Here is a 126,593-nt window from a genome sequence, read left to right on the forward strand (position 1 = left end):
GTAGGGGCATGCTTCGAAGGCGCGCGCCGCGCGCATGTTTCACGCGTTTGCTGTATGACGCCACCCGTTCACAGAGAATGAACCGCGGTGTCAACAAAAATTCACCTTTGGCGCGCGCGCTCTCACACGGCACGCACAGGATACACAACAGGCTGTGTCAACACTCGTGGCTCGCAGTCAGCTAGTGCGAACCGTCTCTGTCAGTGGCATGGTCAGTGGTCGGCTCGACACCACCTACCCGTGTACAAAAAGGTGCTCGGCGTGCCACCTTCCGCCGGCGCTCGCCTTTCAAGTGAAGAACAGTCAGGCTCAGGTAGGTAGGTAGGTAGAAAGGTGAAGAACAGCCAGGCTCGGACTGGACACCAACGCGGTATGGGTGGACGCGAGACAGATGATGACGACACGCACGAGCGACACACAGACACAAACAGGCTCACAAGACACACAGCCAGCGGGCTGCCACACACCCTGAGTTGGCGTACACATAAGTGTGCACACAAACCTAGAAACCTCACCCCACCTGTGCATGCTTTTGATTGAGAACAAGAGCGGATTCGGCATCGGGCATCGCAAGCCGAGGCGAAGGACGCGTCGGCCAACAACAACTTGTCCTGACGCGCAATCGCCTCGGCTCCCTTGGCTGACACGCTCGGCGTGCCACCTTGAAGGCCCCCGCACGGGGGGTCCCGGCCGACGTCATGATCGTCCGGACGCGGCCCTCCGTACACGGAAACAGGATACTGAAGGCATTCCCGAACTCAAAACAGGATACTGAGGGCAGATATGAGCTCAGCTCAGTGAGATTTAGCTGCACATACCCTTAGTATCCAGAATAGTCCAGTCTGAAAAAAGTCGGTCCGACCGCGCGGAGCCGTCTGGCTGTCTACAGAGCCCCCGCGGCGCGCGGGGCCTGGTCCTCTCGCGGCGGCGAGGAGGGAGCGAGCGCCGTGATCAGCGTCAATCCTGTGTGTGAGGGGGGGGGGGGGGGAGACACTTATGCTCGTAGGTCAGGGAGGTGTAGATGGCCGGGATCAACCACCTGCACTCGGATGAGCCGCAGCCTAATCTCCGCCACATCGCTGCAGCAGGCAGCAGCTTGCCAAAGGAGCCGCCGGTCGTCGACTTACCGTTGACCTCGGCGATGAAGTCGCCCACGCAAAGACCGGCGGTGTCGCCAGCGCCTCCCTCGACCACGTTGGTAATTTGGTGGTTGTTGGGGTCGACAGAGATTCCAAGCGTCCCGCCCTTGCGTTCAGGGCGCGCTTCTTCGCGCCAGAGGAGCCGCCAGCCTCGTCGTCGGCGGTACTCCGCGCCCGCTTGCGGTGGGGAGCAGAGTCCGCGGCCGGCGTGATCAGTTTAAGCGCCTCGTCAAACTTCCAGCCGGCCTGTTGATCGCGTGGCACGTAGACTCCTTCGTCGGAGGGGAGGTTGAGGTCGAGGAGGCCGAGCACCGACTCCATGTGGTATGGGGCGGAATCGTCGACGTTGTACTTGAAGGTGTAGACGCCGTCCGCGCCTGACTTGGCGTAGAAGTTGCAGTGGATCTTATAGTTGACTGCCTTAGCCTCGTCGAACGGCACGGGGAGATAGGTCCGCACGTAGCTCCCCCTCTTGCCGCCCGACTTGCAGAGCATCTGCTGCACGCGTCCGCACCACCAGTCGAACCTACCCGCGCTGTCGTACGTTGCTATCACAACGTTCGTGCTGATCTCGAGCATTGGTGTTGCACTTGTGAGCGGCGACTCCGTCGGCTAGTCGGCGGCGGGCGCCGCGGACGCGGCGGTGTCAGAAGCGGCGGGTCCGGGTCCGGGGCCGGTGGCAGCGGCGCCGGGCGCAAGGCCGGCGGGGCCGGTGGCAGCGACGCCGGGCGCAAGGCTGGCTGCGGCAGGCGCGGGGGGGAGGGCGGCAGAGGCGCGGTCGCGGTCGAGATCGAGCTTGGCCTGCTTGGCAGCGGCCGTGATCTTCTCTAGGCGCGACGTCGGTAGCTGCTTGCCGGCACCTATGCGTGATGCCAGCAGAAAGGACGCTGATTCATGCTCAAATGCGACACCGGGTATCTTCGAAACAGCTGCCGCTGGCATCCGCCGTGGACTAAAAACTGCGATCTCAGTGCCCCAGCACGCAAAATTTTCTCTGCGGGGCTACCGCCCCGCACCCCGCCCGGGATGAATTCACACCTCTCAACGGTTGTTCACACTTGGAAAACTCATCGGATTTGGGCCACTTGCCTGGGCGACCCCGGACCCCTGGCGGACGATCATGACGTCGGCCGGGACCCCCCGTGCGGGGGCCTTCGCCACCTTCCGCCGGCGCTCGCCTTTCAGGTGAAGAACAGTCGGTCGGTCGGCTCCTAACTATCTCGCTGCATATAGTAGCGATGAGCTCACTAGCTAGAGCTCACACTAGCTAGAGGCCGTCATCGCATTCGCCCTGGGACCCAGCGCTGACTTCTGACTGTCTGCGGTCTATCCCTTTCTCGACTGTCTGAGCTTGTGCGTCTTGGGACCGTGGTTGTGTTTTTGTGTGAAGAACAGTCAGGCTCACGTGAGTGAGTGAGTGAGTGTGCACACACACACACACACACTCAAACTCACCAGATCGCCGCGAAAATAAAAAAGCCAACAAGCTCATCATGCTCGCTTTCCGCTGCCCGGCCGCTGCGCCCTCGAAGTGGTCGCACCTGAGGGTGGCGCACCTGCATGGACCTGCTCGACGCAGCTGACGAGTGGAGCCTACTCCTGAGTTTCTCACAGGCTCTAGCCACCGCTGCCATTGCCATTGTCGGCGCACTTCACACCGCTGCGCAGCGCCGCGAGCAGGCGTTGGCGCAGCGGCGCAGCCTCATCCGCGAGGCGAGCGGCGAGGCGGACTTGTGCTTTGCTCAGGACTTCTTTGTGTGCCGAATGTATCGCGACAGTGATGGCGTCCACGTGCTTCAAGAGGGCGACTTTGCTTCCATCCTCAACGCAAAGGTCCTCTTCCCGCCGACGGCGTGGCACCGCGCAGCCCGCTCCAAACTCATGATTTTCCTCGAGTCGATCCGCCCGAGTGCGCACTTGCTTGGAGGTGGTGGTCCGGTCGACTGCCTCGCCGGGCCGTACGACCCGTGCGTGGCGAGGATCCGCCTGGCGATGCAAGCGATGGCGACATTCTGGTCGCCGCAGCCGCCGCTCAAGTCACCCTGCACCGACGCGCACCGCAATTTCATACGTGACAGCTACGGTGGCGGAGAAGAATGGGAGCTAGTCCTTGCGATGCTGCACCATATTCGGCTGAGCGGGCGCCTCGACCACGCTGACGCGCCGCCGGTGCGGGCACAAGGCGGCGCGGCTGCGGGCGGCGCAACCACGATGGTGTGAGCAGCGGTGACCGGCGAGAGAGAGACGACAGCAGGTTGTAGGCTAGGACCCGACGGGATCGGGGGTGCGGATGGAGGAGATCTTTCTCGAGCCCAGGACCGCGAGGCTCTGAGACGTCTGCGAGTAGAGACGTGTCTGCGCGAGAGTAGTGAGTACCCTACGGCTGTGTCGTGTGTGAGTGTGTGAGTCCTTTTTCGTTTTTTTAGTTTTTATCGTATTAGTCAGTCCTCCTGTTATTGTCCCCAGGCGCAGTTATTGTTATGGTGTTATGGCTCTCTGGGCATAGCAGCCCCATAACATGTTATGGGTGTTATGGGTGTTATGGGCCCGGGCCCATAACAGCCATACCCATAACATGTTATGGGCTGCTATGGGAGGGCCGTCCCGGGTCCACGGTGTTATGGCCCGAGAGGCCACGCCGGACTGCTCGCCGCTGGAATTTTCGCTTCGCGCGCTGCCGCGCGCGCGCGCGCGAGGTAGGTTCGGCATCGATCGCCAAATATTTTCTCTTTTGCCCAAGTTAAATTCAATAACATCAACCTGCCTCCTGAGGCTGAGCGATGGCTTCAGATTGCTCAATCAAGACCACCGGCCCTCCCCCCCCCCCCACGCAATTTGCTTCCCGTTTCTAACTCGTACTCGCTCTGCAGCTCTGCACGCTTCCCTCCATTTTTAACTTGTATGTCTTTCTATGTCTTTCCCGCAATTTAACTCACGTCCTTTTTCTTTCCTTTTTCCACTCATGTCTCGAGGTTTCTAAAAAGTGGAAGCTGGCTGCTCCCGCTTTTAGTAGTTAAAGCTCCGTGCGCGCCAGTCCCGTGCCAGTGTCGTGCGAGGGGCACTTGGAGTACTTGGAGTGCTATGAGGTGTTATGAGGTGTTATGAGTGCTGTGAGGTGTTATGAGGTGTTATGAGGTGTTATGGTAGGGTGGGCATAACAGCCATAACAGCGATGGGGAGGTTTATGAGGTGTTATGAGGTGTTATGGGGTGTTATGAGCAGCCAGCCATAACAGCCATAACACCTGTTATGGCCGCTCCCATAACCTTGAGTGGGGACAACTGTTAGTAAAACAGACTCTGTATATTGTCTCCGGGCCGCTTACATCTTACGCGTGGCACAACCCTCTCTTGCCTTCTCGCAGTCGCATCGCTCGCTCTCCTGTGTGTCTCTTCGAATGATACCGGTCCGCGCGCCCCGCGCCGGCGAGTAATTTCAGCCTCACTGCTCCGCGCTGCCCGTGTCGTCCTGCGCTTCAGCGGCATCGACCCCGGGGTCGCACGCGGTCGGCACGAACTTTGCCTCCAGGTAGCTGATGCAGCGCTCGGCGTAGTACCCTGGCGGCTCCGTCGACTTGTTCCTCTCGAGCGTCTTGATACACCTCGCGACTGTCTTGGCGCAAGTCCAGTTCTGCAGCCAGTCGATGAAACCGAGGTAAAGCAGCTGCACCTCGCCGTCCGCGGCGCACGCCAGCGGCTGGGTATGCCGGTCGGTTGTGCGCTGCAGCGCCAGCGCGATGGCCGTGCGAGAGGCGGGCAGCCGCTTGACGCCGAGGATGAGCGAGTAGTCCATCAGCCCTCGCGCCGCGAGCCACTCGCAGTCGTACCGCACGGCGCGCATGACCCACTGCTTCTGCTGCGCCGTCACCCGAAACTTGACCGTACTCGCGTGCTGCTTCCCGTTCCAGTATTCGATTCGCTCCGGCGACCAGAAACACTTGCCGCCCCACAGGCAGACGTTCCAGATGCGCTTGTGCACCTCTTGCACCCGCCGCCCGTCGAGCGTGAGCGTCTTGTCGTCGGCGGACCCTTTGAGGTCGTAGGACTCGAAGGCACTGGCCAGCTCGCTCCGCACCGCCTTCTCCTCTCCCTCGCTCAGCTCCAGCGCTGCAAGGGCGTCTGGAGGCAGCCAGTTGTTCATCGCCGCGTAGTTGCGGTGCGTCTCCGGGTCCTGAAAGTGAGCAAAAAAGCGACACAGGAGGCTCTGGCTCGGCTGGCTCGGATCGTCACCGATGATGTGCAGCCTGTATTTCCCCGCCAGGCCGAGCAGCACGCTGTGGTCCGTTGCGTTGAGTTCCTTCACGATGCACGCGCGGTCCGCGGTGAACCCCATCAGCTGCCCGCCCTTGCCGCCCCCCTCCGACATCCCGCCGAAATCAAACTTGGCGAGAAAGTCCGGAGGGACCCCGAATGCGCTCCGGATTGCGGCGAACTCACCCTCATTGTAGCAGTGCATGGTCCTGCCGCCAATCAGGAGTGGCTCCACACTCGACTCACCCATCTCGGACTTGTCATCGGGGGCTGTCCGCTCGCTCTTCTCCGACCGTCGCTTGCGAGTCTTGTCGGGCCGCGCGGGGCTCAGCGCCGGCGCCTCCGGACCGGAATCGGCGGTGCCCATGCCCGACACCACGAACGATTTGGACTGTTCCCAGATCGGGGTGAAACATGGCGGCCGTCCCCTGAAAACAGATGTGCGTACCGGCCCGTCGTCGCTCCTGCTTCTCGAGTTTTAGGTATATTGTTGGCAAATCAAGACACAGAGCTCACACAGTCTCGAGTGGTATACTGGACTCTAGCGCACCAGTAAAGAGAAGGAAATAAAACTGTGTTGAAACCCGACTGTTGAAACAAATTTTTTTTCGTGTCCTGGTCGCCATTCCCGCCGCCGCCGCGGTCTCCGCCTCGTCCAGCGCCGCGATCTCCGCCTCGTCCAGCGCCGACTGGCTGCCGGCCGGAGAGGGCTGTGCACACGTTGTTGTGCGGTACGTTGGCACCGACGCGGCGTTGGCGGGCACCGTGCTGCGCCTGTGCAAGCAGCGTCGCCGCACCAGCCCGGACGCGCCGTGGGCGGCGCTCGAGGCGGAGGTGTGGGCCGGAGTGGATGGCATGACTGTCCCCGGCGCCGGCGGGTCGTGCTGCATGGCCGACGACTCCGCCGCGGTGCTCGCGCACCAGTCACTCGTCCTCTCGCCACACCTACCGCCAGGAACGATCGCGCCCGGCGCGGCGCTCGTCGCGGTGCCGCCAAGTCTCGCGCGAGACGTCCTCGGCGCCTCGCTTCGTGGGCGGGCGGGAGAGGCGCTGCCGGCGCACGGGCTCCTGCTTCCCGACTACCTCCACCCGCCGCCGCCAGTCGCGGCCGCGCCAGGCCGGCGCTTCCGCACCGTGAGCGTCGAGGTCAAGCCCAAGCGGGGCTGCTGGCGGCGGCCGCACTTGTCGCCGCTCCTCGAGTCTGCGGCGCGGCGAGCGCACCCGCGCGACGAGGGCGCGGACCCCGAGGGGCTTGGCACGCCGCTGTACTGGATGCGAGAGGCGGCTCGTTCGTCGCTGCCGCTCCCCGCCGCCGGCCCCGAAGCTGGCGGCTGGTACGACCCGCGACCCTTCTTCCACGGAGGCCGCAAGGGCGCGGCCGGCGCGGCGAGCCGTACACCTCTCTCTCCAGCAGCATCGAGACCTCGGGAGGCCCGCCGGGTAGGCGCGGCGGCCATGGCGGCGAAGCTGCTCGCGTCGCACTGCCGCGAGCGGAAGCGGGGCCAAGGCCGCCGCGAGCGAGGCGGCGGGCTGGCTGCACGAGGTGTCCGTGACGCGTCCGGGACATTTCCCCAAGGCCGCCACGCGAGGCTGTGGGTGGGCGGCGCCCCTTCGGCCGACGCAGAGGCGGCCTTGCTCCACCTCGGCGGGAGGCGAGGCGGGTAGCTGGAGGCGGGTAGCTGGAGGCGGGTAGCTGGAGGCGGGTAGCTGGAGGCGGGTAGCTGGAGGCGGGTAGCTGGAGGCGGGGCGCGTGGCGGGGAGAGGGAGGACTCTGCTCCACGACGCCCCCGCACGCCTCTCCTCCCTCCTCCACAGCCGCCTCCTCCGCCTCGGCCTCAGGGGCGCCGGAGCGAACGGCGAGGAGGGCGGCGGCGAGGCGGGCGGCGGCGAGGCGGGCGGCGAGGCGGCCGCAGAGGCGACGCAGAGGCTCGCGAAGGGGCCCGACCCCTGACCCCCGGCAGTGACCCGCGCCCACCGCCACCTCTGCCCCAGGCGCTGGCCGGCTTGGTCGGCGAGGCGCTGGCCGCGTCGCGCGTCGTCGAGGGCCTCGTCGCGGCGCAGCAGGCGCGGGCGGGTAGCGGTGGCGGGCAGGCGAGGCGGTGGCACCACCCCACCGCCGCCCCGCGGGAGACCTGTCTCGGCTACTCCCGGCTACTCTCGGCTACTCCCGGCTACTCCCGGCTACTCCCGGCTACTCCCGGCTACTCTCCCGCAGGAGGACTGTCTTGGCGCCGCGGGCGCGCTGGCGGTGCTGCGAGGCCAGTGCGAGCTGCCTCTCTCTGCCGAGGAGGAGGAGGAGCTCGCGCCGGCAGAGCCGCGCCCGGGCGAGCCGCGTCTGGGCGAGCTGCGCCGCCCCGAGGCGTGCTCGCTGCTGCGCCGCTACCTGCTCGCGGCGAGCGCCTCAGACGTCAGCCTGATGGTCACCCTCGCAGCAGAGACCCTCGCAGCAGAGGCGCCCGGCGGAGAGGTGGCCGACTCTGCAGCGCCCTCCGCCGCCCCCTCCCCGGTGTGGGCCGGCGCGAGCGGCTGGCTCCGCCTCGAGGCGGGGCTGTATGCGCGCGTCGCCCTCTTTGACGCCGACCACAAGCCGCTCGGCAAGGTGCTCGAGCACGCGCGGCGTGACGTGGCGGCGGCGCGAGCGTGGCTGGAGCTGGTGGGAAGACTGGGAGCTAGACTGACCGTCTGAAAAACTATACTGAAAAAACTGACGCACGAGATTGAGAGGCGCGAGACGCTCTGCATGCTGTGAATAAGTTGAGTCAAGCGCTAGCCGCTACAGCCTACACGGTTAATTGTGACACCTCACCTGCGTTCTCGGTTCTGAGCGTGAGCCGGTCCGGTCTCGCCCACTCGCCGTCGAGAGATGGCGTCGGCTCTCGGAGACGTCTGAGGTCGCTCTACGCGTGTCACCGTGTTCCATTCGGCCTCCCCCTCCGGCTCTCGCATCGACCGCCTCTCAGCACCCGCAGCTGACCGCTGAAGCGGCCGATGTCATCGAGCAGCGCCCACGTGCCGGCGGCGCAGTCGGGCGCCGCGGGGGTGGGCGAGAGGCCGGCGTGGAAAAAGGCGCCCTCCTGGCAGAGCCCGTACCGCCCGCCCGCCACGCGGCGGCGCGCGCCGGCGGCGGAGGCGACGGCGGCGAGCTCTGCCCGCGTGGCCTCCTCCGCCTCCGGGTAGGGCGACTCGACAGCGCGCAGCTCGCCTGCTCGCCAGACGTACGAGACTAACCCCAGCCCTGGCCCTGGCCCTAGCCCAAGCCCTAGCCCTAGCCCCTTGCCCTAAGCCCTAATCCTAGCCCTGGCCCCAACCCCAACCCTATCTCCAACCCCAACCCCAACCCCAACCCCAGCCCTAGCCCTAGCCGCTTGCCCAGCCCCTGGCCCCTGGCTCGCCTGCTCGCCAGACGTACGAGACGCCGAGCGAGTGCGGGCAGCACCTCCACGGCGAGGAGGCGAGGTCCCACCTGGCGGAGGGGGAGGGGGGGGGGGGGAGGAGGGGAGGAGGGGTGAGGAGGTCCCACCCGGCAGGGCGAGGCGCGGACGCGTCGCGGACGTGTCGTGGGACGGGGGTTCGGCGAGGAGGGCGGGAGGGCGCCCACCGGAGGCAGACGCGGTCCTTTGAGCGGTAAAAGCCGTCGGGGTCGCGCTGGATCCACTCCACCTGTGGGCCCAGGGGGGCGAGGGGCTCGAGGGGCTCGAGGGGGTCGGGTCCCCGGGGGCCAGAGGCCGGTGCGAGGCTCGGGGCGACCCCTCGCCTGCTCGCGCCAGCGGGACCGGTTGGGGAGCAGCAGCGGCGGTCGGCCGTCCTTGGAGTAGGGGGGGGCGGAGCATCGGAGGATGCGGCCCTCGTGCCAGTAGTGGTCAAAGGGGACCCACGTGAGCCACTGCGCCTTGTAGTCCATCTGGGCGCCTAGGCTCGGCCAATCTGAAGTGTGTCTAGGAGTGTCCATCTGGGCTGTCTCAGAGGTGTCTCGGAGGTGTCTCGGAGGTGTCTCGGAAGTGTCTCGGAAGTGTCTCGGAAGAGTCTAGGCAGGGCCGCCCATGTGGAAGTGGATGGTGAGGTCCTTCTTCTTGCGGAGCGTCTCTCGCAGGAAGGTGCGCTCCTCCCACCCAGACTGCCCGTCGCCCGTCGACTGCGGCGGAGGGCGGGGCGGCAGTGGTGGGGGCGTGAGGCGGGGCCTACCTCGGACCCCTCCCGGAGATGGCGCCTTGAAGCCGAGCGCGAGGTGGTTGTCGTCGACGCGGTAGAGCTCTCGCGTCTCGGCCGAGTTTCGGAAGATAGTGAGCTGGCCTGCGGGCGGGGGAAGGGGGCGGCGTGCTGGGGCGGGACACCCCTCGACTCGGCCCCCTCTCCTCCGTCTCCGCGACCCACCCGCCCAGGCGAAGCCGAGCGTGGCGCCCGCAAAGGTGACCGCGTCGCTCGCCCAGAGCGCCTCCTCTCCGACGACGGCGGCGAGGTCGCCGAGGAGGATGTCCCAGTCGACCCAGCCCCAGTGCGTGTACCCTCCCAGCAGGTCGTCGAACACGTGCCCGTAGAACGGCTTCAGGTCCGACAGGCCCTTGCCACTCGAGAGCTTTGCGCTCGCCTGCGCCTCGCCCGCGCCGAGCTTGGCCACGAACCGGCGCCGCAGCTGCTCGAGGGGGACGTGCTCGTACCGCACGTGCGAGTCGTCCACCGCCTCGCCCGCGCCGGCCGCGTGCCTACGGGCCAGGGATCGGGGCGGGGTGTGGGTGGGCGGTGCGACCCGCCGGCCGGCTTCTGCTCTCGGCCGCGCGCCGGCCGGCGGTGTGGACGGCGATGAGGGTGAAGCGAGGCGCGTTGCGCGCGTAGGTGGCGACCAGGTAGGGCCACCACGGCGGGAAGCGGTCGACGATGAGCATGAGCAGGCCGACGCGCAGCGGCGGGCGCGCAGAGGCGGCGGCAGCGCGAGCGGCGGCGGCGGGAGTGGCGGCGGTGGCGGCGGTGGCGGCGGTGGCGGCGGCCGGAGCGGCTCTGGAGGGAGCTGGGCCGCCGCCGCCGCCGCCGCCGCCCGGAGCGGGCTGGCGCTGCAGCGGAGGCTGCGGCTCACGGTGAGGAGGCGGCGGCGGCGCCGGCCACGTCGAGCGCATGACGACGAGCAGCGCGGTGAGGGCGAGGGCGAAGATGGTCGCCCGGCGGAGCGAGGGAGCCCGGCCGCCGCGCGGCGGAGTGGCGGGCATTCGCTCGCGACACTGTGAGAAAAAGAATTTTACCATTTGGGACGCATTCAAAACTCTAACACAACGCACTCTCTCACGTAACAAGGGACATTCTACAGAGATGCAGGGAGGAGCTCAGCCTCGGGAGGAGCTCAGGCGCTTAAGTGATCTGTGATCTGTGAGGGTCCGCCCGCAGGCGCATTTTGTATACCGACCGAGGCGGTGCCCGGTGCCGAACCTGTCGGACCTTAAGACAGCGTTGTAGATCCCTGGGCGAGGGTGGTGGAGAGGGCGGTCCGGCGGCGGAGCAACCACCTCCTCCCGGCGTGCCGGGAGGCAGGATGTCATCCCCCGTGATCCAGACCGCCCCGTTGGAGGTAGGCCGCTCGTCTAGCCAATCAGCCTTAAGCGAGCGGCCTGGCCGTTTTGGAATGGCCCAAGACCGGTCCCCGTCGGGAGGGACTCTGGAAGAGGAGAGCAACCAGGTGCCCGGGGGCGTCCCGCCCACATCCGGATGACCTCTCCTCCTTCGACCAGCCGTCCCCGTGGTGGTCACGCGGCCTCTGGCTGGAACGGGATCTACCTCGCAAGCGAGTCACCCGGGCCGGCGCGCGTCTTCCGGGAGAGGGGCGGGGCCTCAATGACCTAGTTGCCCGGCCGGGCGTTCGGACTCTTCCCCGTGCGGGGCCTCGGCGTCCTAGTAAGAAAGCGCCAAGAGACTGCCCTTTTTGATGCTGTGCCCGAGTACAATGGATTGAAGCGGCCGAAGCACCACTTCCTGTCCCACCTCGCGACTGACATATGGCGCTATGGACCGCCCCGCGGCTACTGGTGCTTTGGCTTCGAGGGCTTCAACAAGGTGTCTGATCAAACTGGGCGCGGAGCGGTCGAACTTTAAGAACGAGACGGTGAGCATAATGCAGTCTGGTCTATGCGCTCCGCGTGCGCTCTGCAGTCATAGGAGAGAGCTGCTAGAAAGCTGCATGAGGGGAAGGCGCATGCTGCTGCTCGCCAAGAAGCTGCTCGCCGAGTCTGAGATGGCGCTCCGGCGACACCGGGGAGGCGCCCAACCCCTCACACCCGCGTATCGCCCCCTCGGCCCTGTATACACCCGAGCCGGCGACGAAGGCGATGTAGTACGGGCCGACACCCGCTCCCGCCACCCGTCTCGCAGCTCCATCCCGTTTGGCGCCGCCGAGTAGCTGCTCGCCGAGTCCGAGATGGCGCTCCGGCGACACCGGGGAGGCGCCCAACCCCTCACACCCGCGTATCGCCCCCTCGGCCCTGTATACACCCGAGCCCTTAGACGCCACCGCCACCGCCACCGCCACCGCCGCCGCCACCGCCACCGCCCTCGACGCTGCCGCCCTCGACGCTGCCGCCGCTGCCGCTGTCGCCGCCACGCTCGCTGGCCATCCAGCTCGCCGCCGCGCCGCCGTTGACGGATCGACTCCACAGATGTGACCCTCTCGCCGTTACCGTCGCCGCCACGCCCTCGCCGCCACCGCCGCCACCCTCGCGACGCCACCGCCGCCACCGCCGCCATTGCTTCCGCCGTCGCCGCCTTGCCGTCGCCCTCGCTGCCGCCGCCCTCGCCGTCGCCGGACGCCGCCCTCCCCGCCGCCGCGGCCCGAGATGCGCTGAGATGGCCCGAGATGGCCCGAGATGGCCCGAGATGAGCCGAGATCAGCCGAGATCAGCCGAGATACGCCGAGATACGCCGAGATGCGTTGTGCGTCAATCTGCCGCGAGCCGTTTCGCTGCTGGCCTTCCCTCTGCTTTACGAGGTCGAGGAGCTCGTAACAGGGCTCGTAATTGGCAGGCGCAGGAGCGCACTTTTGATTCGTGTTTTCGTGTCTGTGTGTTTGCTTTAGGATAGGGTTTGCAGAGCGTCTCCTTTTCTTTAAACCCGCATTTTGCTGCGCCGGGTCGTATCCAGGCTCGTTACAAGGCTGGTTTACCAACTTCGAGCTCGTAGGTCCTACGATAGGGTGCCCACAGGACCCAAAAGAAAATAGCTTTCCGACTCAAAAAGGGACGCACGAGGCAAATCTGATGTTGGCCAGTTCCAATAGGAGCGAGGCCTCTTCCGTTGGGGGACCGAGTTCATAGGAAACGAGGGTTTCCCATTGTGTCCCGCTCCAGCGCGAGCGTGACACTGCACTTGGCGCCGAGCGCCCGCGGCTCAGACCTTGTGCAGGCCACCCCTCATTGGGCACGCCGGTCTGGACCGATGCGGGCGCTCGGTGTGGAGCAAGCAAGACCCCCCCCCCCCCCATCGGCGCGCGCTCGCCATTCCAACGGCCGCCAGGAGCACCAAGAGGACTCCTCATGGCTGTGCCCAAGTGGGCTTCGACCGGCCTCGGCTGGGGGGGCGCGGGTTGTCCCGGCTGCGGACGCCTCCTGCAGCCCCCTGGGATGGGGACAGCACCCAAAAACTGCCCCCGGCGGCATACAGCACTGCCAGCCAGCCTCTTCCTCCTCCTCAAGGGCTGTACTATAGGCCATATTGCGCCGCCTCCTACTGGCAGCCGGGCGGGCGCGCGCCGCGGGCGCCTCGGCGCGCGCACGGCTCGCAAAGTTCGAACGAGTACTGCCGCCCGGCCGCCTCAAGGCTGCCGGGCGGCAGTACTCGCCTCGCAAGCAAGGCGCGCACCGGCTGATCTGGGGCTGCTGCGCCGGCGGCCGCTGCGCTGGCCGCTGCTGCGCCGGCTGGCGGGCGGTACGGCCGCCGGCGGCCGCTGCACCCGCGCCTTCCCTCGCGGGCGCGGTCCAACGAGTACTGCCGCCCGGCCGCCTCAAGGCTGCCGGACGGCAGTACTCGCCTCGCAATGCGCGCACCGGCTGCTCTGGCTGCTGCGCCGGCGGCCGCTGCGTTGGCCGCTGCTGCGCTGGCCGGCAAGCGGTACGACCGCCGGCGGCCGCTGCACCCGCGCCTTCCCTCGCGGGCGCCGTCGCGCCGCGCGCGCCCAACTGTGCTGGCACACGGCACGCGTCGTCACTCAGCCGCGGAGAACAGGCGGTGCAGCGCGCGAAGCGCGCGCGATCTCGTACTTTCAAGGCTGGATCCGGCCATACCTTTGAGAATCCCTAGCGTCCCTCCCTCACAATCTCAATTTCTCGACTGGCCAACAGCATCACGACGTGCTGCGATAGGGGGTTGCCCATTTCTTTTTCCCTTTCTTTTTGCTGTGAGAGAGAGTTGTTTTGTTTAAATTCTTTTTTTGGGCCCTGTGGGCACCGTGTGAGTGAGTATTCTTGATACGAAACCACGACGACACACACCAGTCGACTCGCATCGGTTGCCTCCATGAACGGCGGAGCTATTCTCGCGCCCACACCACACCTGGCTCCAACGTGGACACGCCCATAGCTGGGGACACTACTAGGTCACGCATGGCATCACAGAAGTTTTATCTCTGGGCCCCGAAAGGCATCTCTAGCAGTGTCGTTACACATGCCCCCTCCCCTCCTGGGCGCATGCGCCTCACGTCTCGCCAGAGCATAAGCCCTTGGCGTGTGGACACACACACACACACACTGTGGGCACCCTACCTACGAGGTCGGTCCTACGAGCTCGAGGGCCCGTAACGAGCCCCGTTACCATGCTCGTAGTTTTGCTGTGTACCGTCGAGCAAGGCATCGCCTCCGTCAAGACCTTCGTCTTCGAGCGTGATGCCGCGCCTCGCACGGCCGGCGCCCTTCGGGCCAGCGCGCGAGACGCCTCCGCCGGCCTCGACTGCGTCCGACCGGACGAGCTCTGCCGCCTCCGCCGTAGCCGAGCGATCGGCCAGCGCCTCTGCCGCCAGCGCCGTCGCCGTCAGCTGTACCGTTGAGCTCTCTGGGCCGGCGCGGGGGGCCCAGAGGGTGTCCATGCGGGGGGGAGATGGGGTCCCATGGCCCGCCGCAGGCGCCGATTTTTTGGAGTTTTTTTCTTTTTTCGCGATTTTTTACTTGTTTTCATGGGAATTCGGCGAACTCCGAACTTGCGGCCATGCTATCACGCCTTGCGACAGCCTGTCGGCGCTGCTGACCGTGCCATGATGCACAATTGATCACCTGCATAGCTCGCGGCCTTAGTATTAAGCATTCAGTGACGACCTGATCGTACGGCCAGTAGGAAGGTGTCCTTCCAGCTGCGTGCACGCTTCTGGCGCAATGCGCGTCACCTCGGATGGGCTGCTGGCACTCTCGAGGCTATGCCTACACAGCCTCGCGCGCATGGGCAGTCAAGAGGGACCACGCACCTTCTCAGGACAGCGCCGGTGCCTCTCTCTTGGACCGGCAAACTTGGTGGTCTCGTGTCACCAATGTGGGACCAGTGCGGCATCGCGCCATCGACAGCTCTGAACTGCGCCTCACCACTGACCGGGAAGGCCGCCAAGTGGGCCAGCACAGGTCGCACATTGTGGCAGCAGTCAGCAGTGCATGGCTGATAGCTAGAGCAGCAGCGTCAGGGTCGCAGGGTCGGATCGTGTCAAGCCTCTCGCCCGGCCGGCCGCGTGCAGACGTCGGCCTGTCTGCTGTCTGCAGTGATCTGTCGGCGGTCAGTACGACCGATCAGGTCGGAGTTTTCTGATGGTTGGAGGGTCTATCTGTATGTACTCCTCGAGATCTCTCCAAATCTGCCCTCTGTTAGACCGGGTTAGATCGGGAAGTCGGTGGTATGAGCGAGTATGAGCGCCGGAGCCCCGTTTCCGCGCTGCTGCGCGGCGCACGGTGTGGGCCGGGGGCCCCCGCGCCGGCCCAGAGGTTGAGCTCTGCATCGCCTTCGTCTTCGAGCGTGTCGCCTCGCACGGCCGGCGCTCTTCTCGCCAGTTCTCGAGACGCCTGTGCCAACCTCGACTCCGAGCGGACGTGCTCTGCCGCCTCCGCCGTAGCCGAGCGATCCGTCAACTACTCGAGCGATCCGTCAACTACTCCCGCGCGCCTCGCCTCCATCAAAGTCGACTCTCGAATTTCAACTACTCTCCCTCCTCATGCCGCCTTCGGCCTTGTCCACACAGGCGTCGCGATCTATAGTACATCCCCGACGCCTTCAGCATGGTCCTAAAAAAGGCGTCTGAATTCGGACGCCTGTACCACCCTCCAAACACTACACACTACACACAATATACTACTACTACTACTACTACTACTATTACTAATATTAATTATACACACCCCCAATATACTACTACTAACACCACACCATACACACCTTTAATAATAATAATAAAATTCTTTTATACTTAATCTTATCATAAAAATTAATTATTAATTTTTTATATTATACCTATATCAGGCAGTGAAGCTGGCGTCAATCATCACACAAATCGGAAAGCTGCACGAACGCCTCCCCGGCATCGAGTGGCTCCCGGTTCGACTGTGAGCGTGCCCGAGCGGTTAAGGGGATTGACTCGAAATCAATTGGGCTCTGCCCGCGCGAGTTCGAGTCTCGTCGCTCACGATCTGATTCCTTTTTCTTTTTGGCTATACTCGATCTTCTTTTCCTTTCCTTTTCCTTTTTCTTTTTGGCTATACTCGATCTTCTTTTCCTTTCCTTTTCGGCCACCCAATCCTCTTCCTTTTGCTTTTGGCCCCACTCCCGTCTGGGTCATGGCGTTTGAGCAGGACTCCGTTGAGCGCGGAAAGGTTTTGCTGGCTCTTAAAGGAGAAAGCACCAGGGGCACGACGTCTAGGACAGCGCGAGACGCGCGCTGACTAAAGGACTTCGAGCTCGTGAAAAGGGTAGAAACAGGCGTCCCTCAGAGTGTCGCTGCCTCACACATTCCTCTGCCCGCCTTTCGCTGGGCTCACTGCACAAAAAAAATCGCGGTGCTCAATGCCGGCCTCCCCGGCGACAGTCCACTCCTCCCCGCTTCTCCTCCCCACCCCCACCTGGCCCGACGTGTCCCGCGTCTGGCTCGCCGAGGCCCGCGCCGCCGCCGCCGCCGCGCCGAGCCACCGCGCCAGCTCCGAGCCGGAGCCCGCAGAGTCAGAGCAGATCCGGCTCGACGCCCACCGCAGCGGCCGCAAGCGGCTCGGCGTGCCCGACGCGGCGGCGGCGGCGCACCGGGACGAGGTGCTCGCGGTCCTGCACCAGTGGTGCGCGCTGCGCCACCCGCTCGGCTACTGGCAGGGCGTCAACCTGCTGGCTGGCGCCGCCGTCTGCGTGTGCGGTGGCGGCGAGGACGCGGCGGCGCTGCTCTCCCTGCTGCTCTCCCGGCTTCCTTCTCCCGGAGGCGCCGCGCTCGAGGTTGCGGCGCTCTGCCACCTCCTCGAAGCCCGCGACCCCGCCCTCTTTGGCCGCGTAAGCGCCGCGCAGCAGCAGCTCAAGGCCGCCGCGAGCCTCGCGGCGCTGCAGTGGCTGTCCGCCTGCTGGGCGAGCGCTCTCCCCCTCTCGCCCCCCCGCACCCTCCCGGCCTCACCCCCCCCCGACCCGAGGGCCCGCCTCTCCTTCGCCTCGCACCTCGCGCCACACCTTCGCCTCGCACCCGACCCCGCCCCGACCGCCGCAGGCCGGGGTGGTGCCGCTCTCGCACCTCGTGAGCATGTGAGCGGTGCTGCTGGGATGCCGAGGCCCGGCCGCCGGCGACGCGCAGCAGCCTCCCGGCGCTCGCCTCGACGACGACGAGGACGACGACGAAGACGACGACGAGGACGAGGAGTCCTCGTCTTTGTCGGAGGGCGGCGGTGGCGGTGCAGTCGGCCGGGCGGCGCCCGCCGAGGCGGGGCTGCTGTCGCGGCTGGAGGCGGGGCTGCTGTCGCGGCTGTGGGGCGGCGCGGGCAGCTGGGCCGAGTGGGCGGGGTGGGAGGGGTGGGGCGGCGGCAAGGGAGATGCGCGCGAGGAGGACGAGAAGGAGAGGGAGGAGAGCGTCGCGCCGTGCGCCGCCGACTCGACCGGCACGCCCTGCGCCTCTCCGCTACCGCTGCTTCCGACCCTGCCCCTGACCCCAAGCCCCGACCCCAGGCAACCTGCGCCTCTCGCTGGCGCTGCTCGCGCGGGCCCGCCGCGAGGATCTCGCTGCGGCCGCCGCCGCGGACGCCGAGAGCGGGCTCGGGTGCGGAGGGCAGGCCTACGCTGTGCTGCACCGCGCCGCGGCGGAGCTTGACGAGGAGGGCTGCCTCCTCCTCGTCGCGGACGCGCGCGCCATCCAGCTCAGCGAGGAGGAGGTGGCCGCCGCCCGCGCCGCCGCAGCCGCGGACTTGGACGCAGAGGCGGTGGCCGCCGCCGCTGCGCGGGCGCGGCGGTGCCCCTCGCCGCCGCCGGCACGTGCTGCGGTGGAGGCGCGCGCGGTGGGGCGCAACGAGCGGCGCAACGAGCGGCTCTTTGGACGCGCCGCGAGCGAGGCTGCAGCGGCGCCGGCGACGAGGGCGAGAGGCCGCTCCCGACGGCGCGCGGCAGCCTCCTCCGCCCCGGCGGCGCCGCAAGGGGCGGCACAAAACCTTCACCTGTACGGCACTTGGCGAGCCGGACTCTTCTGCTGACCAGCGTCGCTGTTACCTGCGCGGGTGCGGGGCCATGGAGGCCGCGCCCGAGTCTACAGTCTTCAGCTACCCCCGTCGTTTCCCCGTGTGTGTGTCGTTGTCGTGTCCTCTACGTGTGTCTCGGTAGACGAGAAGCGGAGAGAGTGACCGGCCCAGAGTGCCGCCCGGTCACCGGGTGCGGAAGGCGCCACGCACCGTGGCGCATCTCGTGCCAGCTCTAGTCAAACGCTGATCGTCTAAGCCATGGTTTCAACGACGGCAATCTAAAAAACCGCGCTCTGTTGTGCGAGGTCGATACACGACAGTTAGGGGCAAAAAGAGCGGCGAACACCGCGGTCACCGCGCTCCGCGGGCGGCCCGCGGGCCAATAAAAGCGGCCAAAAAAAAGAGGCTAGAGAAGGCCCCGCAGGCCAGCTCCGCAACCGCACCTCTGCTGAGCTCCACCACACCGCACCGCCGATCGCGCTCATTGCACATTGGACGACATGCACAGAAATTCCATCACGATCAAAAACACGGGGGGAACGAGAGACCGAGCCGGAGAGCGACAAGAGCAACGTACCCCGACTCTCAGCTCACACACACAAAACACATGCGCTCGTCTCGTCCGACCCAAAACCACAGGAGCCAAGGCACGCTCCGCCCCCGCCCTCTCTGGCTGGAGCTCTTCTATACGACGACGTCGTCCGGGAAGGACACGCCGCCGACCGCGCCGCCGCGAGAGGGCGGGAAGGCCTGTTGCGCCTGCTCGTTGAGCAGCCGCAGCCCCTCCCAATTGAGCAGCCGCGCCTCGAGCCGCGCCCACGCGTGGAAAGTGCGCCCGTCGCCCGGATGCAGCCGCAGCGCCTCCCGAAACGCGGCGCGCGCCCCCTCGACGTCGTTGTCGGCGTCGAGCATCGACCCGAGCAGCGTGTGCAGCGGCGCGTGGCCGGGCGCGGCCCGGAGCCCCTCGCGCAACGCCGCGCGCGCGTCTGCGCCGAGGCCCTGCCGCGCGAGCAGCACCGCCTGCAGCTGGTGCGTCCTCCCGCCTGAGCGACACGCCGGGCACAACTCACGGACGGGTCCCAGACACAACTCGGCTGCAGCTCGCGCGCACGGCTGCCTCCGCCGCCGCCCGCGGCGCGAGCGCGCTCGAGCAGCTGCTGCGCCTGCGCCAGCCGGCCCTCGCCCAGCTCGAGCGCAGCCCACGACAAAAGCAGCCCGTCGTCCCCTCCTCCTCCTCCTCCACCGCCCGCGCCCTCGACGCGCTCGCCGGCGGAACAGTCGCGGAGGCCGGCGCGCAGCATCCGCCTCGCTCTGTCCGCCTCGCCCGCCTCCTTCTCGAGGCGCGCCGCCGCCTGAGGGGTTAGGGTTAGGGTTAGGGTTAGCCGCCTGAGGGGTCGGAGAAGGGGCGGGGGGGCGGGGTGCAGCGAGGGTCTAGCGATGCGGCCGCCCCTCTCGCACCACCTGCCAGAGCGGCGCGTGGCCGCGGCAGCTGCGCAGCCCGTCCGAGTAGACCCGCCGCGCCTGCTCCACCTCGCCCAGCCGCGCCTCCATCACGCCCCACGCCCGCCACGCCCTCCCGTGCCGCGGCTCCTCCGCGACGGCCCGCCGGAAGAGCTCTCTCGCCGGCTCGTGCTGCTGCAAGCTCGCCCGGGCGAGGCCGGCGCCTACGGGGCGACGCTTCCCCGTCCCGCGCCCTCGGACCAACGGGCTGCCCCGCGCAAGGCCGGCGCCGAGAAGGAGGGGCGAGGAGCGGGGAGAGCCGGCGAGGCCGCGCTCAAACGCCTCGAGCGCGTCGTCCCAGCGGCGCTGCCGCAGCCGCACCGACCCGAGCGCGTGCCACGCCCTCGCGCAGTCGTCTGCACACCCGCGACCGAGCCGCGCCTAGAGACCAGCCTCGCGCCTCGGCACCTCGCCTCTCCTCGGCCGACCGGCCGACCGACCGCCGCACCGCCCGCTCAAAGAGCACCGCCGCGCGCCGCTCGTAGCCCGCCCGCTGCTCGAACTGGCCCCAGCCGTGCAGCAGCGCAGAGCAGCGAGATAGGTCCGGGCCGACGAAGCTGCGCGCCTGCCCGCACGCGCCCGGCCGGCAAGCGGCGCGGAAGATGCTGCGCGCCCCGTCGGTGTCGCCTCGCCGCTCGGCAAAAGCGGCGTGCGCGTTGTGCAGCGGCGCGTGCTCCGGCTCGAGGTCCGCGCCGCGCGAGAAGAGGCCCGCCGCCTCGCCGTGCTCCCCCGCCTCCTCCTCGAGCAGCGCCTACCGAGGTGGCCCGCAAACCTTTGGGCTTTGGGATGCCGCCTCTCGCACCCCTCCGCCCCCTCCCCCTCTCACCCAGCCGACAAACGCGGGAGCGCCGCACCCGTGTCGCACTGCGGAGCGGTACGCGGCTCGCGCAGCCTCGAGCCGGCCTGCTCGGTGGAGGAGGGCGCCGCGGCACTGGAAGAGGTGCCCCGCCGCCGGGAGGGGCGACAGCGCCGAGAGGGGCGACAGCGGCGCCGCCTCAGAGAGGGGCGACCCGCCTGCCGCTCCGGACCCGCCCGCCGCCTCCGGAGGTGCGGCGGTGAGGGGGCCCTCCCCTTGCTCCTCGCGCCCCTCCCCTTGCTCCTCGTGCAGGAGAGCCGCGCCCTCGCCGAGCAGAGCGAGAGCGCGCTCGACGCCGCCGTGCCGCGCGCGCGCCTCGAGCGACGCCCACCCGCTGTAGAGCTGCAGCAGCCTACAGCTTGCGGGAGGCTGCTGAGGGGGAGAGCGCGGCGCAGCAAGGCGCGCGGCGGTGAGGAGGGCCGAGAGAGGGAGGCGCGTCTGCCCGCGGGGGAGGCATCCGGCTTTGCGAGCCGCCGCCGCTCTCGCTGCGTCGCCTGCGCGGGGGAGCGGTGGGCGGCGGTTGGCCCTCGTCCGCCGGCCCAGCTCTTGCCCTTGCCAGCTCTCGCTCCCGGCTGCAGATTGCGCGACGGCGGGCTCTCGCTTGGTGAGCGCGCGCCTTCCACAGCATCTCTCTCGCCGACGAGTAGCGGCGGCTACCCCACTCCAGCGTCGCCTGCGGTCCCGACGAGGCACGGGGTCAGCCGGAGCACGCCCTTCACCCGCCTTCCTTCCTCGGCGCTGCCGACGCGACGAGCGACGCGGCGGAGCGCGGAGCCGCCGCCCGCGCCTACAGGCAGGCTCCGAGAAGCGTCCGGGAGGCGCTCCCCTGCTCGCGAGGAGCGCGCGAGTCGCCCGGCGCCCGAGCGAGCAGCGAGCGGGCGCGGCCGCCGTTGCCGCACCGCTCCTCAAAGGAGGACCACTCGCGCAGCAGCTCCGCCTCCGCCTCGCCGCGCCCGCCGCGGCTGCTCCCCGGCCACCCCTCCCCCTCCTGCGCCCCTCCCGCCCCCTCGCCTCCCACCCCCTCGCCTCCCGCCGCCGCGGCGCAGGCGGCGCGGTACAGCGAGCGCGCCTGGCTCACGTTGGCGTGACGAGCCTCGAGGGCGGCCCACGCCGCGAGCACCGTGGGCGAGTCGGAGCAGTGCGCGTAGGCCGCGCGTGCCGCCTCGGTCCGCCCGAGCGACTCCTCCAGCTGCCCGAGCGCGTGCGCCGTGTAGTGCGCGCCGGGCGCAATCGCCTCACACGCGCCAAAGGCGGCGCGCGCCGCGGCGGGACGGCCGCACCGCGCCTCGAAGACGGCGTGCGCATGCGCGAGCTTCAGGTTGGCCGGACTCGCTGCGCGCGCCGAGAGGAAGAGCTCGCGAGCGCGCTCCGGGTACCCGGCGGCCGCCTCAAGCTGGGCGAGGGCGAGCGCCGCATGCGCGTCGGCAGAGTCGAGGCGCAGGCAGCGCTGGAGCAGAGAGCGGGCGAGCGAGGTGGACCCGCGCTGCTGCGCCGACTGAGCGCGGAGGAAGAGCGTGATCAGCTGGTGCTTGGAGCGCGCGCGCTGCCGCGATGAGCCGAGCACCGCCTTGCGGCCGGCCGCCACGCCTCGCTCCTGCGGCTGCGTCGCCACCAGCGCGACAGTTGCTGGCGGCGCGCGCAGCCACGACGCTCCGTCGGCAGCACCGCACCCGAGCGGACTGGCGGGCGAGACCCAGCCAAAGCAGACGGCGAGCATCGAAGGCTGTCGATGTGAGCAGGTGAGCTCGAAGAGAAAAATGACCACGAGCTCCCGGCTGCGCCAGCGCTCGCGCGGCGGCGGCCAGCCGTGCGAGTCGACCGTGCGAGCCGGTCCGAGTCCGGCCTCGACCGGCCGCGCAGCCCGCCCGAAGGCGACTAAAAATTTTGTTTTTTCATAGTTCCCCGCCGTTTGTAACGTTTTGTCCTCCGTCGCCTGCGGCGGACCCTCACAGCTCACAGCTCACTCCGTCGCTTTTCGTTGTGCTGCGGGCACGTCCGCTCTGCCAACAGCGCGTAACAGCGCGCGGCTGCTGGCTTGCAACAAACAATGCTCGTCCTGCTGTGGGCCTGCCCGGCGCAGCTCGCCTGCGACGCCACCGATGGGTGCCTCCTGCTCAACAGCAACATCGTCGGCCTTGGTGCTGCCGAAACGCTCACACAGCCGCAAGAGGTGAGCGCGAGCACCATCGCCCTCTCCGTCGAGTTCTGCACCGCCTCGATTGCCAACTTTGCCGCCTTCACGACACGCTGCTACTGCTACGGCAGCTCGTGCACCGTGCCTGGGCCCACGATTGTGACATCGCCGGGCGCGACGCTGACTGTCACCTTCACCAACAGCCTCGGCGCAAACCCAACGGGAGCGGTCACCGCAAACACGATGCACTCGCCCAACACGGTGAACCTGCACACGCACGGCCTGCACGTCGACCCGGCCGTGGACTCGATCTTTGTCGAGGTGGAGCCGGGCGAGAGCCACACGTATGCATACCAGCTCCCGTCTGACCACCACCCCGGCTTCCATTGGTACCACAGTCACCACCACGGCTCGTCCACCTTCCAAGTGATGGGCGGTCTGGTCGGCGGGCTGCGCGTGGAGCCGTCCAGTGCGAGCGATCTTCCGACGGCACTGCAGGCGATGGCGCGAGTCACGATGGTGGTGCACCACATAGCCCTCGACAACTCGGACACCTCGACCGACCCCTTCACTGTGTGGACCTACACGGACCTACATGGCCGCGTCGGGGCGACCGACTCGATCGGCGCTTCATACTCGTACTCGAGCGTGACAGACGCATGGGCCGTAAACGGCCAGTACCAGCCCCAGCACGCCATGGCACCGGGCGAGTGGCAGATCTTCGACGTTGTCAACGCGGCTGGCGACCGCATCCTCGAGCTCGAGATCAATACGGCCCTCCAGACGGCAGACGTGGGAGATCCCGCCTCTGTGAGCACAGCCACCACGTCGGGGGAGTGCTCCTCCTACCTGCTCGCCGTCGATGGGGTCTACCTCGATACGGCGCGCAGCGGTCCGCACGTGGACCACCTCGTGCTCGTTCAGGCGCAGCGGGTCTCGCTCGCGGTCAAGTGCGACACCGCAGGGACGTACTTTCTCCAAACCGCCTACTCGAGCAGCGTGACCAACTACGAGGCCGCCTCGGTGCAGAACCTCGTCACGCTCGTGGTGTCGGGCGGCGCCGTGAGCATGAGCGCCCCCACCGCGGATCAGACGTCCATCAGCAAGCCATGGTACCTGAACGACCTCACCTCCACCGCGTCGTCAGCGAGCTGGTCCATCGCCGTGGAGCAGACGGGCTGCTGCGACGATGCCGCCGCCACATACTGGCTGGGCATCGGTGACGACTGCTCGATGGCCGTCTTTGGTAGAGCCGAGGGTGACGCGCTCTGCGCAAGCGGCGGAAGCTGCGCGACGGACTGCGCGTTTTCGTGCGCCACTTGCGACGGCTCGGACAAGTACGGCTCGTGCTCGGGCACCGATTGGGCGGGCGTGAGCTCTTACCCACCCTCGTGCAACTACGCCTCAATGGACGGCGAGCAGGGAGCCAGCGGATCGTACGCCCACGTGGCGCAGCTGGGAACCGTCGAGACGATGACCATCTGGGGCAGGCGTGCCACCCTCGCCTCCGTCGCCGCCCCCACCCCGCTGCCGCCCCCGCACCTCACTCGGACCCGTCTCTGCTCCGCCTCCAGAGGCAAGGCGCCGCACCCGATCCACATCCACGTGCGAGCTTCGATCCGACCTGCTCGTGACGAGCTTCGATCTGACCGGCTTTCGCCCGAAATCATAGGTCAACCACTTCCAGTTCGTCGAGTACACCAAGGACACGGGGCAGGTTGCTACCGAGGGGTGGTACGGCAAGACAGGAGACTTTCGCGACACCTTTCCGGCGCTGGCAGGCTCGGTGGAGACGCGGGTCGTATTTGCTGACTTTTCCGGCGAGGTGGTCGTGCATTGCCACTTCTTGAAGCACGAGGCACGAGGCCAGCGTGCCCTGGCTCGGCCTGCGAACGTCGCTCTCTTCACCTGACACCTTGTGAAGAGTAGGACCTTGGCATGATGGACACCATCTACGTCAGCGCTTCGACGTCGCCCCCGTCGCCGCCCCCGTCGCCGCCCCCGTCGCCGCCCCCATCAGTAGTGTCCTCTCCCTCCCCACCACCCTCGCCGCCGCCATCTCCACCACCGCCCGGTGCCTCCTCGCCGTCTCCGCCTTCGCCCCCGCCCCCACTATCACCGCCGCCGGTGCCATCGCCGCTCTCGCCGCCGCCAGAAGGCGAGGTGGACGCGGGTCTCGTTGCTGCGGCAGTCGCAGGCGGCGTGGCCGCCGCGTGTGTGGCGACAGCCTTGGCCGTGCTCTACGCGCGCGCGGGAAGCACACGGAGTGTCAAGAGCGTTTCGCTTCCGGAGGCCTAGTGTTCCTTTTCGAAAAGGATACGAAAAATGGAGAATTGACGTTTCGTCATGCCTCAACGCGCTCAAGAGCGCCCTTCGCAAAGAATAATGTTCCATAACTACTGGGCTGGGTTTTTAGGCTTTGTGGGGTTGGCTCTCCCATCGACCCTCATGACCTCCTGCTGCGGTCTCTGAGATGGACACCAGTGGGTGTGGGACCACAGCCAGGATACACTCGAAGGCTGGGTAAGCAGTAGAGGTCGATACTCGACGCGTCCCACATGGTATGTGTCGCTGTCGGCACGCTGTCGACAGGACGTCGAGCGACACCGGTGGCAGTGCCACCCAGGAGTGGTCGGGCGGTCTCCTGTCATGAGAGAGCCACCATGTGAATTGTGATCCGTATGATGATTCCTGACAATCGCCTCAGTCAACTTTCGTCACAGTTCCCGCTCTGAGAGGAGCTGCGGGTCAGTTTGACAGCTGGAGCTGTGTCGCCGGCGTGCGGCGGCCTGCCTCCGGAGGTGCCTCAGAGCTGGACATTTCGCTGAGAATATGCGCGTCACTGTCATGCCAGCGCTACTCTGTACTAGCAGCTAGCACCAGCCGTGCGTCTCCCCCTTCGGGTCCACCCTCCCTCCGACCGAACGAGCGCCGCGCCAAAGAACCCGTCGCAACCGTGCCTCGCGGGGCTGAGCCGCAGGTAGCCGTCGTCGAAGGGCGCACCAAAGTGCTCCGGTGGCGCGAGCTCAAACTCGGCCCCGTCGGCCGAGGCCAGGAAAGCCTCGACCTGCGCCTCGTTCTCCTCGGGCAGCAGCGAGCAGGTGGCGTAAACCAGAGTGCCGCCTGGACGGACGAGCCTTGCGGCGCGCTGCAGCACCTCCGCCTGCACGGGAAGCAGCTCTTCTATGGGACGCGTCCGGCGCAGCCAGCGGGCGTCTGGGTTGCGCCGCCAGGCGCCGACGCCGGAGCAAGGCGCGTCGACGAGTACCCGGTCGAAGCTGCATCGGGGAGGGGAGGCGGGTGGAGGAGGGGTGGCGGGGAGAGGGTTGGCGGGGCGATCGGATCCGCCACGCGGGCGGTGGACGGCGCGTTGTGGGAGGCGCGCGGGGGCTGCCTCACGTCCGCTTCCGTCGCTTGAGCCACTTGTCCTTGCCCTGCTCGATGACGTGCGTCTGCACGTTGTCCACCCCCGCCTTCTTGCGGCGCGGCGCCCCGCGCTCGAGTCGCGCGTGATCGACGTCCATCGCAACCAGCCGCCCCTTGTTGCGCATCTGCGCCGCGAGCGCGAGCGTCTTGCCGCCTGCGCCCGCGCAGTAGTCGACGACGTGCTCGCCCGGCTTTGCGCCCAGCAGCAGCGCAACCAGCTGAGACCCCTCGTCCTGAGGGTCGACAACCCCCTCGCGCAGCCCGGGGATCGCACCCAAAGCAACCGCTCGCGAGGGCAGCCGGATGCCCACCGGCGAATAGGGCGTCCGCTCCGCCGCGAAGCCGGCGGAGCGGATCGCGGCGAGCGCCTCGTGCCGCGTCGCCTTGAGCGTGTTTACCCGCAAGTCCAGCGGGGCGTCCAGCTGCAGCGCGCGCAGCTCCGCATCGACGCCGTCGCCATAAGCGGCGCGAAACCGCTCCCACGCCCAGCTCGGGCACTCGAGGCGCGAGGCGGCGTCCATCTCCGCACCCTCGAGCGGAGGCGAGAGAGAAGAGAGCCACCGCCGCTCGGCGGCTGTCGTCTGCTCGGGCAGCCCCACGCCGCAGTCGCCGCCGTCGCCAGCCCCGCCGTCGCTCAGCCTCAGGCTCGCGAGCAAGCGAGAGCGAGGGGCCGGCGTCACGCCCGCCGCCCTGAGCCTCGCGTCGATCCTGCCTTGCCTGCGCGAGACGCCCTCCAGCAGCGCGGCGACCGAGGAGCGCTCCTCCGGCCCGAGGCCTCGAGCACGCACCCTCTGCGCCAGCAGCGCGTCGAGCGGCGCGCCGCACTTGGCCTGCAGCTCGAGCAAACCGAGCGCCTCGGCCTGCGCCGCCGCCTGCGCCTGCGCCGCCGGCTTGCCCCCCGGCCTGCTCGCAGCCCGCCTCCTCCCGCCCTCGCCGCCGCCCGCGTCTGCCTGTGTGGTCGGCAGGCCCGGCCCGCCGTCGGCCCAGTCGAGGAGCTCCCACCCCTCCTCCCCGCCGACCAGCTCCTCCCCCGCGAGGCGCCACTCGTGCTCAAGCTCGTCCTCACCGCCCGCGCAGACAAAGACCAACCCCTCTGCCGGCGCTGGGTGAGCGGTCAGCTCCTGCCGGCCACCAGTGCAGAGTGCGAGCAGTGCGGCAGCCTCGTCGCCGCCGGCGGCAGCGGCACCGTCACCGGCCGCCACACCGGCCGCTACGGCGACGGCGGTTGCCACGAGCGTGCGGACCTGCCTGCGGAGAAAGCGGTCGCCGACGAGGTCGAGCCGCGCTGCGAATGGAGCGGACCCGCCCGGTGCAGCAGGCAGCTCCACGAGCCGGCAGCGGCAGAGCCGGAGGAGGGTCGTCGTGTTCTTGCCCGCCGGAACGCTCCGGCCGAGCGCGGCGTAGTCGCGCGGCGCTCCTGCCAGCGGCCGCAGCAGCGCGTCGATTGTGGCCGCCTCCTGCGCCGCGGCCTCGCGAGACTGCCCAGGTGCTGGCGGCAACAGGTAGGCGTACCGGCGCCAGGCGGTGCTGTACGTCGCGTGGTAGCGCTGCTCAGCGATCCTCGCCTGCACCAGCCGCAGCGCTGCTGGGGCGGGCGACGCCCTCGCCAAAGACTCGGCGAGGGCCTCCTCGCAGAGCCCCGCAGAAGCGTGGAAGCTCACCCGCTGGGCGAGGGCAGAGACGCCGGCGTCAGTGCGGCCGGCACACGAGAGGCGGAGCTCACTCCTCCCGTCGTGAAGTGCGGCGAGCGCGTTCTGGAGGCAGCCTTCCACTGTCGGCCGCGACGCTGCCGGCTGCCACGCGTATCCGGAGAAGGCCTGGCCAAGGTAGGCCACCTCGAGCCTCCATGTGACGCGCGCGTCAAGCTCCCGTGCGTCGAGATCCCCTCTCGCTGGCCATGGGCTGGGAAGAAGCGGAGCACCATCGCCGGGAAGAGCGGTGTCGCCTCGAACTGCTGCCGCAATCGCCGTCTCAACGCTCCGCCAATCGCGTGCGGCGATCGATGCGGAGGCCTCGCTGCGCCAGTCCTCGGCCACCATCTGCAGGCGCATCTGTGGCGCATAGAGGCTCGCCGAGACGTGTAGAAATCTCATGGCGCCGCGCTGCCACCCTAGCCTTGGGTTCGGGCTCGCGGGTGTCTCGTCGAAAGCCAGACGAAGAGAATCACGCTCGCGCCGAGTACTTCGCCAAAGAGGTCGGCAGCTCGAGCGCCGTCGACCGCACCGACTACGGCACAGCCTCCGGCAGCGCCCGGGGCTTCGCCCAGCACCACTCGCAACAGCTCTCTCGCGCCGCCGTCTGTGGCGATGCGCAAAACATCAACAACGCTGCTCGCAACATGCGAGCGAGTCGCGCACTCATTCATGTGACCGGTCTCAATGTCCCACCCCCCTGCGCGCGGGCCTTCTAGGCCCGCGGGTAGTCTCCCTCCATCCCCAGGGCCTCCAGGGCTCGCACCTCAACCTCTCACAGACCAGCGCTGACCGCTCCGGGACGCACGCCGGCGAAGCACCATCAAGCTGCTGTGTACGGACCCGGCATCGCCTCCCCTGGCTTAGCTAGACTGAGAGATATTGTGCACAAAGTTGGTCTCTACAATATATACACTGACACTTTACCTCCCAGAGCTCGTCCCGGTCCGCCACGGCCATCCTCGGCCTCCGGTGGGCCCCCGGCCGCGGCGCGGTGCGGCCTGGTGCGGCGGAGTCACAAATCCGACGGCAGAGCACCGGGACGCGATCGGGCGATCTGAGGTCCAACTAGGCGTATGCATTGCCCATCCAGGGCTATCACCTGGACTCATCAACAGGCGCCTGCGGCGCCGTGGTCACGAGGATCGAGGTGTTGTTCACAGTTCACACCTGCCCAACCACTCGTGCAGCACAGTAGGGTCGCCCGAAGCAGTCCACCTCCGGGTACGTACGTACTTTTAGCTTACCTGGGAGCAAAGGGAGAGGGAGGGGTGTTCTCTAGGCCCCTAAAGGCCCTACGCGCGGCGTGAGAGCTCTCTCTCTCTCCGGGTATATTCGTAAGAGCGATCACTGGAATAGAGCGCTAACAAAGCAAACGAAAAAGAAACATGCCGCCGCGCGAGCGACGCTCCGAGATCGCCCGAGATAGCGCGGCGCGGCCCCGAGCGCCGAGAGGCGAGGTGGATGGGTTGGGGAGCGAGGCCGAGGGGGCTGAAGTGTGTTCAGTGCGGTAGATGGTCAGCTCGGGGCGCGTGAGCCGGACCGTTGGGGGCCGGTCGGCTTCCATTTCTCTCTGCGTTCTCGCACATGGAGTGCGAGGTATCTCGTCTGTCGCCGTCCCAAACTGTCACTGCTCCCCTTTCTCCCGGCCGGGGTGGGGCGCGCGTGGGGGCGGCGGGTGTGCGGGATGTCTGTGGGCCCGAGAGCGATGTGCGTGTGTCCGCCTTGCGTTTGTTTTCATAACATCGAAGGCTAGCTCAAAAAGAAACGGGTGGCGGCGGGTGTGCGGGATGTCTGTGGGCCCGAGAGCGATATGCCATGTCCGCCTTGCTTTGTTTCAACGAAGGCTAAGCAAAAGAAACAAAGCCGCGCGACTCATGCGACGGAAAAATCGGTCGTTTGCGCAGGGGGCGGGACGATCCATGTTGGCGGACGGCAACGCGTGAGCGGATGGAGACCGGGTCTCAACGCCGCTTAGCAAGACTGGCACTGCCACTCCTGCTGCTTGCCCCTGCTCTGCTCCCCGCCCTCGCACTGCTCCATTCAGGAAGCGTCGGTCCTCTCCACGCGATCTTCGACCTACCCTCACTTCCGTCAGCATTCTTCTCTGGAGACGCATGGACGCCCTTCGATGTCATCCCTCGACCTCCGTTCCTGGGCGGCCTAATGGTGAGCAACACAGGAATGCGCCCACCGGCGGGTCCTCCCAGTCCAGCATCGCCGAATCGGGTGCGCTAGACCGCCCTCGCACTCATGCACCATGCAGCATGACCACATGCTCCCGAGCCTGCTCATCATCCTCGCGCCGCACCGACCCCCATCAGATCGCCTGTCGAGAACTGCCGACGTTCTACGATGCCGTGGCGCTCGACATGATCAACCAGTACTTTGACCGCTTCACGGTGCCGGAGCCGCCCAACCCTGCCGAGGAGCACGACACCATCGGGCCGATATCCTTCTACCGCACAAACATGACGATGACGTCGGTGGAGGTGACCCTAACCCCTCCAATGATGCCACTTGCACATCTGTGGCACCAACTCGCACAAACGGCACACGGGTTGCTGGCCGTCGTCGTCGTCACCACCTCTCTTTTGCAACCGCAGATTGGGAGCTGGAAGCTGCGTGGCTGCCAGCTGGAGGGTCACCCCCCGATTACGACCCGCAGCTTCCTCAACGCTAGTCTAGGCAGCGATAATTATCTATCGAGGATCAGGGGCGACGTGTTCGGAGTCGACCCCAACGACATAAAAAACCATATGGATATGAGGCTGCCCGATGTCGTGAGGTTGGAGTTTTACGACGTGAAGGCCACGATGACGTTGAACTACTGGGCCAAGGCGCGGCAATCCTCACCACAACCTCCATCTTTGTGGGGGGCGGTGGAGCTCACGGCATCTGAACGAGTCTCCCTAGGCGGGGTTTGCGTACTTGGGAGGCGGGTCGGTGTCGCTCTCAGCCGGCGGCTCTTTTTGGCTCGACGACATCTCGTTGGATCCGGACGACATCAAGGCCATGCGCGGAGGCAGCGGGTCTGAGATTGCCTGTGGCGGTGACATGAGGGTGAATGATATGCATTATACCGGCACTTATGAGGGTCTCGAGCTGACCTTCAACAGCGACGGCGTGAACCCGCCCGACGTGGTCGGGTACGCTTGCGATGGGCATGAGACCATCGTGTCCAACCCCTTGGCGTCCGGGTGGTACTGGGACGGGCCTGGCGAGAGACCTATTGGGATTCGGCAACGGGCGATGCAGCTCATGCGAGACAAGTGCGGCGAAGGACTCATCACCGACGACATCACGCACGTTTGTCTGTTCATGGCCGGCTGGAATCAAGGCGCGGCGCACCAGTTCCTCTGCCCGTTCTGCGACGACGGGTTCGATGCTGCCACCAAGGCCACAGGGGCCATCGTCGACATTGGCAAGACAATCACAGGGGCGACAGTGGGGGCGGTCCTACCCGGGCTCGTTCCATCGGGGGAGGATAGCACGGGGCGGCAGCAGGACGACGCAGAAGAAGAGGGCGACGCATCGGTTGCTGCGTCGGACTCATCGGCGAAGAAGGAGCACTCCCGTCTCTCCTGGGGCAACGCTTCAATCACAGACCCGTCGCAGGCACTGGCACAGGCCGGCAAAGGAGTAGGTTCGCGATTTCACGGTTGAGGAATCTCTCATCCGATATCTCGCGAATTTTCAATTTAATGCGGGCGCACACGCGCCACTGCACTGGTCTGTGCAGTGTCTCTCGGTCTCGGGTCTGCGTCTTGCGCGTGGCTATAGAGGGCTTTCGGGCTTGCAGGTGCACCCCGCCGCGCCTTGTTATAATATCAACAATGGAACAAGGAAGCTCACATCATCTCATATTCGGGGCTATCGTTCATATATTTCAATAAAAAAACCTGGGGGTGTTACCTCTTGGGTGACGTCCGCTGCAACGACGCGGTCGCGTGAGAGGGACTCGCGCTCCCCGCATCGGCCGCCGACCGCGGCGGTTTGAGTGGCAGGTCCTCGGACCAGAGGGCGTACCGCGCAGCGGGGGCCTCGTCGTCGCTGGCGTGCCCCTCTCCGAGCAAGGCGCAGCGCGCTGGGCCGAGCAGCCGGCGCTTGAGGGCGGAGAGGACGCAGACGGCGGCGTAGGCGGCGCACAGGACGAGGGTCAGGCCGGCGCCGATGAGCGGCGACGTCTTGACGGTGAAGTCCATGAAGAAGTAGACGGCGTCGCCGGTCCAGTAGGCCTGCAGCCCGTTGAAGAGCCCGTACAGCATCGCCCAGCTCACGACGAGGCCGAGGTGGCGCGGCGCGACGAGGAGGGCGTCGAGGAAGAACTCGAGCGACATGAAGAGCACGTTGGCGCCGTGCATCGACAGCGAGGTGAGCGAGAGGTCGCGCCGCAGCTCGGTCGTGTCTCCGGTCCGCTCGGCGATGGCGGCGTCGTTCGGGTAGATGACGAGCCAGACGACGACGGCGATCAGCACGCTCATCGGCAGGTTGAGCTCGAGCAGCACCTTGTGCGTCACGAGGGGGGCAGGGGTGGGCTCACTCCACACGAGGCAGCGTTGTTGATTCAATAGGCGGCTACCTTGTGCGTCGCGGCGGCGATGCGGTGGTCGGGCGTCACCGGCCCGTGCTCCGCCAGGTGGCGGCAGCAGGAGCAGGAGAGGGCGGTGCCGAGCCCGAAGAAGGCGGTCAGCGCGATGAAGTTCCACACCGTGAAGAAGCGGAGGCAGTTTGGTCCCTCATAGAAGGACGAGTAGGTGAGCAGCCCGAAGCACCACAGGAAGATGGCGGTCCGAACCAGCAGCAGCGCTCGCTCGCTCACGCACGAGGACGACGTGGCAGACGCGGCGCGGACGGCGCCTTCGGAGCGGAATGCCATCCAGCCGGAGCGCGCATTCACCCACCAAAAGTGGCTCAGGCCAAGGCTGAGCTGCGCCGCGATGAGAGCAAACGTCGCGGGCCGCGCCCACTCCGTGTGCTCCCAGGGCGGCGGTGGTGATGGCGGCGGCGGGGACGGCGGCGGCGGCGACAGCGGCGGAGGAGGGGACGGAGGCGGAGGGAAAGGTGGCGGAGAGGGCGAAGGGCACGGCGGTGGCGATGGCGGCACAGGCGGTGGCGACGGCGGGTCTGGCGACGGAGGCGGCGGCGGTGATGGAAGGGGTGGCAGCGAAGGTGGCAGCGCCGGCGCCGACGACCCAGCGCCCATCCGGGCTTTAGCCAGGCGTGCGAAGCCAGGCGTGCGAAGCCAGGCGTGTGAAGGGCGCCCGCAAAAAGAATTTTGCTTGGTCCAGTTCAACCTTCTTGAACAGCGCTTGACGCATGGCGTTAAAGCGGCACTTCTCTCGCGTCGGCTCCGCCGAGCGCTGCACAGAGACCATCTTCACTGACCACCAACGACAGGTGTGCGAGTACGCGCTCGTCTACGCGGAGAAGAAGAACGACGCTCGACGGCGAAGGGCGTACTCGGTCTCCTTCACCGCCACGCAGAACGGCGACGTCATCGTCCAGCTGCACCCGCACTCGCAGCTCGAGCACGCTGTGCGCCACGAGCGGCAGGCGCAGGCCACGGAGCCGCCAGCGAGCGCGAGCCCTGCCTGCGGCGCCGCCCGCCCCTGCCGCCGCGCCGCCAGCCGCGGAGCCGGCGCCCAAGACGTATGCCGCCGCAGCCGCATCGCAGCCGCAGGGTGCCACCGCGGGTGGCCAGCCCGCCGCGCCTGCGGGCCCGGCCGCCGCCGCGCGCGTGCCGCCGCCGCCCAGCGGCGGCGGAGTGCGCGGCTGCACCTTCACTGTCCCCGCCCGGGCAGGAAGCGCGGGCGGCAGCAGAGGGCCGCACCAGCGGCCGCGCCCAATCTGGACCCCGGCTCGACAAAAACGCGCTCTCAGCGCGCGGCGGCGGGCCCTCACGCCAGTCTCGCTCTCCCTCACCGGACTCGCCGCCCGCCAAGCGGGCTTCCTCCGCCGACTCGTCCGGCTACGACACCGATTTACCGGACGAGGTGCAGCAAGAGGCTGTACGCAAGGTCTGCGGCGCGCTCGGCATGAGGGAGCAGTTCGAGGCGGCGATGGCGGCGGGCGAGCTGCTCGAGATGCTCGAGAGCTTGCCGCGAGGGGCGGTCGAGGCCTCCGTTCGGCTGATGCGCGGTTACAACCGCACCCACGGGCGAGTGGCCAGAGCCCATTCTCACCAGCCCTACCCCGCAGCGCGGCCGCTCGCCAAGCCCCGTCGATGAGTGGTCAGATGCGGATAGTGCCCGAGAGCGAGGGGTCCGGGGGGGAGCACAAACATATATATATATAGGACGCCCAGCCTTACCCTCGTGCCGCCGAGTGCATATCCTATGCGAGAGAGATCCCCTGTGCCCTGTGCCCAGCCCTCTCCGCGCGGCGATGCGCCCTCCCCCCTCGCTTTTGCAAAATCCTGCAAAGGTGGGGACGTGTCTGTCCTCGACCCAGGGCCCTAGCTTGGGATGTCCGTTGTATTTATTATTTATAGGCTACAAACACTGAAAACGTGGCTCCAGCCAGTGCACTACTTCCAAGCGTCCACCCGGGAGAGCGGCTTCGTACTTCACATGTCAAACACCAGACGCCCATTCGCGTCACAGGATCGCCGTCACCGCCGCCGACGGCCTCCGCCCCGACATCCTCGCCGAGGAGTCCGAGGCTTGACGAGCCAGCGACGAGCCCTTCTCTGGCACCGTGCTCCGGTTCCGGTCGCAACAGCCCGCGCTGAGGGCCGCGTGTCCCTCGAGCACGGCCCAGGCAAACGCCCACAGGACCGCGATCATGATGGCCGCCGCGAGCGCCACGGGAGCGTCCCCAAGGTTCCAGCCGGACAGGTGCACGTCCAGCCACTGCCCGCCGGTGATGCAGGTGGCGAGTCCCAGCAAGCAGGTCGACGCGCCAATCAATCGATGCGCGATCCGCCACAGAGGGCGGATGCGGGCGGATTTGGCGGGGCGGAGCGCTCCCCCGGCGCCCTGCAGCAACGACGCGGCGAGCAGGGCCACGCCCATGATCGAGTGGGCACTTGCGAGGTGCCTGCTCTCGTCGACCATGAAAAAGGCGAGGGTGAAGCCCGCGACGGAGAGCATCAGCGCCGCCGCGAGAAGCGCCCTGTGGAAGCGGAACCAGGCGGCCGGCTTCGCCGACTTGGCCTCGCCAAGGGAAACCTTGCCGAAGCGAGCCAGCAGTACGCCGGCCGGAGCTAGCAGCATCCAGGCGAGTCCCATCAGCAACGAGTGCGCAAAAAAGCTTATCGCGGCGCGAGGCAACCCTGGGATGGTGAAGTCCACCCCGCTGGGCGCAGCCGGCGGCGTAGGCGGTGTCGGCGGTGACGGCGGCGTTGGTGGTGGGGGAGACGGCGGCGGCGGCGGCGGCGGAGAAGGAGGAGGTCTCGGCGGAGGCGGCGGTGCCTGGGGCTGGCCGACTGGGATCCGAGGTGGCGTCCTAGGTGGTGGCGGCAGCGGCGGGGGAGGAGGCGGTGGAGGCGGCAGCGGAGAAGGCGACACGATGCACGAAGGCATGGATCGAAACGTCATCGAGTTGGCGTCGCCGGCGAGTGAGATGTCATCATCAAAGGCGGGAATTCCGCCGTCCCTGGTCCACAAGCAGCACGGGTCGCCGAGCTCTAAACCGTTGCTCTGGCCATCGCCATCTGTATCGGCGTTGCAGAGGGCCTCTGTCCATCGGTAGCCCTCGGCTGCCAGCGCAAAGCGGAATTGCGTCTGCCCGCAGCAATGGCCCGTGTCCTGTCCATTGGCGTAGCCGTTGGGCACGTAAGCTTGGTAGGACGAGTAGGCTTGCGAGGATTGAACGCTCAGCGATAGCATCCAGCAGCTGTGACTGCGAGACGGACGGCGACCGACCCTCAGCTCGCGTTCCGCGAAATTCATACCCTCCACGGTGCGGCGGATAAAACGCGCACCGCCGCGGCCTCGCAACCTGGGGTACATCGGTATCCTCGCCCAAGGGCGTAAAATAGGAAATCTTTTCCCACGGCACACTCACTGAAAGAGGAAGCTCGTCTCGCGGTCGGCCACCATCCGCGCGGCGCGAGCGTCCCCCACCAGCCGGCGCAGCGGCTGCAAGTCGTACTTGCTGAAGAGCGCGACGCAAGTTCCACCCGCGGCGGCGCCGCCGCCCCGCGGCTGGTCGGACGGCGCGGCGCAGAGCATCTGGGCGAGCTCCGGGTAGAAGTGGGCGTATGAAGGCAGGCCGTAGAAGGCGAGCTGCGCGTCGCCCTTCAAGAGGTGGCGCCGGAAGAAGTGGGCGCGCTCGGTGTAGACGAGCAGCCCCTCGAGCTCGCCTACATCCCCAGCACTCGCAGCCTCTCTCCCTCGGCCCAGCTCCGGGCAGCCCGCCCCTCCTCGGCGCGCCTCGCTGCAGCGCCGCACGCGCGCGTGCCACGTCCGGCGGCTCCGAGTACTCGGAGAGGCCGACGAATGGGACGTCCTCGTCCCGCAGCAGCTGGCGCACGCGCACAAAGTCAAAGTACGACGGCACGAAGAGCACTGCCTGCGCGCGGCGGCCGCCCGGCCGAGCCGGCTCGCCGACGGCGCGCAGCAGCGCGGGCAGGAGCCGCTCCTTGAATGCGTGCAAGCGCGCGTCGGCGAGCTCGGCGGGCGAGGCGGCGTCGAAGCGGACGAAGAGCTGCCTCGTGCCGGAGGGCACGGCGGAGAGGCAGCCAACGCCGTGCTCGGGCAGCGCGGCGACGCGGCCAGAGGCGTTGCGGCAGCTGCGCATCGCGAGCGCTCGGAGCTCGGGCGCCTCGTGCGCCGCCAGCAGCAGCGTCTGGCGCAGCCGCCCGCTGAGACCGTCGAGCGCGTACGGGCGCACGCGGCTGAAGTCGGTGTCTCGCGTCTCGGAGGGGGTGGCGTTGAGGAGGGAGAGGACTCGCGCCACGTGCGCCCAGTTCTGCATCAGGAAGACATCCGCGTGCAGCAGCAGCAGCACCTCGAGGGATGAGGGCCAGACCACAATTAAATACAGTACAGCATCGACCATGATAGCAGCACCTCGATGGACGAGAGCCAGTCCGAGTCTATAATATGATGTGTAATAGCAGCACCTCGATGGACGAGAGCCAGTCCGAGTCTATAATATGATGTGTAATAGCAGCACCTCGATGGACGAGAGCCAGTCCGAGTCTGCGCGCGCCTCGCCCGCGCCGCCGACACCGAGGCGCAGCCCGAGCGGCGATGCGACCACGAGGTCGGCCTTGTAGAAGGCGGCGTACAGCTTGGCCGACTTGCGCGAGAGGCGGAGCCCGCAGCGGAAGCAGTCATCCGTGTTGCCTAGTGGCTGATTGACATCGGTCATTGGTGATTCACTCGAGCCCGCCGCGGAAGCAAGGCGTCCGAGTCGCCCTCGAACATGGACCGGTAGTCCTCCGGCTTGGCGCGCGGTATGGGCGGCTCGCCCTCGCGATGCGCGAAGTCGGAGAGGAAGCGGGCCTTGTTCTCCACCTGTTGGGCCACTGGGTGGTGTTGTTGGTCTGAGGTTGAGGCGGAGAGGGAGCGGCCCTGGCGGCTCCGTCGCCTGCTCGATGGCGTCGGGCAGCAGCTCGAGCAGCGCCTTGACGAAGGCGAGGGCGTGGGAGCGGAAGGGGAGCAGCACCAGCACGGTCGGCCGCGTGAAGCCCTGGTCGGCGGGCGACGTCCCCTTCTGCGCCGCGCGCAGCCTCTGCCGCGTCACGACCAGCACATGCTGCAGCGTGTGCAGTGCGAGGGCGCGCATCAGCCCTCCCCCTTCGTCGCCGTAGGACGCCGGCGCCGCGCAGGGCAGGTAGACGTCGCGGTACGAGCTCGCGGCGTGAAGCACGGAGCGGCCCGTCGCTGCGAGCTTGCCGCCGTGCTCCGCCACCGCCGCCGCGTAAGACCTCCGGAGGGGAGGCAGGCTCTGGTTAGGGTTGGGGTTAGGGTGAGGGTGAGGGTTAGGGTTAGCGTAAGACCTCCGGAGGGGAGGCAGGACGCCGGCGGCAGCGAGCGCCTCGTCATCGCTGGCTCCGGCGGGCTGCTCGGGAACCGGCGGCCGGTCGGGCGGCGCGGTCACCTCCACCCGCCCGACACCGCGCAGGGCGGCCTCGCTCCCGCGCAGAGAAGCTTGCGCCGCGTCCAGCTTTGCCTCGTCCCACGAGGCGTCAAAGTGGCGCGAGTAGGCGGCGGAGCGCCAGTCCGCCGCCGAGACCTTGACCTTGTCGCCGCCACTCTCCTCGCCGACCTCCTCGCCGTCGCTCTCCAACTCCTCCTCGCCCTCCTCCTCCTCCTCCTCCTCGCCACCGCCCTCCTCGCCACCGCCCTCCTCGCCGTCAGCTCCCTCACCCTCCTCACCCTCCTCACCGTCGCCCTCCTCTGGCACGACCTCCGTGCCATCCTCGCTGTTCGCGTCCTCTCCCTCATCTAGCAAGTCATCGTCCTCCAGGTCCGCCTCGCGCCGCATCGCACTGCCCGTGGATGCCGCGGTGCTGAGATAGCCACGCAGCTTCTGCATCGCGCTGGCCGACGCCAGGCCGGCGGCTGCCGGCCGCTTAACTGCGCGGTCTTGCTGACCGCTCGAGTTGTGGCGCTTGCGGGAGCGGCGGCGAGCCATGGTCGACGTGGGTGGTGGTCGCGGAACGAGAAACGCCAACCAAAAAACGAAAAAAAAACCGGCACTAACGATAATAAGCTAAAGCTACATACACTGAAAAGTACGTACATCGAGAGATAGAGAAGAGAAAGAGACAACACACTGAAAAAGAAAAGGCGGCGCGTGCGGCGCGCCGAGGGACCTCTTCCGTGAGACCTCGACCGCCGCCCGGCCCGCACCACCGAAGCACGTCGCACCGGCGCCTGCGCGGCCCTGAGAGTGCACTGCCGGGTGACGTGGATAGCGGATGACGACCTCCTAGGGTGTGATGTCGGCTGATGCGGAGCGTGTCCGTGTCAAGTTCCCCAACGACGAAGTAGCCACCAGCCGTCGAGACGCTTCGGCCGTCTCCCTGCTGGTCGACCTCCTCGTCCTTCCCTCGTCGCACGTCCGCCTCCGCGTGGCCGCCTCCCGCCTCACGCCGGCGGTCTCGGCTCGCCTCGGCAGCAGCCTCTCTGGCCTTTGGAGCGAGCTTGGAGGGCCGCCAGGCGGGCACGTGGTTGAGCCGCTTGCTGGACTGCCGTACAACGACGAGCTGCATGCTGTGGAGGCAGCCGCCGCCGCCGGCGACCTCCACTTCTCCTTTCTCATCGGCTCGGCGCTCCTCGAGCGGCTCCTCAACGAGCTCGTCGGCGGCGGCGGCCGTGCCGGACTCCTCCTCAAGGACCTGATTGCGCACAAGGAGGTTGAGAGGCGGCTCGGTGCCTGCGCCGTGGCTTGGCTGAGCGCGCTCTTCTCGCCCAGCAGTCTCAACCTCCGCAACCTGATCTGGCACGGCTTCCTCGCCCCGCGCGAGCTCGAGCAGCGCCACGCAGCCTCGCTGCTGCGCCTCCTCTCCAGAGCTGCGGCGGCGCTGGGCGCGGCGCGGAGAGCGGAAGCGGCTCTGTGGCGGCCGCCCGCGCCGTGCTGGGACCCGAAGGAGGCGGACGCGTCCCTCGGCGGCGCGTGCGGCCTGCTCGACGCGGCGCCGACGTTCCCTCCTCCCCCCGCGGACGGGTGCTGCCTCCTCTGCCTCACCTCGCCCATGTGCCGCGTCGGCCACGCGGAGAGCGTGCGCCGAGGCCTCTCCGCCTACCGCCGGCGCCGCCACCTCGAGCCGTCGGACTAGAGGCTCGCCAGCACTCTCATGCCTCACAATGCCGTGCAGGCGCGACTTTGCCACCTTCGCCTGCCTCGTCCTCCCCGCGCTCGAGGCTGGGCTGCGGGGCAGCTTTGTGCCCGCCACCCAGTAGCATGGCAAGGCCCCGACACGGCTCAGGGACGGCTCGAGAGGAAGTAGGCAGCTTTGTGCTCGCAAACCCGGCCGAGGCGAGTCTCGGAGCGGCGCACGTCGGCGCCTACTTCTCGACGCTGGACGGCTGGGGTCGCGCACCGCCCCGCCGCCACTGGCCCGAGGTCCGATCGTCGTGACGGCGGGGCTGGTCACCGCAGGCCAGCGCTCCAAGCACCAGCTGCTGCTCGCGCCGCACCTGCACTCGGACGGGTCTCCGAACCGGCTGCTGGCGTGGCTGGGCGATGGGATGCACGCGCTGCTGCTCGACCTGTTTCTGCACGCGGCGGGGCCGGGGCTGCGGGCAAAGTTCGCGCACGGCGAGGCTGCGCTGCTGCCGGCCGCCTCGCCGCCCACCGACGAGGGCGGCGAGGCGGAGGCGGGCGGCGAGGCGGGCGGCGAGGCGGGCGAGGCGGAGCGGGGAGTGCCCGTCGCGATGAGGCTGCTGCACGCGGCCTTCCTCTCTCTCTGCGCCGCCTCGCACTCCCCCGAGAGCCTCGCCGAGCTGCGCCGCGAGGCCCCCGCCCTCGAGGCGTCCGGCCGCCTCGCGCGCATTCTCGGCGCCGCCGCCCGGCTGCGCCGCCGGTACCAGTCTCAGTGCGACCCGCTCGCGCTGCTCGCGAGGGCGCGCGCGCGAGCGCGTGGCGCCGTCGAGAGGTCGGTCGCCGAGGGGCGGCTCTACGCGGTGCGCCGCCGCGCCTCCCGGCCGCCAGAGGAGGAGGGCCCGGCCGGCGCTGACTGCGAGGTGACGTGTCCGGCTGGCGGCGGCACGCTCACGCTTGTGCTGGCGTGTGCGGTCCGGCCAGCCGACGTGGCGGCGCTGCGGAGAGCGAGCGAGCTGAGCGACAAGGTGCGAGCGGCGCTCGACGCACTGTCGTCCCGAGGCGCTCCTGGGCCGGGCTGCGCTCCGGGCTGCGAGGCTGGCTTGGTGGAGTGCAGCCGGAGGGCGGTCCTCAGGCTCTCGGGGCGCTTCTGCGAGCTGGAGTCGACCCGGCTGCGCGGCCTGGCCGAGCGGGCGGCAGCGAGGCGCGCGAGCACCTCCCAGCGGAGGAGCCTCCTGGTCGGCTGCGAGAGCACTCTGGCGCTGCGCAGGCTGGCGGAGCTCGCGCTGGCGCTCGAGGCGAGGCACCCGCTCCGAGAGGCGTCGGCCGGCGAGGCGGGCGAGGCCGGCGGACAGGCGCCGCTGCAGAGACTGCACGCTTGGATGGACTCGTTATGCGCGGCGCACGAAGCCGGGAAGGTGGGCCAGTTGGTCGAGATTGGAACGACCTTCGTGGAGGGGTTGTTGGCGACTTGAAAACTTTCAAGTGGCTTGGACTCAGAGAGTAAGAAAAAACCACGCGTCGACGTTCCGGCGTGGCTCGTCGTCGCTGTGTGTGCACATGCAGGACTCGCCCTACTCCTTCTTCGGCTGCCACGTGCTCAAGGGCAAGAAGCACGCCCTCCCCGTTCGCCCAGGCCGCGTGCTCCATCTCAAGCAGGCCGCGGTCAGCGGGCCGGCGACGGGCACCACGCGGCTGCTGATCCGCACCGCGGCGCACCAGACGCCGCTGGTGCTGTGCTCGATGCGGCCTGGGTGCGAGCAGAGCACGATCACGGCGCTTCTCGAAGAGCGCGACGCCGCCACGCTGGAGGTGACCGGTGCGGGTGCCGTGCACGTTTGCGGCACGTGGCTGGAGCGGGATCTGCTTCAGAGCGCCGACAGCTACGAGATGGATTCCGAGGAGGGCGAGGAGGAGAGTGGTGAGGAGGGGAGCGGCGAGGAGTCCTCCGACGAGGAGGAGGACGCGGCGCTGCGCGGGGCTCTCGACGATGACGACGAGGGCGAGGACGGCGAGAGCGGCAGCGGCGAGGAGGACGGCGAGAGTGGCGAGGAGGAGGAGAGCGACGAGGAGAGCGAGGAGATGGATGCGGCGCCGCCCGCTGGCAGCAAGCGGTCGGCGCCCGCGCTCGCTCCGCAGAGCAAGAAGGTGCCGCGCCACGCAGAAGACGAGGACGACGAGGAGAGCGACGAGGAGAGTGGCGAGGAGGAGGGCGAGGAGGAGAGCGGCGAGGAGGACGACGAGGAGAGCGGCGGCGAGGAGAGCGGCGAGGAGGGCGGCGAGGAGGGCGGGGACAGTGGCGACGACAGCGAGGTCAGCGACGCGGGCCACGGTGGCGGACGTGGCGGGAAGGGCGGCACCAGTTTCTTCGGGAACGGCAAGGGATCGCCCGGCGGCAAAGGCAAGGGCGGCAAAGGCGGCAAGGGCGGGAAGGGTAAGGGTGACGGCAAGGGAAAGGGCAAGGGAAAGGGAAAGGGAAAGGGCAAGGGTGGAAAGGGAGGTAAGGGTGGAAAGGGCAAGGGCGGCTACTGAGCGCCCCGTCGCTGAAACGCATCACGGTTGGCAGTGTGGCGTTGGGCTTCGTTCCACTCGTCTCGTAGCTCGTCTTGTAAAAGCCTTCGGCGCACGCGGCGACGGCGTACTGCAGCATCGACCAGCGCGGGCGGTCGCCGTCGCCCTGAAGCCAGTCTCGCAGCTTGCCCATGGAACAGAAACCAGAGGGCTGCGGGCCCACATCTCTAGCCACACCACCTGCACAAAGATCGCAAGGGCGGGGGCGTGTGAGTGAGTATTCTTGATACGAAACCACGACGACACACACCAGTCGACTCGCATCGGTTGCCTCCATGAACGGCGGAGCTATTCTCGCGCCACACACACACACACACACACGGGCGGGGGCCTGTAACTTTTACCTAGCCATGAAAGGTCGCGGAAGCCGGAAGCCCGCACGTGTGCGTCGTCTCTGCCCCTGCCAGCAGCCAGACCCTCCTGGTGTGCACTGACGTGTGATGTTTCACCGAGGCAGGCCTCTTCCCGAAGCCGACGACGAGGACCTCGAATTTACCGCTCAAGCGGCGCCGCCGCTCGTGTGGCTACGCACCACTGGCGAACTCTCAGGCCACATCGCCGAGCTGCTTACCGACGACGGCTCCGGAAGAGACTGCAAACTCCGGGTTTGCGGCGAGTCGACCTCCCGGTGTGTGCGCCGAGCAAAGTTGCGACCCGTGCGTCCGACGCTTGAGCCAAACGAGGTGGTGATGACGAGCGGCTGCTCGAGCGAGGTCATACTGACCCGACTTCTCGAAGCCTTGGAGTGGGGCGATGCGGCACAGGCGCTGCAGCCAGAGATCGTGAGCCATATTCTCTCATTCCTGGCGGTGCGGCGCGTCGATCACGAGGACGTCAAGGCGGTCTGCGCGTCCTCCCTCGACGTTGGTCCGCTGTGCAGCCTCCCGTTTGCGCTCGAGCAGACGTGCTCCAACTGGTGGATCTCCGGAGAGGGATCGATGCCGCGCGGAGTCGGGGCGGAGTGGATCGCCTTCGCGCTCAGCGCGGATGGGCAGCCGCGTCGCGTCGAGCGCATCGACATGCGCATCCCGCCGCTGCCCTCGGGCCCGCTCTCGGTTCGCAACTTCCACCTGGAGACGGCCGCCGCCGCCGATGGGCCGTGGACGCGCGCGTCACGCGAGTACGCCACGCTCAACGTCGGAGAGGTCCAGTCGTGGGCCGTCTCGCCGCCGATCGAGTCCGGGTTCGTGAGGGTGATGTGCTTGCGGAACGCGGCGCGAGCCAAGTCTGACCTCGGGGAGAGCCGGGCGAGGTTCCTGCCCATCTCGACCAGCGTCGGCTTCTTCCACGTGAGGTTTCGCTGATGTGGACGCGATTTGTTGCGTGGTGTCCGCGAATAGGGAGCTCACCTCATCCCTCAGTGCAGGATCGGCACGGTCGGGCGGTAGCCCTCGTCCCCCGACTCATTGCTGTTAGTGTGCTGCGCGGCTCCGCCGGGTTTTCTTTTCTTCGCGCCAAGCTGCTGCACTTGGGGTGGGACGACGGGGGTAGACCGTGCTGTTGCTGTGAACAGCTGGGGCACGCGCCTTATCTGGCCCGGCCCCTTGGGGACTTGCGGCTCGGGTGCGACCTCTAACCGCGGGTCGCAGACCGTGCTCTCGGTGTCCGATGACATGGCGCCTCTTCACGATCAGCACGCCAGTCTGTTCACACCTCTCTTCTGTTCACTTCACGGAGTGACAGGGGTTCGTTACCCAGTTTAAGAAAGGCTTCAAGAAAACACACACACAGAAAAACACCCTCATTTACAAACGACCGGAGCCAGCGCGCTTGTGGCTTCCACTCACAAGCACGCTTTTCCACGTCTCCGTCCCCGCTCTACCTAAGGCTTGCCGCTCGAACCAATGGCGGTGGGGACGGAGGTGTCGCCTCCGTCCCCGCCGTGGAGGCAGCGCCTCTCTCCCCGCTCGACCTATAGCGGTCGGCGGACTCGAGTTCGAGTGGGGACGGCGGCTCATATTGCTAAATATAAAATTCCCCCACCCGGGTGGGGGAACATAAAAATACCTCAGGGTGCTGTGCGGGTGTGAATGCAAGAGCGCTGCGCTGAGAACGAGCAGCTCACCCCCTCAGTGGCTAGCTGGTGTACGCGGCGCGTTCCTGCTGTACATCCTAGCCGCTGCACATGCTTGGCTCGTTCCTGGCCATCTTCATGCATGCATCTGCTGGTACGGTGACGCAACCTCCGTCTGCTCACCACCTCAATCACGTGGGTGGGCGTCGGCGAGTGGTCACTCGGCGCTACGACACGACGAATGCGCGTAGAGGGTGAAAGACAGCCGCTGTCAGTGGCTTCGTGAAAAGGTCGGCCACTTGCCCCTGCGTTCGGATGTGGGTGAGCCTAACGCGCTTCGTATCCTTCACTTGCTCGCGCAGGAAGGCGATCTGAGTCGCCACATGTCGCATGCGTTTCGAGGAGGTGTTGCCCTCGCTAAGGAGCACGGCCGCCCTATTGTCGCAGAAGAGCGGCATTGTGCATCCGAGGTCCGACTTATTGCCCTTGTAGTCGGGTAGGTCCTCGGCCATGAACTTGATGGTGTCCGAGACCGCGATGGCCGCTTGTGTGGCCTTGGTCGCAATGGCATACTCGCCTTCGGACGATGAGGTGGGCGTGGACTTAAGGCGTCCAGCGTGTGCAGAGACTGGCCCATTGCACACAAAAATCACGTATCCCGCCTGAGGCTTTTCCCCGCCATGAGAGGTGTCCGAGAAGATGATCGGCACGAACCTGTCGTAGTCGAAGCTGGCTAAGTCGGCATGCTCTACGATGTGATCGGCGAGGTTGCCATCCGCCTCGCGGCGATAGGTGATTGTCTTGTCCCTGGTCTTGTCCAGGTAAGCGAGGACGCCAAGGGCAACGTTGAAATGGCGCTCCCCGCCCCCCTTTAGGAACTTTGAGAGCATCGAGTAGGCGTAGCCAATGTCTGGCCGGGAGATGTTGGCCAACCACCCTATCTTGCCAACAATTTCGGCGTATCGTGGGTGCATCATCTCACCCTCTTCGAGGTGGGTGAGATTGGTGATGTCGTCGTTGCACGGTACGGCGCGCTTACTGGGGCGGGGGTCGTCGCCCAGGAACTCCTTGACGGTATCTTGAATGAAGAGCTTTTGGTGAAAGCTAACGGTGCCTTGCTCTAGGTCCTGCTCGACGGCAGAACCGAACACCCAGGTGAGTGGGCCATTGTCGCGCAATGTGAATCGCTCTTGGAGCATGCTCACAAACGCATCGCGAAAGTCTTGGTTGGAGCAGGCGATCACGATGTCGTCAACGTACACGACGAAGAGCAGGGTGTTGCCGCCTTTGGAGTACCGCCACAGGCACGGGTCAACGACGCACTGGATGGCGTTGATGGAGAGTAGGAACGATCGGAGCGTCTCTTCCCAGAGTGCTCCGCTCTGCTTCAGACCGTAGATGGCCTTGACCAATCGTAGTCCACGCTCGGGACGCCCCCTCTTGCGCGTGTGATCACCAGTGTATTTGAAGGTGTAGTCGAATCCGTCACCCTCAAAGTGCCATCCGGCAGGAAAGCGCATGTAGATCTGGACGCCCCCTTCGATGTAGCCGTTGAGGTAAGCCGTCTTGATGTCAAGACTCGTAAGGGCGAGGTCGTTGCCTGCGGCTATCGCCATAAGTAGCCGCAGCGTCTCATATCGAACCGTGTTGCTGAACGTGTTGAAGTAATGTTCGCCCAGCCGCTGCATGAAGCCTCGAGCGCAGACGCGCGTCTTCCAGCGGTCTGGGCGGCCGTTCTCATCACGTTTGACATCTCGCACAACTGTTGGGTCGATGACATGGACGCCGGCGGGGATGTCCTCTACGGAGAACGTCTTATTTTGTTGGAGTGCCGTTAGCTCCTCAGTGTATGACGGCATCCATTTCTCTTTGTCAGGGCCCGTTAGGGCAGACTTGCAGCTTGGGGGGATGCCGACCGTGTATGTGACGTCGGGGTCATCGCCTCGTAACATCTTCTGCTTGGTGATGAACTGCTCGATCGCTTCCTCGTCACCGTCTTCGAGAGCCTCACTGAGCTCCTCGAAGTCTGTCCTGTGCATGCGCATTGTATGCGTCATGTTCGCAGTCACGAGCTGCGCGCCGTCCACCCCCTCAGCCGAGGCTTGGGGTGTAGGCTGCTGGCTGTCATGGCGCCCAGCGACGCTCGCCCAAGTCACGTCAGTACCTTTGGGCCCTCCGGGCACGGCGGTCACCCTGGGCGGTGGGACCGGAGTTGCCCAGGTGACATCGTCCCCGGAGGCGCCACCCCCTGGAACAGCTGTCACCCAGGTTGGTGGAAGTGTCGGGTTAGACGACGGGCTGTTGACGGGGCCACCCTTGATGGCGTTGTTGCGAGCGCGCTTGGATATCTTCTTGAGCTGCTTGCTTTTGCCGCCGACTAGCACCCCCTCTGTGGGAAGGCCCCGCGAGGGTGCAGTGGTGCTCCCAGCGTCGGCTCCATCAGCGCTCGCGTCGATTATCGATTGCGTTGTGCCAAAGACAGCGTCGTCGGCGTTCGGGATGGTCGTGTCGTACGCCGTCCAGTATGTTTCTGGGTACATCCTCTCGGCGACGCGTATTTGCACGCTTCTACCCGTCTTGGGCGAGGTGACATCGAGCACGTCACCCGGTTTAGCTTTGGCAGGGACTCGGAAGAGTATCACGTCCTTTGCCTGGGGGCGTTCACTCCCCGCGACGATCGGAGGCGCTAGTGATGGCCCTCTGTCGACGCGTCCCTTAGGTGTGAACGACTCGTCTACCCGGATGTTCCGGGTGATCTTGTACTTGCCTTTTGTTAAGTCGTTGGGCGATTCGCTGTCGGGGATGTAAATGACCATTCCACGCGAGTATCGCGCTGGCCCGATGCACCATCCCTCTGTTGCGATTGACTCGAGCTTGGCACGTCCTTGGATAGGCTCGTTGAGTACCCAGGCCCGGCATCCAAACACACGCAGGAAGCGCACGTTTGGCTTGCGCCCTTTTAGACGTTCATAAGGGGTGGTCCAGGCCACATCGCTTGGGTCGGGGCTCGCGCCTTTAATTTTGGATCCGGCTCGGATCGTGCGTCGAGGCGTGATGTTGAGTCGTAGCGCTGCTTGCGTGAGCGCCATCGCCCAGTGGCAGGTAGGGAGTCCGCACTCAAGCAGCATCGCCCTCGCCACCGAACAGAGCCGCCACATCGCCTGTTCGGCGATGGCGTTTTGGTTCGGCGAGTAGGGAGAGCTGGTGGTGTGTTTAATCTCATTCGTGGTGAGGTATTCGGCCAGCGACTTGCTCATGAACTCCCCTCCATTATCATTGGGGACTTGCGGCTCGGGTGCGACCTCTAACCGCGGGTCGCAGACCGTGCTCTCGGTGTCCGATGACATGGCGCCTCTTCACGATCAGCACGCCAGTCTGTTCACACCTCTCTTCTGTTCACTTCACGGAGTGACAGGGGTTCGTTACCCAGTTTAAGAAAGGCTTCAAGAAAACACACACACAGAAAAACACCCTCATTTACGAACGACCGGAGCCAGCGCGCTTGTGGCTTCCACTCACAAGCACGCTTTTCCACGTCTCCGTCCCCGCTCTACCTAAGGCTTGCCGCTCGAACCAATGGCGGTGGGGACGGAGGTGTCGCCTCCGTCCCCGCCGTGGAGGCAGCGCCTCTCTCCCCGCTCGACCTATAGCGGTCGGCGGACTCGAGTTCGAGTGGGGACGGCGGCTCATATTGCTAAATATAAAATTCCCCCACCCGGGTGGGGGAACATAAAAATACCTCAGTGTGCTGTGCGGGTGTGAATGCAAGAGCGCTGCGCTGAGAACGAGCAGCCAAGAGTGGAAACGCGTCCTTCCTCTCCCCTCTCTCTCCAACAACTATGTTCAGCCTGCCGTCCTTATCAGCCACCATCAGGTCGCTCAACGCGATGGCGGCTGCGCGGCCGGTAGCCTTTGGCGCCACCAGCGCGGCAGTCAAGACTACGGCAGCCGACGTGCTTGTGCAGACGGCAGTGAAGGGACGGTCGTTGGAGACGCTCGACCTCCGGCGAACGGCGGTCTTCACCCTCTTTGGCGGAGGCTGGATGGGCTTCGGGCAGTACTACCTCTACTGCCGGCTGTTCGAGCGGCTCGTCCCGGGGACGACAGCCCTCGCCTCGGCCGGCAAGGCGGCGCTGGACCAGCTCGTGCATGTGCCGCTCCTCTACTTCCCACTTTTCTACTCTATCGACGCGCTGCTGCAGGGCGCGTGGGCGCGAGGCGTTGCGTGCGGCGTGGAGCACGTCCAGCACCGGCTGAGGACGGAGTTGAAGGAGTCGCTCTATGCCAACTGGAGCCTCTGGCTGCCCGCCTCCTTTGTGGGCTTCCGGCTGGTGCCGCCTCACTGGCGCATCCCGTACGTGAGCGCCGTATCGATGGTCTGGACAACCTGGTGGAGCGTGCTCCAGGGCCGCTTCCGGGCGCGCAATGCAGGAGCGGCCAGCGCTGAGCAGCTATGAGATCATCGTATTTTTGTTGGAGCGAGTATTTATTCCGTGGCGCTTGCAAGTGGCGCAGCGCGCGTGGTGTATCATCACTGCCTAAAACGGGCCGCGTAGTCGTCGTCAAGGAGCGGTTTTTCCTGGAGCCGTACGAATACACTGTTGATCCGACATCATGATGGTTACCTGTGTTCAGGTCATGCAAAACGGGCCCTGAGTGTGACCGAAACGCGTACACCGGCACATTGTCGGCCGATGCGCGGCTCGCCGCCCACCCCAGGCGGTCCCTAGGTGTTATATAGCATAAACACCGTCCGTGCAGGGCTCCTAGGCCATCACCTGGTCCACAGTGGACGGACACACAGCCTCAGCCGGCCCGGCGGGCTCCCGACCAGAGCCCGTCCGGAGGCCACAAACGGACACTCTACCGACCTTTACACCCCTAGACAACCCACTCCGACTAGCATACGGTGTCGGCCCGACCGCCCTGCGGCCCCAGCTACCAGCTGGCGCCGCTCGGCCCGGCTGGAGGCGACTGGGGCGCCCAAAATTGCGGAGCCGGCGACGTCCTCCGGCCAGCAGCCGGATCGGGCGTCCGACCCGCCCCCTCGGCGACCCGAGATGGTCTCCCCGACCCCCGAGGCTTGGCGCACCGCGCGAGGGGGGCAGCCCAGCCACCCTGCACCGCCCAGGCCGCCCTCTGCGAGCCCAGGCGCGCCGTAGAGAGTGCCGACGCGATGTCGACGATTTTGGCCTGCGAGACGGGGGCGAGGAGCGGTGTGAGGGCGCCATGTGCCCGGGCGACGGGCTAAGGGGCCGCTACACGGGCCGCAGAGCTCACCAGCACCGGCACGGTGGCGCTGGTAGCGATGGTGTTGCTTCGGCCGCCTTTGGCAGTACCTGACCGAGGGCTGACTCACGACGGCGACGGGGCTGCGAGCCGGGTGGCGGGGTGCGGGGAGGAAGGAGGGGACGCGCCGCGAGAGGGGGGGAGGGGTGCTCTCACGTCTGGCTGGCCCGCCCCGGCCCCCACGGGGTCGGGATGGTCGATGCTGCTGCTCTAGGCGGTCGTTCCGGGTCGCCAGACCGGTCCTGCGGCGGAGTCGGAGTGTGAGGGGCAGGGGCACGGCCGTGCGGCGGAGGGGACGCGCATCGCGCAGCTCGCAGCAGCCCGAGAGGGCCTGAGCCCGGCCAGGGAGTTACCCACCGCTCGGGCCAAAGAGACAGCGTCGCTGGAGGTGCGCCCCGCGGCCATTTTGTACGCCCGATGCACGCCTGACCCGGGAGGGGGAGGGGTGGTCAGAGAGACGCGGCGGGCCGGGGAGAGAGGGGACGCGCGCGCCTTCGAATACTCACTCGTGGCGCCGGCCGGCTCGCAGGGGCCGCCAGCGCCGCTACGGAGGCGCTGCCCGCCGAGAAGGTGCTCGGGAGGGGCGCTGGTCACTCCCCGGCGGCGCCTGCGGCCGGAGGGACGTGGGCTTCGGCGTGGCGAGCAGCGCGGGCGAGAGAGGGACGGCGCGCGGCTCCCAAACGAGCCGCACGGGCTTCGTCTGGGCCGCCGAGGCCACCTCCTTGGTCGCGGCGGCGGGCGTGAAGGCGAGGTGGGCCGAGGCAAGCGTTGAACGTGCCGCCTTGCGCCCCTGAGAGGGACGCGTGCGTGGGGTGCCACGGGCGGGGGGGGAGAGGTGAGAGGAGAGCGGTGGTCACCCCCACGAGGGGTGCGCGGACGCCGTCTGCCCCCCCCAGCCGGCCACTGATGCCGTGGGGGCGGCACGATCGAAAGCGGTGGTCGGGCGGGCCGTCTGAGTCGCCTGAGCGGTGCTCTGCCGGCCGGCGGACGCGCCCGAGGGTGGCCCGAGAGGGCTCAAATGACGGAGCCGCTCCCCGGCCGTCCCGGGCGCCTGTCACGCGGGCCGATGGCCCAGCCGTCCTGTGCGTGACTGGAGCGAAGGGGGGGGAGCTCAGGAGGGCGACGGGGCAGGGAAGGGGGCGGTGATGCGGTGCGGCGGGGTCTACTCGGCGGCGTGTAGAGAGGAGGTGCTAAAAGGCGACTATAAAGAGGCGTCTACGGGTGAAATGGTGCGCCACGACCGCGGGAGAGCTCTCTCCCGCCGCCCCGCGGGCCTCCCCGAGGGGCCTTGCAGCCCACGCGCTCAGGCGCCGCTGTCGCGGGCAGAAACGCAGCCGGGAAGGTGTCTCGGGCGCCATCTAGAGGGAGCCGACCCGGTCGGGTAGGGGAGGCAAACGCGAGCGGGTGGAGGGCAGCCTCGACCCGCCTACGGCGTTGTGGTGAGGGTGGGTGTGTGGGCGACCTTCCATTGAGTCAGAAGCGTCGCCGCGCGCCGCCATCGCCCGCCGTTAGATTCTTGCCGGTGAGCGCACGACGCAGACGACCTATCGTCAGAGGGGGGGAGGGTGAAGCGCGAGCGTTTCGTCGACCTAGGAGCCGCGGCAAGCGGCATGTAGCCCACTCATAGCCCCGACCCAGGCCTCGTAGCTTCAGATCGCGCGCGCAGGGTCGAGATAGCCGTCACGAGACCTAAACTCGAAAATAAAATGGTGAGTTCGCCGACTCGAGAACGGTGGCTTTTATCAAACCATGCTGCGGGGTCGCAAAAGCGCGTATGCATTTTTGCACTTTCCGCATCCATAGCGGCACAGCTACCTCTGGTCGGTGGTCGACGGCTGTCGCGGAGCCCGACAGCCGCGACAGCGGCGGCCGGGCCAAGGAGGCGGCCGAGAGGGTGCTGGTCGTCGAGCCAGCGGCTGCCGCTGGCGACGAGGGGGGTCCGGACCCGCGTCTGGGGGCGGGTGGTGCACCGGCTCGATGCCGGGCGAGCGCAGCGCCCTCCAGTCGGAGCGGCTCGGGCGAGCGAGGCGGTGGCGCTATGGGCGTTTAGAGGGGCGCCCATCGCTTCTCGCAACTCCGCAACGCTGACTTTGGGACATCGACGATACGCCCGCGAATATTTCTCAGATTTATTTTGCATGACCTGTATAGAAGGCGTGTTTAAAAATTACTCTCGTGAGGCTGTGAAAGCACGCCCAACCTAGAATGCGAGGTGGCATGAAGGTCGCTGCAAGAATTGGTGATAAACTGCGGAGAGAGATAGGAAGTGGTAGACGCCCGAGGGTGGGCGACGGCTAACACCACACTTCTCCCCTAAAATCCCTGTGTGGTGGCGGCGTACCGTCCTCCCATCCCTCCCTTGGGTTGCCTGTTTTCTTTCTTTTTCGCCCAACCTAGCGGATTTGGGATTTGGGTACTTGCCCCCGAAGGCAAGTGCGTCTGTTCACAGCTCACGAGAGTATTTAAAAATGCCACACGACCGCCTACACGCTCTACACAAATCACAATGACGAATGAGCGTTGACTATGCCGACGGGTCTGCCTCACGCCGCGCCGCCGCTCGCGCGGCACGGATGGCTGCAATCTCCTCTGGGGTCCTCGCCGCCACCGCCGCTCGCTCCTCCGGACTGCGGCGGGGCGAGCGCCTCCGGCGTCCCTTGCGCCCCTTGGCTGCCGCCTTCCGCGCCTCGACCACCCACGCCTCCTCTTCCTCCGGCATCTGCGGGAAGCAGTGTGGCGGGTCGAGCAGTGGTGGCAGCGGCGCGTCCGGAGCGACGCCGAGCGGGAGGCTGGCGGCACGCTTAAACTGTCCGCTTCCTCCGTCACGCCACATCAGGTGAACCGCTGTCTGCCCCGCCGCGCCGCCGCCGAGCGTGAAGCGGACGGGACGCCAGCGCGGCGCGAGAGCTGCGCGCGCCGCCTCCGCTTCGTCGAGCGAGTCAAAGTGCGAGAGGGTCATGTGCGGCACGAAGCCGCCGCCACCGACGCGCTGCTGGTCGTCAAACTCGGGCGCCGCGGCTTGGAGGGCCGCCTGCAGCTCGACCAGGCGGCCGAGCTGCGCCGCGTCCGAAGGCGCTGCCCAGAGCACGCCGCGCCTGCGACCACCAAACGTACCCAGCTGGTCGAGGTCCAGCTCGAACGGCGGCAGCGCTGCCGCCGCGGGAGCCAGGCGGGCCAGCGCCAGAGCCATCTCGTCAGCGGGCGCAAACGGGTAGAGCAGGTTGATGTGCGGCGGCCAGCGGTAGATGCCGCGGTCGCGAAGTTCAAGCCTCGCCTCCTGGATCGGCGGCCAGCACTCCTCTGGAGGCACGAGCGCAACAGTCGCGTGGTGCACTTTCGAGAGTGGCCGGGCTGCCTCGCCGGCAGCCGTCCCGTGGCACATGGCGATCTGGCGCCTCTGCAGACCAGCCACGCGACGAACGAGGAAGAAGAGCAGCATCCCAGACGCGAGCCAGACGCCCGCGTGGTGTTGCGGCGGCATCGGGGGAGCTGAGCGAGGGTGTCGAGCGTGCTAAATGCCGGCGTCCTGTGCCCGCAAGCTGGCACAACAAAAGCAGGCCGAAAAAAATTCCGTGTGGTGCCCGAGCATCCGGCCCGCTGGGTGCGCAACTAACAACAGGGTTCCAACTTTTTCCGGGGTCTGGTATGGTAGGCTAGTCTTGGGCGGTCAGGACCATACCCCCCCCCCCCCCTTTGGGCCGCCGAGCGTACCATACCATACCCCGGAAAAAGTTGGAACCCAGGCCGACAGCACACAAAAAGAATTCGCGGCTGCTGCCATCGGATGTGAGGTTGCCAACTGCACTCCAAGTGCTCCAAGTCGGCCCGAGCATCCGGCTGAGGCTACCGACGGCGACGCACTCCAAGTGCTCAAGTCTTGCAGCTTCTAAAAACAATTTATATGCACGCCCTCTACCGCGCCGCAACCGTATCCAAAAACCCACCCACCGACGGGCGATCTGCTCGGCGCGGCGAGGTTGCGCCGAGAAAGGCAGCAGCGCTGCCGACGGAAGGCGCGGCTGTCGCGATCGCGGCGCCGTCACCCGCAGGGCGTGCCGTACTGAGGAATGCAGCGACAGAAGGCTTGGCTGGTGCCGTTGCGATGGCGAAGCCGCCGTTAACGGGGCGAACCGAGATGCGGTGACGTCCAGTTGCCGGGTCCTTCCGGATTGCGACTGCCACGCTCGGACTGCTCTGTGCGGCAACCGCGGCAGTACTCGGCGCGCGTGAGCCCATGGCGTCCATGTCTCGCGCTGGAGAGCGAGCTGCGCCGCTGCCAAGCCCCGCTGGCGCCGCCTGGAGCTTCTCCAGCTCGGCCCTGAGACGTGCATTCTCCCGTCTTAGTTGAGGCACATCTTCAGAGCACAAGGCGGCGGCTTGGGCAGAGAGCTTTGTGTTGAGCGACTGGTTGTCGGCCCTCAGCTTTGTGACCTCGTCCCGGGCCTGATTCAGCTGCTTTCGGACGGCGTCGCGCTCCTCCTCCACGCGGACAAACCTCACCCGCAGCGCAGCAAGCTGGCGCGCCGCCTTTTGCCCCGAGAGCGCCGCGTGCTCACATCTTGCCTCGGCGAGCGCAACGCGCTCCAGAAGCACGTTGGACGAACCGCCCGTGTCTTGCAGCTTCATTCTAGACCTCGGTCTGCCGACTACGTCGTTTGCCACTGTTGACGAATCAAAGGCTGACGGTGCCGCCAGCTTGGACGCGGCGCCTCCGCCGCGGGAATCCATGGCCTTGAGAAAGTCCGCTGCTGAATCTCCCCTCGTCTTTGCGAGAAGCTGCTGTTTGCTTGAATCATTCGCCGTGCGCAATGCTGTCGGCACCACCTGCGAGGTCCCTGTCTGCTTTGTGCCAGGACTCGTTGCGCTGAGGAAATCACTCACAGACGGCCTGTTCGAGGCAGCTCGGCCTTCCGGACTGGCAATGCGGACGTCGGGATGCGTCGTAAGGTCGAGTGGGGCGGAGACAGACGCAGCGGCGGGCCGCGGCCGATGGCTTGTTGCCAGCAGGGCATTCATGTCGGACTCAGCACTCACCGCACCGGCAACCACCTCACGAACGTTTTTGTAACGCTCCCAAGATCGCCGCCGGCCGCTGTTGTTTGGCAACCCAAAATCCAAAAAGAAACCACAAAAATGGAATTATTGTGATCCACCTCCCTCGATACACACACGAGACACGTCGATAGCGGACGAAGAAGATCTGTGTCTCTTAGCGGACGAGGTGCCGGCCACTGCGCGGCTCGGGCTCAGCCGGGGCTTTCGCTCTCGAGCTGCAGCCCCTCGGCCAGCGCAGCGAGGCTCTGCGGCCCTCTCGGCGGCCCACAAGCCACGCACTCTCGCGGCGGCGTCCGCGTGGCGGCAGCGAACTGGAAGCCCTCGCCGAGCGAGACGCTGTCTTGCGCCCCGATCGGCATCCCAGAGTCGAGCCTGCTGCAGTCGCTCGCCACCTGCAGGTCGCTCATTCGCGCGACGATCGCGCGGGCCGAGGCGAGAGAGTCGGCGCTGCCGCGCGCCGCAGCGATCGCCTCGCAGAGCTGGGCGCGCTGCTTGCAGCTGTGCTTGTGGCCGCCCTTCCAGTCGGCGAGCTGGTGCTCCTTTCCGCAGTAGGCCACCGTGCCGCACCGGGCGCACGCCTTGAGGTCGCCGCCCGCTCCGCAGACGGCGCACGCAGCGGTGCCGGCCTTGCCGCGCTCCGCGGGCGGCTCGCAGGCCTCGGCCCGCATCGCATGCAGGTCGCTCATGAAGACGGAGGCGACGGCCATGTTGTAGGCGCTCGGCGCGGGCTCGCCGAGTGACGGCAGCGCTCCGCACGCGACGAGGCAAAAGATGCCACGCCGGCCCGCCCGCTCGGTGACCGCCGACTTGGTGGCCGTGCTGATTTTCGCGACGTACTCGGAAGGGAAGCCGAATGGCGGCCCGGTGAGCAGGCGGCGGATGTTTCTGAGGTCGCCAACTTCGACGATTTTGGCCTTTGCGAGCACCGTCTCCGGGCTAAGGCCAGCCGCTTCGGCAGCATGCTCTGTCCGCAGGTCGAGCACGAGCGCAGCCAGTGTGGCATCGGCGCCGCCGGCCGAAGACTCGACCTGATCGAGGTGCTCCAACACCCACTCGACTGCAGCCTGCTGGGCTGGGGGTGGCATGGACATGATGCCTGAGCGGCGCAACGCCGGACGCGGTGTACCGGGGAAAAAGAATTTTGTGGAAACCGCGGCTCTACAGCAGACGAACGGACTAGCACCACGCACCACGGGCACAGCGGGAAAAGAAAGAACATCTTGTAACGCACACCACACCATGCACATACACCATGGTCCATGCGTCGTGGGCGGTTCGGGAGGTTGGACGCGTTTCGCCGCCCAGCCGGCCAAGCATGTGCCCGCTAAAGCTACCCCACCACAGAGTCCCAAAGTCAACCCTTCCCACGTCCATGCGTCCGACTCGAGCTCACGCCAGCGCCGCCTTGACGTTGCCGATCACCTTGGTCGCGTTGGCGTGCACGACGTCCCACCTGCAGTACAAAAACAGCTGCAGACGGGAGGCGGCGGGCGACGGGGTGCAGAGGAGGAGGAGTGCAGGCGGGAGTGAGGCTCTTCTAGGGGGGCGGCGAGCACTTGTTGCCGGCGATGACGTCAGGCGGGAAGAGCGGCGCGACGAGGCCAATCTGCGGAGCGGAGAGAGAGAGGGAGAGGGAGAGGGTTGGCTGCCTCTCGCGCCGGGCCCTGCGGTGCTCCGGGAGGGGGAGGGCTGTGGCGCGGGCGGGTGGACGGCGTGCCGAGCATCCGAGCTGCACAAAGTCGCCCGCGTTGTCGAGGTCGACTCCAGAGGTCGGGTTGAGCTGCAGCATCGGCAGGGCACCCTTGACTGCCTTGACCCAGGCGGCGCCGCCAGCGACGCCGGGGAAGATCTTCTGCACCGGCGCGCCCGCCTTGTACGCCGCGTACGCCTCGGACGGCGTCTGCGTCCCCGGGATGATGACGACGTTGTGCGTGCGGCACCACGTCACGACCTCGGGGACGAGCACGGGCGCGACGATGAACTCGGCGCCGGCGTCGAGGGCCAGCTTGCAGTCCTCGATCTGTGCGGACGGGCGTCCGGTGTGTCAGCCGCCCGCCCCACCGTGAGCTCACACCCGAGAGCAAGGCGCGCACATCCATGATCGTGCCGCAGCCGACCATCACGTTGCCCGTCTTGAGCCCATCGTACTTTGCGCGGTACTCCGCGACACGGTCGAGGCAGCCAGGCGTGGTCAGCGTAAACTCGACGATCTGGAAGCCACCGTCGATCGCGGCGTCCATCGCCGGAGCACACTTCTCCGCAGTCGGCGTCCGAAGCACAGCGCAGGCGCGGTCCTTCTTGAAGCGGTCCAGCACTGCCTGGAACGACTCTGGCGTCCGCATGTACTTGTCGCCGGCCATCGTGTGGCCGGCCCGCCGGAGCGGGGCGGTCGAGAGGCGAGCCGAGATGCGAGTAAGCATGGGCCCCGAGGAGGTGCGACGACGAGCTTCGACGACGAGTTGGCAATGAAAGGTGGCGGTTGTTTTTTTTGTCAGCAGCCGTGTGTTTTGTTTTGGGGTTGGTTGTTTGGGGGGGTCGAACCAAACTCCCCGGGCGGCGCGAACTCCAACTCGCCAAAACGCCGACGACCGTTCGTTGTACAACTGCTAGCGCCTGGCGTGGCGCGCAAACTCGCTCTGAGCCTAGCGCAGCGTGGGAGAGCACCAGTTGTGTGAGCTCTGTGTCTTCCTTTGCCAACAACATACCTACAACCAGTCCGCCTGCAACGCGCGTTTTCTTCCTTTCCAGAGGCCTTCCGCATTTTGCAGTCGGCGTCGTCGGCGCACCCGCTCCCTCGCCGACGCGCAGCCGAGCGCTCCCCAAGGGCAGCACACACGTGTGGTGCCGGCACGCTGCGGTCGCCGACCAGAACAGAGTCGCACATGTACATGGCGGACGAGGTACTCGGGTACAAGATGGCGGATGGCATGTCCGCCGCGATCAAGTCTTTCCAGCTTCGAGGCTCGTCGGGCGACGCGATGGTCATCCGCATCGTCCACTCTTCGGACGAGCTCCAGATCGAAGAGAGCTGCAAGGGCCTCTCCTCGATCGAGGATCTCGCAGAGAAGATCGAGGATGCGATCGAGCCGCGCTACCTGCTATTCATTCACAAGCAGAGCCACACGGATGGGCGGGTCTCGTACCCGATCGCTTTCGTTGTCTTTATGCCGCCGAACGTGCCAGCGTCGCTCAAGATGATGTACACGCGACTGGTCCCTGCCCTCGTCGAGAAGTTTCGCGTGGCGAAGCAGTTCTCACTCTCGGACCCCGAGGACCTCACGACCGAGTGGCTGGAGGAGAAGCTCGCCGGCAGGTGACGCGGCTTGCGGCCTCCCCCGCCAATCGCCGCCGGCAGTGCGGATTCTTAGACCCATGCTATCACCGGCGTCGCAAGAGAGGAATCCATAAGATCGGGGCGGCGGCCCCGTAAGCCCTTATATCGACTTATACCGGTTGTGAGCCTCCTCACACAGAAGCACAACTTCGGGTCCGAAAATCGCACGTGAGTACAGTGACAGTAAAGAAAGAAAGAAACAAAGAAAACATCCTTCGCGCAATTCTTTTTTCTGGCAGCTGTGAGCGCTGTCAGAGCGGTGTTTCGACACCGATATCCTCTGCAGCTGCTCTGGGCAGCCGGCTGCAGCTGCGATGCGGACCTCGACGGAGCTCAGCGCCCACAGCGTCGACGACGAGTTTACGAGGAGCGGTCGCATCAATTCGTTGGTCTCGGTCGAGCTCGAGGACAAAGCCGAGGACGAGGCGCCGCGCCGCTCTCCGCGGCTGCACCACCTCGACTGGCTCCGCTCCTGCATGATCTTCTTTGCCGTGTTTTGCCACGTCTGGCAGACGCTCCACTTCCCGCCGCAGCACGCTGCCGACGATGTGGTCTACACTAGCGAGCCTACTACCTCCGCTGCCTACTACCTCCGCTGGGTTCAGCTCGGCCGCCTCGTCTGCATCCCGCTGCTCTTCTTCGTCTCCGGCGCTGCGCTGGCCCTCGGGCCGTACAGCGCCGCCTCGTCGGGTCGCGGCATCGGCCCCACCTTCCTCAAGGTTGGCGTCCTCACCCTCGCCGGCCTCGCGCTGAACGGTCTCATCTTCCTCGCCGGGCCTCGCGACGAGAGGTGCTCTCTCGAGATGGCGGAGAAGCTGCACTGCAAAGGGCCGCTCATGGACTTCCTCATCGCGCCAAACGCGGGCAGCCTCTTCCCCATCCTGTACCAGTTCTGGTACACCCTCTTCCTCCTCCTCTTCCTCGCCGAGGACGCGCCGCTCTACCGCGAGCTGCTATCCCTCTCCACCGGCGGCGAGCCGTCGCTGCCGCGGCTCCTCCTGCGCTGGCTCGCCGCGTCGGCGCTGTACGTGCTCGCCGGCCTCGCGCCGCCCGCCCTCCACCTGCAAGACGTGCTGCTGCTCGTCGCGGCGGAGGCAGCCCCTTCCCGCGGCTGCGAGCTGCGAGAGAGCAGCCCGACACTGACCCTGGGCCCTGGTCCCTGGCCCTAGGCCGCCTTCCTCGGCTGCGTCTGCGGGAGTGCGCGCGCCGCGGCAGCCGGCGCCGGCCCCGCGGTGCGTCTCTGGCAGTACGGAGCTGCCGCTGCTGCGGTGCTCCAGTTTGGCGTGCCCCGCTTCCAGATCACTACATTCGACACCAACCTGGTGCTGTACTACCACGCCTTTCGGCAGCTCATGACGCTCGGGTTCGTCGTCACGCTCACGCGCGCGTCCGCCGCGCCGGTGGCGAGCCGCGCGTGGCCGCTCGTGCTCTTCGGCCTGATCCTGCTCTGCCCGTCGACCAGCTTCACGCTCGCCGGGATGATCACCTACCCGTGGTTCCCAAAGACTGCCGACCGGCTCCTCTGGCTCGGAGGATCCTTCGTGGTCCCGCTCGCGCTCGACCGCATCGGCCGCACTTTTGCCGCGGCGGGCGCCGATCTGCCCCTCCCCGCCTCGGTCGGCGTTGGGACGCTCCTCCTTTACTTTGTGCACCCCCTCTTCATCGCCGTCTTTGCCCGTTTCCCTGTCTTCCGCTCTGAGCCGTTCCTGCTCACCACGACTGCGCTCGTGTTCTGCTGCCTCGCTGGTCTAGCTCTGACGGGACGGCGGCGACCCACATGAGCAAACGCTTCTCTCAACACCGCTCATCAACATACACGTACATGACACACGTAGCCTCCGCTCCTGCCGCACACCCTCACACACACGCCGCGCAAGTGTGTGGGAAGTGCAAGTGCAGCCTCCCCTGCCAGAGCACACGCATCGACACACGCGTCGACTTTTTCGTTCCTCGAAAGCGCCGTAAACAATAAAAGAACCTCTCGGCGAGATCGACGGTCGCTCTAAGAGCGACGTCGCTCTAAGAGCGACCGTCGAAAGCGTGCGCCCGCGGCCCGCGCCGGCGGCGCGGCACGCGGGCGCAGCGCGCGCTCACACCGAGTCAAACTACACGTTTCGCGCTCTGCAATCGTCATGGTGGCCAACGCATGCGTTTCCTGATCGCTCGCAAACCACCCATCGTGTTGCGCGCGCTGAGTTCGCCAGCTCTCACTCCGACTTCACTCGGACTTGCCCGGCTTTGTCGTTGCGGGGCTTTTGCTTCTCGCAGATTGAGGTTGCGCGGCGCCAAACATCGCGGCGATCTCGCTCGAGACGGATGCGCGCTTTGCCTCGGGGAGCTTCGTCGAGAGGTCTTTCACGAGGAGCGCGGCGTCCTTCTTGATCAGGTCGGCGCGCATGTTGAAGAGAGGCACCAGGATCTGCCGAAAGACGCGGTCCGCGCCCTTGGTGAAGGGCAGCATCAGCCAGACCTACACTTCAAGAAAGAGCGGCCGTCATGGTTCGGGTGGGCACGTTCGAGTGCGGCCACCGAGATGCGACGGGCCGTCACGATCAGCGTCACCGAATGGAAGCCTGTTCACACCGACAGTCGTGAAGAGACGCCGTTCACTGGCACTAGCCGATCGAGCCGCACCGGGGATCCAGTCGAGTGCGTCGTCAACGATGGAGGCGAAGACGTGAAAGAGAGAGAAGACGCACCAGTACACGAGCCACTGCGTGTCGTCCTCGGGGTCGTCCTCGGTCGTGACCGCCACCGTGCTGGCAAGCAGCGGGTATGCCGTGCCCACCATGTCGACGATGAACTTCTCGACCACTCCGGGCATGAGGACAAAGACAAAGTACAGCCCGTAGAGGTGCGAGCCGTTGATGACCCACGCCCACGCGGTGTTGATCAGCGAGCTGTCTGAGACCCGTCCGGCGATCCCCTTGATGCGGGGCAGGATGAACGGCTTCGTGATGGTGTCGTAGAGCAACGTCGAGCCGTCGGTCCACGGCAGCTGCAGCCACAGGAGAAAGAGGACCTGCATGTGGAACCAGACGTCGCGCACCGCCTCCGATTTGAAGAGGTTCAGCACGAGCCACTCGAGGTTGCTCGTGGCCACCATGAAGCTCGCCTGAGCCAGCCAGTACTGCAGCCATCTCCGGTCATCCTCTTCTGTGACCGAGCAGACTGCGCGCATTGACTCGAGAACAGGGAAGAAGACGCCGGCGACGGCTGCGCCAGTCGGGCTGAAGATGACGTCTTGGTAGTCGTGTGGCGCGAGCATGCAGATTGCGACGGCAACGGCGATGAAGCCGAGGTGGCCAACCACCTTCCGGCCTCTCGTCGGAGGCACCCGGTGGAGGAGCGCCGCCGCAGCCACGCCGACGGCCGTGGTCGCCCCGTACATGAGGTAGCGGCTCCAGTGCCTGGCCAGGTGTGAGGCGATCCTGCCCCCGAGGTTGTCGAACACCATCGCGGCGAGAGGAGTGAGTGCGGACGGACGCGAAAAGTTTGGAATCAAGAAATAACCACGGGCCCTCAGCGGAGCTGGGAAGAGGACCGCCGCAAGCGGCGTGGCGTGGAGCGGTTGTGCATCCCTCCGGGGGCCCCTCTGCGCCGGGGAGGCGTTGTTGGAGGCTAGGACGCAAGCGTCCGTCGCCCTTTTCAAACTCGGGGCCCACTCCGCTACGCTCCGACCCGAATTTGGAGGGCCTAAAAGTTTAAGGTGTTGCTGCGCAAAAGGGGTCGGACACCGGGCGCAGCTCATGGTTGCTAAGAGCTAGAAGAGGAGATAGAGAGAACAACCACCCTGTCCCGTTATTGCGTACACCAACAAACACCACAAAACGCTCTCTCTCTCCTGTCCGCTCACTCAGGGGGGTCACAACTACCAAGTCCCTCGACTAGCTGCCACAGGGCGCAGCTGCCACAGGGCGCAGCTGGAGACGCTCCCCCTCGGCATCCACCCCCACCCGCTCCAGCCCCACTTCTGCTGCCGAGAGAGCTGAATCGAAGCAAGCGTGCCATTGCATCTTGGCGTGCTCCTGGAGCGCGGCTTTCTGCGGCCACGAGCACGGCGGAGTCGGCGTCGTAGCGCGCATCGTTCCCGCTCATCGCCCATTCCTCCCGTGACGTGTGTCGGCCGCGATTCGATGTCGCCACCTTCATCGCCAACGAGGACTCCCTCGACTGCAGGGGGGCTCCGGCGCGGGGAGGGACTCCGCCTGCTGCGCTGGCCGACTGCGCCCTCCTCCTCCATGGGATCGATCCGATTCCGCAGCGGCGGTGCTGCGCGGGAGGCGGCCGCGGGCACGCTGGGCTCGATCAGCGGCTTTCCCCTCAGGTAGCGCGAAAGCACGGATTTGGCGGACGTTCTGCTTTCAACTTTACGGATGTCTTGGCACCAGCTGAAGGCTTGCATCCCACATCACGCAGTTCCTGCACGGTATTCGGATTTTGGCTATTTGCTCGTGTGGGGGTATATCGCAGATTTGTCAATGGTACCGCGTCTGCGACGCGGGCGCCTTGCGGGCAGAGCCCTTAGCCACCCTTTTATCTTGCGCGGTCAAAAAGAATTTTTTCCGGCGCGGCACGGGACTGGCGCGTTCTGAAGAAAAGAGGAAGCCATGCGGAAGAAAGAAATTCAACAGGACAAAGAAATTCGACGAACCTCCGACCAGTCGAGACCAGCCGCGGCGCCGCGGCCCGGAGCTCCTAGTTCCAGTGGACTCGCTTCAGCAGCCTCGCTCGCTTTCAGCAGCCTCGCGGTATTTGCAAGACCTGGTCGTTCGAACTCCCGCTCCTAGTAGCTGCAGCAATCTGCGCAGCAATCTCTGGCGCCTTGCTGTCTACGAGAACCAATGGAGCACGTCGAGCAGCCACCGGCAGAGCAGCCGCCTCGGCTTCGCATCGGCTTCGCCGCCGAGTTCTATCACGTCTACCTCACGCCTCTGATGCGCTCGAAGCGCGGCACGCTCACCCTCGACGGGCTGCCCCGCCTGCCCGCAGAGGACGACGCCTTGGTCCTGCTGGAGCGCTTCCGAGCGGCGCTGTCAAAGCGGCAGCTCGACGGCTCGGGCCGAGCGACCCAGCGAGCCACGCTGTCGCTGCTCTGGCCGCGCTTCCAGCTCTCCATCAGCCTTTGGATGCTGGTCGGCCTCGCAACTGACGGCGCCCAGCCCTTCCTCATCGCGACTCTGGTTCGCGAGCTCCGCACCGGCACCGGCTCCGTCGGGACGCGGCTCGGCATCGTCGTGGCCATCGGCGCGCTCTGCCTCGTCAACACGGCGTCGCTGCAGCAGGTCCTCTGGTTTGGCTCGCGGTGCGGCATGCGCGCAAAGGTTGGGCTCTCTGCGGCCGTCTACCACAAGATGATGCGGCTCGAGCTCGGCTCGGTCGCCTCGTGGTCGTCGTCCGCCGTCTCGAACCTGGTCGCGATCGACCTCGCGCGGCTCGAGCTCTCGGCGATGTTTTTCTGCTTCACGTGGGGGACGCCGCTGTGCCTCGTGATGTGCGCCACCCTCGCCGGTGTCCGCATCGGGGTCGCGGCCCTGCCCGGCATCGCCTTCCTCGTCGCCCTCCTCCTCGCGCAGCGCGCCTTCGGCTGGCGCACCGGCCGGCTGCGTGCGCGCGTCGCGCGGGCGACCGACGCGCGCGTCAAGCTGATGCAGGACGTGCTGCTCGGCGCGACCTCGCTCAAGATCCACGCGTGGGAGGGCGCGCTGGAGAGGCGGCTGCGCGCGCTGCGCGCCGTCGAGCACGCCGACATCAAAGCCGCTCTCTACACGCTGACCACGCTCGAGGCAGCAATCTTCTTCGCGCCGGGCGTCGCCACCTTTTGCTCGCTGCTCACGCACCGGTACGCGCTGCCCGACGAGCCGCTCGAGGTCGAGGACGGCTTCGCGGTCCTCTCCATCTTCGCCATCCTCGTCAAGCAACTCAACATCTTCCCGCGCGCCCTCAAGGCGCTCGACGAGCAGCGCGTCTCCTTCCAGAGGGTCGAGCGCTTCCTCCGCCTCCCAGAGCTGCGGCTCGCGGGCGACGGCGCGGCGGGCGAGCCGAAGACGAGCGAGGGGACGGGCCCGAGGAGGGAGGGAGGAGGGGAAGGGCAAGCCGTCGCCTCCGCCCTCGCTCCCCTCATCGTGGCGGAGCGAGCGTGCGGGCAGTGGCTCTCGCACCACGAGCCGGCGGGCGCGCTGCCGACTCGCGCGGCCCCGGAGTTTGTGCTCCGCGACATCACCCTCTCGGTCGGCAAGGGCGAGCTTCACCTCCTCTGCGGCCCGATCGGGTGCGGCAAGTCGTCGGTGCTGCTGCTTCTGCTTGGCGAGATGCGCCGCACCGGCGGGCGAATGTCCCTCTCTGCCGACGAGTCTGGCGTCGGGTACGTGCCTCAGGCGGCGTGGATCGTCAACGCCTCGTTCCGCGACAACATCTTGATGGGCCGGCCACTGGACGAGTCGTGGTACGAGGAGGTGATCCGCTGCTGCGCGCTGCTGCCCGACCAGCTGCGGATTGGAGCCGACAGCTTGATCGGCGAGCGCGGCGTGACGGTGTCGGGCGGGCAGCGGGCGCGCATCTCTCTCGCTCGCGCCGTGTACGGCCGGCCGCGCGTCCTCCTCCTCGACGACCCGCTCTCTGCAGTGGACGCGCACGTCGCGAGGACGCTCGTCGACGAGTGCCTCTGCGGGGTCGTCCGCTCGAGCGGCGCCGCCGTCCTGCTCGCCACGCACCAGGTGCAGCTTCCCAGACACCTCCTAGACCCTTCCTAGACACTTTCTAGACACCTCCTAGACTTCCTAGACACTTCCTAGACACTTAATAGACACTTCATAGACACCTCCTAGACACCTCCTAGACACCTCCTAGACACCTCCTAGACACTTCCTAGACGCTTCCTAGACACTTTCTAGACACCTCCTAGACACTTCCTAGACACCTCCTAGACACCTCCTAGACACCTCCTAGACACCTCCGAGACACCTCCTCACCTCCTAGACACTGCCTCCTTGCCACGCACCAGGTGCAGCTCGCAAACGCGCTCGCGGACGTGGTGCACGTGATGGAGGAGGGCGCCGTCACTGCGAGCGGCCGCCCGGCGGACCTGAGCGAGCGCGGCTTGCTGCCAGCCGAGGGCGGCGGCGAGGGCGGCGGCGAGGCGGAGCCGCAGCGCGCCGTGAGCGGCGCCGCCGCCGGAGAGAGCAGCGGCAGGCCGGACGCCTCCGTGGCGGGGCCCGAGGCGTCGCGAGCCGAGGCCAAGGGCCCGCTCCAGCTCGGCGAGCCGTCCAAGGCGGAGCTCGGGCACGGGTCGCGCCGTGCAGCGGTCCGCTTCTACTGGGAGGCGATGGGCGGGGCGGCTCGCGTCGTGCCCGTGCTGGGCCTCGTGCTCGGCCTCGCGACGTGCAGGGCGCTCGCAGACTGGTCGTTGGGCGAGTGGATCCGAAAGGGCAGCGAGGCGAGTGGCGCCGTCCTGTACGGCGCCCTCATCGGCGCCACTGTCGTGCTCGGCTTGGCTCAGGGCGTCGCGATCGTCGATCGGATCATCGGCGCTTCGACCAGCATCCACGCCTCAGTGCTCTCGCGCGTGCTGCGCGCGCCCAAGTCATGGTTCGACGCGACGCCGCAGGGGCTCGTCCTCGCCATCTTCTCCAAGGACCAGGACGCCATCGACGACCTCCTCCCCGCCACGATGCTCGCGCTGCTCAAGTGCTGCATAATCGTGGCGACTGCATTGGCCCTCGGCGTCGTGGCGGTGCCGGTCATCCTCGTCGTCCTGCCGATCGTCGGCCTCCTGTTCCGGTGGCTGACAAACTACTTCCAGGTGACGGCATCACAGCTCAAGCGGCTCGACAAGGCCTCGTCCGGCCCCGTCATCTCGCGTTTCGCGGAGACGTACGCCGGCCTCGCGTCGGTGCGGGCGATGCGGCTGCAGGAGAGGCTTGGCGCGCAGCTCATCGACCAGCTCGCGAGAAACCACGCCGCCCACTTCCTGTGGACTGCCGCCGGGAGGTGGCTCGCGGTGCGTCTGGACTGGGTCGCCACCGGCATCGTGGTCTGCGTCGGCGCGGGTGTCGTGCTCGAGGTTCCGCTCATGACGCCCTCGCCGACGCTGGCGGGCCTCGCCCTCGTCTACATCCTCCAGATCACTTCCCTCTTCCAGTGGGGCTTCCGGATGTGGGCGGAGGTGCAGAATCATTTCGTGTCGGTCGAGCGGGCGCTCTCCTACACGCAAGTGCCGCAGGAGGCGCCGGCCGAGCTGGAAGGAGACGCAGAGCTCTCCGCAGCCTCATGGCCGCAGCGGGGAGCGATCTCCTTTCGCGCGGTCGAGATGCGCTACCGGCCCGGCATGCCGCTCGTCCTCCGAGGCCTCTCGTGCGAGATCGAGCCGGGGCTCAAGTCGGCGCTGGTGGGGCGCACGGGCGCCGGCAAGTCGTCCATCTTGAACGCCCTCTTCCGACTCGTCGAGATTGAGGCTGGCGGCGCCGTGTGCATCGACGGGGTGGACGTGTCCCGAGTCGGGCTTGACTGCCTTCGCCGCTCCATGGTTGCGATACAGCAGGACGCGGTCCTCTTCGCGGGGACACTCCGGTCGAACCTCGACCCGCTCGAGCAGCAGAGCGATGCCCGCCTCCTTGAGGCGCTGCGCAAGGTCGACTTCGAGCGGGCGCTCGGGGCGAGGATCGAGCTTGGCAGCAGCGTCTCCGACGGCGGCTCGAACTTGTCGTCAGGCAGCCGGCAGCTGCTCATGCTCGCTCGTGCGATGCTGTCCAGCGCACGCATCCTCGTAATGGACGAGGCCACCGCGAGCTGCGATTTCGACACCGATGCGGCGATGCAGGCCGTTGTTCGATCTCACTTTTGCGGCGCCACGATCCTCACGGTCGCGCACCGGCTCGACACCATCCTGGACTACGATCGCGTCTTCGTCATGTCCAGCGGCGCCCTCGCCGAATCGGGCTCGCCCGCGGAGCTCATGGAGCGGCCGGACTCGAGCTTTGCCCAGCTCGTGGCGCAAGCTGGGCGCGGATCCGTCGCTCGCTTCACCGAGCTGTCGACTCGGAGGAGGCCCCACACTGCTCCGCCGCGCGGCTAGTCACGATCGCAAGGAGGGGGTGCCGAGTCTCGTTCGTCTGCACTTCTAATATCTTTATCTGAATCTCTCAACACGACGTGTTTGTGTCTATATATCCAATCGTCGTCTCAGTTACTCAAAGGGTGTGTGTGTTCTTGTCGTTGTGGTCGACGGGCGGATACCCGCGACGCGGGATGTCGGCACAAAGCCCCATGGATAGGGTGCTGCCCGCACGCGCCCCCAGCCAGCGCGGGGCGTGTCACAGCGCCCGAGCGGCAGATACTCTGTTACCCAATACACCAGAATCCAGATCGGCCATCGGACCCACGCACGCCGCCGGAGAGACACACTGACACGGACAGGACACTCCACAACGCCACAAGCACAAGAGAAGTAGAGAACCAGAAGGGCACGCTTGGCACAAAAACAATGGAGGTCCACAACCCTCACGTTTGTGGAGCCTAGCCTCCTCCATTCTTCAGTCTGGGAGCACCATCTCAAAGACGGCAGGAACGGCGGCGGCCACTGCCTGGCCGACTAGAAGCGTCACGAGCGCGTACCGCGCCGAGTTGAATGGCGAGAGCAGCCTCAGCTCGTTGACGAAGCTCGAGACGGTGGAGAGGGAGCCCGCCGCGCCGAGCGAGGCTGCCCCGAGCATCGCACTCGCCTGCGGGCTCAGCTCGCCTCTCGATCCGTAGTGCGCCTGCGCACCGCCAGCCGGGGTGAGGCACCTCTCAGGCAGGCGAGCCCAGGCAGGCGAGGCCAGGATGTGGCAGGCGAGGCCAGGCTGTGGCCGGCGCCTGCAGCTCGTACACCGAGCAGGTGATGGCGGCGCCCAACGCGTTGCACAGGAGGGTGTACAGCGGCAGCTTGGGGTGGCGCCGGTTGCCAAAAGCGAGAGCCTATGACGTTGCGGCTGCAACACCTCACCGGTGGCAGAGAGCAGCTGTCGGGTGGTGGCGGTGACTCGCGTAGCGCAGCACTGCACAGGGAGGGGAGAGGAGCAGCGCCGTGTAGAGGGTGAGCGAAGCGGTGGCGGCGTCGGCGTCGGCGGCCGTGTCGACGGCTGCGGCGGCGGCTCGGACGGCCACGCACACGACCGCGAGGAGCAGGAGCAGCGTCGCGGCGGAGCAGGGCAGCTTGTACGTGTTGTAGACGTGGTACTTCGTCTCTGTGCGCTGCAGCTGAGGCACCGGCCGCGCCATCGAAGCGGCTCTCGAGAGTGCGCGCTGCGCGAGCGAGGGCGGCGGCTCTCCCTTGCCCACGAGGCTGCGGCGTGACGGGACCCCCTCGCCGAGCGGCTGCTTGGCTCGCGCGCCTGCCTCCGACGAGCGGTCGTCGAGCTCGTGTATCACCTCGTCGAGGTCGAGCTCCTCGACGTCAACCTGCCGGGTCAGAGGTGCGATGCCGGGACAGATTGCAACGCCCGGACAGAGGTGCGATGCCGGGACACAGATATGCGGGCCGGCGGTGGCGGGCGGCGGCGCATCGCATCTCTGGGGCGAGAGGCCCGCATCTCTGACGGATCCGCATCTCCCCGGGCTGCGCCTCGCCTCCGCCTTGGAGGAGCGGAGCGAGTGCGAGCGCGCTCCCGCGCCCGCAGCAGGAGCTGCTGGGGCCGCCGGGGTGGCGGCGGCGGCGCGGACACGCGCGGGGACGAGCGCAGCGCCTGGCCAGGGCGGGGATGAGGCGGGAGGGTGGGCGGAAGGCGCAGGCAAGCGACTGCAGGGTGCCGGTGGCGATTGCGTGCTGCGGTGGCGTTGCGGCGCGCCGATGCCGAAGCCGAAGCGGAGCGAGGCGAGCGCGGCGGCGAGGCCAACCACAAGGCAGAGCGCCGCCCGAGCTGCGGCCCCGGCGGCGAGCGTCTTCGCCGCCTCTGCGTTCCACGCGGAGAAAGTGGTGGTGCAGCCGCACAGGCCGGTCGTGATGCCGACGTACACGTTTGGGAAGCGCGGCAGCACATACGGGGCCCAGCCAGCGAGGATGCCCATCACGAGCGAGCCTGCGCACGGTGTGAGCAGGCTGAGCGGCCGCGGCCAGAGTGCAGAGGAGGGTGCTGCGCACCGACGCAGTTGGCGAGCAGGTCATGAAAGGCGACATGCTCCAGCGAGGCGGCGTCAACCCCAGCGGCTGGGGCAGTGCCGGCCTGCACCGACAGCCTGCCGAGCGCATGCCGTGTCGCCGTACCCGCGACGGCACAAATTGCGACGAACGCGACGTTCGTCGCCTGCTGGTGCGTCGCCGGCGTGTCCTTAGCGTAATAGTGGTCGTAGACCAGAACGCCGCGGCGGCGAGTGCGCGCGGGCGCCGCCAAGCCGGCCGTGCTATTCATGTCTATTCCTCGATGGATGGGAGTGGTCTGGGAGAGGCCTGGGAGGGCGGCGGCTACTGGAGCCCCGGAGCAGAAGGCAGAGGAGAAAGAAGAAATCACGGGTGAATAAGCGGCGTGGCGTGGAGCGGTTGAGCATCCCTCCGGGGGGCCCTCTGCGCCGGGGAGGCGTTGTTGGAGGCTAGGACGCAAGCGTCCGTCGCCCTTTTCAAACTCGGGGCCCACTCCGTCCGCTGCTACGCTCCGACCTGAATTTGGAGGGCCTGAAAGTTTAAGGTGTGTTGCTGCGCAATAGGGGTCGGACACAGGGCGCAGCTCATGCCAAGAGCTAGAAGGGGAGCTAGAGAGACGGACTACCCTGTCCCGTTATTGCGTACACCAACACCGCACTGGCCTCGCGTCTCGAGGGGAGGACGGCTCGTAACTGAGGTCCTGCGGGGACAGTCGTCCTCCCCTCAACCCGACGAGAGTGGGCGGGCAGTCCCCGTGGCTGCAGTCGCGCTTCCGAGCCGACTCCGCCCCTCTCTCCACCCGGCCATTCCAACCGCCAGGCCGCTCGCTTAAGGCTGATTGGCAGCTGATTGGCTAGACGAGCGGCCTACCTCCAACGGGGCGGTCTGGATCACGGGGGATGACATCCTGCCTCCCGGCACGCCGGGAGGAGGTGGGTGCTCCGCCGCCGGACCGCCCTCTCCACCACCCTCGCCCAGGGATCTACAATGCTGTCTTAAGGTCCGACAGGTTCGGCACCGGGCACCGCCTCGGTATACAAAATGCGCCTGCGGGCGGACCCTCACAGATCACAGATCACACCAACACCACAAAAGCTATCTCTCTCCTGTCCTCACTCAGAGGGGGGTCACAACTACCGAGTCTCTCGACTAGCTGCCACGTTGCCGACCGAGAGCGGATCTCCTCCTGCTCCGCAAGGAGGGTGGCCAAGGCTAAAGTCTTGCCGGAGCCGCCGGGCGCGTTGACGACTTGGAGAAGGTCGCCCTTGTACTTGTACTTGTAGTAGGTGCTCGAGGGGGTGCTTTGTGGGGCGGTGCGCAGCCAGGCCAGCAGTGAGGGGAGGCGCACCCTCACTCTCCTCGGTTGCAGAGCTCGTCGGAGGCTGCGGCACGACGGGAGGGTCGCGACAGCAGTCCTCGGGCGAGCCGACGCGCATGTCCAACCAGCGCTGGGACTCGTTGTGACGGCAGACGCCGGCTGCCTCTCCAACCGCTTCTGCAGCGTCCTTCTTTGCCCGGTGCATGGGCTCGATCCGATTCCGCATCGTGTCGTCCCCAGCGGCGGTGCTGAGGCGGACGCGGGCACGTCAGCGGCTTCCCCTCAACGCCGGAAGCAACCGAACGCGGACGTCCTGGTTTTTCCCGTAAAACGAAGCGATGTCTGGCACAGCTGAAGGCTTGCGTCCGTCCACGGCCGAGAGCACATGGTTTCTGCACGGTATTCGGATTTTGCTATTTGTTCGTGTGCGGGGTATATTGCAGATTTGTCAATGGTACCGCGTCTGCGACGCGGGCGCCTTGCGGGCAGAGCCCTTAGCCACCCTTTATATCTTGCGCGGTCATAAAGGGGAGGCCACACTCGGCACGGGAAAGGCGCGCACTGGCACTAACACAGGTACACCAGTGTGCGCGAACAGAATTGGCTGCTTATTAACACAGGTACACCACGGCGAAAAAGATTTGTCTTAGGGCCAGTCTCGTACCCGGTGTTGTGCGAAAATAATTAACCAGGAGGGCGCAGTCGGCCAGCGCAGCAGGCGGAGTCCCTCCCCGCGCCGGAGCCCCCCTGCAGTCGAGGGAGTCCTCGTTGGCGATGAAGGTGGCGACATCGAATCGCGGCCGACACACGTCACGGGAGGAATGGGCGATGAGCGGGAACGATGCGCGCTACGACGCCGACTCCGCCGTGCTCGTGGCCGCAGAAAGCCGCGCTCCAGGAGCACGCCAAGATGCAATGGCTCGCTTGCTTCGATTCAGCTCTCTCGGCAGCAGAAGTGGGGCTGGAGCGGGTGGGGGTGGATGCCGATTGAGGGGGAGCGTCTCCAGCTGCGCCCTGTGGCAGCTGCGCCCTGTGGCAGCTAGTCGAGGGACTTGGTAGTTGTGACCCCCCTGAGTGAAGACAGGAGAGAGAGAGCGTTTTGTGGTGTTGGTGTACGCAATAACGGGACAGGGTGGTTGTTCTCTCTATCTCCTCTTCTAGCTCTTAGCATGAGCTGCGCCCGGTGTCCGACCCCTTTTGCGCAGCAACACCTTAAACTTTTAGGCCCTCCAAATTCGGGTCGGAGCGTAGCGGAGTGGGCCCCGAGTTTGAAAAGGGCGGCGGACGCTTGCGTCCTAGCCTCCAACAACGCCTCCCCGGCGCAGAGGGGCCCCCGGAGGGATGCACAACCGCTCCACGCCACGCCGCTTGCGGCGGTCCTCTTCCCAGCTCCGCTGAGGGCCTCTGCGTTATTTTCTTGACGCTGGTGCCTCGCAGCCTCCAGCCGCCACGAAGCCGGCCTCTTTGCGGCACAGTCAGCTGAGCACAGTGCCAAGCTCGCAACAATGCCCAAAAAGCAAAAGTCCGCCGCCGCCCGTCAGACGTGGCGATCTGTCGCCCTCGAGGAGGAGTCTCTCCGCTTCGCTGAGAGCGGCGGCTTCCTCTCGCTGGAAGAGATCGAGCAGCCTCTCTACGACCCCGCCCAACCATTCTCTGCCGCAGCCGACGACGTCGAGGCTGGCGATAGTGGAGTGGGCGCGTCGCAGCTTGAGCTCGCACAGGCTGAGGTCGATCGCTTGATGCGGATGCACGCGGCGGCGCCTCGTGGCGAGGACGCGGCAGCCGAGGGCGAGCGCAAAGAGAAGCGGAAGCGCGCCAAGGCCGCACGCAACGATCAGGGCTGCTCGGTCGCCGATAACGCGGAGGGCGAGGCGGGTGGCGAGGCGGGCGACGTGCCCCCACCAAAGAAGAAGCGCTCGCGGCAGAAGAAGCGCAAGAAGAGCGACCGCAAGGCTGCGGCCTCGAAGGCGGAGGCGGCGGAGGCAGGAGCGGAGAGCGACGAGGCGGCGGACGGAGCGGCGGCGTCGCCGCAGGCTGGCGGCGGCGGCTGCGGCGGCGAGGCCACAGCTGAGGGTGGTGCATGTGTGGATGCGGCGGAGGCGCGGTCCAGCTGGGAGCCGCTCGGCCTGCACCCGACCCTGGTGGAAGGGATGGTGGCGTGCGGCTTCAGCGGGCCGACGCCCATCCAAAAGGCTGCGCTCCCTGCGGCGTTGCACGGGTTGCGCGACGTGGTCGGCGCGGCCGAGACCGGCTCCGGCAAGACCCTCGCCTTCGGCCTGCCCATCCTGCACCGGCTGATAGAGGTGACACGTCCGAGACACTTCCGAGACACTTCCGTAGGCCTCCCCATCCTCCACCGGCTGATAGAGCGCTTCGAAGCGCGCGGCGGTGGCGGCGGCGGCGGCGGCGGCGACGACGGGTTGTTTGCTCTCATACTGACGCCGACCCGCGAGCTTGCGATGCAAGTCTGCTCGCACTTGCTTGCCGCCGCCTCCGCGGCCCCGCACCTCGGCCTCACCGCGCGGGCGATTGTGGCGCTCGTGGGAGGACCTTCCCCCGCCACGAGGGGCTCGGGACCTTCTCGGGGGCAGTCTCGGAGGCGTCTCGGAGCTCTGTAGGCGTGCCCGCCTCTGTAGGCACGCCACTGTGGACATGCACAGAGAGGAGGCATGACTCCCTGTGTGTAGGCATGTCCCTCGACAAGCAGCGGCGGCAGCTCGAGTCCAGGCCGCCGGTGGTGGTTGCGACGCCGGGCCGGCTGTGGGAGTTGATGAGCGAGGGGAGCAGCCACTTGCAGGCCCATCTCGCGGCTCTGCTGACGAGGCAGCCGCTCGTCAGCAGCCACTCGTTGAGCCGTGAGCAGCTGCTTACTCCCTGCTAGGAGCTGTCGCGGCTCCGCTTCTTCGTCCTCGACGAGGTGGACCGCATGATCGAGGCCGGCCACTTTCAGGAGGTGACCCGCCTCCTCGACCTCCTCAACAGACCCGCCGCCCCCGCCCCCGCCCCCGCCGACGCCGACGCCAACAGCGCCGCCGCCGCCGCTTCGGCCGCCACCGGGCCCCGCCAGACCTTCCTCTTCTCGGCGACGCTGATGCTCCCGCCCGCCGCGCGCGAGACGCACGCGAAGCGGGTCGCGCAGCACAAGCCGCTGCCATCCGGGTCGGCGGCGGACTCGCTGATGCAGAAGGTTGCCTTTCTCAACCCGCTCAAGGCCTGCCCCCCGTGCGAGAGGCGGCAGCACGCGTCGCTCGTGTTCTCAGCGGCGTGGGGCGGGACGCGCATAGGTGGTGGACCTCTCCCGCTCCACACTCGTCGCCGCGCAGCTGCAGCAGGCCCAGCTGCAGTGCCTCGCCGAGGAGAAGGCGCCGCCGCCACCACCACCGCCACCCGCACCACACCTGCATGGAACGCCCTCAGCAAGTGGAGTCGACTTTCGCGCGCGGCGCGCCCCCCGACCTCCCCTCCGAGCCTCCCCCCTCCCCCTCTGCCGCCGCCGCAGGACGGCGCCCTCTTTGCGCTGCTCGGCACGCGGGGCGGCCGCTCCATCGTCTTTTGCAACGCCGTCACCGCCGTCTCGCGGCTGAGGTCGCTCCTCTCCCTGCTCGGACTCAACGTCATCGCGCTGCAGGGCGGCATGCAGCAGCGCGCTCGCATTAAGGCGCTCGAGCGCTTCCGCGCCGCATCGTGCGCGCACAGACTGTCGCCGGCTGCCGCAGCGATGTCGCGCCTCGACTCAGCCCTGCTCCTCGCCGCAGGTGCGCTGTGCTGCTCGCGACGGATGTCGCCGCGCGCGGGCTCGACGTCAAGGGCGTCGAGTACGTGGTGCACTACCAGCTGCCGCGCTCGGCGGAGGTGTACGTCCACCGCTCAGGCCGCACGGCTCGCGCCGCCGCGGCGGGCCTCTGCGTGTCGCTCGTCGAGCCGTCGAGCTCGCGTGCCTTCCGCAAGCTCTGCCACGAGCTGAGCGTGCCGCAAGGGCTCGACGAGTACCCGATGCCGCCAAAGACGCTCGCCGCCGCGCTCGAGGCCGCGAAGCTCGCGCAGAAGGTCGACAAGGCGGAGCACAAGAACTCGCGCGCGGCGAAGCAGGCCTCGTCCATGCGCCGAATGGCGGAGGAGATGGATCTGCCCGTCTCGTCCGACGACGAGGAGGAGGAGGAGACGCGGCACTCGAACGGGCGGCAGCAGGCGCGAGAGGCGGCGCTTGTCGCGCGCCAGCGAGACGACCTTCGGCGTATGCTGGGCAAGCTCGGCTGGCCCGCGGGAGGGGCGGCAGCTAGCTAGAGACCCTGACAACATTGTGGGGGTCTGGTAGGGCTGCGACTGCTGCCGGTGTTACGTCAAGATCCGACTCTCCGCGCTCGGTGTTCTTTCAATAGGCTGAAAGAGATTATTCAGATGTTTCGCGGAGCACTATTGTTCCTGTTTAACCCATCTCCTAGTAGAGGTGTCCGTTTAATTTTCCAGGCCGGCCCAGCACACTTGCGCCTCCGAGTTGCCGAAGTCCGGATTCCCGAACTGGATGTCGAGCGCGGCGTAGCCGGAATTGGCATGCTTCCGCGGTCCAGAGGTCGACGGATGGAGGACGGGCCCACACGCACACGCACGCTGCACACGATTGGGAAAATATTTGCGCCCGCTGGGGCCCGGCTGGGGGAATTTTTTTGCTTCAGCCCACAACGACATACTCGAGTAGCTTTTTGGTGGGTCGTGGGTCGCAAGCCCTCCTCCCACCTCCCCCCCACTTGCCGCAGCCTCCTCCGCACACACACACATGTCCCGCCGCGGCGCCGCACGCCTCGTCTCCCAATTAAGAACACACACACACACATTCCCCGCGAAATGAGAGAGCCGTAACGTGCGCTGCCGCTGTTAGTCTGCTCATGTGTGTCATGCGAATTGTGAGGGGGGCACACGTCACTTGGGTTCTTAATTGCATCTTGGCACTTGGCGGGAGGAGCACAGAAGCACAGAGTTGGAGCACTTGGAGTGCGGTCATTTTAGCCTCACATCCAGGGCCGGCGAGCTAAGAATTTTACAACAAAGCTCCCTCTCACGACACTGGGCACTTTACTGGCGAGCTGAAGCGCACCCATGCAGCGCGCCAGATGATCGGCCACCCGTTACAGCTTACACGAGGTCTAGGCGCCGCACGACCTGTGGCCTGCCCGCGCACGCGCAAACTCACATCACCCGCTCGCGACGGTCTCAGCCAGCCATCATGCCGCAGCAAGCGGGATACTGGAAGCCCTCGTACGACCTGAATCACTTTGGGTCGTCAAAAGCAATGCATGACCTCAGCTATCGCCTCGGCCAAGCATTGCCGCGCCAGGGCGGCGTCCGGCTTCCTAACCGCACTTCGGCGGGTGCACCCTATGACCCAGCGCGCCAGAGCAGCGTTGGGAGGCTACCCCCGATGCTGACGCCGGGCGGCAGAGGTGCTCGAATTGGAATAGCCGCTCCTCACAGCGTGCCGTCGTTTGAGCCGCGTCCCGATGCCACTCCCGCGAGCAGCGGAGTCGGCTTTGGCAAAGAACTGTTGGAAATCGTTCGAGAGATGCGCGAGCAGCTTGCATCGCAGCAGCGCTCCATCGCACAGCTGACGGAAGAGCAGCGGCACACTCCTGCACCGCTGTCTCACGACTCTGCAGAGATCGACGCTCTCAAAGAAGAGGTTGTGACTTCAAAGGCAGAGATTGAGTCGCTACGGGGCCGAGTGGCGGCGCTCGAGGCTGCCTTGCATGCCACAGCAACACAATCTGCATCGCGTCTCGAACCGGGCTCCGGACCGCGAGTGACGGCTAGTGCGGCAGAGGTTCCGTGCGTTGACGAGACCAACAACGCCAGAAGCGCAAAGGCAACCGAGCAGGATGCGCACTTCACGCAAAGCTTTTCCGTAACTGCTCGCCACCCACACCCGTCGTACCACGGTATTTTTGCCGGTACATTTGAGGCCGAGGAGGAGGCCGCCGCAACTCGGGTGGGTGCGGTGTACCGCGGGAGCGCCGCGCGCAAGCAGGTGGCGGCGCGGCGCACGGCCGGCGACTCGAGCGACCCAGCTGCCGCCGCTCCCGAGGACGGTCCGGGCGAGGAGGACATCCTGGCAGCCACCAAGCTCGAGGCACGTGTGCGAGGCCGAGCGGCGCGCGCCGAGGCTGCTCGACGGCGGGCGGCGGGCGAGTCGAAGGAGGCCGTTGCAGCGGCGGAGGCGGAGGCGGACGTGGCAGATGCCAATGCGGAGGCGATCGCGGCGCGAGAGCCTTCCGAGGAGGAGGTCATGGCTGCGACTCGGATGGGTGCACTCTACCGCGGGAGCGCCGCGCGCAAGCAGGTGGCGGCGCGGCGCACGGCCGGCGACTCGAGCGACCAAGCTGCCGCCGCTCCCGAAGACGGTCCGGGCGAGGAGGACATCCTGGCAGCCACCAAGCTCGAGGCGCGTGTGCGAGGCCGAGCGGCGCGCGCCGAGGCTGCTCGACGGCGGGCGGCGGGCGAGTCGAAGGAGGCCGTTGCAGCGGCGGAGGCGGAGGCGGACGTGGCAGATGCCAATGCGGAGGCGATCGCGGCGCGAGAGCCTTCCGAGGAGGAGGTCATGGCTGCGACTCGGATGGGTGCACTCTACCGCGGGAGCGCCGCGCGCAAGCAGGTGGCGGCGCGGCGCACAGCCGGCGATGAGACGGCGGCAGACGCACAAGACGAGGATGTGGCAACGGACGCGGAAGATCAGCCTCCGAAAGACATCGATCATCCGGCCCAAGAGGACGGTGGGACTGAGACAAAGGCAGACACGACGACAGAGGGCGGCGGCGGCAATGAAGAACCAGAGGCGGATCAGACAGCGGAGGCAGAGGTGAAGGCAGAGGCGGAGACGATTCCTGATGGAGAGGTTGGAGCTGACGCGGTTGTTGCTGCCAGTGAGGCAGGAGGTGCCGATGCAGAAGCTGGGGAGCGTGACGCCATCGAGGCCACACCTGGCGAGGCTGCGGGTGACGTCGAGGCGATTCCTCTTGACGAGGCCCAGGCCGGAGGTGAAGAGGCGGCTACAGGTGAAGACGCGGAGGCGATTCCTGATGGAGAGGTTGGAGCTGACGCCGTGGCTGCTGCTGCCGGTGAGGCAGGAGGTGCCGACGCGGAAGCTGCGGAGGGTGACGCCAGCGACGTCACACCTGGCGAGGCTGCGGGTGACATCGAGGCCACTCCTGAGGCCCAGGCCGGAGGTGAAGAGGCAGCTGTGGGTGAAGATGCGGAGGCTTCACCTTGAAAAGGGCCGCTTCTGCCATCCTCACGCTCCAGCCGCAAACACGGGGGAATACCGGTCGAGTCCGCACAGAGAGTTTCGGCAGACTCGCAAGAACTTCAATCGGGGGGCGCCTGTGTGTAAGAATGGTACGAAGAAAGAAAATGGAGAATGTGCACATAGGAGGGGCGTGAGAGAGAGGACGAGAGGAAGTTGGAACCTCTCCGCTCCCCCCGCGCGCGTGGGGGGGTGTATTCCGTACGCGCACGCCGGCGCTTTAGAGTCCCGCGACGGTACGGCACGAAACGTGGTACGCCAGAAAGAAAGGAGAGAAAACAGAACCCCCTTCGGAAGAAAACAGAACGAGCAGAGCAGATAGAAGTGGAGCGGCAAAGCCTCGCAACTTCGAACTCTTTCTCTCTAGCCGTCTAGGGGGTCTAGGAATGCCGCTCAAGGGGGGTTGGATAGGTAACCAGTCCCACAGACCCCTCGACACCCCTAGGTGCCCAGGTGCCCGAACCAAGAGCCAGAACATGCGCCGCACGCGACGGAGCACGGGGTGATGCTCACAAAAGTCGTCGATGTTCATGCCTTCCCCTGACACGGTCATCCGGTCGGCGCGACGCCCAGAAAAGTCCGACCGCGCAGCATGCTAAGAGACCGCGCACGTCACTACGACGGCTGTGGACAGACCCGGCGGCGGTGGCGAAGCTGGCGGTGGCAGCGAAGGCGGCGGTCTCGGTGGTGGCGGCGAGGGCGGCGGTGGGCTCGGAGGCGGAGGCGACGGCGGCGGCGGGCTCTGTGGTGGCGGGGGCTGGGAAGCGGTGGCGAGGGTGGCGGCGAGCTGGGCGACGGCGATGTGGTCGGCGGCGGTCTCGGTGGTGGCGGCGAGGGCGGCGGCGGCGAGGGCGGCGGCGGCGAGGGCGGCGGCGGCGAGGGCGGCGGCGGCGACGGAGTCGGCGACATAGAGGTGGCAGGCTGGGCGGTGGCGGCGAGGGCGGAGGCGGGCTCGGCTGGGGCAGCGAGGGTGGGGGTGGGGTCGGCGGGGGCGGGCTGGGCGGCGGCAGAGATGGAGGCGGCGGCGAGGGCGGCTGTGGCAACGAGGGGTTGGCGGGCTTGGTGGCGGCGGCGAGGGTGGCGGCGGTGATGGTGGCGGCGGGATGGGTGACGGTGGGCTGGGTGGCGGAACCGAGGGTGGTGGAAGCGAGGGTGGTGGTAGCGACGGTGGCGGCGGACTCGGCGGCGGTGAGCTGGGAAGCGGCAGCGACGGAAGAGGTGACGATGGAGGCGGATTGCAGCAGCAGCCTTCTCATGCCACCTCACGAACATCGAAGTTGAAGTACCATGGGGTGCATGTGCATGTGCATGTGCATATGCACGTGTGCGTGGTGTGTGTGTGTGTGTGTGTGTGTGTGTGTGTGTGTGTGTGTGTGTGTGTGTGTGTGTGTGTGTGTGTGTGTGTGTGTGTGTGCATGTGCGTGTGCGTGTGCGTGTGCGTGTGCGTGTGCGTTGTGCGTGTTGCGTGTGTGCGTGTGTGTGTGTGTGTCTTGTGGTGTGTGATTTTGAAAACCAACAAGAAATCAATCCCTAGTCTGGCCGATTCTTTTCGCGGTATCCGCGGCGGGATATGGCGGGATATGGCGGGATATGGCGGGATATGGCGGGATACCGGGAGATACACGCGGATATGATGAGATACGGAGCCCCCATGCATGATTGTTCACGACAACGTCCGTGAAGCGTGAAACCGCAAATCGGACGCGACGGGCGAACTTCGCGCTTCGACGGCCCCGCTTGTCGAGCGCTTGTCGATTCCCATGATTGGCGAGAGCTCGTCATCGACGAAGCGATGTCTAAGTTTTTTTTTGCCGTCGCGCTCTGCGGCCGGAGCGCGGAGAGGCCGGGCTGCTCGGCGTGAGGCGGGCAGGATACGGCGGGATATGGCGGGATATGGCGGGATATGGCGGGATATGGCGGGATATGGCGGGATACGGTCATATATGGAGAGATACATCAAGATACCGCAAAAGAATCGGCCAGACTAGGGCTAAATCACGACTCTCACAGTGATTTGGGCTCGGCAGAGTCTTGTCAGCCCTCGGCCGAAGCTCTTTCTTTCTTGTGTGTGTGTGCGTGCTTCTCTATCTCTCTTCTTGTGTGTGTGCGTCGTCGTGGTTCGTACGTAGCTAGGCATCAAGAATACTAACACACGGTACATGTGGAAGGGTTAAGATCGGTAAAAATAAATAAATAAAACGGACCAAAAGAAAGAAAACAGACAGCCCAAGGGAGGGATGGGAGGACGGCACGCCGCCACCACACAGGGATTTTATAAAGGAGAGGTGTGTGATCCGGACCAAGCTAAAGAAAGAAAACACACAACCCAAGGGTCGACCAAGCTAGGGTGGGCTAAGGGGCTATTGCAATACTCATTTGACTTCCGCTGCCGCCAAGCCCGCCCTCCGCAACACGGGACGCCCCGATGGCTCCAGACAACGAGAAGCGGAAGCGCTACGACAGGCAGCTGCGCCTGTGGGGCGAGCACGGCCAGGCTGCGATGGAAGATTGCTCCGTCTGTCTGCTCAACGGAACCGGCGCCGGCACCGAGGCGCTCAAGAACCTCGTGCTCCCGGGCATCGGCTCTTTCACGGTGGTTGACGGCGCGGTTGTCACCGAGGCGGACCTGGGAAACAACTTTTTCGTCGAGCAGCGCGACCTGCGCACCTCTCGCGCCGCGTGCGTCACGCGCCTGCTGCAGGAGCTGAACGAGCATGTCTCCGGCGCCTTCGTGGCGGAGGACATTGCACAGGTGCTCTCATCGCGCCCCGACTTCCTGCACAGCTTCGGCCTTGTGATCGCCACGCAGCTTCCCTCGCGCGAGCTCTGCGAGGTTGCGCGCATCTGCGCGGACCGCTCCATCCCGCTCATCGCCCTGCACGTGCACGGCTTCTTCGGTGCTCGCCTCTCCTCCTCCGCTCTCCTCCTCCCCTCTCCTCCTCCCCTCTCCCCTCGCCACCGGACCGCCCTCCGGGACACGTCCGCCCAGACTGGCACCCCGTCGTGGCTCGCGACCCCCGACCCAACGACCACACGCCCGCCCACCCCTCACCTCCGCCCTCTCCCTCCCCCCTCCCACCCCGCCTCGCACCTCCCGCCCCTCCCAAGCCGCCGGCCCCGCTCGTCGCGCGAGTTCCGCCGGCCTCTCCACCCCTCCCTGCCGCATCGCAGGCTACCTCCGCCTCGCCCTCCCGGAGCACGTCGTCGTCGAGTCCCACCCCGCCCACGCAGCCTCCTCTCCCCACGCAGCCAGCAAGGCAGAGAGCCGCCCGCCCCACCCCGCCGCGTGGTCTCCTCCAGGCGATGCTCGACCTGCGCGTGCTGGCGCCGCCCGCGGAGCTGCGCAGCCTCGTCGCCGACCGCTTCGCCTCCCTCGCCGCCCTCCCCGACGCCGAGTTCTCGTGCGCACGCCCCTCGCCGCAGCAGAAGCAGCAGCAGCAGCAGCAGTAGCAGCAGTAGAAGCAGCAGCAGAAGAAGCAGCAGCAGCAGCGACAGCACCGACCCGCCCCCCCGCGCGCCTGACGCCCTCCCCCCCTCCCGCCTCGCAAGGCACGTCCCCTACGTCGTCCTCCTGCTGCACGCTGTCGAGGAGTGGTCCGCCGCTCACGCGGGCGCCCACCCCTCCAGCTACGCGCAGAAGAAGGAGGTGACGCGCTGCTCGAGACGTACCGATGCTGCTGATCAGTCATCATTCATTAGGATTGACTACTAGGTGCGCGCGCTGCTCGAGACGTACCGATGCTGCTGATCAGTCATCATGAATTAGGATTGACTACTAGGTGCGCGCGCTGCTCGAGACGTACCGCCGCCCGCACCTCCTCTCGGACACGAACATCGAGGAGGCGCTCGCCGCGGCAAACACGGCCCTCTCGCGGCCAGAGCCGAGCCGCGACCTCTCCTCCCTCCTCGCCTCCGCCCGAGGTCGCCCCCTCGCCTCCGCCCGCAGACCTCGCCCCCGTCCCTCGGCGGAGAGCACCCTCGCCGCCCACAGGCCGCCTCTCTGGCCTCGCCGCCGAGGTGCACGCCGCGACGGCGCGCGGCGAGGAGGCGCCCGCAGGCCAGCGCACCCTGCTCTCCTTCTGGCTGATGGCCGCGTCGCTGCAGGCCTACGTCGCAGGCACGCGGTGCAGGGCGGCGGTGTAGGGCGGCGGTGCAGGGCGGCGGTGCAGGGCGGCGGTGTAGGGCGGCGGTGCAGGGCGGCGGTGTAGGGCGGCGGTGTAGGGCGGCGGTGTAGGGCGGCGGTGTAGGGCGGCGGTGCAGGGCGGCGGTGTAGGGCGGCGGTGCAGGGCGGCGGTGTAGGGCGGCGGTGCAGGGCGGCGGTGTAGGGTGGCGGTGTAGGGCGGCGGTGCAGGGCGGCGGTGTAGGGCGGCGGTGTAGGGCGGCGGTGTAGGGCGGCGGTGTAGGGCGGCGGTGCAGGGCGGCGGTGTAGGGCGGCGGTGCAGGGCGGCGGTGCGCCGCGCACTCGCACCCCGCCTCACTCTCCCCGCCCCTCCGCCTGCAGGCGAGGGAGGCGGCCTCCTCCCAGCAAGCGGTCGCGCTGCTCTGCCGCACGGCGCAGCTCGCTCGCATCCTCTGCAGCAGCTGCCGAGGCTCGTACCCTTAGGCGCGTTGCCCGACATGACGGCCGACACCGCCACCTACGTCCAGCTCCAGGAGCACCACCAGCCCAGCAGTCGGAGCCTCGACCTCGAGACCTCGAGACCTCGAGCCCCGCCCCCCCAAAGCAGCCGTGGCAGAAGAGCTCTTCTGACCAGGCTCCGCCCCCCCCCCCCCCCCACCGGAGGAGCTCTACGCGCGGCAGGCCCGCGCCGACGTGGCCGCCGTCGCGGCGCACGCCGCCCACATTGCGTCGCTCGAGTCGCTTCCGAGCGACCTCGCGCCTCTAGCGGAGCTGACCCGCTTCTGCAAGAACGCGCCGCACTTGGCCGTCCTCCGCTTCCGCTCGGTCGAGGAGGAGTACGCGGCAGACGCGCCCGTCGCCGCCGAGCTGACCCGCGCTCTCGCCGCCGACGACCCCTCCTGCGCGATCCTCTACATCTTGCTGCGCGCGTCGCAGGCCTTCGCGGCGCAGCGCGGCCACGCGCCCGGCTTCGCCGACGCCGACGTGGAGTCGGACATGCCGGCGCTGCGCTTGTGCGTCGCCGAGCAGCTCAAGAGGCTCGGGCTCAACGGCGAGCGGCCATGCCCCGTCTCCGACGATTGGGTCGCCGAGTACTGCCGCTGGGGCGGCGCAGAGACGCACAACATCGCGTCGGTGCGCCAGCGGCTCGCACCCTCCGCCCCGCCCAGCATGCTCCTCACTCCAGCCCCTCTCGCCCACTAGCCTCCCCTCTCGCCCACAGGTGCTCGGCGGTAATATAATATAATATAATATAACATGATATGATAGCCTCCCCTCTCGCCCACAGGTGCTCGGCGGCGTCGCGGCGCAAGAGGCCATCAAGGCGGTGACGCGGCAGTACGTCCCGCTCAACAACACCTTCCTCTTCAACGGCTCCAACGGCGTCACCGCCGTCTACGAGCTCTGAGCCGAGGAGCGACAGCGGGACGAGCCCTGCTGCAGCGGCAGGCTGGAGAGCCAGCGCGGGTCTCTGGACTGGGGCGGAGTGGGTTGGGGCGGTGCTCCACCAGCTCTGCACAACTCGAGGGGCGCTCGTCTCTGCCCCTCGGCGCAGGCGGGCCGCGGGTCGCTCTCATTACATGCCGGGCGTCGAACGCCAGCGCGGGCCGAGCCACACCGCTCGCACGCAAAACAGCCTCTACGGTGTCTCCGGCTCGCAGAAGATGGCATGACTCTCATGCGTCTGGGGCGGGACGTGTTGCGTACAGGGGAGGGGAGAATGCTGACAGCGCACTCGTTAGCTTTCCCCATCATTTGGTGGAGCTCTGCAGATTTCTTTTTTGGGCGCGGCGTACGCCCCGAGAGAGCGAGTACAGTAAGCACGGCAGCGTGTACCTTTCGCCCTCGAGGTGCAGCAGTGCACACTCGAAGGCTGAAGGCGTACACGCTTGCTGCAGCGAAATCACAGACGTTGCCATCGATGCCACGGCTCCGAGTGTCGCTCGGCCTCAACTCTGGCAGCAGGTCGGGGCAGCCGGCGTGCACTGTGGTAATCGACCCGAGTGGCGCGGCGCTGATGCAGGCGGTGAGCAACAAGCTGCGGCTCAAGAAGCGCGAAGCAGCGTCCGCACACCTCTACGTGTGGAGCACCGGCGTGCGAGTCGATCTGGCCGCTGCCGACATCAGTGGCTGCGTCGCTGACGGCGACCTTGTCGTGGTTGGCTTTGGCGAGCCATTCGCAGGCAAGCAGCCCGCCGCTGCGGCAGCGGGCAGCGATCCCCGGGCATGGGAGGCCCGCTGGGAGGCGCGGTCGGCCGACCTGGCCCTGGTGGAGTGGCGCGACGCGGTGGCGATGAACCGAGCGCTCGGCCGCCTCTCGACGCTGCTCGAGCACCCGGCGCACCGCGGCAGGCTCGTGAGCCACGCACAGCAGCGGCGGCTGCCGTCGGCGTCATACCTCGGGCACAACCTGTACGCAGACACGCTCCGCAGCTTTGAGAGCCTCGCCGCCGCCGCCCGAGAGGCTGAGGCGGCTGCTTCGCCCGCGGAGCTCGCCTTCCTCGCCGGGTGGGCGGAGAGAGGCGCGCCGCAAGTGGTGGTCTCGTACGTCTCGGGCGCCACGCCCACCCTCGCCCACGAGCTCTGCCACGCGCGGTACGCGCTGCTGCCGCCGTACCGCGGGGCGGTCGACGCGGCGTGGGCGCGCCACGAGCAGCTCCTCTGCAAGTGGATGGCGGACCTCGGCTACCACGCGTCCCGCCACGCAGACGAGTTTGGCGCCTACCTGCTCACCGAGCCGCACGCCTTCTGGCGAGGCCGCGTGGCGCCGCGCGAGGCGGCAGAGCTGCGCGCCGTGCTCGCCGCCGCCCTCGGCGAGCCGCTGGACAAAACGGAAGGCCCGTTCGGCGTCCGGCCGGTGAGCACTCAAGCGGAGGAGCTGCTGATACCAGGGAGCGTCTAGGGATTTCCCTTCTTAAAAATCACGTCCCGTGCCCAGACCCCAGTGTCGTGAAAGAAAGAAAACAGACAAGCCGCGGCAAGGGAGGGAGTTACGTGGGACGCACTTGGAGCACTTGGAGTGCAGTCATTAACCTCACATCCAGCTTCCAGGGCCGGGACATAAAAGGTCTTTTCTCGCAGCTGCGAGATGTCTACATGCTTTCTCGGAGGGGGCATCCAAAAACAACAGGGCGGAAGGGAGGGGTGACCATACGCGCAGCGCAGGAGGGGTGCCCCTATAAGGGGGCACAAAGGTAGCTCAAAGGGGAGTGAACAAGACGCCGCACAGGCGACGTGCACGCTCGCCGCCTGCGCTCGCCGCGTCGCTCTCTCCCTCCCCTTCTTTGCTTGAATTTTCGGAATACCTCCGCGAAGCTGCCCCCAGCAGGCGTTTGATCAAAATCCAAATCTCTCTACTCCAGTTGAGGCTGCCCTCGGACTCGAGCACTTGGAGAACTTATATAAATAAATAAATACAACGGCTGGGTCGAGGACAGACACGTCCCCACCTTTGCAGGATTTTGCAAAAGCGAGGGGGGAGGGCGCATCGCCGCGCGGAGAGGGCTGGGCACAGGGCACAGGGGATCTCTCTCGCATAGGATATGCACTCGGCGGCACGAGGGCAAGGCTGGGCGTCCTATGTTTGTGCTCCCCCCCGGACCCCTCGCTCTCGGGCACTAACCATCTGACCACTCATCGACGGGGCTTGGCGAGCGGCCGCGCTGCGGGGCAGGGCTGGTGAGGATGGGCTCTGGCCACTCGCCCGTGCGGTTGTAACCGCGCATCAGCCGAACGGAGGCCTCGACCGCCCCTCGCGGCAAGCTCTCGAGCATCTCGAGCAGCTCGCCCGCCGCCATCGCCGCCTCGAACTGCTCCCTCATGCCGAGCGCGCCGCATACCCTGCGGACCGCCTCCTGCTGCACCTCGTCCGGCGTATCGGTTTCATAACTTGGAGAACTTGGAGTCGATTGGAGGAACAGAATTCTCTTCACGCTGCAGCTTGCCGCGGCCCGGTCCAGAGGCCAGCGCAGAGGCCAGCTCATCATGCCTACGCGGCCGTCGATTTCGTACACCCTTTGGTCGCCGTGGGGGGGGGCTTCTGCCCGTGACCGCGGAAAGCTCCAGGAACTTCGCCGGCGCCTCGAGAGCAATCCGGAAGCGACCGTTGCCTGCGTACTTGCCGGCCTCGCACTGCTGGCCTGGGTGGCGACACGCAGGTTCAGCTTCTTCGGCAGAGGCGACGGGGAGGACGACCAGCAAAGGAACGAGGCGGTTGCAGCGCGGCTCCAGCGCTTTGAGAAGGAGCCCGCCCGAGCCAGGCGGCGGAGGTCGCCCCTGCGAGCGGCTCCCTCGCGACGCGCGTTCGACGACCCTCCGCGCCACCATCCCGCGGCAGCGACAGACAACATGCGGCTGCAGGTGCACGGCGAGGAGGTGACGGTTCGCGACGGTGGGTACGAGCCGCAGCGTGCGCGTGCTGTGCTGGACACGGGCAATGCGCACATGACCGTGATCGACGAGGCATTCGCGCGGCGGCACGCCATCTACGCGGAGTCGAGCGCGTTCGCACCCTTGGGCTACACGACCCTGCGCGGCATCAACCCGGGCGCGGAGACTAGGGCGCCGGTGGTGTTGGCGGCGGTCACGCTGCGAGGCAGAGAGTTTCGCATCCGGGCTGCCGTCTCGCCACTCACGCGTATGGATATCCTCGTGGGAATGGACATCCTGGAGGCGCTGTTCGCCGATGGGCTGGCGCTAGGTTGAGTCCCTCTGTGTGTTTTGGTCTCGTGCAAGTACTTTTTTGTTTTTGATCACTTCACACTTGCCGGACTTGAGGAATCGTGTGTATGCAGCAAAACCTGATGCACGTATGCTGTATGGTCTATGGAGACGAGCGACTGGATGAGCGTCTTTTCGGAGTTTTGTGGAGTGCAGGTTATCAGCGGGCATCTGATCGATCCGCCTCGCAATTCTTTTCTCCTCTCAGTGGACAGTGCTGCGACGGTGTATCATTCACTTTATGCCACCAATGCCCGTCTGGGTTTTTTGCGCCGAGTCGAACTGCGGGATTCGAACTCGAGACCCAGTGGCATAAAGTGAATGATACAGCGTCGCAAAGGATATGCAACGGTGGCATAAAGTGAATGATACACCGTCGCAAGTGCGCGCCAGTCGCGTGCCTACATCCTACAAAGGAAAGACAAAGAGAAAGATAAAACACCAAGCTGTCCTCTGTGTCTTACGGCTCTACAAAGAACCCTGCACAAAGATCGCACGGGGCACGGGCGGGGACCTGTTCCTTTTTACCCATCTCACAGTAGAGGTGTCCGTTTTATTTAGTTAGTTATCCTCTGTGTCTTGATCTGCTAACAACGAAAACCTACACCAAAGGGCCCGAAGGAAGAGAAAACAGAAAACCAAACGAGCCAGGGCTGGGACGAGGACAGGGTCCCCACCTGCACCCTCCCTTCTGGACCTGACGGGTTGCTCACTGCGCCCGGTCCAGCAGCGGAGATGGGCAGACCGTCCCAGCAGGTCAAACCGAGGACGAGGACGCTCTGGGCCGGCGCGGGGGCCCCAGAGGGTGTCCATGCGGGGGGGCGATGGGGTCCCATGGCCCGCCGCAGGCGCCGACTTTTTTCTTTTTTTGCGCGATTTTTCAGTTGTTTCACGGGAATTCGGCGTACTTGCGGCCATGCTATCACGCCTTGCGACATCCTTTCGGCGCTGCTGACCGTGCCGTGCTGCACAATTGATCACCTGCATAGCTCGCGGCCTTAGTATCAAGCATTCAGTGACGACCTGATCGTACGGCCAGTAGGAAGGTCAAGGTGTCCTTCCATCGTGTGCACGCTTGGTGCAATGCGCGTCGCCTCGGATTGGCTGCTGGCACTCTCGAGGCTATGCCTACACAGCCTCGCGCGCATGGGCAGTCATGAAGGACCACGCACCTTCTCAGGACAGCGCCGGTGCCTCTCTCTTGGACCGGCAAACTTTGTGGTCTAGTGTCACCAATATGGGACCAGTGCGGCATCGCGCCATCGACAGCTCTGAACTGCGCCTCACCACTGACCGGGGAGGCCGCCAAGTGGGCCAGCACCGGTCGCACATTGTGGCAGCAGTCAGCAGTCCATGGCTGATAGCTAGAGCAGCAGCGTCAGGGTCGCAGGGTCGGATCGTGTCAAGCCTCTCGCCCGGCCGGCCGCGTGCAGACGTCGGCCTGTCTGCTGTCTGGAGTGATCTGTCGGCGGTCAGTACGACCGATCAGGTTGGAGGTTACTGATGATTGGAGGGTCTATCTGTGTGTACTCCTCGAGATCTCTCCAAATCTGCCATCTAATCAACCGTAATCATTCGGGAAGTTGGTGCTAATAGAGACTAATAGAGCCGGAGCCCCGTTTCCGCACTGCGGCGCGGCGCACGGTGCCTCCGGGGGCCCCCGCGCCCCCCCAGAGCGAGGACGCCGCTGCCAACTCACCTTTTGTCCGATCACCAGCGTCTAAGTTTGAGAGCCCGCTCCCAGGGGCTTCATAAGTTCCTTCAACGGCGATGACTACATTCCCGGAGGACTGCTGACGGGGTTGCGGTTTTTAACTAAAAGTGGAAGCAGGGTTTTAACTACTAAAAACCGGCGGCGCGCCCCCTCTTTCGTGCTGACACTGCTGTAGAGCCTACTGTATACTTGATGCAGAGCTTTCCGACGTCATTTTGTTCGCCGCTCCGCTCTCGGCGCCCGCCGCCGCGCGCGCGGCCCGCGCGCCACCCCTTTTGCGCAGCAACACCTTAAACTTCATGGCCCTCCAAATTCGGGTCGGAGCGTAGCGGAGTGGGCCCCGAGTTTGAAAAGGGCGACGGACGCTTGCGTCCTAGCCTCCAACAACGCCTCCCCGGCGCAGAGGGGCCCCCGGAGGGGCTCAACCGCTCCACGCCACGCCGCTTGCGGCGGTCCTATTCTCCGCTCCGCTCCCCGCGGGTTATTTCTCATCACGCCGTATCGGCAGGCGCGGCGGGGGCACAGCCTCGCCCTCACCGCCGACGGCTCCGTCTGGAGCTGGGGCTGGTTGGCCGCCTGCGTTGGGGGTGGCGGGCATGGCGTTCGCGGCGGAGGATGTGCCGCCCGCTCGCGTAGCCGCCGACGTAATCGAGGACACACTCCTGCCCGCCAAAGAGCAGGTTGCTGCTGCGTCTGGTGGTGCGCTCGAGAGGCTGCTGCTCCGCAGCGCTTCACCCACACCGGGCGAGCCTATCGAGGTTGAGCACGATGACTCTCCCAGGAGCAGCGTGGATACACCCAGCGTGGTCGAGCCGGCGAAGCTGTCGGGAGCGGCGTCGGCGCTGCTGGTGCTCGTGTGCGCCTGCCTCATCTCGAGCACCGGCCTGTTGACGCGCGCCGCCGAGGTGGATGGCCAGGTCCTCTACTCTCCGTTCGCCGCCTCGCTCTTCTCGGAGCTCGGCAAGCTGGCCATTGGGGTCGTCTGGGCGATGGCGGAACGCACGCCCTTCCCGCCGCCTGCGGAGCTCGGCCGCGCCGCGCTCGCCTTCGTGCCTCCAGCGCTGGGCTACGTCGTCGTCAACAACTTGCGCTTCACGCTGGTGCAGGTCATCAACCCGGGCCTGCTGCAGCTGCTGTGGAACCTCAAGATCGTGTTTATCGGCGCGCTGTACGCGCTGCCGCCCTTCCACCGCCGGCACCGGACAGCCCCTGCGCCGCACCTCTTGCCCGCGGTGAGGCCTGAGGGGGTGTGCGGTGAGTAGGCTCGAGCTGCACCAGTGGGGCGGCGCTGCGATCCTCGTCGCAGGCACGTGCGCCGCGGAGGCGTCTCAGTGGGAGGTTTCCGACTCTGACGGAAACTCGATGACGGGCGACGCATGGGGCACCCCTCTCCCTCTGCCCTCTCCCTCTGCCCTCTCCCTCTCCCGCCCTCGCCCTCTCCCTCGCCCTCGCCCTCTCCTCGCCCTCGCCCTCTCCCTCCCCCTCTCCCTCTGCCCTCAGTGCCCTTGCCGCCACCTGCGGCCCTCCCGCCTCCTCGCCCCTCTGCTCCTCCAGGGATGGCTCTAGTCGCCGTCTCGCTCACGCTCACGTCCGCCAGCGCGGTGGCGTGCGAGCACGCCTACAAAAGCACGGACCTCTCGCTGCCGCGCCAAAACATCGTCCTCTACTCGTATGGCGCCCTGCCTCCGCCTCCCTGCCCCCACGGCCCTGCTGCACAGCGTAGCCATTCTTCGTCATTGCTCCACACTACCTGTGACACGTACTAGGCGCCTGCCTCAATCTCCTCGCCGCCACGGCGCTGCGAGAGGAGGTGCGGGGGCGCCGCTCCCTTTTGTCCAGCGGGGCGGGGATCGGAGCCTGACACCCCCCGCCCCTCACCCCCCTCCCCTGCGCAGGTCTCCCTCGCCGACCTATCCCTCAGCTCCCTCACGCAGCACTTCTCCGGCTGGACGTGGGCCGTCGTCGCAGCGCAGAGCCTCGCCGGCTTCTCGGTGGGCGCCGTCTTCAAGTACGTCGACTCGGTCGCGCAGGTCTTCGCCGACGTGTGCGCGATGATCGTGGCCGCCGCCGTCTCCCACTTCCTCTTCGGCCTCGCGCTCAACCGCCTCTTCCTCGTGGCGATGCTCACCTGCGCCGCGGCGCTCTGCGTCTACTACGCAGACAAGCTGCCGCCCAACACACCGTGCGTGGCGCGACTGCTCCGCCGTGCACGCCCGCTGCGAGGGCACAGCCCCGCTATCGTCGAGATGCTGAGGAGTGCGCCAGCGAAGAACGAGCTCGTGCGGGAGCAGGGCATAGGCGACGGGGAGGAGAGCCGGCCTGGCGGCGAGGAGCGTGTGGGTCTAGCGGGCGAGAGATGCGAGAGTGCTCAGTTTTAAACGTACATGTTGTCCTGGCTGTGAAATAGAGGAAACGAGAGCCCGCCCTCTCCAGCTCCACACCAACGACCCTGAGGTCCACCCCTGGTATAGGTTCTCTCTGGTGCTCTGTGGTGTCACTCTCTGGAGTCGCTGGACATTTCTGCATTCTCGATTCTGGACACATCACCCGCGCTGGCCGCTGAGAGCCTGAGACCTTTTTTGCGCAATAGCGCAAAAAACCGCCCTCCCCCTTGCGGCCTTGGCCCGTCGCCGCCTTTGCTGTTGCTGTTTGCAGAGATTGCAGCAGACAGCGCAACCGTCCTGATCACATTTCACACGTAGCGGTGCCGTGGCCCGTGTGCAGATTCGCGCATGCAGCATGGTGCCATCTCTGCCGCTCTGCGGCATATTCGCCCCCCGCCCCCCGAGAACCTGAAGCGAGCGTGCGCGTCAATGAAAAGTCGCATCTCAGTTCTGTCGCGGCCGTTTGAAGACGCTGTGCGCCGCGTCTGTGCTGGGAAGGACGCCCGCGACATGCTCGCGATGATCCTGCGCCTCCATGCTTTGGCCCGACAGCACCATTGGCGGCATGTAGCTTGGCTCCTGCGCCATCTGTGGTGCGGGCGAGGGTGGAGGCGGCATCGTCGCCACGCCCGTCGTCGGCTGTCCGTGTGAAAGGGGCACTGCTGGCGGCGGCTGCAGGTGAAGTCCAACAAGACTGCGCTTCTTGAGGGCCGCGTCGCGCATCTCCCTCGCCCTCTGCCTCTGTCCCTCTGTGATGCACTCATCGCGTGGGCCCTGCCCGCGGCTGCCGCCGCGCGAGACGAGCGCCTCGATGGCGGAAAGCCGAGCAGCGACCTCGGGTGGAGTCGAGGGCGGCGAGCCCTGGAGGGAGAGGAGGTGCTTCTCGATGTTCGACAGCGTCGCTGCGATGGCGTTGAGCGCGGACAAGGCCGCAAGGCCTCCATCCTCCCTGGCCTCCATGCGCTCCACTCGTGCTGCGAGTTGGCGGAGCGAACACCCCGCGTCTGCGAGCTCTGCCTCGCCCTCGGGCCTCACCGGCGTGATGGGATCCCGGGCCTCTTCGTCGCCGCGAGCGGCAGCCGGCCGGAACATCTGGAGACCAGCATCTTGCGTCGGTCTGCTGCCCGAGGGAGTTGCGGCAGGCACGGTCGCCTCGAAAACAGGGTCGCCGGCCTTCGCTCCCACAGGCGCGACCTCCTTCGGCGCTGCCTCGCCCTCCTCCGCCTCGCCCTCCGCTTGCAGCTGCGACGCCGGCGGCGGGCTCTTGTCGTCCGCCTCAGCCTGCTCGTCTTGCAGCTGCGACGCCGGCGGCGGGCTCTTGTCGTCCGCCTCAGCCTCCTCGTTTTGCAGCTGCGACGCTGGAGGCGCGCTCTTGTCGTCGCCCGCCGCCGCCGTCCGCGGAGCAGGTGCGGGCGGCGCCTCCTCCGCGCTGTGCGCCGCCGTTTCGCTCGAGTCAGGCGATGGCTTGCAATCTCTCTTGGCCTTCCCTGCCGTGCGATTCCGGCGTGTTGCCACCATGTGTGTGTCCTCGCGGCGTCTCAAAGCGATGCAAGGGAAAAAGGCGAGCGACGGGACCGACCGGCAACTCGCGGACGCTGTGTGCGCAAGTCTCGGTGTGCAGCCTCTGCATGCACACGCCGCTGGCGGTTGGAGGTTGAGCAGGGAGAGACTACAGCTCTCTCTGGAGGGGGCGAGGTTGTGCAGCTTGTGCACCCCATAGCCATACACTTTACACGAGGCGAGGCCGAGGGAGAGGACAGAGGAGCGGCGGCGCCGGGGGCGGGGCCGGGCGGGTCGTGACTCTCAAGAGTGTGCGCGGTCGGCCGAGACCGGTCCCTGTGGCCCAGGGGGCGCGCGATAAAAAGCAGGAATGCTTCGCACAACAGAACACAGTAACCTCTGGCGTGTGTATATCGTAGCGGCGCGGGCCGGTCGCCAGACTCGTCACACAAGGGTTCCGCGGCAGTTCGCGGCGCCGCAGAGGCAGGCGAGCGTCTTGTCCTGCACCGATCCGACGACGTAGCCGTAGTCGTAGGTGAGCTCCTCGTACGCGAGGATGTCGCGCGCGGCGAAGAGGGCGATGCGGTGCACGTGGCGCGAATACTCGACAAAGACCGACTGGAGGGGGAAAAGGCGACGCTCAAGGAGCGCCCGATGGGAGAAGTGGGTGCGCAGCGTGGCGAGGGCTGCGCGCGGGCGTGTGCTGCTCGCGTTGCGCGGAGGCGTGCCGTCGTAAGCGCCGCACGCGCGCGCTCTTTCCCTCGCTCCCTCCCTTCTCTCTGTGTGTGTCGTGCACGCGTGTGCAGCCTCGCCTGCACAAACAGGTTCGGGTCGCAGCAGTGGTTGACGAAGCGCGCGACGCTGCCAGTGCGCGAAGCGTCGACGCAGAGCTCGGGGTTGTCCTGCGTCCTCGCGTCGACGCCGCTCGGCCCCTCGTGCGACGTCTTTCTGCGCTTGGCCACCTGCCCCTTCTCCTCTCCGTCGAGGTTGAAGAGGTACGAGTCGTCCACCTCGCAGGCGCGCGGGCAGAGTCAGGCTGCCGGCCCACGGCCGGGCCGAGGCGAGAGCCCCCCTCGCCGATTGGTAGTGAATCAGCAGTGCGTAGTGGACCAACAACTCACTAGAGCCCACCTCGAGCCCGGCCGCCTCCGCGTCTTCGTCGCGCAGCATCACGCCCGTGTACTCGCACACGAAGGTGCCCGCGCGGATTGGGTTGCGCGACCGCACGCCCCAGCCGCGGCCGACCGTCTTGAAGACCTGCAGCGGGAGGGAGATGCCGCGCCCCACCACGCGGTTGAAGCAGCTCTCGTCGCACCCGCTCGTCGAGTTGCACTCGAAGATGCAGTCGCGCGCCTGCCGCCAGCAGCGGGGCCGTGAGAGAGAGGAACCGCGCGGGGCTGCGACGCGGGCGGAGGCGCGCGTAGAGGAGGAAGCGCTCGTTGTTGTACGCGGGCCCGCCGCTCTTCTCCTCCTCGCGCCGCACCTGGGAGCGGCGTGGGGAGCGGCGTGGGGAGCGGCGTGGGGGTGGGTGGGAGGGGGGGGGGGGGGGGGCGCAGGGCGGCGGGTGGACAGGCACACGCCCCCGGCCCGGCCTCAGCCCTTCCCCTCCCTCCTCCTCCCGCGCTCACCGGACGGCCGCGCGACGCGTCTGTGGCGGGAAGCCACGAGCAAGCCTCGTGGGCGATGCAGCGGCCGCCCCAGTCGGCGAGCGGCACGCGGGCCTGGGGAGGGGCGGAGGGGGCGGGTGGGCGACCAGGCAGCGCGCGACGTGGGGGCCATGGAGGCGGGGAGGGAGTCCGAGGGACCGCCAGGGCGGGCACAGCCAGGGAGGCGGGCGAGGGGCGTGGCGCGGGGCGTGGCGAGGGGCGTGGCGAGGGGCGTGCCGCTGGTCACCCGCTGCTCGATGGCGCGCTTGTGCCGCCACGCGACTTGAGGGAGATACTCGAACTCGGTGATGGCAGAGCGGCCGGGGAGGTGGACGTCGAGCGGCTCCTCGTCCACCTGTCGACCAGGCGTGCCCTCCTCTGGTGCGTGCTCCTCTGGTGGGTGTGCTCCTCTGGTGCGTGCTCCTCTGGTGGGTGCTCCTCTGGTGGGTGCATGAGCCCAGCCTCTCCTCCCGGCTCCTCCCACCCCCCCTGGCCGAGCCAGAGGGCACGGAGGAGGGGAGGGGCTGTCGGCTGCGCCAGAGGGCGGAAGGAGGGACGGGCGGGGAGGAGGCGGGAAGAGAGGCCGGGGGCGAGGGGTTGGGTGGTGAGCTTGCGGTGGCGAGGCTGCAGCGACCGCACGCGTGCAGGGGCTGACGTGGCGCGGTGCGGCGCTGACGGGAGGGTGCCGGGGCGCGCCTCGTTGATGATTGGGATCGGCCTGGTCTCCTTCCCCTTTGCGACGTCCTCGTCGATGACCCCGCCCGGGACGGTGCAGCCCGTCTCGTGCAGCAGGCAGGTCGGGCACCGCCAAGACGCGTCGCTGCACGCGCCCTCCACCTTCGCGGCACTGAGACCGGTGCACTCCTCCGACGCGTGAAACGCCAGGTCGCACTGCGCGCACCGCACGTGCCGCCTCGCGAGCTGGATCTGCCGGCCGCACCCGCCGCAAGCGTCTGCAAGCAGGCGGAAGGCGTGGCGCCACGACGCCAGGTCGGCGGTCAGCGCGGCGGGGGCGGGCGTTTTTTCGCTGGCAGCCGCCGCCGCTGGCGGTGGCTCGTTGCGCGGCGCGCAGTTGAGGCAGCACCACGCCTCGCGGCCCGAGCGCAGAAACGCGTCGGCTAGAGCCTCGCCGCAGCAGGACTCGGTGGCGTGGAACCAGCCACCACATGCGGCGCAGCAGACGCCGTACTCAACCACCTTTCGGCAGAGCGGGCAGACGCCCACATCGGAGCTTCGCAGGCAGCGGCGACGCATCAGGGCGGCGGCTGGCTCCCAGCCACCACCGCCCGGCTCTCGGCGCAGAGCACCAGCTGCAGCGAAGCGGAAAAGAATGCCGCCCTGCACATATCCCTCCCTAGGGTGGCGTGCCGTCCTCCCATCTCCCATCCCTCCCTTGGGTTGTCTGTTTTCTTTCTTTCTTTTCTAGGGTGGGCGACGGCTAGCGCACCACACACCTCTCCTTAAAATCCCTGGGTGGTGGCGGCGTGCCGTCCTCCCATCCCTCCCTTGGGTTGTCTGTTTTCTTTCTTTCTCTTTCTTTATATCCCTCCCTTGGGTGGGCTTTTATGTCTTTCTTTCTTTCGGCACTGGCGCGCACTGGCACTACTTGTTACACGGAAAATACTTACGAGGTAGCCGTAACATACCACAGCGCACAGGCTCCGTAATCTGCAATCTCCGCCACAGTCTCGAGAAGGCCTACACTGCACATAAATCGTGCACGAACTAGTCGGACCTGCTAGACCAGCCACCAGGAGGCGCCTCCCTTGGTGAGGGTCTTGGTGTTGCCCTTGTGCGTCCGCGCGTAGCAGTGCGTCTTTGTCTCCTGCGCAGGCAGCAGGGTACCAAAGCACACATGGCCGGCGAAGCGCCACGCGACCCGGCCCTTGGCTCTCGACACCGCCCCCTTCTTGGGCTGGGAGCCGCCTTGAGCCGCCGCAGGCCCAGCCTCCACCGCCTCTGTCTGCTCCGGCGTCGCGCCCACCGCGGGGACAGCCGCGACCTCCTCATTCCCGCCGGCCTGCTTCAGTAGCGCCGCCTCTTCGGCGTCGAGCAGGCCGTAACCCTCGATGTGCTCGAGCTTGCGGCCGGGCACCAGCGCGAGCAGCGCGCGGAGCGAGGGCGCGACCGCGGCGAGCTTGAAGTTGGAAGTCGTGGTGTGCGCTGTGCACGAGATGCGGCGCTCGCCAGCCACGAACGGCGCCTTTGTGAGCTTGCACTTGCCGCGGCCGCTCGTCTCGGTGGAAATGGCGACGCCGTCCAGGAAGCACGCTGGGTGCTGCCAGACCATCACCTGCCGCCCCACCATCCACGACTCCATCCCCACCCGCTTCTCTCCCTGCTGGATCGGCTCGAGGCAACGGCGGCACTTGCTGCGCCCAGTTTTTGCGGCCTCGATGACAATGGCAGGCGCAGGGGTGCTCTCCCTCACTGGCTGGGGAGTGGGCTTCGGCGGCGGCTTTTTGGTGGCGCGGACCGGCTTGGGAATGTCGTCGCCGTCGCTCTCGTCGCCACTCGCCTCCTCGCCACTCGCCTCGTCGCCGCTCGCCGAGTCGTCACTTGGTTCGTTGCGCGATCCCCGTCGCCCGCTCCGTCGCGGCAACCAGTCCGGATCGGCCGACGGCCTCTGCCTCCTGACGGCCGCTCGCTTGGTTGGCGGGAAAAAAGGGCCGTCGAGGCCGAGCGAGGCAAGGTGACGTTTGTTCGCGGCGATGTTGCGCTCTCGCTCGAGCTCGTACTCGCTCAAGGCCTCAGGGCCGGGAGGCATGGACCTCTACAGGCTACTGGAAGGCTCGGCACGGGCTGCACCCAGCTCGAGAGAGCAGGGTCGGCCAGAAGGCGTGGCACTTTCCGCTTTGGAGAAGAGAATTTTGACCGCGCAAGATAAAAGGGTGGCTAAGGGCTCTGCCCGCAAGGCGCCCGCGTCGCAGACGCGGTACCATTGGCAAATCTGCGATATACCCCCACACGAGCAAATAGCCAAAATCCGAATACCGTGCACGAATCCGGCGATGTGGGCCGTGCAAGCCTTCAGCTGGTGCCAAGACGTGCGTAATAACGAAGAACGTCCGCTTCGGACGGAGCAACTGAGGGAAGCCGCTGATCGAGCCCAGCGTGCCCGCGGCCGCCTCCCGCGCAACACCGCCGCTGGGGACGACACGCTGCGGATTCGGATCGAGCCCGGGGGGCGCAGCGGGCCGCTCGATGGTCGTCCGCTTCGTCTGCGACAAGTCCATCCCAAAGGCGCGTGTCCTGCGATAGATAGACTCGACGGGCTCACCGGCGCGGGGTGGACGCAGGACAGATGCTGGCGGCACACATGGCGACAGGGACACACGGACAAGACACCCCCTCGCCTCTCCCTGCAGCCTGCCGACCGCCGCCGCTCTTTTCTCCTCCGCCGCCCGCCTCGCCTACCGCCTCTCCCTCCCTGCCGCCTCCCACCCTCCCCCTCGCCTTCTGGCCTCTCCCCGCCCCGCCACCTCTCCACTCGCCACTCCCCTCCCTTCGCCATCACCGCTACCCTCACCGCAGCCTCCCTCACCGCCACCGCCCCTCACCGCAGCCTCCCTCACCGCCACCGCCCCTCACCGCAGCCTCCCTCACCGCCACCGCCCCTCACCGCAGCCTCCCTCACCGCCACCGCCCCCTCCCTACCTCCAAAGGCGGTCCTCACCGAAGCCACCGGCGGCAGCCTCAAGTACAACCTCACGGTCCGCGCCGCCGCCGCCTGCCCGGTCGGTCGCTGCACAGCCAGCGCTGGGACTCGTCACACCTTTGCCACCCTCCTTGCGGAGCAGGAGGAGATCCGCTTGCTGTACTTTGAACAGCGTGCCAAGACCTACATTGAGGAGGTGCTCGTACCGGCGCTCGGCATCAGTGTGTTTTACTACGTGATGGAGTTTGCTTGGGCCCGTCGCTTCCGGGACCAGGGAGCGGCGGGGAGGGGGCAGATTCACTTCCATCTGCTCGGCTGGCTCGAGAGCGGCGAGCCACACCATATCATCTCGGTCGGCAACTCGAGGGACTCAGTAGTTGTGACCCCCCTGGAGTGAGTGAGGACAGGAGAGAGAGAGCTTTGTGGTGTTGGTGTACGCAATAACGGGACAGGGTAGTCGTTCTCTCTAGCTCCCCTTCTAGCTCTTAGCATGAGCTGCGCCCTGTGTCCGACCCCTTTTGCGCAGCAACACCTTAAACTTTTCAGGCCCTCCAAATTCGGGTCGGAGCGTAGCGGAGTGGGCCCCGAGTTTGAAAAGGGCGACGGACGCTTGCGTCCTAGCCTCCAACAACGCCTCCCCGGCGCAGAGGGGCCCCCGGAGGGATGCCACAACCGACCCGCGCCACGCCGCTTGCGGCGGTCCTCTTCCCAGCTCCGCTGAGGGCCCGTGCATTTTCCTAATACCCCTAGCTCCCTCGCACAACACTGGACTCGCGTGCCGCCGCCCCTGCCACCCCTGTGTCAGTGTGCCTGTGGTAGGAGAGACTGAGACTGCCAGCGACAAGCTGGAGGCAGGTCGCTAGACTGAGATGAGACCGCCAGTGGATGTGGGAGTCCACCGCGCACCGCGCTGCGAGCCTGTCGTGTCCCTTGTCAGGAGCAGGAGAGCCCCACCTGTCCCCCTGATCGTTCTTCCAAAATCCTGCTCGTGCAGGTGGGGACCCTGTCCTCCTCCCCCATCCCTCGTTTGGGGTGTCTGTTTTCTTTCTTTCTTTCTTTACTGGGCACGGGACTCCTTAAAATCCCTGTGTGGTGGCGGCGTGCCGTCCTCCCATCCCTCCCTTGGGCTGTCCGTTCTTTCTTTCTTTCTGGGCACGGGACTGGCGCAGAAGAGAAAGCGGCCTATAACAAACTCGCACCGATCCCACGACAGCGATTGTGGGGACTACATGATCCGTACGTGAAGGGTGGAGGGGTCCGTCCGCAGAGCTAGGGGCAGGCGGCGTGGGCGCCCCCGCTGGGGTGTAGGTCTATTCAGATTTCAGTGTGAGTGAGTATTCTTGATACGAAACCACGACGACACACACCAGTCGACTCACTCACACACACACACACACACACTGGGGCCGACGGTAAGAGAACGTCTGCCGCTTGCTTGTTCTTGACGTCGTTGACCCAGTTGGCAGGAGGCAAAACACAAAACAACTCTCTCTCTCTCTCTCTCTCAGGAGGCTCAGGGGATATGAGCCAGTTGGTGCGCGTCTTGCGCGCGTGCGAAGAAACGCAGCAGCAGAGCACGAGGTTCTCAAAAACAAAACAAGTTGTGCCGCCAGGGTTCCAACTTTTTCTGGGGTATGGTATGGACTATGGTACCCTCGGCGGCCCAAAGGGGGGGGGGGGGGTATGGTCCTGACCGCCCAAGGCTAGCCCTACCACACCCCAAGCAGGTCTTCCAAGAGGCGGGGGGTATGAGATGGGTTGTACACCATACCACACCCCGGAAAAGTTGGAACCCACCGACGGTGAAGTAGGGCGGCTTGTGGACGCCGCGACGGCGGCGATGGCGAATCTGGAGCCTGCAAGTGACGAGGCCGATGCACCTCTCGACGCGGCTGGCTGGCAGCGGCTCGCCGATGACGAGCTCCGCTATTTGCTCGGCGTCACTTGTTTCCCGGCGCTGCTGGCGCTCAAGGCGACGTGCAGGGCGCTGTCGGCGCTCGTCCGGGCTGATCTTTGCGAGAGCAAGCGATGGTCTGCGGCACGCTGCTTCACGCTCGCACGGCCCGACGAGCGGCTGCACGACATCCGCACCAACGACCCTCCCAGGATGGCCCGCCTTGTCGCGGCCGATGACGTTGACACGGTTGAGGCGCTGCTCCATTTTTATTGGCGTGACGGAGCCCCGAGGGCCTCTTTCCGACTGGTTCAGGATGCGGCGGGCGGCGCCCCTCCTGCTCTGCACCACTCTCTTCTCGACGCCGCGTCGGCCCTCCGCCGGACCCACCTCGGAGCCAACGACAATCTGCTTCCCTCGCGCCCGTGCCGGGAAGCCGCACTCGCTCCCGGGGCGGTGCAGCCGAACGGCTGCGGCTCACGGCCGCTACACTTCGCCCACAGCTCCGCCATGGTTGCTCTGCTCGTCGAGCACCGCGCCGACGTCAACGCCACCCGCCTCAACGGGTGCACGCCTCTCATGGACGCTTGCCGCGCGGGCGAGGCTGCCGTGGTGCGCACCCTGTGCGAGAGCGGCGCAAACACCAACGTTCTCGACAAGCCCGGCGGGCTGCGTGCGGAGCGGTACGCCGAGCAGGGTGCGGGCCAGCAATCACAGGCGCACCCGACCCGCAGACCCGCACCCACTGCAAGACGTGTCCATCACACGTCGAGCTGACATGTGTAGCAGGCGACCGCGGACCCGAACCAACGGTGGCGCTGGGCGTTGGGCAACGAGGAGGAGCAGCGGGTGTGGGGCTGGAGCGCCAATCCCACCGGCGTCGACAAGGCACACCGGAGCGTCGATGACTTTGTCGCGTGTTCGCGCGCGCTCGGGGAGTGGGGCTCGCGCGGGGGTTACATCACGCGCGAAGAGATCTTTGGCGCGATCGTGAACGAGGTCGACGTGCCGTCCGAGTACGTGGTCGCGTTCCACTAGGCTTACACAGGCGGCATCCGAGGCTCTCGAATCTCGTGAAGAGAAAAATGTACCGCGCTCTCTTGTGCTGTATCAGCTCTGTCGTTTGCCGGTCTTGCGTACGTGTTGAGGAGGCTTCTTTGTAGGGGGGTGGTCGGCGACTAGCCGGGGTCTCGTCCTCCCGGATGGCGCGCTCGCACATGTGGACCCGGTTCGCGTGGATCTGGATCCACGCCCCAGGAAGCCTTGGAGTCGGCCATAGCGCTTTGGCCCCGTTTTTCGGCGCCTTTTTGTTCTTTCGAGTTGCGTTTTTTGTATTTTGAGTTTTCGGCTTTTAAAATTTATTAGTATTTACGAACTGCGGAGATATTTTGTGTGAAGAAAACGAGTTTTGGAGAGCGCCGTACCGACTTGAAGCTATGCTTTGCTATTACAGCTTTGTCACGATCTCAGCCCCGGTGCGACTCGCGACGATCGAGGCACAGCAAGGGGCCACGAGCGGGGAAAAGCGTACATAGAGCGAGCCGCGCCCTCTGTCTTTGCTGTGTCTGAGTGTCCCTCCAGAGCACCTTTGGACCCTCACGCGGCCTCCGCCTCCTTCTCCAGCAGCAGCTTGATGCCATTGTACAGCTTTGTCACGATCTCAGCCTCGGTGATGAAGAGCCGGCTGCTCGGCGACAGGTCGATCGTGCCGTCCTTGCCGATCGGCGTGTGCTCCCCTCCCATGCCACGCACCTGCAGGCAGAGGGCCGCCCACTCGAGCCGCTTGGAAGCTAGGCTGAGCGGGGGCACATCCGGGCGGCGCACCGAGAGGCCGAGGGGCTTGGCGGCCGCCTTGGCCTTGGCGTCGGTGCCGTCCTTGGTCAGGTTGGGCACCTGCGAGAGAGTGGGTGGCGCTATGACGAGAGGAGTGGTTGAACACTCCACGCAGCTGGGCGCACCGCGACGTGGACGGAGGCACGCATGCCCGTGCCCAAGTTGGACGGGCACGACGTCACGTAGCCGTACTTGCTCGACGTGGCGAAAGCGATGCCGTCGATCGCCTCGACGGCCTGGAGCGCAGTATGCAGCCGGTCAAAGACAGAGTTGAGCACGAAGCCCTTGGCCATGCACATGATGCGCAGCTGGTCCTCCTCGCCGAACCAGATGATGAAGCCGCCGTCGGCCGATTGGTAGCAGCCCCGCCCGCACGGCCAGTCCGACGCGATGCCGGCCGAGGCGAGGTATGGGTCGGCGGCCATGTCTTTGAACATCACGTGCGCGGCCACAAGTTCCTTGTACTTGTCCGCCGAGATGAGGTTCGGGTTCTCCGCATCGCCTGTCACCTCCTTCCACACATCGTTGGGCGTCATGCTGTACACGTTGCCGCCGTAAGCTGGGTTGGCCTTGAGCACGTCGAAGGCCTTGAGCATCGTCTTCTCAAAGTTGACGCGGTCCGCCTTTGTCATCAGGCCCGGCAGCGGGAAGGCGGTCAGGTTGCGCCCGACGCGCACGCGCATCGAGAGTTCCTTGCCCAGCCCGAGCTTCTGCAGGTCGAGCTGACCGTCAGCCGGGAGGCCCTCGACGCCTTCGAGCGACCAGTCCGTCTTGTGGACCTTGCCGCCGCCGTGGTGGTAGCCCTCGCAGACGCGGTCAAAGAAGGGCGCGAGGTCGTCGTAGTTGGTAGGGTCGACGGCGTAGCAGCCGAGGCCCGAGTCGTGGTTGTCGAGGCCCGACTTTGCGCACAGGGCAAGCTCGTCGAGCTTGGCTGCGGGCAGCGTCGCCATCCACGACTGCACCTCGGCCTCGAGCAGCGTCTTTGCGCACAGGTTGTCGGGGTTGGCCTCGTGTGCCACCTTGGCGGTGCGGGTAGTGGCGTGGGCGATAGGAAATGGCAGTGGATTGCACGGCGCGGCGATACCAGGCTAGTCCCCAGGAGTGGCGCTGGGGGTGCTGATGTGGCTGAGATAGGCGCCAAGGCACATGCGTCACGGCTCACGCGTCAGGCCTCGGCGGCACAGACGTCGATGGCGCGGTGCAGTAAGATGTTAGTGGCGCGGTGCGCCGCAGTGGGATGGTTCTCAAGAGTGGCGCTAGTAGGTGTGCGAGAGCTCTTAGACGGGCGCTCGGACCTTGGCCTGCGCCGTGAGCTCAGCGATAGACGACGCCATATTGTCCTGTAACCGACTGAAACGAACTCTGAGTCTCTGATCGCAAAATCGGCGGTCAAGGGGAATCGGAATCTCAGGAAGCTGCAATCTGGCCACACCTGGGTATTTTTTGCCGTAGCCAGTAATAATGGAGCGTGGGGAAGTGGGAGAGACAGGCTAATGGGACATGCTGATGCTCCTTATTTATCATACGGCTAATCAATGCCCTACCTTCGCATGCTGAAAGCCCCTCCTGGCCAGGCCATGGCCCTCAGAGGGCCGACGCGAGCTCCTCCATCCGCTCGACGCGCTGCACGCCTGACACACTCGGGTCGAGCAGCCCGGAGACGGCAGCCTTGCCGAGCGTCTCCACCCTCACCGTCTTGTCGACAAAGGGCACGCCGATCGCGCTGGCCAGGTTGAAGATCGGGATCGCCGGGAGCACATCCAGCTTGTCCCATGACCAGATGAGAGACGGCCGAAGCACAATCGGCCGCACTTGGCCGGCAGAGCTCTGCAGCTCCGCCTCGACGGCTCGCTTGGCCGCCAAATAGCGCTGCAGCCACTCGGGGGCCGCCGCGTCGACGGTCTCGCCGAAGCGCACGCCTTCGGTCCAGCCGTCCACCCACCCCGCCTCGGCGCACGAGACAAAGACGAAGGGCGTCGGGGTGCCTCCGAGCGCCGGCGGCAGCGACACCTTCGACTTGAGCGCGCGGAGGATGTTGAGAGCAGTGCGCCGCGTGATGTTGTCGTATGTCGACTCCTCGGGGTCGACGGCTGCCTTGGACCCCGAGACTACGTTATTGAGCGGAGCAAGGCCACTCTGCGCATCAAAGAGCAGCCCAATCGCGTGCACGACAGCGTCCGCCTTTCCGACCGCCGCATTGAGCGTCGCCTGGTCGAGCGCGTTGCCCGCCGTCCACTCGACCTCTGTCAGCAGCGGGTCGTTCGGCAGCGGATTCTGGCCGCGTCGCGAGAGGGACGTGACCTTGAAGCCAGCGCTCACAGCGTTGCGGCAGATCTCGCGCCCGGCGTAGCCATTGCCGCCAACGACGAGCAACCGCCCGCCCGCCCGCGGTACTAAGCTGCTCATCGAGGGCGGCGTGAGTCGCAGGCCAGCCGCCGTGGCGACGAAGAAGAGAAGGCGCACCGGCAGCATCGGACCCCTGAAGCGGCTTCCTAGAGATGTCCTACGAACACTGAAAAAGACAAAAAACCTGGCTTCATAACTGCACTCCAAGTTGCTTCCTGTCGTCTGTTGTTTGTTGTGCCCTTGTTTGTTTCTCTTGGCACCTTGGAGTGCTGGGGGGGGCGACAGGAAGAATGTGGCCCTGAGTTATGTGTACGCCAACTCAGGGTGTGTGGCAGCCAGCTGGCTGTGTGTCTTGTGAGCTTGTTTGTGTCTGTGTGTCGTTCGTGCGTGTCGTCATCATCTGTCTCGCGTCCACCCATACCGCGTTGGTGTCCAGTCCGAGCCTGGCTGTTCTTCACCTTTCTACCTACCTACCTACTCCAAGTGCTCCAAGTGCTGGGTGTGCGCGCACGAACTTGAGCATCCCGCTGGGCACCGAGTTTTTCTTCTGGATGGATGGACTACGACTACCCCCACAACAGTCCTAATACCCGGGTAACAAAACTCCCTCTCCCACGACCCGTGTCGCGATGCGCTCCCCACTCCCCCGTTCCCCTGTGTCCCTGATCGTCCTTGCAAGATCCTGCTCGTGCAGGTGGGGACCCTGATCCCTGTCCTTCTCCCACCCCTCGTTTGGGAGAGAGATTTTTGAAAACCAACAAGAAATCACGACTCTCACTGCCACTCCAAGTGCTCCAAGCGGTGCTCCACGTCTGAGCCACAGCGTGTCCCGACTCGACTGCCGGCGTCCCAGTCCGGGGGTGTTTCTCTTCTTATCCGTTACCATGTAGAGCAACGCCGAGGGCGGGCCCTTTTCGGGCTCGGGCCGCCCTCTCGCCCGCACCTCTGCGGGGCTCGCACGTGGTAGCGGCGGTCTGCTCACGACAGTGAGTGGGCTCTTCACGCTATCCACTGCGCCGCGGCTACGCCGCGCCCTATCCAAGCCCAGGGCTTGGTTCGCCGATAACCGCATCTCGCTCTGCGCATCTCTGAGGCTACCCGCGCGCCGACTGCTACGCGCGCGGCGAGAGGCGCACCCCATCAGGGACAGGATTGAGGCCCCTGTACGAGCTCGGCAACGCCGCCGTCGTTGCCCTCCCGAGCCCTCAACACCGTGCTGCACATAGCGCAACCCGTTCTGCGCACATACCGCAGGGAGGAGTTTTCACTCAACCATCCGAGTTTCTCCTTCCTGCAGGGCGAGAGACATCGGCCTCTCTACTTCCAGGAGAACATCTACGCCACACGCTATCCCGACGGTCCACAACCCACACTGCAGTCGATCCAGCCCTCGCACTCCCCACTGGAGATCTAGCGAGGCCCCCCAGGCTGGGACAGGATTGGAGCCCCTGTGCTGCGTCTGTGGTGATATGTGGGGGACACTTTCTCCTCCCTATTCATGTCAGTGACTCGACTGCGTCGAGGGGGGGGACGTCTGAACCACAGCGTGTCCCGACTCGACTGCCGGCGTCCCAGTCCGGGGGTGTTTCTCTTCTTATCCGTTACCATGTAGAGCAACGCCGAGGGCGGGCCCTTTCGGGCTCGGGCCGCCCTCTCGCCCGCACCTCTGCGGGGCTCGCACGTGGTAGCGGCGGTCTGCTCACGACAGTGAGTGGGCTCTTCACGCTATCCACTGCGCCGCGGCTACGCCGCGCCCATCCAAGCCCAGGGCTTGGTTTGCTGATACCCGCTTCTCGCTCAGCGCATCTCTGAGGCTTCCCGCGCGCCGACTGCTACGCGCGCGGCGAGAGGCGCACCCCATCGGGGACAGGATTGAGGCCCCTGTACATGCTCGGCAACGCCGCCGTCGCTGCCCTCCCGAGTCCTCAACATGATGCCGCACATGCGCAACCCATTCTGCGCACACGCCGCAGGGAGGAGTTTTCACTCCACCGACCGAGTTTCTCCTTCCTGCAGGGCGAGAGACATCAGCCTCTCTACTTCCAGGAGAACATCTACGCCACACGCTATCCCGACGGTCCACAACCCACACTCTCGCTGCAGTCGATCCAGCCCTCGCACTCCCCACTGGAGATCTAGCGAGGCCCCCCAGGCTGGGACAGGATTGGAGCCCCTGTGCTGCGTCTGTGGTGATATTTGGGGGACACTTTCTCCTCCCTATTCATGTCAGTCACTCGACTGCGTCGAGGGGGGGGACGTCTGAACCACAGCGTGTCCCGACTCGACTGCCGGCGTCCCAGTCCGGGGGTGTTTCTCTTCTTATCCGTTACCATGTAGAGCAACGCCGAGGGCGGGCCCTTTCGGGCTCGGGCCGCCCTCTCGCCCGCGCCTCTGCGGGGCTCGCACGTGGTAGCGGCGGTCTGCTCACGACAGTGAGTGGGCTCTTCACGCTATCCACTGCGCCGCGGCTACGCCGCGCCCATCCAAGCCCAGGGCTTGGTCTGCTGATACCCGCTTCTCGCTCAGCGCATCTCTGAGGCTTCCCGCGCGCCGACTGCTACGCGCGCGGCGAGAGGCGCACCCCATTGGGGACAGGATTGAGGCCCCTGTACATGCTCGGCAACGCCGCCGTCGCTGCCCTCCCGAGTCCTCAACATGATGCCGCACATGCGCAACCCATTCTGCGCACACGCCGCAGGGAGGAGTTTTCACTCCACCGACCGAGTTTCTCCTTCCTGCAGGGCGAGAGACATCAGCCTCTCTACTTCCAGGAGAACATCTACGCCACACGCTATCCCGACGGTCCACAACCCACACTCTCGCTGCAGTCGATCCAGCCCTCGCACTCCCCACTGGAGATCTAGCGAGGCCCCCCAGGCTGGGACAGGATTGGAGCCCCTGTGCTGCGTCTGTGGTGATATGTGGGGACACTTTCTCCTCCCTATTCATGTCAGTCACTCGACTGCGTCGAGGGGGGGGACGTCTGAGCCACAGCGTGTCCCGACTCGACTGCCGGCGTCCCAGTCCGGGGGTGTTTCTCTTCTTATCCGTTACCATGTAGAGCAACGCCGAGGGCGGGCCCTTTTCGGGCTCGGGCCGCCCTCTCGCCCGCACCTCTGCGGGGCTCGCACGCTCCAAGACCAAGTGCTCAGGTTGATGACTGCACTCCAAGAGTGCTCCAAGTGCTCACAGTGATTTGGGCTCGGCAGCTTGTTAGCCGCTCAGCCGAAGCTGGGGCCGGTCTCTCTCGTTTGGTGTGTCCGTTTTATTTATTTATTTATACACTGGGCACGGGACTGGCGCGCGCACACACTGCCGCAGTGACACTGGCACTATCCACTGAGCCCTGGCTGTCAGGCTGTCAGGTGCTGTCAGGTGATCTGTCGGGCTGTCGGGCAGCTGTCAGGCACTGTCAGGTGCCTCTGTCAGACCAGCTGTCAGGTGCTGTCAGTGCTGTCGGGTGCTGTCGGGTGCATGTCTGACAGGCGAGGGGTTCTGTAGCTGTCAGGTGCTGTCGGAGCTGTCGGGTGTTGCTGTCAGACGCTGTCGGAGCTGTCAGAGCTGTCAGGCTGCTGCTGCTGTCAGACGGTGGGCTGTTGCTGTCAGGTGCTGTCAGGTGGTGCTGTCAGGGTGCTGTCAGGCTGTGACACACACCAGCCACACTTATGACACTATCAATAGGAGACCAGCAGGACTCTACTACACATACATACTCTAGCCTCTACTCTGCCTCCGGTCCCACCATCTTTTTCATGGTGGACGTCACCATCTTCTTGTCTGCCGCACTGAGAGAATAGCAGAGAGGCAGGGTGGAGTGCTTCTTCAGGTACACCTTGCTGATGATCTGGTAGTTGCTGGTCCAGCGGAAGGCCTCCCCATCGTTGTCGCTCGTCAGCTTGTAGTACTTGCACGCTCTGTTCTGGTAGCGCGGGCCGTCTGGGGGGGTCCCGTCACCCTTCACCTCACGGTACCACCGGAGGATAAAGAGGCCCTTGGGGTCGTTGATGAAGACCCCGTTGCTGCGCTGACTCATGGAGAGCTGGCGCAGGTACTCTGCGCTGGAGCTGCCAGTGGCGCGGCGCGGGGCGCGTCTACTGTGCCGTCGGCGACGGCCACCTGCTCAATGTTGCCGATGGCAAAGACCTTGGAGCTGTCCTCCATGGTGAAGAGCACCGCAACTGCGAAGAGAAAGAGAAGAGGGAGAGATGAGGATGCACGTCTTATGTGTGTGTGTGACAGGCGGGCAAGGGCGTGGTCACCGTCATCATCATCCATGTAGAAGTCGAGCTCCTCATCCACATCCTCGCCCCGCTGCTGATGGGACTTGATGAGCCGCTTGACGTGGAAGCGGAGCTTGCGATCCTTTGACTCCTCCTGGATGGAGACGTTGAAATCTGCCAGCAGCTTACGGATCTCCTCAAAAAACTCTGCGCTGCTGGCCTCCTCGCCGCCGGTTGGAGGCGCCACTTTGGCCCCGTTCCGCATCAGCTGGTTCAGCACGGCCTCGGCATCTGCAGCATCCTGTGCGCCCATGGCGGTCAGCTCGGCCGGCTCAGCATCGGGTGTGCCGTTTGGATCATCCTCCTTCTCTCCCGGCTCCTCCAGCAACGCGCCACCCTGGACATAGGTGTCAGCCAGAGGAAAGTGCAAGCACGGCTGCTTGAAGAAGCCGGTCCGCGCACAGAGGTTGGCGCGGACTCCACAGGATCGAAGGAGCTCAATCGCACGAGCTAGGCCCCTGTCGAGGGCGGCAATCATCTGAGGGTTCGTAGGGAACCAGCCTGGCGGCGGGGTGTCGATCTTGATCCGCTCAATCGAGTGCGAAGAAGGGCGCGCTCTTCGGGGAGACTGGCACGATCGGCTCGAACTGCGCCAACGTGCTGCGCCACACCGCGGGCGAGTCGCACCTCCGCGCGTGGCTCGCCGACCTGCCGGTGGAAGCGGAGAAGCCGACGCTGGCCGAGCTGCAAACGTGCGTTCTCCTCGCCGTGTGTCCATCAATACCCGCACGCGGGGCACTCACCCTCCTCTCGCGGCGGTCGCAGGTCGATCGCGCACAAGTGGCTGGGCAGCGCCCGCTCACAGCGCACCACGCAGACCAAGGTGCGGGTGCAGCACAAGAAGCAGAAGATTGCGACCAACGCGGCGGTCGACGCCGCCGTGGCCGCTGGCCGGGCGGCGGCGGGGGCGCTGACGCCGATCACGCCGGCGGCTACGCAGCTGCCCCCCTCCTATGGCGTGATCACGCCGGCAGGGGCGGCCGCCTGGGGAGCGCAGATGGCGGCGCAGGCGGCGGCAGCGGCGGCGGCACAGACGGCGGCGGCCACCACCACCCAGACGCCGTAGGCATATGACTGTAGGGCCCCAGAAGGCTAGCTGGTAGCTTCATTTGTAGTAGCACAGCCGCCGGTGCTAGAGAGGGGTCCGCAGAGGTGGCGGGCGGGAGGGTTGAGAGAGAGACCCATGACCATCCCATGACTACATGGACATGGACCACACTCACATGTCTTTGCATGTAACTTTGTTATACCCTCAATGGGGCACAAGAAAGAGGCTCTACGGGGTCTGTGTACGGTCTGTGCTGCTGTCGGGCTGTCAGGCTGTCAGCGCTGCTGTCAGGCCACTGTGTGCTGTCGGGCTGTCAGGCAGCTGTCAGGCTGTCACGTTAGGGCCTGACAGCGACGGAACCCCTCGCCTGCCAGACTCTGCTGTCAGGCTGTCAGACACGTGCTGTCAGACTGTCAGAGAAAGTGCTGTCAGCGCTGTCAGGCTGTCGGGCACTGTCAGGCGCTGTCCGGGGTTTGCTGATGCTGTCATGCTGTCAGACCAGGGCTCACAGACTATGGCTAGTGCCATTTCACTGTGACACAGCTCGCGTTACAAAACCTTGATTTGACCATTTGCGCAAAAAGGTACATCTCGGTGCCTTCCAGAGGCAGCTGCGACCCCGCCGAGTAACGGCGGCACACAGCAGGTGGCGCGGTGTGCCGCCGTCCACTCGGCGGGGTCGCAGCTGCCTCTGCGCGTCCTGTGGATGTACCTTTGTCGCGCTCCGGAGATGACTCGACGCCGCTGAGATCGGAGATCAAGCTCTGACAGGTCGCACGTCGCTCCTTTGACGCCGACGTGATTTACCCGTGCAGATCACATCAGGACACGGTCTCGACGCGCTCGGTACGACGCCTGCGACCCGTATCGGGTCAGGTGGCACGACGCTCATCGCGCCTGCCAGCGCTGCCGTGCAGGCTGCCACGACAAGGTCGAGAACGCTTCTATACGCTCGCCGAGCCTTCCTTTCCATCCCATTAGGCAGCCTGGGAACGGTGGCGATCAGAGGCAAAGCCTACGAGGGGTGGTGGAACCACATGTCACGGCTACTGCCGGCTCGACGCGACGATAGCCTCCGGAGGCTGACTTTGAGGCACAATCATCGGACGACGTCGGCGAGTTGAGTCGCGCTCGCGGTAGCCAGATGACCTCTCATACTAGGAGCATCGGCCATGGCCGCAGGGAGCGCGGGGGAGGGCGCTGGAAGCAACACGGAGCTCCGTTGGAGACGTTTTCAAGATTAGCGTGTCAGAGTGAAATGGCACTAGCCTATATCCACTAACACAGGTACACTGAAAAGAATTCGCTCTCCCCGACCTGAAAATTCCGTTTTTTTGTTTTTTGGCAGTTACTTGGCCGCTAGTAATCTAGTTCTTCTCTTTCTTATTCTTTTTTCCCCTTCCTTCCTAGTTCCTTGCTTCCTTCGAGCTTCGTATACCGGACAGTCGACAGCCCGTGTACGACAGATGGCGGTCGTGGATCCGCTGCCAACCGCGGAGCCTCGGCTCGCCGCCGCGAATGTCCAGCTGCAGCTGCAGGCGGTGTGCGCCCGAGCTCCCTTCGCGCCACCCCCTCCTCCTCCGCCCGCAGCACACCGGCGAAGCGCCCACCACACTCCCCTCCCCCGCCCCTCCTCCCGCCCTTTCTCCAGAGGAGCCGCCTCAGAAGAACCACGAGCCCTTCTTGGGCGGCTGGGCCGGCGAGGGCGGCGCCTGGCCCGACTCCAACTCCGACTCGGGCGAGGCGGCGGCGGGCGAGGCGGCGGCGGCAGCGGCGGGCGAGGCGGGCTCAGTGGAGGGCGGCGTGGCCTCTGTGGCTGCGGCCGGCTCGGCTGCGGCCGCCACCCCCTCCTCTCCCGCCTCCGCCGCCTCCGCCGCGGCGTGGTCGGTCGCGGGCGGGGCTGCCGCGGAGGCGGCGCTGCTGCTGCCTTGCTGCGGCGGGGCGAGGCTGGCGAGGCGCCGCTCGAGCTCGGCGCGCCGCTCGGCGAGCAGCGCCAGGAAGGGCGCCGAGTCGCCAGCAGAGCGAGCCTCGAGGGCGGCGGCGAGCGGCTGCTGCTCGACCTACGCGAGCGAGCAGCCGTCGGTCGGGAGCGGCAAGTGGCGAGTGGTGGCGAGTGGCGGCGAGAGGCTGAGGCCTCGAGGGTCTTGACGCAGAGGGTGATGCCGTACGAGAGAGGGACGAGCGAGGCGAGCACGCGCGGGTCGGCGGCGAGCCTCGCCTGGGGGCGGGACCCGACGGTGCGGGGTCCAGCAGAGTAGACAACAGAGGCTGCGGGCAGGCCTCGACCCGCGCGCAACGGGCGAGGCTCTCGCGTGCCTCGCGTCGTCGGGTAAAGCTCGGCCAGCCTCTGCTAGCCTCTCGGCTGACTGGCGGCTGGCTCTCGGCCAGCCTCTGCTAGCCTCTCGGCTGGGTCTCGGCTAGCATCTGCTAGCGGGTCTCGGCTAGATGCCGCACGTTGAAGGCGCGCATCGTCGGGAATGGCTCGTGGCTGAGGACATGGTCCGCGGCCTGAGGAGGAGGAGGGAGGGGGAGGGGTCACGAGGGTGCCGCCCCGCCCGCACGCCGCGGCGAGCTCCGCCACCCAGAGCGTGTCGTAGTAGACGATCACTCCGCCCACCCGCACGAGCTTCATCAGCTGCTCGTGGAGGCCTGCGTAGGCGGCGCGGTCGCCGACGTCGACAAAGACCATGTCGAAGGAGGGCCCTGATCCGTCGGCGATGAGGCGGTCGAGCAGCGCCTCCGCCTTGGTCTCGTGCATCTCCATCCTGCCAGAAGGGGGGGGGGGGGGGGTGTGAGGGGCAAGGCGGGCGGGTGGGGCGGGGCGGGAAGTCCACCGGAGGGGGAAGATCAGCGTAGGGTGGCGCGCAAAGGGGGTGGAAGGGAGGGGAGTGGCGGGGAGGGGGTGGGGGCGGGCCCCCCGCCCAGGGCGAGGCGGGAGGGCTGTTAAGGGGCAAGAGGGCGGGGCGCTGGAGTGTGGGGCGAGTGTGTGTGTGTGTGTGGGCGAGGGGGGGGGGGGGGGAGAGGCGGCAGGGAGGCTGGCCGGCGAGGGCGGCTGGGCAGCGCAGCTCGCGGCGGCGGCTGCAGCTCACTTTGCGGCGACTCCAGCCTTGATCCACCAATCTCGCGCCGAGCGGGCGGCGGTGGTGTCAGGCTCGCAGCAGATGACCTTGGCGTCGTCGGCGGTGGCCAGCGCCATCGCGATGGACGAGTAGCCCGTGAAGGTGCCGAGGTCGAGCAGCTTGCGCGCGTCGAGCGCCGCGGCGAGCGTAGACAGGACGCGGCCCTGCTCCTCGGGCAGGCCGAGGACCGCCTCTGGCATAGGCAGCTCGGCGACGAGCCAGTCGCGCAGCTGCGTCAGCACCGGCGCCTCCTTCGAGCAGAGCGTCAGCGCCAGGTCGCCGGTGGTGAGCACGCGAAGCAGCGAGCCCAGCAGCGACGTCTCGTTGGTGGGGTGTGGCTCGGAGGGCATCGAGAGGATCTCGGGCTGGAGCTGGTGGTGCAGCTCCACCAAGTCCTTCTTCTGGCTCGTGAACCAGTTCGGCTTCCCCGGGCGGTACGCGTCGGCGCGCTCCCACGCTTCGCGGATCAGCAGCCGCTCACTCTTCTGGATCTTGAAGCCAAACTGCGCCGCCGGCGCAGTGCTGCGGCGGCGGCAGGCTGCGGCGCCGCTGCAGTCACGCGCGCCGCCGGACAGGAAGGCGCCCTGCGCCGCCGGCGCGAGGAGGAGGACGAGGCGGAGGGCGCAGCTCAGACAAGCCTTCATGCCACCTCGCGGTCGTCCCACTCTGTTTATTCTGCTGTTTATTTTTGCCCGGGCGGGTAGGGGATCCGGTTGGGACGTAGGGTAGGTCTGGGCCCTCCCGTCGGGATTTTTCCTTCTTCACACCGGCGCCCCCCAAAAAAGAGACAGGAAATTCCCTAGCAGCAACACTGGGCACGGGACTGGAAGAGAAACCCACCGTCGCTCGAGCTACATACACTGACTGGAAATCCTGGTAAGAGGGCGTGAAGGGGGTGACTTCTGACTGTCGTTGCTGTCTCTCCCTACTCGCTTGTCTGTGCTTGTGCGTCTTGGGTCATTGTGTTTTTGCGTGAAGGGGGTGCCCGAGCGGTGTTGCGTGCCCCGCAAGTACACACACATCGGCCGCCGAATCGCCGTCTCGGCGACGTACGCTCGTCCTCTCCTCACCTTCCGGCAGCAATGGGCAAGTGCGTGGGCACACGGCCAAGCCTCCCGGCGGCCACTACCACAGCACGTTCTCCCTCGTCTCCCGACACCTCCCACGCCGCCCTTTGCTCACACCGCCACTCTCCCGCGTCTACGCCGCGCACAGGCTCTCCTACAAGAAGATCGATTACACTGGCCAGCGTGTCCTGATTCGCGTCGACTTCAACGTGCCTCAGGTTCGCCTCAGGCCTAGTTAGAACCCCCCCCCACCCCCCCTCTCGGTTGCCTTCCGACCGACAGGCCCCATCCTCCCGCAGGACAAGAAGGACCCGAGCAAGATCACCAACACCGCTCGTATCGATGCCGCATTGCCCACCATCAAGTGCGCGCGACGTCGACCTCTCGGGACACCCTCGCACGCGCAGCGCCCTGAGAGCGGTCGGGGCTGTCCTCCGTGCCACCAGGTATGCTCTTGACAAAGGCGCCAAGTCGGTTGTCCTGATGTCGCACCTCGGACGGCCCAGTGGCATCGGCTTAGAGGAAAAGTTCTCGATGAAACCTGTCTTCGAAGTGCTTAAGACAAAGTTGGAAGCGCCTGTCCTGTTTGCCAGCGGCGTCTTTGACGACGACGATAAAGACAAGGTGTGTGGTTGCGGCGGGCGCTGCTCCCCTCGCACAGCAGCCCCCCCCCATGCACTGGCGCTCGGCGCTCGCTCGCCGGCAGGTTGAGGAGATGTGCGCGGACCCGGCGCCCGGCACGGTCATTCTGCTCGAGAACCTGCGGATGAACATCGAGGAGACGGGCAAGGGAGAAAAGGACGACAAAAAGATCAAGGCCGACGCTGCAAAGGTCAAGAAGTTCAAGGCGCATCTCAGGCAGCTCGCAGACGTTTACATCAACGACGCGTTTGGCACGGCCCACCGCGGCCACGCGTCGATGCTGGGCGAAGGCTTTGCAGTCAGGGCGGCGGGATCCCTCATGTTCAAGGAGCTGGACGCCTTTGCCAAGGTGATCGATGTGCCGGCAAGGCCGGTGCTCGCGATCCTCGGCGGCGCCAAGGTCCCGCCAGCCCACCCCTTCCCGCCTCCCCTCTCCGGGCGCCGACATCGTCTGCGAGTCGACCGGCATCTTCACCGTGATCGAGAAGGCGTCGTTGCACCTGAAGGGCGGCGCCAAGAAGGTGATCATCTCGGCGCCGTCGGCGGACGCGCCGATGTTTGTCATGGGCGTTAAACCACACGGTCGTACTCGGAAGGACAATCAACATTTCTGTCACAACCGTTCGCGCAAGGCCAACTTCGGGGTGCCGCTAGGTAGGGATATCCATGAGGAGTACGGGATAGTCAAGGGCATGATGACCGCCGGGCACGCGGCGACCGCCACCCAGAAGACGGTGGACGGCCCCTCGGGCAAGGTCTGGCGCGGCGGCCGCGGCGCGGGCCAGAACATAATCCCGTCCTCGACCGGCGCCGCCAAGGCCGTCGGCAAGGTGCTGCCGGACCTGAACGGCAAGCTGACCGGCATGGCCTTCCGCGTGCCGACGCCCGACGTCTCCGTCGTCGACCTGGGGGGGGCGCAAGCCCTCCCCACCACTGCTACTCTGTACTGCATGCAACTCAGCAGTGGTCGCAAGCGTCGCAAAGGGCAGGGAGGCAGCCTCGCGCGCTGTCGAACGCCCCCCCGGCCCAGACAGAGGCATCACAATCATGCTCTGGCCAGCGTCTGGTGGCTCGGCATTGCGCAACACACGCCGCAATCAGCCTGAGAGCAGATGATGGGGTGGGCGCGGGTGGACGAGAGTGGAGCCGAGTTGGGTGGGAGAGGGAGCACGCACGTGCAGCGGTGCCGAGAGTGGGTTGAGATGGCACCGCCTGCGGCCGCCCGGGCGACGGCTTGCGCAGGTATGTTGTTCATGTCCTTATCCGCCGCCGCTTGGCTGCAGCAGCCAATGACGCCGCCCGTCTTTGCGAAGCGGCGTCTGGACGCGCTTGGCGGTTGACGCCGGCCCGCCACTGCGCCTCGTGCGCGTCCACCTCCGTCGAGGTCGACGCGTCGAGATCGGAGCGCATCACCGAGACGCCAGAGCCCGCCTTCGCCGACATGATTCCCCGCCGGAGAGCTCGGTGAGTGTGCCGTCGCCCGAAACGGAAAACCGGCCGCGGGGAAATATAAGGTAAGATTCTCCCCAAGTGCCCGCCTTCAGCTCTCCTTCGCGCGCCCCGGGTTCTGGTCAAGAATGGGTCGACGTCTGCGGCATCTAGCCCTTTTCGCAGCATGCCTCGTTGCTGTGCTCATCACAATCAACACCAACATGATGCGGATCAATGTGCGTCCGACAGCTCCCATCCCGCACGAACCCACGATGCACGTAACGCCATGCGCCGTGCATTAGGCGCAATCCACAGAGCTGTCGAACACAGCCACCAGGGCTATCGCTACATTTGGCCGCGTGACTGCCACCAGGGGTATGATGACGACAGCGGCCAGCAAGCAAGGCTCGCGCCACTGCTCGAGCCAGCACGCAAACGACGCCCCTACTGCCGAGTGCCAGGCCTTCTGCGCAGACCAGTTCAGGAAGTTTCATTGCCTCTGGTGCAAGTGCCGTGCGTGCACCTTTTGTCCGAGAGAGGACGACAAATTGGCGCTGATTGAGGAGCTGCACCCACCGCCGCCGCCGCCATCACCGGCGCAACCCGTGGGCCTGCTCTTTCCCTCTGCGGTCCAGCGTGCCGGGACGGGACTCGGCCAAGATAACGCGACCGCCGAGGTGGAGGAAGGCGAGTCGTTGGAGGAGGGAGACGCGCCGTCGTATGATGACGAGGGCGACTATGACGAGGGCGATGGAGAGGAGGAGGAGGAGGAGGAGGAGGAGGAGGAGGAGGAGGAGGAGGGAATCTCGGCGTCGGTTAGCGACACCGGCGCAAGTGCGGCATCAAGGGGGGAGTATTTGGAGCACAAAATTGACGCTGAGGAAGTGATACCGGTACCTCGACCCGCCGCGAGCGCGACGCCTGCAATTCAGGTCGACGACGTTGAGGCGACCAGGAGCACGGGAGGCGGCCCGGCAGCGATTTTCCACAGTAGATATAGTGACTAGGATAAGCGCATGTGAAACTGCATATTGTGACCTTTCGAGGGTGAGACGGGCGGCGCGAGCTGCATGCATGTGTGTACCCCGTGTTTTCTCTACGTGACTGCACTCCTCTGTCTCTGAAGCGTGCCAAGGCGCAAAGGGTGTCTGTGAAGAGAGACGCGGTGGTGTCTGTGCACACGGCTCCGGCAAGAGCAACCCGCGCCGGGCCGGCAAAACTCCGCCAACCCGCCTACTGTATCGCGCACGGAGATCAACCCCCTGGAGTGCTCCGGTGTCTACGGCGTACGGGGCTATTTACACGGTACTTTACTAAGACTTTTGCCCGCCACAAGGAGAAAGTAAAAAAAACGAACGAAAATGACTTATGGCCCTCGGTCGCCTCTGCGCACACGTAGACAGAGACGCGCGCGCGGACCGCCGGGGGCGCCGTGCCCCTCCTGAGCCCTGTACAGGGAGCGCCCGCCCCGGCCGGGGGGGGCGCGGCGGGCCCGGCGAGCTGCGCCCCGCTCCCCCGCACACACCCCGAACAGCGCCTCCGCGGCACGGCACTTCTCGCTCGAGTCACGCGCTTTTCTCGGTATTTTGAAAGCGCCAACAGGTACGAGCACAGACGTTGTGGATGACCGAGACGCTCACAGCTCAGAGCAACGGGCACAGAGATGGTTAGTACACATCAAACAGATACGCGCCCGGCGGTACCCTGCCCGCTAAGGTCCTTCAGCGTCCCACATCACGTTCGCAAGCGAGGGGAAATTCCGCTTCAGCCGCTGCGCAATCTCGGCGCGCACCGAGTTGATTGTTGAGCCGGAGCCGGAGATGCGCAGCGTGCAGGATGGAGCGACGCCTGAGGCAGCGGCAGCGGAGCTGGGTGTTTGGCGCGCGCGCGGGCGCGCGCGGCACGCAGAGGGCGGGCGGCATCGCCTGTCTCTATGAGCTCCACCAGCTCGACGTCGCCCCCCGCCATCTTGAGGAAGGGTCGGATCTCCTCGAGGACGCCTGCAGGCGGGCCGGCGCGGTGAAGCGGCGCGACGAGAGGCCACGGACGCGCGCGCGCACCTTCGATGCCGTCCTCGGTCAGCTGCGGCCCATCAGGCGCGACCTGCTCAACCGCGATGATCTCTGGTATCTTCTCGCGCAGCCCGCGCTCGAGGCCCATCTTCATCGTCATCGCCGACGACGCACACGAGCCGCACGCGCCCTGCAGCTCGAGCCGCACGACGCCGCCATCGATCTCAGCGACGGCAACGTTTCCACCGTCGGCCATGAGGTACGGGCGCATCTCATCAAGCACAGCATCCACATTCTCCGCCGTGAGAGGGAGCGGACCGGTCAGAGTTTCGCCGCCGTTCGAGGCTGACGCCTCGAACGGAGAGGTGACTGGGTCGCTGCATCGAGGCGCTCCGGCGCGGTGCTGAACGCGCGGCACGGCACTCACTGCAGGCACACGCAACGAGCCCGCGCTGTGCAGCCAAGAGGAGAGGAGGAGCAAACAGCGGGCCCTGCCCCCGCAGCTCGCCATGGCAGATGATTTTTTTGTTTTTTCCCGCATCTCGCCGGGCGCTCTCTCGCGTAGCGCAGCTGTAGGATTGCGAGCGGCCGTGCTAGCAATCGTGCAGAGATGCTACGATTGCGAGGACAACCGCGTGGCGGCAAAGCTCGGACAGGTTTCTTTTGCGTTGCGGCGCCCGCCGCCAACTGGGCATTTTTGGCAACAGCAAGAAACCTCGCGCGCGTCCGCCTCTAGTGAGTTTGTTTGTCTGTATGTCGCTCTCTAGCGTGCCGTCATCTCCCTGTCCAGCGTCCACCGATACCGCCCAGTTGGTGTCATCATCCAGATTCCAGCTGGTCCTCCGAGCCTCGAGCGTCGAGGTCCGAGCCTGGCTGTTCCTTCAGACTTCATATCGCGCTACTTACTTACTTTACGACACGGTGGCTCGGGACCCAACTCCCAAGCAGCAGTTCACCACAGGCTCGCGATGCGGCCGGTGCTCTCCGGCGTGGCTGGCGGCGCGTTAGTACCGCAGTTCTCGCCCACCGTGGTCCAGAGGTGGGCGACGAGGTCAGAGACGAGGGACTTGCGGCGAGCGGCGAGCGCCTCGGCCACGGCCTCGCCGAGCGGCCCCTCCGTCACCTCGGCAACCTCCAAGAGCACCTCGTGGAGGTCAGCGCAGGCCTCGTCCAGCACCAGCGGGAAGTCCATCACATTGGGCTTGGCGCGCTCGTCCCACACGTTGCCAAGGTGCACCACGAGCTCCAGGTGGATCCCCTACGGCCCATTGAAGCACTCATGTCGAAGCGTCCTTCACTCCTTGCCGCGGCGCCGGCGGCGCGCTTGGAGCGGCGCGAGGCCGCCGCGAGTGAGGAGGTTGCGGAGCATGGCCTCCGAGCAGCGGCGCCGGTGGGCACGGCAAAGAGGCGAGGCGACGTGAGGGTTGAGGCCAAAGTAAGCCTGCGGGCCAGTCCGTGTGTTGCTCTCAAGACGGCGCGGAACGTTGGCAAGGGCAAGGGGGTGGGAGGGGTTGAAGGTGAGGTGCGACCTGCAACATCCCCGTCGCGTTGATGGAGGCCACCGCCAGCGGAAAGCCCGTTGCTGTGGACGGCGCGCGTCCAGAGTTGACCACCGTCAGCAGATGTCGAAGGCCCATGACGCCAGCGCCACGGAAGTCCGTTGTCGGGTCTGGACCCTGAAACCCGAGCTCCCTCCAGCGCTCAGAGCGCGGCTTGAAGGTAGAGGCGTTGCCGGGGCCAAAGCAGGAGCGCCACAGCGCGCGTAAAAGCAATTCGTGCGTTTCCCAATCGTAGGAGATGCGTGCGGCGTCGCGCAAGCGCGAAAAGGTCGCAAGCTGCTCCTCGAGCTCCTGCTGTTTCTGCTTGCCGCCCTTGTAGCGCGATGTGCCGAACCTTTCAGCCAGCTGCCAGTGAGCGAGCGTTGCGCCTCTTGGCGAGAGAGGCTGGATTCCCGGCCGCTGGAGCACCCGAGCGTCGTCAGACTTGCTGCCAAATCCCCGACGGTACATCTGGGCATGCGGAACCACCGATGACCCAGCAGTGGAGCGGTCGAGTATATCACTCTCGCTCAAGAAGTGACGGCCTAGCGGTGTCGCGGCGCGATACCGCGGTCGCTGTCGGTCCCCCGTCGATATCACCTTGCGCCGACGCGCCCGGACGAGCAGCATACAGGATACTAGTACGAGCGCTGAACAAAGCGGCACGAGTGCGTGAGAGGTGACATCGCCGAGCCGCAAGGTGCTGAAGACAGGCTCAGCCGTTTCGGGGTCTGGAAGGTGCCACCGGAACCGGACCAGGCGACGCCACCACGGGTTGACCCGACGGTGTGCAGCCGACCTCTCCCTACTTTGTACTCCCCAGAGCGCATCATTGCTCCACCGCATGTAGACCTCCCGGGACGTACGACGGCTCTCCAGTTGTCTCACTTCACAGCCTTGTTATTGAGAAGAAATAACGCACGGGCCCTCAGCGGAGCTGGGAAGAGGACCGCCGCAAGCGGCGTGGCGTGGAGCGGTTGTGCATCCCTCCGGGGGCCCCTCTGCGCCGGGGAGGCGTTGTTGGAGGCTAGGACGCAAGCGTCCGTCGCCCTTTTCAAACTCGGGGCCCACTCCGCTACGCTCCGACCTGAATTTGGAGGGCCTGAAAGTTTAAGGTGTTGCTGCGCAAAAGGGGTCGGACACCGGGCGCAGCTCATGCTAAGAGCTAGAAGAGGAGATAGAGAGAACAACCACCCTGTCCCGTTATTGCGTACACCAACACCACAAAACGCTCTCTCTCTCCTGTCCTCACTCAGGGGGGTCACAACTACCAAGTCCCTCGACTAGCTGCCACAGGGCGCAGCTGCCACAGGGCGCAGCTGGAGACGCTCTCCCTCAATCGGCATCCACCCCCACCCGCTCCAGCCCCACTTCTGCTGCCGAGAGAGCTGAATCGAAGCAAGCGAGCCATTGCATCTTGGCGTGCTCCTGGAGCGCGGCTTTCTGCTTGGCGGCCACGAGCACGGCGGAGTCGGCGTCGTAGCGCGCATCGTTCCCGCTCATCGCCCATTCCTCCCACGTGACGTGTGTCGGCCGCGATTCGATGTCGCCACCTTCATCGCCAACGAGGACTCCCTCGACTGCAGGGGGCTCCGGCGCGGGGAGGGACTCCGCCTGCTGCGCTGGCCGACCGCGCCCTCCTCCTCCATGGGCTCGATCCGAATCCGCAGCGGCGGTGCTGCGCGGGAGGCGGCCGCGGGCACGCTGGGCTCGATCAGCGGCTTTCCCCTCAGGTAGCGCGAAGAGCACGGATTTGGCGGACGTTCTGCTTTCAACTTTACGGATGTCTTGGCACCAGCTGAAGGCTTGCATCCCTGCATCGCCCAAATAAATAAATAAAACGGACACCTCTACTAGGAGATGGGTAAAAAGGAACAGGTCCCCGCCCTGCGATCTTTGTGCAGGTCGCCCAGTTCGTGCACGGTATTCGGATTTTGCTATTTGTTCGTGTGGGGGTATATTGCAGATTTGTCAATGGTACCGCGTCTGCGACGCGGGCGCCTTGCGAGCAGAGCTCTTAGGACACCCTTTATATCTTGCGCGGTCAATACCTCGTATGGCGCTGTGCGCTGGTCTGTGAGAGGTTGAGGTGCGAGCCCTGGAGGCCCTGGGGATGGGGGGAATTAACAGACCTTGTTATTGAGAAAGAAGAAAATACCTCATTTGGCGCTGTGCGCTGGTCTATGAGAGGTTGAGGTGCGAGCCCTGGAGGCCCTGGGAATGTTGGCCGCTTTGTGTATCTCGAGACCTCGAGAGAAGGCCGCCCGCAGGGCCCAAGTCAAGAATGGCTTTCTTTTGGCGGGCAACTGGGGATGGGGGGAGACTACCCGCCGGCCTACCTAGAAGGCCCGCGCGCAGGGGGGTGGGACATTGATTGAGACCGGTCATGAATGAGTGCGCGACCCACGCATGTTGCGAGCAGCGTTGTTGATGTTCTGCGCGTCGCCACAGACGGCGGCGCGCGAGAGCTGTTGCGAGTGGTGCTGGGCGAAGCCCCGGGCGCTGCCGGAGGCTGTGCCGTAGTCGGTGCGGTCGACGGCGCTCGGGCTGCCGACCTCTTTGGCGAAGTTGAAGATGATTCTCTTGGTTGGCGGCGCGATGCCGCCCTGGCTTTCGACGAGACAAATTTTGACGATTCCGTTCTTGGAGCGCGTCGTAGTAGTGTCCCCTGTGCTCTTTGACCCAGGCCTTTGCCGGTCGCATGGACAAGCGGGCCCTTAATACAAAAACACACCCCGGCCCCAAGACGTCTCACTTCACAAGTATCCGCTCGGCGGGTGTACTCTTTTTGCGTGGCCGGAGACCATGATGAAATTCTGCGAAAACCTCGCCGGGCCCTACCCCCCCACCTCTTCCCTCGAGCCCTCCTCTTCCCGCTTCCTCCCTACCCTACCCTGTTATGGGAAACTAAAAAAGAAATCACTCCATAGGTCAAGGTGGGGTACTATACCTAAAGTGATGGTTGGTGATACTCTCCTGCAACCACAGAATCTGTGCCACAGTATGGTTGAGATATATAAGAAACAAAGAGAAACCACCGCACGCCGGGCGGCGGCCACATCACACGACAATCAACAAACACAAGGGCTCCAGGCCCCAAATGACGTGTGAGTGTTAGAGTTGTTTGATATTGCTAAAAATCTCTCGACAATCGCAGTCGCGCTCCCAATACGTGCATCACTTTTGTGACAGGTCTGGGCCCCCGTTCCAAATCCGAAGAGTTTTCAGGTGGACCATCAATAGTTACCGAGATATGGCCGCTCAAAGTCTGAGAAGTGATGCACGTATTGGGAGCGCGACTGATCGACATACGTCAGTATCTTCCTGGTCGCGCCGCAGCGCGCGCACGAGAGAGGCGGCACACGTGTGAGGGAATCGAATTTGGGGTGAGAACGGGACAGTGTTTTAGTTCATATTCGCAAATTGACAAGCGCCGTGCGCGCGACAATGCGGCGACCGACGACCATATGGGGACGCCGGGGGGCAGCCCCCCCCCGCCCCCCCCCCCCCGCCCCCCCTCTCACAAACAACGCGACGGTTACTCGGTGTCTCATGACGGTTACTCAGCTCTGGTTCGGCGTCGGTAGATCCTTGTCAACGGGCTCAGCCGCGTGGCGCCGGAGGTCCTCCGCCATGATGGCGGCCAGCAGGCACAGCATCATCCGTGGCCGCCCCTCGACCACGTCCTCCCAAGTGGCGAAGACGGTGCAGCCCGCCTTGTGCGCGCACGAGATTGCATACCGCGCGTTCTGTGCGCGCTCCTCCTCGGTGGTGCCCGAGAGAATGAGCTCCTCCCGGGCGCACTCGGGCGCGACGGAGCGCAGCAGCTTCAGCAAGAAGACGCCCGTACGGATCTGCGGGTCAGCGAAGTTGCGCAGATTGGGCATCGCCTCGTCGTGGCGTTTAATCTGGCAGTTGGCCCACTCTAGCATATCGGCATCGCCCATCCCAAGCGCCTCGAGGAACTGGCACGCGTGCGTGCGCATCAGCTGCGACGCCATCGACAGGATGTACATCGAGATGCCATCGGCGAGGTCCTTGCCCGAGAAGCCGGCAACGACCAGCCCCACCTGCCGAGCGACAGACACGGCGCGGTTGCAGTTCTGAACCTGCGGAGGGAAGGGTGCGGTGGCGTAAGCGGAGGTTGCGCCGTGATGGAGGCTCTCGCTTGGCGGCGGGCGCACCCGCTCGTAGATGGAGCGCGGCTGGAGCAGCACGCGGCTCCAGTCGACGGCGCCCGGTCTGAGAAAGTCGAGGAGTCGCAGGAAGACGACGCCCGTCCGGCAGTCCTCATACAGCGAAGAGAGCGACTCGAGCCCGAGGCCGAGCGAAGCCATCCACATTCGCAGCGCCGCCTCCTCGCGCTCCTGCGAGCGGTTGCCACGCCTCCCGCGCTTGCTCGCCGGAGCCTCGGGTTCGGCTTGCGCGTCGAGGCCGGGGCACGTTCGAAAGATGGCAGCGACAAACGCAAGCAGCATCCGCGGACGTGCCTCGAGGACGTCGGCTGCATCCACCTCGAACATCTCGACGCCACATAGCTCGGCGGCCTCGATCGCGAGTCTGACGCGCTCGTCGGCCGATGACGAGGCGAGCGCCGCTTCCGAGACGCCCTCCGCAGCTGAGCGGCGCGGCGCCACCTGGTGCAGCACGATCGAGAGCGCGAGCCCGTCGGCGAGGTCGGCGTGCAGGTTGGTGACGCGGAAGGTGCGCGGGACGGACGCCTGCTCCGGGCTCGCCTCGAGGTAGCCGCGGATGTGGTGGTTGACCCAGCGCTGCAGCACCTTCTCCGGCCTGTACCTTGCGAGGCTGGCCGGGTCCTCGCCGGCAAGCAACATGCCGTGGATCTCCGGGTTCTTGCTCGCCTGGATCGGGTTGAGGAGCGCGCTGCGCACCATGTTCCAAACGAGCTGCAGTGCCCTCTGCTGGCCCGACGGAGGCGCGTCGACCATCTGCTGCGGAGTGAGGCCCGGCACGCCGCAGCCGATGGCGGTCGCCGCGTTGAGGCAGAGGCTCTGATTCTGCAGCATATCCTCACGGCCGAGGAGCTGCCCTCGCTCACCTGGGAGGTTGAGAGCACGCTCGTCGAGCGCCGTCGAGTCCACGCGCAGCGCGTACTTGGAGAGAACGATGCCGTTGGCCACCGCGCCGAAGAAGGCGCTGCAGCTCGGGTCGATGGGAAGCGAGGCGGAGGCGTGCTCGTCGCTCGCGAGGGCCCAGTTGAGGTGTCTCGCGAGCGCCGCACGCTCCGAATCGGCAAAGGCGTCGGGGTCAGCGGCGCCGGGCGTGGCGACAGAGCTCGGCAGCTCAAGCACAGTCTGGTGGAGGTGGCCCATCGCCACCGTGGCGTGTTCGGGCAGAGGCGGGCCTCCAGCGGCAGGAGCGGCTGGCGGCGGCGCCCCGAGAGGCTGTGCGGCGAAGTGCGGCGCGCGAGGGTCCGTTGCCTGCTCAAACACAACCGCCTCCGCGGCATTTGAAGCGACCGCTGTGGTTATCTGTCCTAAAGCGTCGTCGGCGGGGGCCGCCGGCTGAGGAGCCGCGTGGCTCGAATCAGCTGTGGTCGTCAGGGCGACACCACCGTGAACCAGCATCTGAGCTGCAGGCGCGGGCACTGCCAAAGGTGGCTCTGCTGCGGGCTCGGTAGTGGTGGTAGTTGTCCCCTCGATGCGTCCTTGGTGGGAGAGTTCCGCTTGTGTGCTGGCAGGATCCTGCGGTGCTGTCTGCGCCGCCACCGCCACCTCCGCTGCAGCAGTCGCCGTGGTGGGCACCGTCGGGATGGAGTCCGTCTGGTGAGGAAGGGGCGTGATGTGCACCGCGTGCTGGTCCGGCTGGATGGACGGGTCGACAGTCTGCGTCTCCTCCTCGCTTTGGCCTGCCGAAAGCCGTGTCGACGTCCTGTGGAGAGGAGCGGCTGACGTGGACGCCTCCCAGTGCACGCACCCCGCCTCCATGCGCGGCGTCGGTGGCGGCGGAGCGGGCTTGAATGGGGGCGCCGCCGGCTTGAAGGAAGTGGTGGAGACGGTGATGTCGACCGCGATACCATCTGAAGCACGCCCCTCTCCCCCCTCTGGAGGCGGCGGCAGGTCTCCCTTGCCGAAGGGGTTGAACGGCTTGAGCCAAGTGGCGATGCTCGAGGCGACCGATGGCCGCAGCTCCTCCCGCGGGCTGAGCGCCGCTCGGCTGCGCGGCGAGTCCCAAAAGTCGCGACGGGAGGTGTCTCCTGGCCGCGAAACGCCCGCCTCCTGCCCCGCACCGCGGGGCATCCCGAGAGGAGGCAGCGTCGGCGCTCGTGCCGGCTTGGAGAGCGCCGCCTCTCCGCCTTCCGACCGGCCGAGCATGCGGGCCAGGACGAGCGCGTCGCGGCTCGGGCCGGTCAAGGCCTTCTCGTCCGACTCGGTGAGGCCGCGCGAGTCCAGTTTGGTGCCGTAGTCCAGCCAGCGCCGCCCACCCTTGGCCGTGCTCGGTATCGCCTCTGTGGCTTCGGAGCGCGCCTCGGGAGGCATGCCCGAGTCCGCGGTCCGGCGCTGTGAGCTCAGATCGGCCTCATTTCCCTCGCTCAAGCCACCCCGCGCGCGGAGGGCACGGGCTGCAGTGAGAGCGTCGCGGCCAGGGCCGCTCAGCGCGCCCTCGCACGCCTCGGACAGCCCGGAAGCGGCGAGCTCCAGCCCGAGGTCGAGCCAAGGGCGGTTGGTCGCGCTGCGCGGCGCCTCGTTGGTCTCGTCCAGCTCCGGGGCCGCGTGCGACCCCGGGGCAACCCGCCTGCTGGGCTTGCTCGGTGCTGTCTCGGCGGCCTCATCTCGCGCCTCACGCGCACGCAATACCCGAGCCACGACGAGCGCGTCGCGCCCCTGGCAGCTGAGGCCCGCCTCCTCCGCCTCGCTCAGCCCGCTCGAGTCGAGCTCTCGCCCCAGCTCGGTCCACGGCCGGTGCTGCTTGCTGAGGGCCGACTCGCCCGCCTCGTCGCGCGCCTCGCGCGCACGCAGCGCGCGCGCCACGACGAGCGCGTCGCGCCCCTGGCAGCTGAGGCCCGCCTCCTCCGCCTCGCTCAGCCCGCTCGAGTCGAGCTCTCGCCCCAGGGCGGTCCAGCCAGCGCTGGGCGCCCCCTCCTCAGCCTCGACGAGTGCGCCGCGGGACCGCAACATACGCGCTGCGGCCATCGCATCGTGCGAGAAGGCGCTGAGACCGCCCTCCTCCTCCTCCGTGAGGCTGGCGTGGTCGAGCTCGAGGCCCATCTCGAGCCACCGCCGATCCTGGTGGCCAGGCGACGCCTCGCCGGGGTGCTCCAAGCCGAGCGCGTTGCCGAAAGCCTCGCGGGCGCGGAGCAGTCGCGCGGCGGCTCTCGCGTCCCGAGCGTAGCAGCTCAATGCCGCCTCCTCGTCGTCGGTGAGTCCTGCCGCTTCGAGCTCCATCCCAAGCTCCACCCAGCCGCGCCTCCTCGAGGGGGTCGCCTCGCCGGCCTCAACGCCGCGCGAGCGCGCCGCGCGAGCAAGCACGAGGGCGTCTTGCGCGAAAGTGCTCAGCGCTTGCTCCTCGTGGTCCTCAAGCCCCGCCGCGTCGAGATCGGCCCCGAAGCCGAGGTTGCTCAGCTTGCGCCTTGGAGGCGAGATCTCGTCGCCCTCCCGCTCGAGGCAGATGCGAGCAAAGGCCATCGTGTCGCGCGCGAAGTTGCTCAGCGCGAGCGCCTGCTCCTCCGAGAGGTCAGCTGCGGCGAGCTCGAGGCCGTAGTCCACCCACGGAGGGAAGGGCCCGTGCGCGCTCGGTGGCGGCTCAGCGCCCTCGGCGCGCGATCGGAGGATGCGGGCGGCGGCCATCGCGTCCATCGCGAAGTTGCTCAGCGTCGCCTCCTCGTCCTCGGACAGGTCCGCCGCGTCGAGCTCGAAGCCAAGCTGGATCCACGCCTGGTCGGCCGCGCTCAGCACCGCCTCGCAGCCCTCGTCCAAGCTGTTCCGATCACGCGCGCGCAGCGCTCGCGCGGCGAGGAGTGCGTCGCGCGCGAAGCTGCTCAGCCCGAGCTCCTCCTCCTCGGACAGACCGGTCGCCTCGAGCGCGAGCCCAAAGTTGATCCACTCGGAGCGGTTGGGGCTCGAGGGGGCGCCGTGGCTCCCCTCGAGCAGCTCGGCCGAGTCGCGAGCGCGGAGGACGCGGACCACCGCGAGGGCGTCGCGAGCAAAGCAGCTGAGCTGCTCCTCCGCAGCTTCCGAGACATCGGCTGCGTCGAGCTCGAGTCCAATACTGAGCCACTGGCGGCTCCGCGTGCTCGCAGCCGCCTCGGGCCCCTCGGCTAGGCCATCGCGGGCGCGCAACGCACGCG

General features: G+C 66.3%; 37 protein-coding genes across 37 annotated transcripts; 15 read left to right on the plus strand and 22 right to left on the minus strand.

Moving 5' to 3' along the window:
- Positions 1-820: 820 nt before the first annotated feature.
- On the minus strand, positions 821-1,718 carry EMIHUDRAFT_213826 (hypothetical protein; the record flags this gene model as incomplete). The annotated part of the gene is made up of 3 exons (XM_005764446.1): positions 821-842; positions 1,076-1,245; positions 1,404-1,718. The coding sequence occupies 3 exons, from the start codon at positions 1,716-1,718 to the stop codon at positions 821-823; spliced, it is 507 nt and encodes a 168-aa protein (XP_005764503.1).
- Positions 1,719-2,690: 972 nt separating this feature from the next.
- Positions 2,691-3,589, plus strand: EMIHUDRAFT_357469 (hypothetical protein). Its single transcript, XM_005764447.1, has one exon. The coding sequence runs from the start codon at positions 2,700-2,702 to the stop codon at positions 3,357-3,359; it is 660 nt and encodes a 219-aa protein (XP_005764504.1). The 5' UTR covers positions 2,691-2,699; the 3' UTR covers positions 3,360-3,589.
- A 991-nt stretch (positions 3,590-4,580) lies between these two features.
- EMIHUDRAFT_104358 (hypothetical protein) lies at positions 4,581-5,594 on the minus strand (the record flags this gene model as incomplete). Its single annotated transcript, XM_005764448.1, has 1 exon — positions 4,581-5,594. The coding sequence occupies one exon, from the start codon at positions 5,592-5,594 to the stop codon at positions 4,581-4,583; it is 1,014 nt and encodes a 337-aa protein (XP_005764505.1).
- A 2,701-nt stretch (positions 5,595-8,295) lies between these two features.
- Positions 8,296-10,587, minus strand: EMIHUDRAFT_213831 (hypothetical protein; the record flags this gene model as incomplete). The annotated part of the gene is made up of 7 exons (XM_005764449.1): positions 8,296-8,463; positions 8,795-8,825; positions 8,988-9,049; positions 9,261-9,298; positions 9,572-9,679; positions 9,761-10,089; positions 10,487-10,587. The coding sequence occupies 7 exons, from the start codon at positions 10,585-10,587 to the stop codon at positions 8,296-8,298; spliced, it is 837 nt and encodes a 278-aa protein (XP_005764506.1).
- Positions 10,588-16,543: 5,956 nt separating this feature from the next.
- EMIHUDRAFT_464895 (hypothetical protein) lies at positions 16,544-22,094 on the minus strand (the record flags this gene model as incomplete). Its single annotated transcript, XM_005764450.1, has 8 exons — positions 16,544-16,923; positions 18,001-18,052; positions 18,745-19,064; positions 19,133-19,373; positions 19,480-19,902; positions 19,970-20,272; positions 20,348-20,729; positions 21,277-22,094. The coding sequence occupies 8 exons, from the start codon at positions 22,092-22,094 to the stop codon at positions 16,544-16,546; spliced, it is 2,919 nt and encodes a 972-aa protein (XP_005764507.1).
- Positions 22,095-22,424: 330 nt separating this feature from the next.
- Positions 22,425-24,423, plus strand: EMIHUDRAFT_213837 (hypothetical protein; the record flags this gene model as incomplete). The annotated part of the gene is made up of 2 exons (XM_005764451.1): positions 22,425-23,975; positions 24,184-24,423. 2 exons carry the CDS (start codon positions 22,425-22,427, stop codon positions 24,421-24,423), a joined length of 1,791 nt encoding a protein of 596 aa, XP_005764508.1.
- A 954-nt stretch (positions 24,424-25,377) lies between these two features.
- EMIHUDRAFT_67232 (hypothetical protein) lies at positions 25,378-26,458 on the minus strand (the record flags this gene model as incomplete). Its single annotated transcript, XM_005764452.1, has 2 exons — positions 25,378-25,789; positions 25,935-26,458. The coding sequence occupies 2 exons, from the start codon at positions 26,456-26,458 to the stop codon at positions 25,378-25,380; spliced, it is 936 nt and encodes a 311-aa protein (XP_005764509.1).
- A 5,081-nt stretch (positions 26,459-31,539) lies between these two features.
- EMIHUDRAFT_213841 (hypothetical protein) lies at positions 31,540-32,507 on the minus strand (the record flags this gene model as incomplete). Its single annotated transcript, XM_005764453.1, has 2 exons — positions 31,540-32,136; positions 32,211-32,507. 2 exons carry the CDS (start codon positions 32,505-32,507, stop codon positions 31,540-31,542), a joined length of 894 nt encoding a protein of 297 aa, XP_005764510.1.
- Positions 32,508-32,947: 440 nt separating this feature from the next.
- Positions 32,948-33,858, plus strand: EMIHUDRAFT_213842 (hypothetical protein; the record flags this gene model as incomplete). Its single annotated transcript, XM_005764454.1, has 2 exons — positions 32,948-33,166; positions 33,433-33,858. The coding sequence occupies 2 exons, from the start codon at positions 32,948-32,950 to the stop codon at positions 33,856-33,858; spliced, it is 645 nt and encodes a 214-aa protein (XP_005764511.1).
- Positions 33,859-34,227: 369 nt separating this feature from the next.
- EMIHUDRAFT_213843 (hypothetical protein) lies at positions 34,228-35,460 on the minus strand (the record flags this gene model as incomplete). Its single annotated transcript, XM_005764455.1, has 2 exons — positions 34,228-34,882; positions 35,147-35,460. 2 exons carry the CDS (start codon positions 35,458-35,460, stop codon positions 34,228-34,230), a joined length of 969 nt encoding a protein of 322 aa, XP_005764512.1.
- Positions 35,461-35,634: 174 nt separating this feature from the next.
- Positions 35,635-38,218, minus strand: EMIHUDRAFT_213844 (hypothetical protein; the record flags this gene model as incomplete). The annotated part of the gene is made up of 8 exons (XM_005764456.1): positions 35,635-35,728; positions 35,789-35,936; positions 36,025-36,097; positions 36,275-36,583; positions 36,752-36,924; positions 37,096-37,508; positions 37,581-37,849; positions 37,991-38,218. The coding sequence occupies 8 exons, from the start codon at positions 38,216-38,218 to the stop codon at positions 35,635-35,637; spliced, it is 1,707 nt and encodes a 568-aa protein (XP_005764513.1).
- A 7,558-nt stretch (positions 38,219-45,776) lies between these two features.
- On the minus strand, positions 45,777-46,474 carry EMIHUDRAFT_213849 (hypothetical protein; the record flags this gene model as incomplete). The annotated part of the gene is made up of 2 exons (XM_005764457.1): positions 45,777-45,801; positions 45,885-46,474. The coding sequence occupies 2 exons, from the start codon at positions 46,472-46,474 to the stop codon at positions 45,777-45,779; spliced, it is 615 nt and encodes a 204-aa protein (XP_005764514.1).
- Positions 46,475-47,773: 1,299 nt separating this feature from the next.
- Positions 47,774-48,391, plus strand: EMIHUDRAFT_104368 (hypothetical protein; the record flags this gene model as incomplete). Its single annotated transcript, XM_005764458.1, has 1 exon — positions 47,774-48,391. One exon carries the CDS (start codon positions 47,774-47,776, stop codon positions 48,389-48,391), a length of 618 nt encoding a protein of 205 aa, XP_005764515.1.
- A 2,340-nt stretch (positions 48,392-50,731) lies between these two features.
- Positions 50,732-52,704, minus strand: EMIHUDRAFT_213851 (hypothetical protein; the record flags this gene model as incomplete). Its single annotated transcript, XM_005764459.1, has 5 exons — positions 50,732-50,767; positions 50,919-51,038; positions 51,194-51,221; positions 51,617-51,662; positions 51,795-52,704. 5 exons carry the CDS (start codon positions 52,702-52,704, stop codon positions 50,732-50,734), a joined length of 1,140 nt encoding a protein of 379 aa, XP_005764516.1.
- Positions 52,705-52,734: 30 nt separating this feature from the next.
- Positions 52,735-53,951, minus strand: EMIHUDRAFT_213852 (hypothetical protein; the record flags this gene model as incomplete). Its single annotated transcript, XM_005764460.1, has 3 exons — positions 52,735-52,762; positions 52,935-53,066; positions 53,140-53,951. 3 exons carry the CDS (start codon positions 53,949-53,951, stop codon positions 52,735-52,737), a joined length of 972 nt encoding a protein of 323 aa, XP_005764517.1.
- A 1,513-nt stretch (positions 53,952-55,464) lies between these two features.
- EMIHUDRAFT_437418 (hypothetical protein) lies at positions 55,465-56,691 on the minus strand. The gene is made up of 4 exons (XM_005764461.1): positions 56,372-56,691; positions 55,996-56,298; positions 55,835-55,884; positions 55,465-55,731 (listed from the first exon to the last, which is right to left on the minus strand). Exons 1-4 carry the CDS (start codon positions 56,636-56,638, stop codon positions 55,668-55,670), a joined length of 684 nt encoding a protein of 227 aa, XP_005764518.1. The 5' UTR covers positions 56,639-56,691; the 3' UTR covers positions 55,465-55,667.
- Positions 56,692-57,160: 469 nt separating this feature from the next.
- Positions 57,161-57,595, plus strand: EMIHUDRAFT_104370 (hypothetical protein; the record flags this gene model as incomplete). The annotated part of the gene is made up of 1 exon (XM_005764462.1): positions 57,161-57,595. The coding sequence occupies one exon, from the start codon at positions 57,161-57,163 to the stop codon at positions 57,593-57,595; it is 435 nt and encodes a 144-aa protein (XP_005764519.1).
- Positions 57,596-59,830: 2,235 nt separating this feature from the next.
- On the minus strand, positions 59,831-61,069 carry EMIHUDRAFT_213856 (hypothetical protein; the record flags this gene model as incomplete). Its single annotated transcript, XM_005764463.1, has 3 exons — positions 59,831-60,082; positions 60,163-60,185; positions 60,247-61,069. The coding sequence occupies 3 exons, from the start codon at positions 61,067-61,069 to the stop codon at positions 59,831-59,833; spliced, it is 1,098 nt and encodes a 365-aa protein (XP_005764520.1).
- A 2,752-nt stretch (positions 61,070-63,821) lies between these two features.
- Positions 63,822-66,685, plus strand: EMIHUDRAFT_67186 (hypothetical protein; the record flags this gene model as incomplete). Its single annotated transcript, XM_005764464.1, has 2 exons — positions 63,822-64,328; positions 64,616-66,685. Coding segments are annotated over 2 exons (2,577 nt in total), but the record flags the coding sequence as incomplete, so codon positions are not given.
- Positions 66,686-71,548: 4,863 nt separating this feature from the next.
- Positions 71,549-74,327, plus strand: EMIHUDRAFT_213860 (hypothetical protein; the record flags this gene model as incomplete). Its single annotated transcript, XM_005764465.1, has 8 exons — positions 71,549-71,935; positions 72,143-72,353; positions 72,731-72,876; positions 72,925-72,996; positions 73,159-73,293; positions 73,367-73,468; positions 73,543-73,727; positions 73,799-74,327. 8 exons carry the CDS (start codon positions 71,549-71,551, stop codon positions 74,325-74,327), a joined length of 1,767 nt encoding a protein of 588 aa, XP_005764522.1.
- A 5,391-nt stretch (positions 74,328-79,718) lies between these two features.
- EMIHUDRAFT_427944 (hypothetical protein) lies at positions 79,719-83,200 on the plus strand. Its single transcript, XM_005764466.1, has 9 exons — positions 79,719-80,231; positions 80,506-80,561; positions 80,635-80,735; positions 80,884-80,980; positions 81,114-81,255; positions 81,392-81,458; positions 81,924-82,063; positions 82,221-82,588; positions 82,743-83,200. The coding sequence occupies exons 1-9, from the start codon at positions 79,760-79,762 to the stop codon at positions 82,860-82,862; spliced, it is 1,563 nt and encodes a 520-aa protein (XP_005764523.1). The 5' UTR covers positions 79,719-79,759; the 3' UTR covers positions 82,863-83,200.
- A 175-nt stretch (positions 83,201-83,375) lies between these two features.
- Positions 83,376-84,356, plus strand: EMIHUDRAFT_213863 (hypothetical protein; the record flags this gene model as incomplete). Its single annotated transcript, XM_005764467.1, has 1 exon — positions 83,376-84,356. The coding sequence occupies one exon, from the start codon at positions 83,376-83,378 to the stop codon at positions 84,354-84,356; it is 981 nt and encodes a 326-aa protein (XP_005764524.1).
- Positions 84,357-85,071: 715 nt separating this feature from the next.
- On the minus strand, positions 85,072-85,780 carry EMIHUDRAFT_213864 (hypothetical protein; the record flags this gene model as incomplete). The annotated part of the gene is made up of 2 exons (XM_005764468.1): positions 85,072-85,308; positions 85,505-85,780. 2 exons carry the CDS (start codon positions 85,778-85,780, stop codon positions 85,072-85,074), a joined length of 513 nt encoding a protein of 170 aa, XP_005764525.1.
- Positions 85,781-85,897: 117 nt separating this feature from the next.
- EMIHUDRAFT_213865 (hypothetical protein) lies at positions 85,898-86,489 on the plus strand (the record flags this gene model as incomplete). The annotated part of the gene is made up of 3 exons (XM_005764469.1): positions 85,898-86,153; positions 86,231-86,313; positions 86,382-86,489. 3 exons carry the CDS (start codon positions 85,898-85,900, stop codon positions 86,487-86,489), a joined length of 447 nt encoding a protein of 148 aa, XP_005764526.1.
- Positions 86,490-88,396: 1,907 nt separating this feature from the next.
- Positions 88,397-90,288, plus strand: EMIHUDRAFT_437419 (hypothetical protein). Its single transcript, XM_005764470.1, has 5 exons — positions 88,397-89,082; positions 89,150-89,268; positions 89,442-89,561; positions 89,654-89,697; positions 89,783-90,288. The coding sequence occupies exons 1-5, from the start codon at positions 88,484-88,486 to the stop codon at positions 90,263-90,265; spliced, it is 1,365 nt and encodes a 454-aa protein (XP_005764527.1). The 5' UTR covers positions 88,397-88,483; the 3' UTR covers positions 90,266-90,288.
- A 1,927-nt stretch (positions 90,289-92,215) lies between these two features.
- EMIHUDRAFT_67245 (hypothetical protein) lies at positions 92,216-93,112 on the minus strand (the record flags this gene model as incomplete). The annotated part of the gene is made up of 3 exons (XM_005764471.1): positions 92,216-92,389; positions 92,590-92,715; positions 92,882-93,112. Coding segments are annotated over 3 exons (531 nt in total), but the record flags the coding sequence as incomplete, so codon positions are not given.
- Positions 93,113-95,155: 2,043 nt separating this feature from the next.
- EMIHUDRAFT_213868 (hypothetical protein) lies at positions 95,156-97,294 on the minus strand (the record flags this gene model as incomplete). Its single annotated transcript, XM_005764472.1, has 4 exons — positions 95,156-96,166; positions 96,357-96,669; positions 97,075-97,147; positions 97,282-97,294. The coding sequence occupies 4 exons, from the start codon at positions 97,292-97,294 to the stop codon at positions 95,156-95,158; spliced, it is 1,410 nt and encodes a 469-aa protein (XP_005764529.1).
- A 1,303-nt stretch (positions 97,295-98,597) lies between these two features.
- EMIHUDRAFT_213869 (hypothetical protein) lies at positions 98,598-100,007 on the plus strand (the record flags this gene model as incomplete). The annotated part of the gene is made up of 3 exons (XM_005764473.1): positions 98,598-98,724; positions 98,887-99,617; positions 99,759-100,007. 3 exons carry the CDS (start codon positions 98,598-98,600, stop codon positions 100,005-100,007), a joined length of 1,107 nt encoding a protein of 368 aa, XP_005764530.1.
- A 558-nt stretch (positions 100,008-100,565) lies between these two features.
- Positions 100,566-103,298, minus strand: EMIHUDRAFT_452258 (hypothetical protein; the record flags this gene model as incomplete). Its single annotated transcript, XM_005764474.1, has 5 exons — positions 102,347-103,298; positions 102,098-102,152; positions 100,928-101,821; positions 100,794-100,862; positions 100,566-100,721 (listed from the first exon to the last, which is right to left on the minus strand). Exons 1-5 carry the CDS (start codon positions 102,574-102,576, stop codon positions 100,566-100,568), a joined length of 1,404 nt encoding a protein of 467 aa, XP_005764531.1. The 5' UTR covers positions 102,577-103,298.
- Positions 103,299-104,072: 774 nt separating this feature from the next.
- EMIHUDRAFT_357480 (hypothetical protein) lies at positions 104,073-105,488 on the plus strand. The gene is made up of 2 exons (XM_005764475.1): positions 104,073-104,285; positions 105,005-105,488. The coding sequence occupies exon 2, from the start codon at positions 105,036-105,038 to the stop codon at positions 105,285-105,287; it is 252 nt and encodes an 83-aa protein (XP_005764532.1). The 5' UTR covers positions 104,073-104,285; positions 105,005-105,035; the 3' UTR covers positions 105,288-105,488.
- Positions 105,489-106,869: 1,381 nt separating this feature from the next.
- On the minus strand, positions 106,870-107,906 carry EMIHUDRAFT_104381 (Hypothetical protein; the record flags this gene model as incomplete). The annotated part of the gene is made up of 3 exons (XM_005764476.1): positions 106,870-107,172; positions 107,265-107,326; positions 107,408-107,906. 3 exons carry the CDS (start codon positions 107,904-107,906, stop codon positions 106,870-106,872), a joined length of 864 nt encoding a protein of 287 aa, XP_005764533.1.
- Positions 107,907-109,855: 1,949 nt separating this feature from the next.
- Positions 109,856-112,239, minus strand: EMIHUDRAFT_464903 (caffeoyl-CoA O-methyltransferase; the record flags this gene model as incomplete). The annotated part of the gene is made up of 5 exons (XM_005764477.1): positions 109,856-110,536; positions 110,611-110,694; positions 110,931-110,984; positions 111,058-111,241; positions 111,566-112,239. The coding sequence occupies 5 exons, from the start codon at positions 112,237-112,239 to the stop codon at positions 110,138-110,140; spliced, it is 1,395 nt and encodes a 464-aa protein (XP_005764534.1). The 3' UTR covers positions 109,856-110,137.
- A 569-nt stretch (positions 112,240-112,808) lies between these two features.
- Positions 112,809-113,686, plus strand: EMIHUDRAFT_45969 (phosphoglycerate kinase; the record flags this gene model as incomplete). The annotated part of the gene is made up of 4 exons (XM_005764478.1): positions 112,809-112,880; positions 112,971-113,026; positions 113,109-113,259; positions 113,375-113,686. Coding segments are annotated over 4 exons (591 nt in total), but the record flags the coding sequence as incomplete, so codon positions are not given.
- Positions 113,687-113,708: 22 nt separating this feature from the next.
- On the plus strand, positions 113,709-114,212 carry EMIHUDRAFT_44530 (glyceraldehyde 3-phosphate dehydrogenase; the record flags this gene model as incomplete). The annotated part of the gene is made up of 1 exon (XM_005764479.1): positions 113,709-114,212. A coding segment is annotated over one exon (504 nt), but the record flags the coding sequence as incomplete, so codon positions are not given.
- Positions 114,213-116,301: 2,089 nt separating this feature from the next.
- On the minus strand, positions 116,302-117,258 carry EMIHUDRAFT_452262 (hypothetical protein; the record flags this gene model as incomplete). The annotated part of the gene is made up of 3 exons (XM_005764480.1): positions 116,302-116,583; positions 116,661-116,735; positions 116,796-117,258. The coding sequence occupies 3 exons, from the start codon at positions 117,256-117,258 to the stop codon at positions 116,447-116,449; spliced, it is 675 nt and encodes a 224-aa protein (XP_005764537.1). The 3' UTR covers positions 116,302-116,446.
- Positions 117,259-117,699: 441 nt separating this feature from the next.
- On the minus strand, positions 117,700-118,915 carry EMIHUDRAFT_213878 (hypothetical protein; the record flags this gene model as incomplete). Its single annotated transcript, XM_005764481.1, has 3 exons — positions 117,700-118,005; positions 118,165-118,188; positions 118,277-118,915. 3 exons carry the CDS (start codon positions 118,913-118,915, stop codon positions 117,700-117,702), a joined length of 969 nt encoding a protein of 322 aa, XP_005764538.1.
- A 2,933-nt stretch (positions 118,916-121,848) lies between these two features.
- On the minus strand, positions 121,849-123,618 carry EMIHUDRAFT_67196 (hypothetical protein; the record flags this gene model as incomplete). Its single annotated transcript, XM_005764482.1, has 2 exons — positions 121,849-122,394; positions 122,470-123,618. 2 exons carry the CDS (start codon positions 123,616-123,618, stop codon positions 121,849-121,851), a joined length of 1,695 nt encoding a protein of 564 aa, XP_005764539.1.
- Between the last annotated feature and the right edge of the window lie 2,975 nt (positions 123,619-126,593).

This window comes from Emiliania huxleyi (assembly GCF_000372725.1).
Source record: "Emiliania huxleyi CCMP1516 unplaced genomic scaffold EMIHUscaffold_59, whole genome shotgun sequence".
Classification (NCBI taxonomy): Eukaryota; Haptophyta; order Isochrysidales; family Noelaerhabdaceae; genus Emiliania; species Emiliania huxleyi.

Bases quoted from the DNA above. Each gene is read 5' to 3' on its own strand.
- EMIHUDRAFT_357469 (XM_005764447.1), top strand. From the start codon at position 2,700: ATGGACCTGCTCGACGCAGCTGACGAGTGGAGCCTACTCCTGAGTTTC.
- EMIHUDRAFT_437418 (XM_005764461.1), bottom strand. From the start codon at position 56,638: ATGGCCGGCGACAAGTACATGCGGACGCCAGAGTCGTTCCAGGCAGTG. The intron at 56,299-56,371 runs GTGCGCGCCTTG...CCGTCCGCACAG, and splicing joins GCTGCGGCACGATCATGGAT to ATCGAGGACTGCAAGCTGGC. The intron at 55,885-55,995 runs GCACGCCGTCCA...TCCGCTCCGCAG, and splicing joins TTGTGCAGCTCGGATGCTCG to ATTGGCCTCGTCGCGCCGCT.
- EMIHUDRAFT_427944 (XM_005764466.1), top strand. From the start codon at position 79,760: ATGGCTCCAGACAACGAGAAGCGGAAGCGCTACGACAGGCAGCTGCGC. The intron at 80,981-81,113 runs GTGACGCGCTGC...ATTGACTACTAG, and splicing joins GCTACGCGCAGAAGAAGGAG to GTGCGCGCGCTGCTCGAGAC. The intron at 81,459-81,923 runs GTGCAGGGCGGC...GCAGCTGCCGAG, and splicing joins GCCTACGTCGCAGGCACGCG to GCTCGTACCCTTAGGCGCGT.
- EMIHUDRAFT_437419 (XM_005764470.1), top strand. From the start codon at position 88,484: ATGGCGTTCGCGGCGGAGGATGTGCCGCCCGCTCGCGTAGCCGCCGAC. The intron at 89,083-89,149 runs GCACCGGACAGC...TGCGGTGAGTAG, and splicing joins CTGCCGCCCTTCCACCGCCG to GCTCGAGCTGCACCAGTGGG. The intron at 89,562-89,653 runs GCGCCCTGCCTC...GACACGTACTAG, and splicing joins CATCGTCCTCTACTCGTATG to GCGCCTGCCTCAATCTCCTC.
- EMIHUDRAFT_357480 (XM_005764475.1), top strand. From the start codon at position 105,036: ATGCTCGGCAACGCCGCCGTCGCTGCCCTCCCGAGTCCTCAACATGAT.